The sequence below is a fragment of the Rhinatrema bivittatum genome, chromosome 6 (assembly GCF_901001135.1).
Source record: "Rhinatrema bivittatum chromosome 6, aRhiBiv1.1, whole genome shotgun sequence".
Classification (NCBI taxonomy): domain Eukaryota; kingdom Metazoa; phylum Chordata; class Amphibia; order Gymnophiona; family Rhinatrematidae; genus Rhinatrema; species Rhinatrema bivittatum.
Window position 1 is genome coordinate 17,142,150 of NC_042620.1, and position 144,179 is coordinate 17,286,328.

At 46.5% G+C, this 144,179-nt stretch overlaps 1 long non-coding RNA gene across 1 annotated transcript; it reads right to left on the reverse strand.

Annotated features, from left to right (window-relative positions):
- Window positions 1-11,063: 11,063 nt before the first annotated feature.
- LOC115093417 lies at window positions 11,064-105,016 on the reverse strand. The gene is made up of 4 exons (XR_003857305.1): window positions 104,778-105,016; window positions 104,012-104,206; window positions 12,731-12,949; window positions 11,064-11,301 (listed from the first exon to the last, which is right to left on the reverse strand). It is a non-coding gene; the product is annotated as an uncharacterized LOC115093417 (long non-coding RNA).
- Between the last annotated feature and the right edge of the window lie 39,163 nt (window positions 105,017-144,179).

Genomic DNA, 144,179 nt, shown 5'->3' on the forward strand with positions numbered 1-144,179 from the left:
GACAGGCCTTGGACTAGGAGAAGCCACTGGCACTTTGTTAGGCCCAGGGCCAGGAGAAACTGCCATGGCAGACCCAGGCCCAGAAAGAGCCACTTCAGCAGGCCCAAACCTGAAAAACGCAGTTGGAGTGAGATCAGAGACAAAAAAAATGTTAACAAACCAAAAAAAAAACCCCACCCAAAGAGAAAATGCAAAAAAATGACCTCTTCCCCAGGTAAAGAAAAGAAAAAAGAAGTTACAAATAATTATTTTTACTTTGGCTCCTAAAAATTTCAGCTGGCAACTGGGTTTATTAAATATATTTCTACCTCTACCTTTTTATATCAAAATGAAAAAGCCATATTGAGACAACTTTCAGTGCCTTAAAAGGGTAAGCCATGTTGGTACTGAGCAAACTGTGGTGGTTGCCACAGTTAAATGCACTCCAAATGGAAGGCCAAACCTGCCTGTTTGCGTGTACGGTTGCACTCTAACACCGTAAGCCCAAAGTGAAAGCCACTTGCATTTATCGGTGTTGTAAGAGAATCTGCTAGGGATGGGCCAGTTGGCTGCAGCTTAGTTAAAGCCACATCACTTGTCCCTCGGGCCCCAGCAGACCCGACCTGCCAAACGTTAGCAGTTGGGTAGAAATCCAGGTCGGAAACAGAACTGACTCGATTCCTCGTCCATTTGTGCTGTGCTGCGAGATGAGAAGCTGAGATCTTTGGCCTTTTTGCTCAGGAGACATCACACAAGTTCAAGCAATATCAGTATCTGTCATAATCTTTGTAAATGTTTCTAACATACAACACTCGACTTTCCAGCCCCAAAGATTCATTATGACTCAGAACAAGTTGGTTTAGATCCCAGAGGAGAATGGTTCAGAGAGGAGGGAGATGTGATTTAATCCAAGTGCGTGTCAGGTTCTCCAGCCGCGCCAGTACTCGCAGCCAGGAGGAGGTGGGAGAAGAGGTCTGGCGTGCAGGGGTTGGGGGGTGAGAGCTGGGGCTGGAACTGTGAGCTGAAGCTGGAACCTCAAACGGGAGCTGGAACTGGAGGCTGAAGTGTGAGCAACAACCAGGAAGAGAGCTTTGCCACTGTTGGAGAGAGTTCCCATCTCACTAGAGCGCTTAGGTAGCCTTCTGGGTGCTGGGAACAACTTTCAAGTGACCAGCAACCCCTTTTAATCTGGCTTTGGCTAATCCGGTTTACCAAGGGTAGCGGTCGCCATCTTCTTTCTTGGCCATCAATGGCCCACTACACTTCTGCTTGCTTGCAGCTTGCTGGTTAGCTTTGTTACTAACCAGCTATCAGCAGTTTGAATCCCACCAGTGCCTTCCCCTTCCAGTAATAGGCTTCCCCAGCCCTAGATGTTGCACTAATTTTCACAGAGCCATAGCCAGGCCATTTGGCACCTATGGCCAAGTGAAAAGGTGTGCGCTCCCCATGAAGACAGCATAAACCATCATGACCCAGCAGTTTCCTCCTGCTCCTTTGGGTTTCCAGCTCAATTGGACCCAGGGTTGGAGATCCTGGTATCATGAGCTTTATTTATAAGTACAAATGCACAGCCCATGCTGGCTACAAAATTACATACATATTAAAACTCATAACTATCAAAAGATTCGCAAACAAAAATATGTTTACATCCGTGCATCGAATATTATTCACCATATTTAAATGAGTTGGGTTTCTAATGTTGGAATAACGAGCATGGAAAATAATTATGGATTCAGTATTTTCAGACGTATCCAGTGTAGTGGGAAACTGCCCAAGACGTTTCCCTTTGGCCAGCCAGAACCGTGGGTCTTTCTGCACCCACAGATCTTGCACCTGCTATCATAAAACACATGCAAGGATTTCACAATTAAATGGGCTTGCTGGTCCCGCCCTCATTTTATGAAGACCTTCCACCTTTTTGTCACCCTTCTCTGGACCGCCTCCAAAGAACATTCAAAGTTCAGTCTTCTGAGGCAAAAATATCCCTTACAACATGCATATTAGATTTACACTCTCTGCCGTGGTGCCAACCCTGAAAAAAAATACTTTTGGAACCCATATGTTATTAAGCCTATCATAATGCGTGTTGGGTATGAGTATGGTCTTCAGACAGCTATGAGTAAATTGAATTACTATACAGTAAATTTACTATACCAAAATGGCACTAACTGCCAACACCCAAAAAGTAACAACCCTACCTGTGAAGAACATTGCAAAATATTATACCAGGTCCTAGAACACTAGTACACCTTCTATTAGGAAATCAGAACAAGCCAAGCTACTATAGAACCCTACACAAACAGCAAGGGAGAAGAATCCCTCACCTCAGTCATACATGCAGACCACAGAGACTCTCAAATACAAAATAAAGAGACCATAAATATATAAATAGCAACATGCAGACAAAAACTGAACTGGAAACCACAACAAACCAGACTCTGTATGCAGTGCAACAATGGAAAAACAGAAAAATCATCATTTATCATAAAACAAAAAATAAAATCAAGAAATATAAAACATCAATCAGAATAGTTAAAAAACATACTAAAAGGATAAATATTTCAAAACAGCCGAGGACTAGAACATCCAATAATTAAAAACTCCTAAAACTTTTCCCAAGTCAGTAAAATATTTCAAAACAGCAGACATATCAAATAACACCCAATAATTAAAAAATGTAAGGATTAAAAATAAATCCTCTGTTTTCCATACCTAGGAACTTTATTTCCAGATTCCCTGATATTGTCTTGGATTAACAGGGGGAAAGTAGGGGGCTGTTGCACCCAAACTTTCTCTTCTCTGTCTCCCATGCTTAATCCCATGCACAAACACACAAATCTTTGCTATGCTCAGTCTAATGCGTATGCATGCACGCATACTCTTTGCCGCACTTAATCTCACGCACGCATGTACACAGACGCGTGAGCATTCGCCCTCTGACACATCAATCTCATGCACATACACACAACATGTATGCGCTCGATCTCTGCCTTGCCAAATCTCATGCAGGCACACGCACTCCTTGTACGCCGTGCACTCACGCGCGCACACAGGCACGTACGCTCTCTGCCGTGCTCAATCGCACGTGCACACAGACCTCTCATTCTTGTTTCCTCCCTCTGGAAGCACGGGAGCAGCAGCAGCAGCAGCCTCCAGTCCCAGGGCCCAGCAGACTCCCCTCCTAGCCTCACGTCGACGCTGCTCCTGCTCCTGACGGAAGATTGATCTTCTGGTTGGTGGGCCGTGTTGCTCCTTCTGCTGCCGAGTGGCACGTGACTGACTGCAGAGGGAGGCATGGCCTGTGCAGGCCACTTTGGCTGAGCAGCAGCGTTTGCATTTTTGTTCCAAAGCAATTTCCCAGCTCCCTCTTCAAGAAGAATGTTGAGGGGGAAGGAGGGACACCATGAGCCGGCAGAGCAGTTCATCTTCTCCCGGCTGTGGCAGAGCTCTGGAGGAGCAAGGTTTCATTGGGAGAAGGGGAGGGCATCTGGTAAGCCACATCGTGAGTGGCGCTCCTTGGTGGCTGGCACCTATGGCCATGTCCGAATCGGCCGTAGGCTAGCTCTGAATGTTCCTTTGTCGCTGCGAGTTTAAGCGGTGTTATCCCAGGGTCAGAGGGCATGCAGCCTTAGGCCTGGTTGTGCCGACTGGCGATACCCCATGTGCATAACTGGGGCGCGCGCGGGGACGTCGAGGGACCCACACAGGTTGGGCCCCCTTGCTTGGTGAGCGGCCCCTGGTTGCTGTCCTGTCGGTGATCTCGATGGCCTCCGCCCCCGTGCCGGAGGTTGCATTAAGGGTGGGGTTGCTTAGGAAGGGCTGGCATTCCCCAGCGGGAGTCGCCTTAGGTTTAACCAATTTCCTGCGCCCACGTGAAGGCGGGGGCGGTTGAGAGACCCTTTCCAACAGGAAGGTGTAGGGGGAGGGAGGGAGGCGCTGGTGGTGTGGGGAGAAGAGACTGGAATGGGCCCTTTCTCAGGCGCCTGGAGGGGAAGCGTTCAAGAGAGTGAATTCCCAAAAACCGTTGCAGAGCAAGTGTTACGTCCCGAAGGTCCAGGGAAGAGGTATTGCTTTGGACAGAGAGTGAGAGAGAGAGAGACTGGACGATTGTCCTTGGAAGGAGAAAGCAAAACTGCCCAGCTCAGGATGCCCTGCAGCGTTGCTGACGGGCAAAGGAATCAGCAGAGACTCGGCTCAGTTTGTGACCTGGAAGAGAAGTTTTACTGATAGACGAAGAAGGAGGAGGAGGAGGAGAGCCTCATGCAAACACGGGCATCTGGGGAGAGCCAAGAACGGAAGGTCCCTGCCCCGGAGAGCTCGCCTGCCCAGGGTATGAGGCTGAGAGATTTTTTTTTCTTCTGCTTTGGGCTTTATTTGCAGAACGGTTTTGGTGCACTTGGGACTTCGGTGGGCTCTCTGGCTTTTGCTTGCTGCCCTCGGAGTACAATACAGGGCTTTACATTTTTGGAGCAACGGCCTTTGTGTGCGGTGTGGTTTGGGGGTGACTGGACTGGTGGGCAGAAGAGCCCCGGAGGAGACAGAAAAAGGGATTCCCGCTCCCCAGGGAGAATTAGGGAAAAGTGGCCAGTGGGGAACAGTTGAAATGTGCCCCATACTGAGAACTAGTTGGCACTGATGAGATCGATAGAGGAACAGCGCAGAGCTCTGCAGGCCTTGCCGGAAGCTGCCCGTGTGGCCCGGTGGAAGAGGGGGGTCCACAGCGGTGTTTCAGCGGCTGGGCCGACCAGGATAAATGCAGCTTTACCTGAATCCCAAACCCGTTAACCAGCAGAGGATTGTGTTTGCCCTGTTAGCCCACAGGGAAACGGGGAATTAAGAACAAGCCGTAGGTGAGGACCTTTTCTTGGGCCGGCTTCGTCTCTTTCAGGCCGATACAGTAAAGTCCGCGGGAGAGCGGGCGATTCAGTATTTAAATTAGGCCCGGTGGTAAAAAGGGCAAAAGGAGCGGCGGCTGTCAGCGGGTTTGACAGCCGACGCTCAATTTTGCCGGCGTCGGTTCTCGAGCCCGCTGACAGCCACGGGCTCGGAAACCGGACGCCGGCAAAATTGAGCCGACAGCCGCCGGCCGACTTCAATTTTTTTTTTCTTTTTTTTACTTTTGGAAAGTTTCGGGACCTCCGACTTAATATCGCCCTGATATTAAGTCGGAGGGTGCACAGAAAAGCAGTTTTTACTGCTTTTCTGTGCACTTTCCCGGTGCCCGAAGAAATTAGCGCCTACCTTTGGGTAGGCGCTAATTTCTGAAAGCAAAATGTGCGGCTTGGCTGCACATTTTGCTTTGTGAATCGCGCGGGAATAACTAATAGGGCCCTCAACATGCATTTGCATGTTGCGGGCGCTATTAGGTTCGGCGGGTTGGACGCGCGTTTTCGGCCCCTTACTGAATAAGGGGTAAGGGAAAATGCGCGTCCAGTGGCGGGTTAAGAGCGCGCTGTACTGTATCGGCCTGTATGTGACGAGCTTTCCAGAGTTATCCTGGCCTCATCAGCCCGGGGAAGAAACGACGCAGTTACAGTGGGACGGATGCAATAGCACAGCCTGCCTGTGCCAGCACAGCTCAGAAAAGGGAGGGGGCGGTGCATGGCAGAGGTGAGGAGACAGTAAAACTTTGAAGTTGAAGGGGCCGATATCGTTTCAGGCAAACTCTTTGATCATCCTGATTTCAAATGTTTTCCATCCTTGTGTACTAAACTTCCCGTTAAGCATCTTAATTATGAGGTCATTAAGGGTTAATGAGAACCATCCATCCCCCCCCTGCCCACAAAAATCCATAAAATCCTGCAGAGAGGGGCGAGGGTGAGTCGATGCCAGGACAAGTCTTGCACAAGCGGCAACCCCTGGGTGCTTTGCAGTGCAATCATTGGAAAACTTGCAGCCACCTCAGGGCTACGGGGCCACATGGAAGGGAAGAGCGGGGGTTTCAAGGGGGTGGGGGCTACACAGACCTTCGCATGCCGTAGCTTCCTGGAATCCTGCCCCCCCATTACCAACAATGACACAATACAACGTCCATAAGGCTCTTTACCGAGTGGTTAAAAAGGGCCACAGCTTCACAAGCACGAACCGAAGCTCAACACTACAGAAATACTCTGCGCAAACGTCACGTTCACTTTTTATAAGAGACTGGCCCGCACCCCCACCGGCAAAGACTTCGTGCTGTTACCCCCCCCCCCACCCCAGTGAGGCGGCAGCCCCCCAACCTTGCGCTCCGTGAATGCCACCGTGGCCACTGCCGCTCCGTGCCGCCGTCTTGCCAACCAACCGCCTGGCCGTCCTTGTAGGCCACGCCTACTTATTTAGGCCGAACCTCCATTTGGGCCACCCCAGACCGGCCACCGTCTCGGTCTACGCCATCCATTGCATACGTCCATCACCCTCTACTTATTGACAGGCTGACCGATAGCGCCCCCGTATCATGCGCTACCCCCCCCCCCCCCCCCAAAGCTTCCCTCTACGCGTAATCTTTGGCGTCTGGACCCTCCCACGAACACCAAAGCATCCCCCTATGCGCAGGCGAGAGCCCTGCCGCTGTCCCGCCCACATCCCGTGCCCTGCGGTGCCGTGGGGTGGAGGGTTTACCTCCTGGTGCACTCCCTGCCTCAGCCCGTAGCGCTCCTGAGCCCTCGCTGCCGCACGCCTGCCCGGAGATGAGGCCCCGGCCCTATCAGATAATCCCTGCCGAGCTTTGGCCTCGTTCTCTGGCTCAGCATCTCTCCCTCTCTCTCTCTCTTTCCCCTCTTCATCCTCTGCTTTTCTCTCGCTTCCTTCTTTTGTTTTCCGTCTCCCTTCCTCCTTTCCTGTTTCGCTTCCCTCCCTCGGCCGCAGGTCCTTTAATATCATCTCGTCCTTCTTTTTCTGAGCCCTTCTCCTGCTTTTCCTTCTTGCCTCCTCTTCCTCCCTGTTCTCCTTTCACCGTGCCTTCTCCCCTCTCTCCTGCACTCTCACCCTGGATTCCTTCCTCCCCTATCCCCCAACCCAGGGTCCGCTCCTTCTCCATTTCCTGCTCTTTTCTCTTTCTTCTCTCCCACCTGGACCCCTGTATCATCCACCTTTTCTCTCCACCTTACTATCCCTTCTCCTTCTCCCATCTAACTCTCCTCACTTTCTCCTGCTTTCCATTCCCCACACACTATTGCTCTTTCATTTCATTCTCCTTGCCCCAACTCTTTCTGTCCCATCTGTTCCCTCAGTCATGCACTCTTCTCTTACTTCCCTTCTTTCTTCCCACCCTTACTCTCCCCTGTTGCCCCTCTCCCTCTCACACACACACACTCTCTCTCTCTTGCTTTCTCTTCTCACTATCACCGTACCCACACACTTGCTCTCCCCTCTCTATGCCTTCCCCCCCTCCCCACACACATAGCCACACTCTTCCTCCCCTCCTTAACCACCACTCCCTTTCAACCCTCCACCCCCATTCCTAGGGGAATTGGAGAAAGGTTTCCCCACCTCTCGCTGCTGACTGGTTGTGGCCAGTAGAATGAGCCAGTTAAAGGCAGGAGGTGTGGAATTAGCACTCGCAGCAAGCTGAGAGCTTACTTGTGGCTCCTATTGCCCACCCTGGTCTCAATCTTCTCCTAGGAGAGAGGCCGCTAGGTTGGGAAGGCAGGCAATGCTTAGCACCCCCGAGACCTGGTCTCCAAACCTGGAGAGCTCCCAGGTACGCTGAGTGAAAGCCAGAATATTTCCCTATGTGCACTGCTGACAGACCTCTGCTGCTCCTGTCTGCCAGCCTGGATTTTGGGAAGGCTTGCCCTCCAGAAGCCTCCATACCAGGTGCCTATGACCATAGGGGTTTGTGTGTATATAAATGCTTACAAGCTTAAAGACCATCCAAGATTTAGGAGCACCTACTTGTAAATTGAAAACAAAACATCTTTGCAAAATCGGTTAATTTGTTATGAGAAATGGAGTTTCCAGCTCCCTTGAGTGACCCGCGAACATTTTTTGATAAAATTCATAGTGTCAGTGTCTTCCATAAACCAGGACCAATTCTAGTGCAATCATCTGAAATCTGTGCATGAACTGAAGAGATCTTTCGGTCGTATGCTGATTGTATTAATGCTGAACCCCTGAAATTGCACCTAACAAAGGTTTAGCTTTGGGATCTGTTAGCCTGAGGCGCAGTTCTGACCCTACACACCCGCGGCTGAAACCCATGAGTGGTTGCACTGAAGAAGTTAAGAACATAAGAAATTGCCATGCTGGGTCAGACCATGGGTCCATCAAGCCCAGCATCCTGTTTCCAACAGAGGCCAATCCAGGCCATAAGAACCTGGCAATTATCCAAACACTAAGAAAATCCCATGCTACTGATGCAATTAATAGCAGTGGCTATTCCCTAAGTAAACTTGATTAATAGCCGTTAATGGACTTCTCCTCCAAGAACTTATCCAAACCTTTTTTGAACCCAGCTACACTAACTGCACTAACCACATCCTCTGGCAATAAATTCCAGAGCTTTATTGTGCGTTGAGTGAAAAAGAATTTTCTCCGATTAGTCTTAAATGTGCTACTTGCTAACTTCTATTATTCGAAAGTGTAAATAACCGATTCACATCTACTCATTCAAGACCTCTCATGATCTTAAAGACCTCTATCATATCCCCCCTCAGCCGTCTCTTCTCCAAGCTGAACAGCCCTAACCTCTTCAGCCTTTCCTCATAGGGGAGCTGTTCCATCCCCTTTATCATTTTGTTTGCCCTTCTCTGTACCATCTCCATCGCAACTATATCTTTTTTGAGATGCGGCGACCAGAATTGTACACAGTATTCAAGGTGCGGTCTCACCATGGAGCGATACAGAGGCATTATGACATTTTCCGTTCTATTAACCATTCCCTTCCTAATAATTCCTAACATTCTATTTGCTTTTTTGACTGCTGCAGCACAAGGAGCTGACGATTTTAAAGTATTATCCACTATGATGCCTAGATCTTTTTCCTGGGTGGTAACTCCTAATATGGAACCTAACATCATGTAACTACAGCAAGGGTTATTTTTCCCTATATGCAACACCTTACACTTGTCCACATTAAATTTCATCTGCCATTTGGATGCCTAATCTTCCAGTCTTGCAAGGTCCTCCTGTAATGTAGCACAATCCGCTTGTGATTTAACTACTCTGAATAATTTTGTATCATCCGCAAATTTGATAACCTCACTCGTCGTTTTCCTTTCCAGATCATTTATCAACCTAATAAATGAAGGTTGACCGACGTGCCACAAATGCGCAGTAGAGAGCACATGTGCGGGCGAGCACGTCGGTCTTAGGCAGCGTAAAGAAAAAAAAACATGGCAGCGGGCGGCGGTAGCGGCGGTGGCGGTGGTAGCGGGCGGTGGCGGTGGCAGCGGGCGGTGGCGGTAGCGGCCAGTAGCGAGGGAGGGAGGAGAGAGAGGGAGGGACGGACTGAGTGAGAGGGAGGGAGTGGTAGGGACGGAGAGAGGGAGTGGGAGGGAGGGATTGAGGGGGAGGGAGGGAGGGATTGAGTGAGGGGGAGGGACTGGGAGGGAGGGACTGAGTGAGGGGCAGGGACTGGGAGGGACTGAGTGAGAGAGAGAGAGGGAGGGAGGGACTGAGTGAGAGGGAGGGAGGAGTGGGTGAGTGTGTGGGAGGGAGGTAGGGGGTGGGGAAGAGTGAGGGGAGAGGGAGAATGAGGGAGAGGTGAGAGACAGGGATGTGAGTAAGTGGAAGGGGGAGAGGGAGAATGTGGGAGAGGTGAGAGACAGGGATGTGAGTAAGTGGAAGGGGAGAGGGAGAATGAGGGAGAGGTGAGAGACAGGGATGTGAGTAAGTGGAAGGGTAAGAAGTTGTGGAGCAGAGAAAAAGGGAGTGGAGGAGGGCTGAGGGGGAGGGGATGGGATTGAGAGAGGGTGGGGAGTGACTGAGGGAAGGGGAGAGAGGTGGGAGTGACTAAGGGGAGGGAGGTGAGAGTGAGGGGAAGAAGGCAGTGGGAGACAGAGGGTGAGTAAGACTGAGTGGAGGAAAGGGGAGGAGTGAACGAGGGGAAGGGGGAGAGAGGGAGAAAAAGTGTAGAAGGGTGCTGTGTTAGAAAATGGACTGAAAACAAAATGTAATGTAGCCCGTTTTAATGGGCTTAACGGCTTATATATATATATATTGAAAAGCACCGGTCCAAGTATAGATCCCTGAGGCACTCCACTGTTTACCCTTTTCCACTGAGAAAATTGACCATTTAATCCAGGGGTTTCCTGAAGTCAGATGGACGAGAACCCTGGGAGCAGGAGCAGATCTGTGCAACACAGCAGATGCACTCACACTCTCCCTACGTACACTGTATATTTTTAAATAATTTTGTTAGTGGATTTACTTTTATTAAGAAATCTGTTTGTCTTGCCATTTTCCTTGTTTATTAGCTGCCAGTTTTGGGACAGGTGCTGTCTTGAGTAGGCGGGGCTCTTCCTTGGGTTGAGTGTGGTGGGTCTTTGATTGCTTTTATCTTATAGATTGTATTAGTACTACAGGAAACCTCTTTGAACATTTCCTGTGAGGAACATTTGAAAACAGCTCTAAAGAAGTACCTACAAAATACAATCAAATGGGCAGAAAAATGAGCCTTCGCTAGGGAAAGCTTGCAGAATGGATGAGGCTGCAAGGGTGGGTGACAGAATAGAAGGACGACCTCATCTGGATCCTGGCTGTTCATTTTTAACTAATTCTGACACGTTCCGCCTTGCACAGACTGGAGATATTTTATCGGCATGACAATTTGCACTCGTGCTGCCAAAGTAATACTTAAAGGGCCTGATTCGCTAAAGCTTTTCTCCCATTCTGTCTGGGGGCGGGGAAACAATTTAGGGAATTGGGCCAAAAGTGGCTAAAACAAAAGAAAATAATTGTAATGAAATGAAAAGAAAATACAATTACAAGGCACAGAAAAACAATAAAGACCATCTCTCACGCGTACATACATTCTCCCTCCTTCCTTCTCGTTCTGCACTCCTTACCCCTCCCCTGCCTGCCTGCCTGATCGCTCTTTTCTCAAGGTCCCGTAAGTTGTTTCATTGATACAGACTCTAACAATTAAAAGAATAAAGCATTTAGTTTAATTGATTTTGGAAACTCAAAACCCAAAGGTTAGGAAGAGAATTAAAGCCGTCAGCTCTCCAGATGAACTGCTGAATGCTGCTGCTCATGCAGGGTAAATCCAACCTCTGGACTCCTCACTGATTGCCAGGCCATTTCCGATCTAGATGTGTGGCTGCTCTCCTCTATCTTATGGGCTTCAGAATTAAAAAATAGAATTCCCATAATCCTTTTGGCCTCTAAAAGGATAAATATCTGCAAAAACCAGAACAGCAACATTCGTAAAGGAAACTATCCAGAAAATATTCAGTTAAAAATAAAATTATCGAGGTCTGCCCAAAGATATCTGAATAGTCTTTCCACCACCAAAGTCAGACCAACTGGTTTGTAATTTCCACGCTTCTTCCTATGCCCACTTTTATAAAGAGGGGATACATTTGCCTTTCTCCAAACCCTGTGGATCCTCTCCCATCTCCAATGATCTATTTGAAGAGTAGATGTGTGCACGGAAAAAATTAGTTCAGATGTTCAGTTTGGTTTTCTGCTTCATTTGGTTCAGATCAGAAGCTAATTTGTTTCAATTAAAGTCAATGGGGGAAGCAATGTGTCCTGTTCTTGAATCTAACTGTGCGGTTTTCCATCCAAATTTTATAAAATTAGCTGGCAGGCAACAGCATCCCAAGATGCCAAGAATGGCATGAACATCCCAGGGCACCAAAAGAAGGGCAAAGGGCACCAACAGTGGTATCAATACCCCAGGACATTGCAGCAACCACAGTGGCAATGAAGACTCCAAGGCTGAACGTGCACACACAAGAATTATTACACTAGATTTTCTCAGTCACTCTTTTTCTGAGAGAAAGCATAAAGTTGCCTCTAAGTCACTGCAGTATGCAGAAACCACACGGGCCACAAGAAACAGACTATGTCTGTATCTTTCCTGCAGGCACTGGCACAGTGTCAGCTACAGTGGTATTCTTATCTTGATGAGATACACTGTAAGACTCCTACAGAGCCTGCAGATTTTCCCTTGCTACTAAGAAGCAAGCACCCCCTACAATAGCTAAGCACAGTGTCAGGGACTCTAAACATAAACTTTTCTCTCTCTCGTCAATGAAGTCTTTTTTTTTTTTTTCGCACTAAATTTTAAACCGCCTTCCCGGCGATAGTTTTCTCTGTTAATTGTGAACCGGAGTGATATGTATTGTATACAGGAACTTCCGGTATATAAAAACCTAAAAATAAATAAATAAATAAATAAATTGTACCTGCCCTCTCTGAGATCCAACAAAGGAATGACTGAACAAAATGGTCACTGGCTATGCAAAGTGCTCTTAGTTCCAATTTTACAAAAAAAATAATAAATTATGATGTCAATCCATGTTCCCGGGATAGGCTGGTTGAACACATGCTGAAACATGACTTCTTTCTTGCCCCATCCCTAACTGGCTCTGCATAAACTTGTGCATGTTATAAAATCAGTGCATCCATGTGTGCGCACCAGCAAATGCGTGCACATGTGGACGCGTGTCACTTTGATAATTAAAATCACAACAGCGGTAACTATGGCTGTTCATTTTGTACCCTGCCCTGAACTATTGGAGGGCACAGGCTATACATTTTTTTAAATAACTTAACAAACACGTTCTTCCTTACAGGGTGTCTATCCCACTACCATACTTACTATTGCCAGTAGTCTTCAGTCCTTCTCCAATCTCTTCTTCAGTGAATACTAAACAGCTTTCTCTTGGTCGCCTTCCACACATAGCTATGGTACCTTGCATTGAGCTATCGATGACATGGAATGAGCTAAATACATAATAAAAAAAAATACTGCATTTCTCCTTGTCTCCTTTCAGTCTTAAAACCCGCATCTTGATTTCCTCTTTTCACGGACATATATCTGAAAAAAGTATGGATACCTCGTGTTATATGTTTAGTTATCTTTTCCTTTGCCATCAATGCTGAATGCCAGTATTTTTGTAAAGAATCCCCCAAATCTTTTAGATTATCACTAATGTAATTAGGCCTCAGCCAGATATGACCTCTGCACTTGAAAGACTATAGAAGAACATTAGGAATTAGGGTAGGAGGGGGTGGGGTGGATAGGAGCAAAGTGGTAAGCAGCACATTAGAATTAGTCTAACCGGTAGGAGGTGTGTTATGCCTTCCTGAGAAGCTCCCCAAACAACTCAACTGATGACTTTTAGTTTCCTTTATAAATCTTACCAGATGGTGAAACAGAAAGGTAAGATCTGGGTTTATCCCTCTCAACCTGGACACCCCTGCCTCAATTGGCCCAATTGCTATCCCTGGGAGTGAGTAACAGGAATTAAATCTGCTTTATGGGACCCTGCCAGGTATTTGCGACCTGGATTGGCCACCGTTAGGAGGCAGGATGCCGACTTTGGTCTGACCCAGCGTGACAATTCTTGTTTTTATGTTCTGATGATTGATTTGTGCACTGTCCTGGATCCCAGGCTTTTGCCTCTGGAGGGACCTCATTACGGTTACTGCCAGGGACAGGCTCTCCGCCAGTGCCTTTGGGCTTGGAGGCCTCTCTCAGTTTGCTCCTCTCCCACCGAGAGCAGAAGACTCTGCCATGGAGCCAGCTGCACACGTTCCTACTGATTGCATGGGTGCCACCGGCGCAGCTCGAGAGGGTGAGGCCAGAGCAGGAAGCCCGGGCAATGGACTTACCGCAGGATCACCAGCGACTTCAGTGACTGCGCTGGCAAGAAGGGGAGAAGAAACACCTGGAGTTAAATACGAGGCACTGCTATATATTTAATTTTGAGCCATTTTCTGACACATCCTAAACAGTATATGTTTTACACTATCTGGGAGGCTCTGCCACCAACTTCCGACTCCACACTCTCTATCTTGCTGTGCCATTTGCCTGGAATAGATTTCCTGAGCCAGTGCATCCTGCTCCCTTGCTGGCTGTACTCAAATGCAGTTTAAAAGCTCACTTTTTCAAGCTGCTTTTAAATCCTAAGCACTTCTCAAGCATAAATATATTTACCATAGACTCTTCTTTGTCATATATATTTGTCTTGACTAAATTGTAAGCTCCAAGGAGCAGGGACCATCTCTGATATATATATATATATATATATATATATATATATATATATATATATATATATATATATATATATTTATTTATTTAAATTCTTTTAATATACCGATGCTCAAGACCAGGTCTTATCGTACCGGTTTACAGTAAACAAGGGGTAACCAGTTAACAGAGCAAACAATAACAAAAGTTACATTATAATATATATATATATATATATATATATATGGGAAATATATTTATGCTTAAGAAGTGCTTAGGATTTAAAAGCAACTTGAAAAAGTGAGCTTTGAATACAGCCAGCAATATATATACAGCTAGATATATAGATATATAGTAGCACCTTAGAAATGATAGATAGCAGTAGTAGTAAACAAAAAGGCTTAACTAAAAAAAATATAACTTCACCATAAAATTCAATATTATAATTGGGAATTAGGTAGAAAAGATCTCAGAAGCAGATGAAATTTAGCATTCAGCAATAGGAAATTCAATCCTTTTACAGTGAAGTATAGTTGAAAAGTAGGGATGGTAACTTTGCAGTCCACGTGCGGGCACACGTGCACACCTGCATCAGCCCGAGCCCAGGGGCACAGCTATTTTACAACCTGTGGGGTACATTTTAAAAGACAGCGCGCGAGCGTACTTTTGTTCGTGCATCAGGCACGAACAAAAGTACACTGGATTTTATAAGATACGCGCGTATCTTATAAAATCCGGGGTCGGTGCTCGCAAGGGGGTGCGCATTTGTGCAACTTGCGCGCGCCGAGCCCTGCGCACGCTGCCCGTTCCCTCCAAGGCTGCTCCGAAATCGGAGCAGCCTCGGAGGGAACTTTCCTTCCACCACCCCCCCCTCCCCGCACCTTCCCCTCCCTAACCCACCCCCCCTGGCCCTATCTAGAGCCCCCCCCACCTTTATCTGAAAAGTTACTACTGCCTCTGGCAGTAGTAACTTATGCACGCCGGCGCGGCAGGCCCTGACATAGGCCGCTGTGTCGGGGCACTCGGCCACGCCCCCGGACCGCCCACACGCCCCCGATCCAAAGCCACGCCCCTGACTGCCCCTTTTTGCAAGCCCCGGGACTTACGCACGTCCCGGGGCTTGCGCGCGCCGAGCCTATGCAAAATAGGCTCATCACGCGCAGGGGGGTTTTAAAAGGGTTACGCGCATACCTTATGCGCGTAACCCTTTTAAAATCCGGCCCTGTGTGTGTATATGCGCGCCACGTTATAAAATAGCCTGGCCGCACGCGCATGTACCTAAATTTTAAGTGGGCGTGTGCAAGTGAGCACAAATGCCGCGTCTAGCGCATAAATTGGGGGATTTTAAAAGGGGCGTGCGCCCATGCCATTTCCAGTTTTACCAGTTTGGTCCCAGTTAAGCGACAGGTCTTCCAACCCCCTCCCCCCCCCCCGGTTTCATAACCTTCACTCTCCTCAGTTATCCCCGACCCTTAAAACCCCACTGATCTGCCTGTTTATTTTATAACTTACATGGCATCTGTAGCAGGAGTAAAGGTACGCAGCGGGGGGGCCTCGGCACGCTCCGGATCACATTAAGTATTTACGTGCACATCCTAGCTTCATTCCCCGAAATGTCCACGCCCAGGCCACTTTTAGAAAACGTCCGAGGTGTGCACGCGCTGTGGCATTTACGTGCGCATCCGGGCAGCTTTTAAAGTCTGCTGGGCGGGTGCAAGCCTGACTTATTCGCACATCCCCTGATTCGTGCGCGCGTCAGGCTTTTAAAATTCACCTTGAGGATTACAGGCCCTCTGGGGGGAGAGGGAAAATATCCACAGCATCTGAATGTAACCTGCTTTGAAGTGGCTGACCCTTCACAAAAGGCAGAACAGAAATTAGAAAAACAAAATAATATTACTGTGGAAATAAATTTACCGTAAGTGCTAAATGCACAAACTAATCTATTGCAATGTTTTAGTGCAATCTGCAAAATATTATATTTTCATAAATCCAAGACAATCTGCTTGGATTTATCTGCTGTTTAGGCAACATAGTGAAAAATATATTACATTGCGTTGCTCAGAGCTTGAAAGAACCAGAGAACGAAGCCAACGCAGCCAGCGTTTCACCGGGAAGGGGACTGCTTCAGGGCATTGTTTCTAGAAGTACAAAATTTTGGAAAGTACATCAAAGAGCGATTAACAATAGCTGTAAAAACAAAACCACTTACAATTCAACAGGATACTGAAAGAAAATCCACCTGCAATTCCACAGAAATTGAATACAAAATTTACAATTTGACAGGATATTGACAAAACCCACTTTCAATTCAACAGGATATTGAATAAAACGCCACTTGCAATGGGACAGGATACTGAACGTGTGCAGGATATTATAAACTCATGACCCTACGTAAATTAAAACAGTTATTGGAAAAAAATGATTTTAGGGCTGTTTTACAATCATTAATTTTATCCAAATGGCAGATGAAATTTAATGTGGATAAGTGCAAGGTGATGCATATAGGGAAAAATAACCCATGCTATAATTACACAATGTTGGGTTCCATATTAGGTGCTACAACGCAAGAAAGAGATCTAGGTGTCATAGTGGATAACACATTGAAATCGTCGGTGCAGTGTGCTGCGGCAGTCAAAAAAGCAAACATAATGTTGGGAATTATTAGAAAAGGAATGATGAATAAAACGGAAAATGTCATAATGCCTCTGTATCGCTCCATGGTGAGACCGCACCTTGAATACTGTGTACAATTCTGGTCGCCGCATCTCAAAAAAGATATAATTGCGATGGAGAAGGTACAGAGAAGGGCTACCAAAATGATAAGGGGAATGGAACAACTCCCCTATGAGGAAAGACTAAAGAGGTTAGGACTTTTCAGCTTGGAGAAGAGACGACTGAGGGGGGATATGATAGAGGTGTTTAAAATCATGAGAAGTCTAGAACGGGTAGATGTGAATCGGTTATTTACTCTTTCGGATAGTAGAAAGACTAGGGGGCACTCCATGAAGTTAGCATGTGGCACATTTAAAACTAATCGGAGAAAGTTCTTTTTCACTCAACGCACAATTAAACTCTGGAATTTGTTGCCAGAGAATGTGGTTAGTGCAGTTAGTATAGCTGTGTTTAAAAAAGGATTGGATAAGTTCTTGGAGGAGAAGTCCATTACCTGCTATTAAGTTCACTTAGAGAATAGCCACTGCCATTAGCAATGGTTACATGGAATAGACTTAGTTTTTGGGTACTTGCCAGGTTCTTATGGCCTGGATTGGCCACTGTTGGAAACAGGATGCTGGGCTTGATGGACCCTTGGTCTGACCCAGTATGGCATTTTCTTATGTTCCAATGTCGATTATTGTAATACACTGCTTCTAGGACTCCCAACAGCCACAATTCGACCATTACAAATATTACAAAACACAGTCGCAAGAATTCTGACTGGTAAAAAAAAAAGTACGATCATATAACTCCAAAACTGATCGCACTACATTGGTTGCCAATCACATACCGTTCCCAATGTAAGGCAGCTTGTAACCTACATAAAATACTGTACGCTGATCAAACAGAATGGCTGAACAGCACAATCCGATTGCATGTACTTCAAAGAAATCTGAGATCTGCAAACAGGGGCCTACTGACAATCCCAAAATTAAAATTCACACATTTGACCGAGGTCAGCGATAGGGCAGTGTCAACGGCAGGCTCGAAATTATGGAAGTCCTTACCAGTTGAATTGCGACTCCAGGCTGATATTTATTATTTATTTATAATTTTTTATATACCGACGTTCATTTCAATAAGAGATATCATCACATCGGTTTACAATAAGGTACAGTAGGTAATTCCCTATCCACTAAAAGGGCTTACAATCTAAAATTTTTGAATCTGAGGCTAAGTGATTACAAAAATAAAATCAACAAAATCAAAGTTCTTAACAATTGAGCAAAAGGTATAACAACGAGCATATTAAACAAATAACACTAAGGGCTGCATGAAGGGGTGCACAAAGGGGAGTGCCCCTTTGTCGCGCCCCTTCGGCGTGCGACGCACGGCGCGCAGCACCTGATGGCTTGGTGCCTTTCAACAGCCGGGCTCAGTTTGTGATGATGTCAGGGGAGGGGGCGGGTCTCTCAATCATGGCTTTCCCCACGGCATTCTTTTCTCAGTTTCAAAGGCAGCTTTTTCAATTTTTTTCTTTTTACCTTGAATGTTAGCTGTTACATGATATAAAAACATTTAAGGCAGAATTAAAAACCTGACTTTTCAAATGTGCTTATGCTGAAAGTTGATTTATCTTGTGATGTGATATGTTATTTAATGCTGATTTTAGTATAGATTAATGTAAGCAATTATTTTAGTATGTATTTAATGTAATTTTAGCATTGAATTTTAGTGCTTACTCATACTGTTAATTTTATCATTTTTGATTTTAACACTATTTTAGCTGTATTTTGATATGATTTTACTGTTTTTTTAGTTTATTTATTGTAAACCGATATGATGGCATCCGATATGTTGGTATATAAAAACTAATAAACTATAAACTATACTGAACGTGTGCATGATGGCTGCTGCCTACAAAGTTTGTGAGAAAGGCACCGTTTCAAAGGCGTGGTTGGACCGGTTCTGCTGTTACTTGTGAAAACCAATCAACATTGCGCAAAGATTTCAAGCATATTAAGGGCCAATTGCATTGACGAGAAATTGGGAGAGACATGAAAATCATCCCGTGAGAATGTCTCCAAGCCAAACTACACAAAGATGTAGGTGGAGGGCTCAGAAAACTCTATTCATGAACGTCATTGACGACATTTGCAAACAAGAGAAACTCGGTCCTTTAAAAAAACCCCCAATACATTTTCAGGTGTAGTAATGAAACATGAAAAATGTATAAAAATAAATTCCACCCAATGCTAGAATTGAAATCCAGAGGTGCAAGGGACTGAAGGCAAAAAGCCCATGTTGTGCAAGATGAATTTCACGCTTGCCACCATGGCAGTCTTGTTTTAAGAAGATCAATAGCGCATGGCCAGGAAACGTTTTCTTCCCTGCTGAGTTGATCTGGTTCCATCAGGAAACACCCAGACTAAACTCCTGGCGCTTCTTTCGTTCTCTGTTACCCGTGTAAGTGTTTGGTTACTTAAGGCTCAGGTTAATTATGGCTGGAGCTGTTTTGAAAGGACTGGGACCCTGGCGGGAGTGAGTGGGGATCGCTCCTCCTTTTCTCTTATGTGAGGACCCGGGAGCAGGTTGGGAGCTCCCCAGCCCAGCACATTTAAACGGAGGGCCCCAGCAGGCTGGATTAGGGTTGTTTTTGGGTGTCAGGAGTGGTGATCGGATGACCCTGGGGAGGATCAGCTGGGTAGGCCCGGTCCTAGGTTCATGGTTTTTTTTTGGGGGGGTGACGGGACAGGAGGGGGTTTTCAGTGCTATGGTGGCCCATTTTTTTTAGTTGGTTCATTTTTTATTGTTTGGGGTTGTTTGAAAAAAATGAACTGAAATCCTCAAAACAGAAAAACAAACCATAATGAATAATTGGGGGTCGCAAACCCCTAGTGGGTGATGAGTTACCCAGACAAATACAGCTGGGCAATAGGAGAAAATATTAAAATCTTGGGGTTTTTTACCCTAGGAATCTCAAGACAAACCCTTTGAATATCAATCTCTACGAGTCTACTCGGTTGGCCGTCTTCCTGAGTGTTAGGAACATGGCAGGTCTCCCCCGCGCTGAGTCACCGATACCTGCTAATATACAGCGTACCTGCTAATATACAGCGTTCCTGTATATTAGCCTACCTGCTAATATACCTGCTAATATACAGCTAATATACAGCGTACCTGCTAATATACAGCGTACCTGCTAATATACAGCGTGCTGGGGAGTTAAGCTGCAGCACCCAGCATGCTGGGGAGTTAAGCTGCAGCACTGTTTTTTTTCTTTTCTTGTGACTTCTCTTATTGTTTGTGACTTCTCTTATTGAGGAGAACCATTGTTGCCAGTGCACAGGCTGGAGCTGATTTCTCTTGTGGAACTGAATTCTCATTGTGGCTAAGTATTCTTGCTTATTATAAGTTTTGTGGAGGGCTTCTGTGAATAATTCCTGTCTGTGTTTTCATTTCTTTATAGTAAGATATTATTATTCTAGTAAATTAATTTGCTGTTTGGTTGCTCTGCTGTAGAGTTAAGATTTAAAACAAAAAAAAAAACCACACTCCAGCTTTTAATCTGATAAAATCTATTTCTCATTTGGAGTTAGCTGGCACAAATAATCTGTTTAGATCTTAATATTGGGGCATAAAGACTGTTTGAAAACTATTTACAAAAAAGGACAGACAAACTTCTTGAAGTGTCCTGATCCAACTGGATTGGGTGTGTCTCAGACCTTGGGAGAGGTAAACTTAGAGAAGCAGGAGAACCATTGTTGCCAGTGCACAGGCTGGAGCTGATTTCTCTTGTGGAACTGAATTCTCATTGTGGCTAAGTATTCTTGCTTATTACTTATAAGTTTTGTGGAGGGCTTCTGTGAATAATTCCTGTCTGTGTTTTCATTTCTTGTCCAGCTTGTCCCATTTCTTGTCCAGCTTGTCCCATTTCTTGTCCAGCTTGTCCCAGGTTGATTCAACAGAGGGAGACGAAGAAATTAATCAAGTCGGCAAAAAGTCAAGCAGAAGAGAGGATTGCCAAGGAGTTAAAAAATGGTGACAAAACATTTTTCAGATACATCAGCGAAAAGAGAAAAGTCCAAAGTGGTATAGTGAAATTGAAAGGTGGAAATGATCAATGTGTGGAGAGAGACGAAGAAATGGCAGAAATATTAAACGAATACTTCAGCTCTGTGTTCACTAAAGAAGACCCTGGAGAAGGACCATCTCTACACAAGAAGAAACTGGAGGGAAGTGGTATAGATGAAAATCCTTTTACAGTAGAAAATGTATGGGAAGAGCTAAAGAATCTGAAAGTGGACAAAGCCATGGGACCTGATGGGATTCATCCAAGGATACTGAGGGAGCTCAGAGATGTGCTCGCGGGTCTGCTATGTGACTTGTTCAATAGATCCCTGGAAACAGGAGTGGTGCCGAGTGATTGGAGAAGAGCGGTGGTGGTCCCGCTTCACAAGAGTGGGAACAGAGAGGAGGCTGGTAACTACAGACCGGTTAGCTTCACTTCGGTGGTGGGAAAAATAATGGAGTCACTGTTGAAAGAGAGAATAGTGAACTATCTACAGTCGGAAGAATTGATGGACCAGAGGCAGCATGGATTTACCAGGGGAAGATCCTGTCAGACAAATCTGATTGACTTTTTTGACTGGGTAACCAAGGAATTGGATCAAGGAAGAGTGCTCGATGTCATCTACTTGGATTTCAGCAAAGCTTTTGATACGGTTCCGCACAGGAGACTGGTGAATAAAACGAGAAGCTTAGGAGTGAGTGCCGATGTGGTGACCTGGATTGCAAACTGGTTGACGGACAGAAGACAATGCGTGATGGTAAATGGAACTTTCTCTGAAGAGAGAGCGGTTTTAAGTGGTGTACCGCAAGGATCGGTGTTGGGACCGGTCCTGTTCAATATCTTTGTGAGCGACATTGCGGACGGGATAGAAGGTAAGGTTTGTCTTTTTGCGGATGACACTAAGATCTGCAACAGAGTGGACACGCCGGAAGGAGTGGAGAGAATGAGACGGGATTTAAGGAAATTGGAAGAGTGGTCGAAGATATGGCAGCTGAGATTCAATGCCAAGAAGTGCAGAGTCATGCATATGGGGAGTGGAAATCCGAACGAACTGTATTCGATGGGGGGGGAAGGCTGATGTGCACGAAGCAGGAGAGAGACCTTGGGGTGATAGTGTCTAATGATATGAAGTCTGCGAAACAATGCGACAAGGCGATAGCAAAAGCCAGAAGAGTGCTGGGCTGCATAGAGAGAGGAATATCGAGTAAGAAAAGGGAAGTGATTATCCCCTTGTACAGGTCCTTGGTGAGGCCTCACCTGGAGTACTGTGTTCAGTTCTGGAGACCGTATCTACAAAGACAAAATGGAAGCGGTACAGAGAAGGGCGACCAGGAAGGTGGAGGATCTTCATCGGATGTCATACGAGGAGAGATTGAAGAATCTAAATATGTACTCCCTGGAGGAAAGGAGGAGCAGGGGTGATATGATTCAGACTTTCAGATACTTGAAAAACTTTAATGATCCAAAGACTACGACAAACCTTTTCCATCAGAAAAAAATCACAGAACCAGAGGTCACGAGCTGAGGCTCCAGGGAGGAAGACTAAGAACCAATGTCAGGAAGTATTTCTTCACAGAAAGGGTGGTGGATGCCTGGAATGCCCTTCCGGAGGAAGTGGTGAAGTCTAAAACTGTGAAGGACTTCAAAGGGGCATGGGATAAACACTGTGAGTCCATCAAGTCTAGAGGATGTGAATAAAAAGGCAGCAAAACACTACACGGAGCAGCAGTAACCACAGAGGCATTCACGGAGCGGGATGCCAGTGGTTGGTGTTCCACCTTCACGGAGCGGAAGGATGGAGGGCTGCCATCTCAAAAAAAAAAAAAAAAACAGGGGTGGGTAAGAGTATGGGGTAAGGGTGTGGCCTGCTTGTTGCAGCAGTTGCTACCCCTAATTGAGCTGGACGTTCACTTGGATGCAGATACGGCGCTGCTCTCTAAATTGGTGGTGGGGTGGAGGGGAATTAGGGCTGGAGGGTACTGGAAGCCAATAGTAACAGGTGGGTGAGAGAAAAAGATTAAAAAAAAAAAAAAAAAAGGATAAAGTGCATAGCTTGCTGGGCAGACTGGATGGGCCATTCGGTCTTCTTCTGCCGTCATTTCTATGTTTCATTTCTATGTTTTATTACCGGGTCTGTAGCTCCTCCATAACTTGGGCAACACACTTTATTTGTTTGTGCTTTCCTTCAGGTTAACTCTGATCTGTAATTTATGTTAATTTACTTAAATTCTGTTCAAACGTTTTACTTGTAATTGTAACTTGAAAAAGTTAAATATGAAAGGGAGAGAAAAAAAACAAACCCCGAACCGATCTAGCTGCCCCGGCACAGTGGCTTGGTGGACAGTGCATTGCCACGAGGAAGGCCTGCAGTCCGACTGCTGGATCGGGCCATCCACACTCTGTGTCGGCCGAGGCCAAGGATGCCTGGGAGGCAGAATTAACAGCCCCAGGGAGGTTATCCTTCACAACGACTCCTGGTGACCAGATTTAGAGCCCATGATCGAGGGATCCGGAAGGAGCTCTGGTGCACGGCTCCCGGCTTCAGGACCCTTGCTGCGATGACTAAGAACGGGCAACCATCTATTAAAATGGGTGGGATTCCCGGATGGTGGTGAACGAAGGGTCAAGGAGCCAGAATCCCAGCCCTGGTTCCAAATGAGCAGGAAGAAGGAAGGAAAAAGGAATGAGTAGTGGGCGAAACTATAAAATGAACAAAAACGAACCCGTCCAACTGATATGCTATTGCTGTCAAGCTGTTAAACAAAGCAGAAAGAAATCTCAAAGGCAACCTTTAAAACAATCAACCTTTGCAGTCAGCTTGTCTGGTGGAATAAGTACAATTTCCCCTTGCTTTTATTTCAGAGCTCATATGACTTAAGATCTTTTATCGCTTCTGTGGACTGTCTCTTAACGCCCTGTGAAGAGGACACAGCACTCATCGGTGGTAGGGTCCAGGGGAACATTCGCCTCTCCCCGTGTGCGAGTCGCCAGTTTTAGGACACCGTTATGGGCTGACCACTACGGGACGGTATAACCTGGTACCCCTGGACTGCCAGGATTCTGAGGCCACGCTAGACTGCCCCGCCGGGCTACTACTATCAGGGCCGATGCAATATCAAGCGTGCAAAAACACGTGCCATCCAGCCTGGACACACATTTTTTGAAAGCGCGCACAACCCCTCTCTTGGGCGTTTGATGTAATACTCAAATCAGCTGGTGGTGCTGAAAGGGACACGTGATGGCTAAATTGTCCATCCCTAGCGCGGCCGTGGCATCGAGCGCCCAGGAGAAGTGGCCGGGTAAGTGGAACGGTCACTCAATTTTCCAAGCACAGCCACGGGTTAGGGAAACAGACGCTCGTAAATTGAACTTCCCCTTTCCTAACCTGCCCGCTGTCAAGGTTTTTTTTTTTTTCATGTTGCAGCTTTCTGTGGCTCCTCATGCTTAGTATCGTAGCAATATTAAATAGGAGGATCCACAGAAAAGATTTTCTCAGCATGGCTTGGGTGGCTCAAAACTTATCACCAGTTCTGGGCTGGCATTAATTTTTGAGGGTTAAAATGTGCGCGTATTTTTTTTACCTCATGGGTACTAGCTAACAGCCTCATCAACATGGCATTTGAATATGATGAGCACTATTAGCTCCACACCGGTATGGATGCCCGATTTGGACGTGCTAATCCCGACATTGCATTGGGCGTGTGTCTAGTGCGTCCAACCACGCGTTTGCTGAGCTTCGTGCCTGATATTGCATCGGCCCTGTTTGTAGCCACTGCCCCTGCTTCTGGGTGCCTCCTTCAGGCCACTCTCCTCCTTCCGGCCACTACCTCCCTCCCACCTCTGCTCTGCACGGTTCCACCTGCCTCCTGCCCAGCTCTTCTTCCTGCCACTGCCGGTGGCAGCTCCTCCCCCCATTGCTTTTTTGCCCCTGTAGCACCCCCTCGTTTCCCTGGCTACCCTTCCTCTGCTCCTCAACCTCCCCCTTCCCCTCACTCATTTCTCTAAACCCTGGCGCGGTCACTGGGCTCATCTCTTGGAAACATCAACGCTGTCAGTGACGCAGGGCTCAGAAGGGACCGAGCCAAGCGATGGTTGCAGCAGAGAGGGGGGCGAGGAGACAGCTGAAGTTTGCAGAATGCAAGAGGGGAAGGGAGGGAAGAAGGAACGATGATAGACGGTGGGTGAGAGACAGGAGGGAGTGCCTTATAAAGGACTGAGGGAGAGGAAGAAAGACGGGTGGAGTGCAGATCTATAGGGGAGGTTTTTGAGGGGGTAAGGCAGGGAATAAGGGAGAAAACGTTCTCCCCTGCCCCTCCCCCCCTTGAATCCTCTGCTGCCATTGTTTGCTCCCCTGCGATCTCATGGGGATTCCTCCCTGGTGGCAAAGCTTGCCCTCCCAACTTGTGCGCTAACTAGGGTGGCCGACCGGCTCCAGATTTTCAGGACAGGTTGATCCAGGCCTGGTTTTACCCCATTGCATGCTGGGACTTATTCTGGATTTTCCCTATGGCATTGTCCAGGATAAGCAAGACTATAAGTCCCCTGCGTGCAGGGGAGTAAAACCAGGACCGGATCAACCCGTTGTTCTGAAAATCTGGAGCCAACACTGCTGCTGGCTGACACAAAGAGCCCCCCCCCCCCCCTTCTCCTCCTGCGTTGTCGTGCCCGCTTTCTTGGCACGAGATCGTGCTCGCCCAAAACCCGGGGGTGGGCCATGTCCCCGGGTTACAGTGCCAGCCTGCCGCCGGAGGAGTGGGACCTTCGTGCCTGAGGGTGGGAGGCATCCGTAATCCTACCAACTTCAGCTTTCCCCCCTGATTTCACTGCATCCCTCCCCCCCCTCTTCCTTCCACCTAATTCCCTACGACGTGACTTCGCTACTGCAGAATGCGCAGGCCTCCCAAGAAATCATCAGACCTCGGGCTTTATCTCTCTCCGGCCGGCGAGCCGACGGTCGGGCCGCTCGGAAAGGGGAGAGGGCCTTCGGGAGGCGTCATTCAGGGCTTCCAAACTCTCCCTGCTAAGCAAACGTTATCCCTAGGAATAAAGAAGAGCGGAGCGTGGAAGGTCGGACGCGTAAAGATAATTCCGTCCGCCCCGGTGCACTTTTGACTCTGACGCACGAGAGGTGTCGCAGAATGGAAGAGGCTTGGCATTCCGCGCGCCATTACCTCACAGCGGCCTGCACCTGAGTACACAGCTCGCAGGGTCAGGCGCCCAAGTGAATATTTCAGTCTTCACGCTTCTCGGCTCCATGACATCACCCCAGATGGTATAAATTTAGCAGGGGAAAAAAAAAAAAACAACAAAATCCCAGAGCCATGAAAAGCAGCCTACTCCAGAGCCTTTCTGTTTGAGATTCTTCGCTTCAGCAAAACGAGAGCTGGAAATGTAATCTGTTATGCAAACATAACCACACCAGATTGCACCCGGCCGCTGGGGACACGATGAACCTGTTACCGGATTGTTGTTTTTTTTTTAAACTTCTGCTCTGTTGCATTCTAGGATTTGCAGTTCTGATTGATTTTGGAAAAAAAAAAAAAAAAAAAGAACTATGAGCCTTATTCAATTAAAAAAAAAAAAGTTTCCCATATATACAGAAGGGAATAAACTTTTTTTGTTTAAATAATGGCCTTCCTTGAAATGGGATGAAATAAAGGGTCAGTCTGTCTGATGACTCCCTCCCCCCCACCACACATACACACACACACATCTGGTGACCTTTTAAGTTTTCTCCCCACACACCCTACCTACACTCATGCACACAATTTCTGAGACTGACTATAGGAGAGCAGAAGAAAAGCTTGGATGATGTTTTGCAACAGACACTGGCACTGACCATCCATAACCACAGCAATGGATGGTTGTTGAGGTAGTGTGATTGGGTTTGAATAGGGACCAACATTTGTTAATCAAGAGAACAGTGAGTCACTCAGGCTGACTAACTGAAGTTAGACTGTGAGGTTCCAATAATTAGAAAAGTAGTCCAAGTGCCTGTAACTAAAAACTCACCTGAGCTAAAAAAATTCTAACTTATCCCTATCAATTAAAAAGCAGAATGAAAATGCAAACAAAAAACAAACTTTGAAATGTTTGTATGCTAATGCCAGAAGTCTAAGAAGTAAGATGGGAGAATTAGAATGTATAGCAGTGAATGATGACATAGACTTAATTGGCATCTCAGAGACATGGTGGAAAGAGGATAACCAATGGGACAGTGCTATACCAGGGTACAAATTATATCGCAATGACAGAGAGGAGCACTCGGGAGGAGGTGTGGCACTTTATGTCTGGGATGGCATAGAGTCCAACAGGATAAACATCCTGCATGATACTAAATACAAAATTGAATCTTTATGGGTAGAAATCCCTTGTGTGTTGGGGAAGACTATAGTGATAGGGGTATACTACCGTCCACCTGGTCAAGATGGTGAGATGGACAGTGAAATGCTAAGAGAAATTAGGGAAGCTAACCAAATTGGTAGTGCAGTAATAATGGAAGACTTCAATTACCCCAATATTGACTGGGTAAATGTATCATCAGGTCACGCTAGAGAGATAACGTTCCTGGATGGAATAAATGATAGCTTTATGGAGCAATTGGTTCAGGAACTGACAAGAGAGGGAGCAATTTTAGATCTAATTCTCAGTGGAGCACAGGACTTGGTGAGAGAGGTAACGGTGGTGGGGCCGCTTGGCAATAGTGATCATAATAAGATCAAATTTGATTTAATGACTGGAAGAGGAACAGTGTACAAATCCACGGCTCTCATGCTAAACTTTCAAAAGGGAAACTTTGATAAAATGAGAAAAATTGTTAGAAAAAAACTGAAAGGAGCAGCTACAAAAGTAAAAAATGTCCAAGAGGCATGGTCATTGTTAAAAAATACCATTCTAGAAGCACAGTCCAGATGTATTCCACACATTAAGAAAGGTGGAAAGAAGGCAAAACGATTACCGGCATGGTTAAAAGGGGAGGTGAAAGAAGCTATTTTAGCCAAAAGATCTTCATTCAAAAATTGGAAGAAGGATCCAACAGAAGAAAATACGATAAAGCATAAACATTGGCAAGTTAAATGTAAGACATTGATAAGACAGGCTAAGAGAGAATTTGAAAAGAAGTTGGCTGTAGAGACAAAAACTCACAGTAAAAACTTTTTTAAATATATTCAAAGCAGAAAGCCTGTGAGGGAGTCAGTTGGACCGTTAGATGATCGAGGGGTTAAAGGGGCACTTAGAGAAGATAAGGCCATCGCGGAAAGATTAAATGATTTCTTTGCTTCAGTGTTTACTGAAGAGGATGTTGGGGAGGTACCCGTAATGGAGAAGGTTTTTATGGGTAATGATTCAGATGGACTGAATCAAATCACGGTGAACCTAGAAGATGTGGTAGGCCTGACTGACAAACTGAAGAGTAGTAAATCACCTGGACCGGATGGTATACACCCCAGAGTTCTGAAGGAACTAAAAATGAAATTTCAGACCTATTAGTAAAAATTTGTAACTTATCATTAAAATCATCCATTGTACCTGAAGACTGGAGGATAGAAAATGTAACCCCAATATTTAAAAAGGGCTCCAGGGGCGATCCGGGAAACTACAGACCGGTTAGCCTGACTTCAGTACCAGGAAAAATAGTGGAAAGTGTTCTAAACATCAAAATCACAGAACATATAGAAAGACATGTTTTAATGGAACAAAGTCAGCATGGCTTTACCCAGGGCAAGTCTTGCCTCACAAATCTGCTTCACTTTTTTGAAGGAGTTAATAAACATGTGGATAAAGGTGAACCGGTAGATATAGTATACTTGGATTTGTAGAAGGCGTTTGACAAAGTTCCTCATGAGAGGCTTCTAGGAAAAGTAAAAAGTCATGGGATAGGTGGCGATGTCCTTTCATGGATTGCAAACTGGCTAAAAGACAGGAAACAAAGAGTAGGATTAAATGGACAATTTTCTCAGTGGAAGGGAGTGGACAGTAGAGTGCCTCAGGAATCTGTATTGGGACCCTTACTTTTCAATATATTTATAAATGATCTGGAAAGAAATACGACAAGTGAGATAATCAAATTTGCAGATGACACAAAATTGTTCAGAGTAGTTAAATCACAAGCAGATTGTGATAAATTGCGGGGGGACCTTGTGAGACTGGAAAGTTGGGCATCCAAATGGCAGATGAAATTTAATGTGGATGGGTGCGGGGTGATGCAATTGGGGAAAAATAACCCGTGCTGTGGTTGTACGGTGTTGGGTTCCATGTTGGGTGCTACAACCCAAGAAAGAGATCTAGGTGTCATAGTGTGTCAGAGCGGCAGTCAAAAAAGCAAACAGAATGTTGGGAATTATTAGAAAAGGAATGATGAATAAAACGGAAAATGTCATAATGCCTCTGTATCGCTCCATGGTGAGACCGCACCTTGAATACTGTGTACAATTCTGGTCGCCGCATCTCAAAAAAGATATAATTGCGATGGAGAAGGTACAGAGAAGGGCAACCAAAATGATAAGGGGAATGGAACAGCTCCCCTATGAGGAAAGACTAAAGAGGTTAGGACTTTTCAGCTTGGAGAAGAGACAGCTGAGGGGGGATATGATGGAGGTGTTTAAAATCATGAGAGGTCTAGAACGGGTAGATGTGAATCGGTTATTTACTCTTTCGGATAGTAGAAAGACTAGGGGACACTCCATGAAGTTAGCATGGGGCACATTTAAAACTAATCGGAGAAAGTTCTTTTTTACTCAACGCACAATTAAACTCTGGAATTTGTTGCCAGAGAATGTGGTTAGTGCAGTTAGTATAGCTGTGTTTAAAAAAGGATTGGATATGTTCTTGGAGGAGAAGTCCATTACTGCTATTAAGTTCACCTAGAGAATAGCCACTGCTATTAGCAATGGTAACATGGAATAGACTTAGTTTTTGGGTACTTGCCAGGTTCTTGTGGCCTGGATTGGCCACTGTTGGAAACAGGATGCTGGGCTTGATGGACCCTTGGTCTGACCCAGTATGGCATGTTCTTATGTTCTTATCCCTACAGAAGAATGTGGATCCCAGCAGTGACCCAGATGGCAGAATTGGGTGCCTCTGAAAGTTATGGACCCCAGTAGCAGACCAGAGTTGGATTCCCCAGGAGGGCGTGGACACCAACGGCAGACCAAGAGGCGGAGTCGGGGCCTCCAGGAGGCAGACCTGGACCAGAAGGTGGAGTCAGGTCCCTCAGGAGGATGTGGACCAGCAGGTGGAATCAGGACGCACAGGAGGGCACAGACCAGGAGTTGGAGCTGGGTCCCCCCAGGAGGGTGCGGACCCCAGCAGCAGACCAGGAGGTGGTGATAAGTCCCCTCAACCTGTCAGTGGAGCACAGCGGAAGTGGCACAGAGGAGCTGGCAGACGTTTAGCGACAATAGATCTTTTTCCCGGACCAGCACTGCCCACCGGCCCAGTTGCATCTTAACACATGGGTGAGATGTGGGATAAAAGGGGGAGGATAATAATAATGATGATATTTGATTAAGCGGGAATGCAAGAGAACATAAGAACCTGCCATACTGGGTCAGACCAAAGCTCCATCAAGCCCGGCATCCTGTTTTCAACAGTGGCCAATCCAGGTTACAAGTACCTGGCAGGATCCCAAGAGGCAGAAAGATTCCAAGCTGCTTATCCCAGGGATAAGACATGGATTTCTCCAGCTCTTCCTCCCATTCTATTTGGTGGGCTACTACGGGGATCAACAGTCCCAAATAGCCAAATATTAAATGTTCTTGCTATCTTGTAGAAATGTATAGATCTGTTTATTTATTTTTTTGAATTTATGTGCTTCATAAAAAGCTTTAAAAATTGAAAATCCCTGCCACGAGCCCTTCGTGAATGAACAATAAGACTGGGTAGCCGTTCACATTTTGGCACACCGCCTGGCTTGCTGAAACCTCGTGCTCACGGGTCTATAATCTGTACAGCAAAACCTCATGTTTTTGATTTGGGTTGTGTATTCCCATTTTTTTGCTTTGTCTTGTTTCAATGAACTTTAAGGGCTCTTTTATTTGGTTGTAATTACCTAATTAATGATGGAAGATACAGAAGCATTTCACTGTGAAGTAATTTAGCATGCCAACAAAAAAGGACATTTATTGAGTAAAATGGATGCAGAAATACACAGAGACTCCACTTTTACAATTTCTTTTTAATAGTGGGGCAATACTTTAATAGATCCCTCATTCAAGGTATCAGATTTTATTTTCATTGTATTACAGATGTTTCCATGTAGTGCGCTGGTGAAAAGCTGAGCATCCCCTTTAAGGTCCATTCCTTGACCTTTTGTCCTCACTGAAGCCCTGCCGCTTCACCTTACTAGAAGACAAATTTCTAGGAAGCTTGGATTCTTGATTCGGGTTTCATTATTCCCTTTGTCACTGCCATCCTTACACACACAAGAAATATTAGGAAACCGTGCTCCAAGAAAAGCAAAAAAGATGGGCCGCAGCAGTTGGGAACCTTTCCCCATCCTGTCCCAGAGCACTTGACGAAACACGTCAAAAGGGTTTCACTCCAGACCTCAGAGTTTTCAACACCTCTGTTCCACCTGACAGCTGCTAAAGCCATTCGGTTCAGTCTGTTCGTTTCTAATGACATTCAAGAAATATATCAACACAATACTGAAAGAATGTTTTTTCAAGATCCACACAATAAAAAAACTAAAACCCCTACTACATTTCGCAGACTTCCGCACCATACTCCAAGCCATGTTATTCTCTAAAATTGACTACTGTAATGCCCTGCTATTAGGACTTCCCAAAAACTCCATCAATCCGTTACAAATTCTACAGAACACAGCCGCTCGCATTCTTACTAACACTACTTCTAAGGAACATATTACACCCATTCTTAAACGATTACATTGGCTACCCATTCACTATCGTATTCAATATAAGGTTTTAACCCTCATACACAAATCCCTTCACAAACCAGAAATGAATTGGTTCAATAATTCTCTGCAATTTCATACCTCTAACAGGCCGATCAGAAACTCATACCTGGCTACCTTACAAACCCCTTCACCCCAACTCTATAAATATTCTTCCTCTAAGGCCCGTGCCTTGTCCCTAGCTGGCCCTACCTTATGGAACTCTATGCCCACTGAACTAAGGCTTGAACAGTCCCCGAAAATCTTTAAAAAAAATCTGAAAACTTGGCTATTTACTAAAGCCTACACATGATCCCTCCTGTTTCATCTCAACACCTTCCACCTACCTTACAAGCACTTTAAACATTATCCACGTTGCTCCGCCTTTTCCATGATGCAACTCTTCTAAGTCCCTCTCCTTGTCCTATCCTCGCTTCCTCCTCCCCCTCTTCCTCCCCCTCACTACCCTCCCTCCCTTCTCCTCCCCCCTTTTCCCTTTAATCTATATTCTACCGTTTAAAATACCTAGTCTTTCCCTGTTAATTATTATATACTAGTTCAAAATTATTATAAACTTGTTATATGTACTACGTTTCTATTTTCATAGTTATTTTATATTAGTTCATAATTATTACTACCATGTTCTATGTACAACGCTCTGACGTTTTGTTTTGTTTTTTACTGTAAACCGACGCGATATCCCTGGATGAACGCCGGTATATAAAAACCAATAAATAAATAAATAAATAATGTCTCGGCATATTACACCGATGGTTTTTGGAAGATAAAGCAAAATCCAGAATTCAGAACTTCATACATGTAGGGCAGCTAGGACGTTGCAGAAAGTTTGATCAATGATGTACGATTTGCTAGGGTTTTTTTTTTAAACACAATGCTAAACAAATTGAACCTAAAACACTTCATATTCGCCGACGATGTCCAGATTGTGATCCCCATCAAAGAATCCATCACTAAAGCTCTAGAACTTTGGGAAAACTGTTTTCAAGAAATTAACGATCTCTTATCCAGCTTAAATCTTATTCTAAACCAATCAAAAAGCGAATTCATGCTAATCTCTCCAGATAATTGCAAAATCACTACAAACCCGCCAGCCAACTTGCAAATCTCAAAAGTAAGAGATTTAGGAGTTTCTATAGACAACCGGCTAAATTTAAAATCGTTTATCAACCAAACAACCAAAGACTGCTTCCACAAACTGCACGTATTAAAAAGAATAAAACCCCTATTTCATTTCCATGATTATAGAACAGTGCTCCAAGCAATAATATTTGCGAAAATGGATTACTGCAACTCTATCCTACTAGGCCTCCCATCATCCCACACTAAACCTCTCCAAATGATACAGAACACGGCAGCAAGAATTCTAACAAACAAAAGGAGAAGAGATCACATTACACCAGTCCTCAAAGACCTTCACTGGTTACCAATCCACTACAGAATAATTCATAAGTCCCTCACCACAATCTACAAAAATATCCATGGACTGGCTCCACTCCATCTACAAATAGCTCTCAAAAAACACTCCTCCAACAGACCCATCAGAGAAGCATATAGAGATTATCTACAAGTACCTCACAACAATACTACCCAGCATATAACATTGAGAGATCGGGCCTTCTCCACAGCAGGTCCCCCACTATGGAACTCAATCCCCTTAGAATTACGACAGGAACCATGTCTTCCAACCTTCAGGAAGAGACTTAAAACATGGCTGTTCATGAAAGCATTTCCGGACCCTTAATGATTCACTTCCATCAAATGCAGCAACACTGAGCATCTTCTATTAAACTGAAACAGACAATACCAACCAATCACTACAATGTTTTACTTCTTGTTAAACTTTTTATCTCTCCTCTAACTCTAATCCCAGTTAGAATAACCCCTGTTTTATTGTAACTTTTTCTTCTATGCACTTGTTATACTTTTGTAATGTATACTCTTACGTTTTAGCTATGTACGTTATAATGTATTGCTCACCCCTTGTTTTATGTAAACCGACATGATACGAACTTCCGTGAATGCCGGTATAGAAAAACACAAATAAATAAATAAAAATAAACATTTGCTTTTTGTTTCATCGTATTTGAAAACGAAGTGAAAAAAATCAAACCCTTGAAATTACCTTTTTTTTCATTGACTTTGAGAAAGATAGTGGGAAAAAATCCTTAAAGGTGGGAATGCCACTGCTGCCACCTTCCCCTAAATTCCCCCATCCCTCCGGAGCACACTTACCCCTTCCATGGGAGTCTCAAAAGGAGAAAGGGCCAGGAGTGATCCCCAGTCACTCCTGCCTCACCAGCTCTCATTCCCGTACAACAGGAGGCCATAAAACAGAATGGCACCAGCCTCAGTCACCCCCTTGGAAGGAGTAATTATGCTCTGGGGTGGAATTTTCTTTTGAGGGGGGGTTCCTGTTTCTTTTTTTTTTTTTATTTAATACTTATTTCAGTTCAGCAAATGAACCAAATTGAAATAAATTTCAAACAAAGCAAAACCTGAATTAAAAATAAAACCCGAAATGAAAAAAAGAAAAAATTTTTACTGGCACATCCTCACCTCCAATCTCAGCTTCTTTTGAATTCCATAGGGATGTGCAAGAAAAAAATGTTTTATTTCGTATACATTTTAGGACATTATATTGGTTTTGTTTTATTTTGTATGCATTTTAGGGCATTATATTGTTTGCATTTTATTTCATTTGCATTTTAGGGCATCATATTGTTTGCTTTTTATTTTGTTGGCATTTTATTGTTTGGGTTTTATGTTGTTCCATTATTGTTATTCCATTTGTTTCACTTCTGTTAAAATCAATGGGGAAAAGCAGTAAGCACACCGTTTTTGCCCACAGCATTGTGCTTTTCTATCCAATTTTTAAGAAACTTCCAGGCACTGAAGGTCCCTCCCTACAGATCACTGTAGGCATTGAGTTAGGGGCAGAGCGAACAACAGAGGCAACGTGGAGGAGGCTGGCACAGGCAGCAGACACAGCAATATCCCAAGGCATCAGAGAGGGGCAAAGCAAGCAGCAGAAACCTCCCCCACCCAAGGCATTGAGGACAAAAAGTATGGGCAGGGATGTTCCGTGGGCAGAACCCCCCCCCCCCAGAGATGTGAAATAACGCCACACTCGTTCATCTCGACTGCAGACTGACTCTGCCCTCCAAAACTCTTTCGGCTAGCACAGTGGAAATTGAAACAGCTTTGGCGTGGACTGGTCGAATTAAAAAAAAAAGGGGGGGGAGGGGGTGTTTGCCCAGACTTTGCCACTGCTCTAATGCCCCACTGCTGCCAGGCTGCAGATCTGGCTCCTTCTGCCCCCGCACTGTACTGGCGCTGCTGACGTGGCACATTTCGTAGCTGATGGTGCTGTGACCTGCTCTGGAATTCCCGCGGACAGCGGGGAATAAATAATTTAGGTGCCTGCTAGACAGGTTGCTCTGCAACTTGAATCTCAGCCTCCCACCATCCTCCCATCTCTGCCAGAAGGCACCACTGCTTTGGGGGGAGGGTCTTCTGCAGTGTTCTCCTTTCCAAAGAAGATTCCTGATCTTGATGGGGGAGTGGGAAGGGAGGCTGCTGCAAGTGCCACTCTGCCCTAATCCCACAGCCCTTCCACACTTCTCTGCTCTCCCATGTCTGCTGCTAATTTTTCACCTGATGGCATTTTTTTTTTTTTTTAGGATAGAAGGATATCGCTGGGGAGTGGGGTATTATTTTCTTATTTGGACCAGCCAGTCAGCTTCATCGTGTGAGCGCTGGCACTGACACGTCACAGTAAACACAGCTAGATGCAGAATGCAAAGCCCGAGAGAGGTAACAGAATCTCAAAAAATGATTATTCAATAATTAATAATAAGGGGAAAAATAAAGAACTCAAAATATTTGAAAGAAAAACCTTGAAAATCAAAGGGTTAAAGCAAAAGGCACTGGAGGAGAATGGGTGTGTGGGTGGGTGTAAGCAGAAGGGGAAAACTGAATGGTCCGATAGGGGAATACACGTACACACGTGGCAGACTCCCCGGTTTGGCCACCAGGTGTCACTGTCCCTGGATAGAAGGAGCCATTCCATTCCCCCGAGTCCCTCCCACCTGCAGGGTCTGGATTGGATGCCTGAACTCTATTTAGCCCGGGCATTTTAGGAAACATTGGGATCAATTCGAGGAAGCTTTGAACAGTAAGGATGTTCCAGTTTCACAGGCTGGTGAGGCTTCACCCAACGGGAGTTTCTGTTAGAAGCGACCCCTCATCGTGCTCTCCCTGCCAGAGGGTCCTCCTCCTGCTAATTTACGGCGAGAGAGGGATGTTTGAGCCCGATATCCTTTTGGGGGTGAAAGGGCTCTCACCAGGAGACCACAGACCCGTGAGCCCTCTCTAAATCCTAGGAGGCCAAGCACCAGTCATGGTGAGGGCAGAGATGGATCGGGTTTAACTTAAGAAATATTTTTTGGATCTGAACAGAGTGGGGAGGTTTTTGGACCCACCACCACCTCACTGGGATCCCACATAACTTCTCCCCACAAGAAGTCCCCCCAGAAACAACAGGCGAGCATGGAAGAACAAGGACTGGATATCTCCATATCACGGGACCAGGATGGGCTGGATGTCCAAGGAGAAACTGACTCAAGGTAGGATTTTTTTGCTGTGACGTTGGGGACCCCTCCACTATGATTCAGCTTTGTGGAAGTAAAATCACCACCGGTCAGATGTAAATTCACTCTCCTGGACACTGGACTTCATTTAATGATGAACGATCAGTAAACTTTACCTTAACGCCCAGATCCTGGTCCTGTCTGATTTATCACAGCCTCTCGCCTCATGAGATGCACCTACGGTTTACACAACATCTGGGAGCCTTTTAACATAGTCTGCGCCACAAACAAGAGATCCCCCCCATAAAAAGAATCCCCCCCCCCCCTCCAGGGGATTTAGAGTCCAGCGTGGGAGTCATTTGCCAGCCGGAACAGCCCCTGAAGAAAATAAATATGGTTTTTTGTGTCCTTGGGACTAACAACCCCAACTAAAGGTCACACACACAGAATCGCTCAAAAAATAATAATAAAATAAAACCAGTTAGAGAGCTGAAGTGCAAATAAGGGGACGTGTAATACTAATATGAGAGAATAAAGCACAGGTAAGATAGATCACCCTCACAGTAATAAAACCCGTTATTTCTCTCTCTCTCTCTGACTCCTACCCAAGAAAGAAAAACACCCAGAGGAAGCCTTGTGTGTCGTCTGTGTTTCCAGTTATAAAAAGGCAACCCACAATTGGCAGAATCAAGCTAGGTTTGCTTATGATTGATTCTGGCTAACGTCTCCCTCCCCTACCTGGCTGGCTCAGCTAAAACATTAACAAAAAAAACCCCAAAAAGTAGTTCCACTAATCAAAAGTGAAGCAGCTCTGGATCAAACCAACATATTCTTAAGTTTTTGTGTTATTTTGGATGGCAAACTATATATCTATATATTAATGCACTTAGGAAGAAGTGATGTCTGTCTGTGTGCAGCACAGGACAGGGAGGCTCAGCCGCGTACTTCTCCCAGCAGCCCCAGCAGGCCCCAGAGCTGTCCAGGGTTTCCTCTACCCCCAGCCCCCCACACTATTGCCAGCCATAGGAAACCATCAGACTCAGTTGTAGACGTCTTCTAGCAGCCTGACCAGAGGACTCCAGAGGACAGTGTGAGCTGTACAGGCTTCAGGTCTTATAGCCCCCACACACAGTGTGCAGCTGCAGAAAACTAGCCAGCTCATTTGCATATTTCTTTCAGCAGGGGCTTAAAAAGGACACTGCAAGCTGTCTAGGCTTAGCTTCCACAGCCCCTGCACCGTTTCCAGCTGTAGAGAAACCAGAAGACTCATTTCCGCACTTTTCCTAGCAGCCAGCACAGACGAGTGGAAGGCTCCCCTTTGCATATCTTTCCCAGCAGCCCCAGTAAAGCATTTCAGAGGACACTGCAAGCCATCTCTGTTTCGCATTTCACAGCCCCAGCACTCTTTCTGACAGCAGAAGACCCGAAGGCTCATTCGCACACTTCTCCTAGCTGCCCCAGCAGAGGACCCCTGAGGACAGGACACTGCGATCTGTCGAGGCTTAGCTTCCACAGCCTCTGCTCTGTTTGCTTCTGCAGGGAACTGGAAAGCTCGTTCGCATACTTCTCCCAGCAGATTGGACACTGTGAGCCATCTAGGTTTTAGCATTCACAGGCCCCGCACTCTTTCTAGTACCAGAGGACCTGCAAACTCACTGGCTTATTTCTCCCAGTAGGACACTGTGACCTGTCTATGTTTCAGCTTCCACTGCTATTTTATTCCCATTTTCACCTGGAACTTTTATCCATAAAGATTCAACGTTGCATTTTGTTTCCTGCAGAACTTTTATCCTTTCTGACTCAATGCTCTCCTTAACATATAGTGCCACTGCGCCACCAGTTTGATCCATCCTATCATGTCGATATAATTTATACCCTGGTTTCACAGTGTCCCATTGGTTATCCTCCTTCCACCAGTCTCTGAGATGCCAATTATATCTACCTCTTCATCCAGTGCTATACACTCTACCTCTCCCATCTTATTTTTTAGACTTCTAGCATTTGTATACAGACATTTCAAAGTATTTTTTTTATTTGTATTAACAACCTGCTCATCAGTTGATGGGGGTAGTTTGGAATCTTTCTGCACTTTACTTAAAGGCACCTGGTCCAGTTTGGCATTTATTGCAACTTCTCTACTGGGATAAACTAATTTTCCTGTTCTCTTAGTATCCTTCAAGGATACATCGTTCTGAACCGTACACCTCCACTCTGGTTAAGGTGGAGCCCATCCTTTCAGAAAAGGACCCCCCCCCCCTTCCCCAAACTGGTGCCCAGTTACTAACAAACCTAAAACCCTCTTCCCTGAGCCATCGTCTCATCCACGCATTAAGACTGGCGCTCTGCCTGCCTCTGGGGTCCTGTACCTGGATCGGGGAGCATTTCTGAGAATGCTACCCTGGAGGTTCTGGATTTCAGTTTTCTACCTAAAACCCTAATTTTGTCTTCTGGAACCTCGCTGCTTAACTTTCCTATGTCATTGGTACCCACATGGACCAACACCTACCCAGCACTATCCAAAATCCTATCTAGGGGATGTGTGAGGTCCGCCATATTCGCACCAGGCAGGCAAGTTACCAAGCGATCCTCACGCCCACCAGTCACCCAACTATCAGCCTTCCTAATAATTGAATCACCAACTATATCGGCCGTCCTAACCTTTCCCTCCTGGGCACGTGACTCTGGAGACCTATCCTCGATGTGAGAGAATACTACATCACCTTGAGAGCAGGTCCTAGCTACAGGACTGCTTACTGCCTCAAGCTGATGCTCTCATAAGAACATAAGAACATGCCATACTGGGTCAGACCAAGAGTCCATCAAGCCCAGTATCCTGTTTCCAACAGTGGCCAATCCAGGCCATAAGAACCTGGCAAGTACCCCAAAAACTAAGTCTATTCCATGCTACAGTTGCTAGTAATAGTGGTGGTTATTATCTAAGTCAACTTAATTAATAGCAGGTAATGGACTTCTCCTCCAAGAACTTATCCAATCCTTTTTTAAACACAACTATACTAACTGCACTAACCACATCTTCTGGCAACAAATTCCAGAGTTTAATTGTGTGTTGAGTGAAAAAGAACTTTCTCCGATTAGTTTTAAATGTGCCACATGCTAACTTCAAGGAGTGCCCCCTAGTCTTTCTATTATCCGAAAGAGTAAAAAACCGATTCACAACTACCCATTCTAGACCTCTAATGATTTTAAACACCTCTATCATATCCCCCCTCAGCCGTCTCTTCTCCAAGCTGAAAAGTCCTAACCTCTTTAGCCTTTCCTCATAGGGGAGCTGTTCCATTCCCCTTATCATTTTGGAAGTCCTTCTCTGTACTTTCTCCATCGCAATTATATCTTTTTTGAGATGTGGCGACCAGAATTGTACACAGTATTCAAGGTGCGGTCTCTCCATGGAGCGATACAGAAGCATTATGACATTTTCCATTTTATTCACCATTCCCTTTCTAATAATTCCCAACATTCTGTTTGCTTTTTTGACTGCCGCAGCACACTGAGCCGACGATTTCAATGTGTTATTCACTATGACGCCTAGATCTTTTTCTTGGGTTGTAGCACCTAATATGGAACCTAACATTGTGTAACTATAGCAAGGGTTATTTTTCCCTATATGCATCACCTTGCACTTATCCACATTAAATTTTATCTGCCATTTTGATGCCCAATTTTCCAGCCTCACAAGGTCTTCCTGCAATTTAGCACAATCTGCTCTTGATTTAACTATTCTGAACAGTTTTGTATCATCCACAAATTTGATTACCTCACTCATCGTATTCCTTTCCAGATCATTTATAAATATATTGAAAAGCACGGGTCCAAGTACAGATCCCTTAGGCACTCCACTGTTTACCCTTTTCCACTGAGAAAATTGACCATTTAATCCTACTCTCTGTTTCCTGTCTTTTAACCAGTTTGTAATCCACAAAAGGACATCGCCTCCTAACCCATGACCTTTTAGTTTTCTTAGAAGCCTCTCATGAGGGACTTTGTCAAACGCCTTCTGAAAATCCAAATACAATACATCTACCGGTTCACCTTTATCCACATGTTTATTAACCCCTTCAAAAAAATGAAGGTTTGTTAGGCAAGACTTCCCTTGGGTAAATCCATGTTGACTGTGTTCCATTAAATCATGTCTTTCTATATGCTCTAAGATTTTGATCTTTAGAATAGTTTCCACTATTTTTCCCGGCACTGAAGTCAGGCTGACTGGTCTATACTTTCCCGGATTGCCCATGGAGCCCCTCCAACCTTCAGGTACAATGAATGATTTTAAAGATAGGTTACAAATTTTAACCAATAGATCAGAATTTTCATTTTTTTAGTTCCTTCAGGGCCCCTAGGATGCATACCATCTGGTCCAAGTGATTTACTACTCTTTAGTTTGACAATCTGGCCTACTACATCTTCCAGGTTCACAATGATTTGGTTCAGTTCGTCTGACTCATCACCCCTGAAGACCATCTCTGGAACTGGTATCTCCTCAACATCCTCATTAGTAAACATGGAAGCAAAGAATTCATGTAGTCTTTCTGCAATGGCCTTATCATCCCTAAGAGCCCCTTTAAACCCTCGGTCATCTAACGCTCAGGAAAATGTTGAAAAGAACCATCCATGGACCAATCCCTGAGTCACACCACTAGTAACAACCCCCCCCCCCCCCCTCCTTAAAGAAAACTCCATTTACCACTACCCTTTGTCACCTCCCACTGAACCAGGGCACTCAACTTATTTATGTCTTCTGTGGGGAAACATGACAAAGGCCTTCCTGAAATCCAAGTAAACTCTCTGGTCACCCAATCAAAGAAATTGATCAGATTTGTCTGGGAAGATCTACCTCTGGTAAAGCCATGCTGCCTTGGATCATGAAATCCATTAGATTCCAAAAATTGCATTTTCCTCTGTTTTAGCAGTGATTCCATTAATTTGCTCAGCATGAAGGTCAGACTAACTGGCCTGTAGTTTCCAGCCTCTTCTTACTTCTACTTTTATGAATAGGAACCAAGTCCACCCTTTTTTAGTTCTCCAGAACTAATCCCAAATCTACAGAAGTATTGAAAAGATCCACCAGTGGAGCAGCCAGGACTTGTTTAAGTTCCCTCAATAATATTGTATGTACCCATCTGGTCTCATTGCCTTCTTGAAAGTTTAGTTAGCTCCTCATGAACACACAAAATCGATTGAGTTCTGCCTTACTTCTAATCTTATTTATACTTGTAATGGCCCCTTGACTACTTACCTCGCACACTTATATACTTGTGGTTAATAGTCTCAGGCCACACAACTATATACATTTCTACAAGATAGCCAGAACATTTAATCTTTGACAATTTGGAGTTGTTGGCCCCCACAGTATACCACCACCATATAGAACAGAGGTGACCTCTTGTGTTCCCGCTTACTCAAGTATTATTATTATCCTCCACCTTTTTTCCCAAGTCTCACCCATGTGAAAAGATGCAACTGAGCTGGTGGGCAGTGTTGGCCCTGGGGGGTCCATTGCATCTAAACCATTGCCATCTCCTTGGTGCCGCTTCTGCTTTGCTGAAAAGTCTATGCCAACATTGGGGTCCTCGCCCTCCTGGGGATCTGACTCCACCTCCCAGTCTGTCGCTGGGATCCACACCCTCCTGGGGACCCAACTCTGCCTCCTGGAATGCTGCTGGCGTTCTTGCCCTCCTGGGGATCACTTGATCTGCCAATGGGGTCCTTTTGCTCAAGGGGGACCCAGGCTCACCTCCCAATCTACTGGGATCCACACCCTCCTGAGGGACTGCTCAATCTGTTGCTGGGGTCCACTTGCTCAAGAGGGACCCAAGGTCACTTCCCAATCTGCCACTGGGGCCCCCTTCCTCTAATCTGCTGCCGGGGTCCATGCCCTCCTTGGAGATCACGTGACCTGCTGCTAGGCTCCATGCCCTCCTGGAGGACCACTCAATCTGCCGCTGGGGTCCACTTGCTCAAGACAGACCCAGGGTCACCTCCCAACCTGCCACTGGCAGGTTGGGAGGTGACCTGGGAGGTGGGACCTGGAGAGGTGACCTGGGAGGTGACCTGGGGACTGCTCAGATCTGCCGCTGGGATCCACACCCTCTTGGGGGACCGCTCCACTCCGGATCTGCTGCTATTCTTCGGTTCCTCTCCCTTGGTAGGCGGTCTTTTCCCTGATTTGGGTTTACAGCTCCATCAGGCATATGGTTTGTTTAGCGTTCAGTGATTTAGGCCCTCCGCAAACTCATCTTTTAGTGATTTTCGCTCCGCTAAGCTCATGGCCAGTCATTTGCTGTTACCCAGCCTGGATGGGTTGCCTTCTGTCAGCCAAGAAATAGGCAGGACCATGGGAAGAGAATGTGTGTGCACACCCCTCCAACATGCCTGGTTTTTTTTCTGTCTGAGAACTGTGTACCCAAGGGTCTCACTCCCCTTGTCAGTCAGTGTGAGAATCTATTTGCTTCCTAGGACTGTTTTTCAGTACACATTTATCACAAATCCCTCTCTCATTCAGAATTCTCCAATGTAGGAATTTTCCAGTCATAGTTCTGTGTGATTTAAAGTGAAACTTACCTGAGACTCTGACTTATCTATTCAATGGTCATGTATGCACTTTCACAGTGAGAGTTCTGGCAACCTTTTCAATCTCAATCTGGGTTTCCTGGGCTGGCTGCATTGTCCTATTTTTTTTTCTCTGCTGCAGTTCACTTAAATGGTAGCCTGCTCTTTACCCTCTCTCCTTTGGGAAGGGGGGGGGGGGGGCGGAGTTCATGTTCATTTTATGTGGTCCTGTTCCATGCCCTTCCATAGTGAACACCAAACAGAAATATTTGTTAAGCAAGTTTGCTTTTTTCTCATCAGCCTCTGCATACTCCTCCCCTTCACCTTTGAGTCTCAGAATGCCACTTTTGCATTTCTTCTATCACTAATATATCTAAAAAAAAAAAAAAGGCTTGTTTCCCCATTTTACCATAATTGTTATTTTTAATTTCCTTTAAATTTTTGCATTCCTGACTGCTTTCTCAGCTTGCCTTAGTTTTCCCAGATATTGTTGCCTGCCTTCCACCTCCTGTGATTTCTTGTAATTTATGAATGCTAACCATTTCTTACTTACTTTTCAGCTCCTATTTTTTTTAGAAAACTATAGCGGCCTCTGTGTCCTCTTTCCTTTATTTGCTTTCCTAACAAAAAGATGAGTTGCCCTGATAATATCTCTTTTAGTTTTGCCCACCTTGAAGTCCTGCCCCCATTTTAAGAAAGTTAAGTTTTCCCCGAAGTCTAGGACCCTCGCCTTTGAATGACCCCTTCATCTCTTGAGCCCTAATACTGAACCCCACCATCCGGTGATCACTGGATCCCAGGTGACCATCCACTACAACATCAGGGATACTGTGCATTTTCTATCACCAACAGACAGAACACTTCTCTGTGAAGGCCTCGGGTCAACTGGCATCATTTTCTACAATTACATCGCTGGGGTAGGAGGGACTAGGAAATTATCCTGCGAGAGTCTTCAAAGCCTATGGATGAGTGGAAGACACTGGGGGTCAGGTCAAGGGTTATGTAGGAAGGGCCTATGAGGGATTGTTTGGTTTTTTTTTTGTGGTGGCGCATGCAGTGGTGGGGAGGGGAGGCCAGATCAGACATTTTGTTTTTCTTTGGTTTTATTTATTTATTTTTTATTTCATTTTTTTTACATTTGTGTTTTCTGGAGAAATAAATGAAAGAAAACCCAGAGGCGATATCAGATTTCTAAAACAAAAAGGTATGAAAATACCTATAGTTTGACCTTGATGTAGATTTATTTTGTGGTGTATTCTGTAATAATTTTGCTGCAGCTTCAAAATGGATCCCAGATGGAAGGGATTAGGAAATATTGTCGCGATGTTCCCCACTTGTCTGCTCATTTTGTAGGAGGATAGAGTAGGGATGGGTAAGCCACATCACATTAACACCGAAGGAGGTTTGGCTCGGTTCTGAGTGTACAAGTCACCGCCAGCTCTGGCCTGATATGGCTTGGGCCGAATCCTCACGGTTCCTCTTGGCTCACCTACAAGGACGGCTTGGACTCAGCTGCCCAGTTGAATGCTTAGGGCTTGATTCACCCAAAATATTTTCAGTAAGGACTGGATGGATTAATAAATCATACTTGTCACATTTTTTTGAGCATCTGGTCTTGTCCTCGCTATTTTTTTCCATTCCGTGTGCATGGGAAAATGGCTTTCGTAGATCGGGCGCCCAAGTTTGTTACTTTTGCTGGTCTGCTGGTTCAATGATATTTATCATCTGGACCAAATTCCCTCCACTAACCAGAGCTGTGCTGTCATTTTAAAATGACAGGAAAACCTCAGTGATAGTAATATCATTGTCTGCCTTTTTTCCATCAGAAATTACACAAAAAGCTAATGAAATTTTGTTACGCATCATGTCATTTCTAACATAAGAACACAAGGACATAAAAACATGCCATACTGGGTCAGACCAAGGGTCCATCAAGCCCAGCATCCTGTTTCCAATAATGGTCAATCCAGGTCACAAGTACCTGGAAGCATCCCAAGGGGTAGAGAGAGTCCAAGCTGCTTATCCCAAGAATAAGCAGTGGATTTCTGCAACTCTACCTTAATAATGGTTTATGGACTTTTCCTCCAGGAACTTGTCCAAACCTTTTTTAAACACAACTGCACTAATAGCTTTCACCACATCCTCTAGCAACAAATTCCAGAGCTTAATTATGTGTGTTGAATAAAAACAATTTTTTTTCTTATTAGTTTTAAATGTATCACCCAGTAACTTCATTGTGTGTCTCTGGTCTTTGTACTTTGCAAAAAAGAGTAAACAATTGAATGACATTTACTTGTTCGATTCCCATTATTTTATAGACATTTATCATATTTCCCTCAGCCGTCTCTTGTCCAAGCTGAAGAGTCCTAACCTCTTTAGCCTTTCCTCATAGGGGAATTGTTCCATCCCCTTTATCATCTTGGTCGCCCTTCTCTGCACCTTTTCTAATTCTGCTGTATCTTTCTTCAGATGGGATGACCAGAACTGCACACAGTATTGAAGATGAGGTTGCACCATGGAGCGACACTTATGATATATGCTCTTTTTAAATGTGTTAGCATGTGCTAACATGTGTGACGAGCCTTTGGTACCATCACTATGTTGGCCCATGTTCTTAAACCCCTTTGAGTTAGGGGTAAAGAGTTAGGATGCAGAGGGAGGGGGCGCACCAGTGCAGAACAGCTCCGGCCCCCCCTGCAGTATAGCTGGGTGTGGCATTCTTGGTTAGAAGTGAAGGTGAAAGAGTTTTGTATTTTTTTTACCCTACCCTTTGACTAGGCCTCTTGCCCAGAATGCTCTCTGGGGTAGGAAGGGGGCCAGTACCCCTTTTGGTACTTGTTCAAGGGGTTTTTAAAGATTTTGGTTGTATCATTTTGAGGTTCTCTTCCTGCGAGAGTCCTGGTATCTCTGGCTGGAGGATTTTGGGGACTCCACTGGGAGGTGGGAGGGGGGGCAGATTCCGCTGCTTTTCATCCCGCACAGAGTGGGCTGGATCGGGGGTGACTCACTTTTTATGAAGTGTTTCCGGGGGGGGGGGAGTTGCTGCCACCCTTCCTGCATCTACGAGAGCTGCTGTATCGCTTGCTGTCTGCACCTTTCCAAAAAAAAGGACCCTGCTTATCATGTGAAGAAGAGAATTAGGAGTGAGAACTTTTTCAGATGCTTTGGAAGCCCCCATCCGGAGTCTTCACCCTGGGGAGAGGAGGCAAAAGTGGGAGCTTCTTGCGTAGACTGTTATCTTGGGGGGGGGGTTGCCCTCGGTAATTTTGGAGGAGGATTTTTCCCCCACCCAGAATACCCCTGTCCACCTGGGAGCCTTGCTCGTCCAAACCCTGGAGGCTGAGTCTCTTCCCCGGCCCCCCTTCTGCTGAGAGAAACCGGCACAGAGCTGTGAGTAACGGGCGCTCGGCCCCCGACACCGGAGAGCCCCGGGTTTAGTGTCAGTCAGCGAGTGAAGGATGGAGGATGGGGGAGGATCCCCCCTCCAGCCGAGGAGGCAGTTCCTCTGACTCTGTGTAAGAGAACAGGCAGACAGGGGCTTATCTTTCTGTTATTGTGCAGGCCCAGTCAGTCAGAGGAGCCAAGCAGGCCCTGTTCGGTGGCCCTGACCAGGGTCGGGAAGGGGGTTTTCCTTTCCAGCCCACTCACTGGGCTGCTGTGGATTATTCCCCTCTGGGTTATTCTTTGGAATTTGAACTTTTAAGTGGTCGGGGCCTTGCTGGAACCTGTTCAGCTCCTGGGCCCAGGGAACGGGGAGCTCTAGGTCTGGGCATGGACAGGTTAGGGAAGACCCGCACCACCACCAGCACCAATTGCCTCGGTGAGGAAGGGGGAGCCAATGACCTGCTGCAAGGAGTCACCCTGGTGTTATTCTCAGTTTTTGAAAACAGGGCCAGTGAGAGCCTCTTTACTGCCCTGTGCAAACAATTATTGAGCTTCTCCCTCCCCCTTTTTCATTCAGTCTCTCTCTTGGGCCCGCCAAAAACAGCCCAGCTCCTTCCAGCAACCTAAACTTTAAACACTTTCACCTTCTCCCCTGCCCCGGAGCCCGTGGCCAGTACAAGAGTATTAGGTGCCCTAGGGGAACCCTTGTACCCCTCCCTCACCCTCTCCACGCACACAGGTAAGATTTCTGCATTCGTAATAACAGATTTTACATGAAAAACAATATTGAAAGTACAGTCTTCTGCTGTAAAATTATCACAACATGTGTATTATATTTACATGCACTGCTGTGGTGCCAACCAGAAAACCCTACAAAAAGACACTTAGAACCCATGTGACACTAGGACGACTGTAACAGGGGTTGGGTGTGGGCTTGACCCTCCGAAAGCTACGGATAAATTACAATTAAAATATAATAAGCCTCCCATACCAAAACAGCACTAACTGCCAGACTTAAAAAGTAAGAACCCTATCATGAGAAGGCAGCCCTGCAAATATTTCACCAGGCCCTAAAACACCAATACACCTCCTATTAGGGAAACAGAACAAACCAAGCTGCTATGGATCCCTAAATGCTAGCAGAATACCTCTCCTTGGTCACACATGCAGACCCTCACCAAATACAGAAAAAAGAAAACACACACACACACACAGTTTCCCTCCTGCTCATATACATATCAGCTCACTCTCACACAGTTTTTTGACAGCCATGGTCCCCCTCTTCTTCACTTCCGCCGTGGGGCAGGTTGGGAATTGCATCACGGCTTTTTTTTTTCTTCTGGCTGCTTGGCAGGTTGGAAGCGCTGGGCAGCCCCATAGCTCCTTCCTCTCAGCCGTGCGGCAGGTTGGGAGCACCGGGCAACCCCGTAGATCCTTCCTCTCAGCCGTGCAGCGGGTGGGGGAACCGCCACGCGGCACTGGCCTCTTCCCGTTCTTGGCCTCCTGGCGGAGTCTGGTGGTGGCGGCGTCAGCAGCCGCATTGTCTTCATCTTGGCCCCTGACTGTGGCCCCCGAGGTCGTCGCCCACTTCAGGCCGCCGCCTTGTGCAAGTGCACGGCTTGCATCAGTGAATTGCGCCGGCCCTGTTTGCAAAGATTAAAGTTCAAGATGCAGGAGGACGTTCCGACTGCCCTTCCTTCCTGCCGGGAGCACTGAGAATCCTGCTCCAAGGGATCCCTCCTATCAGGGATTCAAAGAAGAGAACAAGGACTGGATCAGTAACAAGGGCACATCGATACCAACAAACTATGATTAAAGGCAAAGCCTAACCTTCGAAAGGACACCCATCCGGTAATTCTCAGGACCCTGGGGAGGGAGAGAGAGTTTTATCTCTCTGTGCAGTGGCAGTAACTGTTTATCCTTGCCAGTCGGAAGGGGCGGTTGGGCTCATCAAAAGGACACCCTGCCCACTTGGGGGACCCCGGAATTTCCCTGGCTGACCTCGACTTTTCCTGCTCAGATTCAGGAGGAATTTGTGACAAGCAAAAAATATATCGTTGTGTTGCTGTGCATTAAGATTTGTGCCATCTGCATCATTTTCATCAGTAAAGAATTGCTTTTGGACACTAACACAGTGACTCCAGTTATGGTTTGGTTTTTTTTGGCACACTCAGCGCATTTTGGGAGAGAGACATACACTTAGCTACCCCAGGGATAAGTAAAGGAAAAACAGGAGCCACCCTTAGCACTTGGGGCCCACCCTCAACCAAGTATCCAGGCCCTGAAATCAGGAGACTCTGCCAAGCTAGCCTGGGAAGGTTCCTGCCCCCCACGAGTACAACAAATAAGTTTATGGCCTCATCGAATTGCAATCCGCCCCCAGGGATGGGGGTTGCATGTGTTTCCCAGTCGATTGTACCAAGAACTGATGTGCGAGAGTTTCTACAGTAAAGATTTAATTTTGAAAACTCAACCTGAGCCTCCAGAGTATTTCATTGGCACTCATATCCCTTACTGGTGAACTTTAGGTGAAAACTGGCCAGGTTAAAGGAATTAGAAGCCACCTTGGAGGATTTATTCCTCCCACCTGATCCCCAGGGCCTTGGGCTGTGTAAAGAAGGCAGCGAGAAGTAGCAGAGTGGCCCCGGGGACCCTCGTGTGCCCCCCTGCCCCTCTAGGCTCACAAACTGGAAAGGGGTTACACACGTTTCAGCGTGCACTTTTTAATAAAGAAAGGGCATGCGCTGTAAAATGATAGTATGTGCCAAATCAAAATGAACGAATGGAGCGATAGATACAGGAAAGTGAGGTCAAAGAAACATCGTAATCCCGAGACAAAACTGCGGCGTGAAAGCAATCTTTTCCCATGCACTCTACCGACCCATCGCGATATCTGATCTGCTCCATCCACAGTCGCGTAACGCGCTGCAGGATTGTCTCTGCCCCTCTTACCCTTCCCTTTTAATCTTCCTGATTTCCAACCTGACACTGGATTTCTCTCCTGTAATTTTGTTGCTCTTCGTATGCGCCACTCATCGTCACTAGTTTACTGAGCCATGACTTGTCTCGTTCCTTCTGCCGAGAAGTCTCTTCTTTTTAGGCTTTGGTTTTGGTACAAACTACTATAGCCAGGTCGGCATAGATTGCAGTTACTTGTATCGTCCAGCTGTGCACTGTCTCGGGAGATTGCTCGGGGATTCATGTGTCTGCAGGCATGGCTGTTTATCAGATGAAAGAAGCCCACATAAAGACGTTGCCTGAAATACATTCTCATGGCTTCTGGAATTTATTTAGAGAGCATGTTCTCTGTACGACGCCACTGCACCCAAAATAAATCTCATGATTACAGCATCCCACACGATTTACAACCCAAGTGTGAGCACAGAAAAAGTCTTACCAAACTCCATACTGCACGTAGGAATTACAAAAGAGATTGCTCTTTGAGTATAAAGGAGAAATTACTGCTTACCTGATAATTTCCTTTTCTCTAGTGAAGACAGGTTAATCCACACCAGTGGGTTATGCACCTCTACCAGCAGATGGAGATGGAGCAAAACTAACGTCATGGTATATATATATACCTCTGCACTGACATCAGCTTGCCAGTATTCTTGCAAAAGCCAACTGTGGACAACTAAACAATACATGAACATAACTATTATAACTATTAACAGACAACCATTCAAACACTCAGTTAACAGGAAAACACTGAGCTCAGACAAGGAGTATAATGTCACTAATCTAGAGACTGGATCTGACACTCACCAGTAATCCCCAGAACACAGCCACACAGGAGGACAATAGCATCACCATCCGGCAGCCAAGGGCGGGAAGGTGGATTAAGAAAAGGAAATTATCAGGTAAGTAGAAATTTCTCCTTTCTTAGCATTCAGACAGGTTAATCCACACCGGTGGGATGTACCAGAGCTACTTCCGAACAGGGCGGGAGGATGACTATGGTCCGATCAACACCGCACACGCAAAGGCTGCGTACTCCTGGCCTGCACATCTAGGTGGTAATGCTTGGAAAAGGTGTGAAAGGAGGATTACATCGCAACTCAGCAAATCTCGATGGGAGATAACAATCTAATCTCCGCCCATGACATTGCCTGAAGTCTAGTGGAATGAGCCCTCGCCTGACTAGGCAATGGCTGGTTAGCATCCACATCCGTGGCCATGATTACCTCCTTAATCCAGTGAGCTATCATAGCCCATGATGCTGGCTCACCCTGTTTACTCCTACCGTGGAGTATAAACAGTCGATCCGTCTTCCTGAGAGGTTTAAAAACCTCTTAACATCCAAGGTCCGTAATAGGCGATATTCATCTGCATCTCTGTCCAGAGTCAGCAGGGAAATTGATTGATTCAAATGAAAAATATGAGACCACCTTTGCAGGGTCGAGCTATCCAAAGAATGTCAGACAATGGATTGCAAACTGGCTAAAAGACAGGAAACAGAAAGTAGGATTAAATGGACAATTTTCTCAGTGGAAGGGAGTGGACAGTGGAGTGCCTCAGGGATCTGTATTGGGACCCTTACTTTTCAATATATTTAGAAATGATCTGGAAAGAAATACGACGAGTGAGATAATCAAATTTGCAGATGACACAAAATTGTTCAGAGTAGTTAAATCACAAGCAGATTGTGAGACTGGAAAATTGGGCATCCAAATAGCAGATGAAATTTAATGTGGATAAGTGCAAGGTGATGCATATAGGGAAAAATAACCCTTGCTATAATTACACAATGTTGGGTTCCATATTAGGTGCTACAACCCAAGAAAGAGATCTAGTTGTCATAGTGGATAACACATTGAAATCGTCGATTCAGTGTGCTGCGGCAGTCAAAAAAGCAAACAGAATGTTGGGAATTATTAGAAAGGGAATGGTGAATAAAACGGAAAATGTCATAATGCCTCTGTATCGCTCCATGGTGAGACCGCACCTTGAATACTGTGTACAATTCTGGTCGCCTCATCTCAAAAAAGATATAATTGCGATGGAGAAGGTACAGAGAAGGGCTACCAAAATGATAAGGGGAATGGAACAACTCCCCTATGAGGAAAGACTAAAGAGGTTAGGACTTTTCAGCTTGGAGAAGAGACGACTGAGGGGGGATATGATAGAGGTGTTTAAAATCATGAGAGGTCTAGAACGGGTAGATGTGAATTGGTTATTTACTCTTTCGGATAGTAGAAAGACTAGGGGGCACTCCATGAAGTTAGCATGAGGCACATTTAAAACTAATCGGAGAAAGTTCTTTTTTACTCAACGCACAAATAAACTCTGGAATTTGTTGCCAGAGGATGTGGTTAGTGCAGTTAGTATAGCTGTGTTTAAAAAAGGATTGGATAAGTTCTTGGAGGAGAAGTCCATTACCTGCTATTAATTGACTTAGAGAATAGCCACTGCCATTAGCAATGGTAATATGGAATAGACTGTACGTACGCCTCTGACAAATTCAGAGATGTAAGAAACTCCCCCGCCTGTACTGCCATTATCACTGAGGGTAAAGTTTTCATGCAGAAACGAATCACCCGCAAATGACGACTGACTCTCTTGAGATCCAGGATGGGGCAAAAAGAATCCTCTTTCTTGGATACAACGAAATAAATGGAATATTGGTCCATATTTTCTTGTGACATGGGCAATGGGATCATAGCCCACAGGTTGAAGAGCCTTGACAACGTACACTCCACTGCCTGCTTTTTCTGCGGAGAGCTGCAGGGAGACACCATGAAAATGTCCCAAGGAATGTTGAGAAACTCCATAGCATAGCCATTTATTTATTTATTTAAAGTTTTTTATCTACCGACATTCGCAGATACATCATGCCGGTTTACATAGAACAAGGATAACGGGAAAAACAAGTTACACTGAAGAAGAGCATTTGTAACAAGGAATTAAGAGAATTTCAATAACTAAAATAAACGCAGTGGGCCGAACATATGAAAAATATTTCAGAAACTGATAAGAGCGCAAAGGGCTGAACATATGAGAATATGTTATTGCAAGAACAATTTTACAAACAGTTATTACAAGAACAATGATAACAGGAGGAAATTACAAAGAAAAAGGGCATATGTAGCAAGGAAATTAAGGCATGAACGCAGAGGGCTGAACATGTGAAAGCACGTTATTAAAAGAATAAGTCATCTAGGACAGGGAAATCGTGAAATGGGAAGCATATAGCAGGGATATAGGTGACCAGAATTTAAGGAGTCAAAGGTGTTTAGGGATGTGAATCGTTTTTTGACGATTTAAAATATCGTCCGATATATTTTAAATCGTCAAAAATCGTTAGAGGCGATATTTAATAGGAATTCCCCCGATTTATCGTCAACAATCGTAAATCGGGGGAAGGGGGAGGGGAAGGGGGAGAGCGAGAAAACATTAAAACATCCCTAAAACCCACCCCGACCCTTTAAAATAAATCCCCCACCCTCCCGAACCCCCCCAAAATGCCTTAAATTACCTGGGGTCCAGAGGGGGGGTCCCGGTGTGATCTTTTACTCTCGGGCCTCCGCTGCGTTGTGGAAATGGCGCCGGCGCTACCTTTGCCCTGTCATATGACAGGGCAAAGGTAGCGCCGGCGCCATTTTGTTTTTTGTCCCCTGACGTCAGGAGCGTAGGAGATCGCTCCCGGACCCCCGCTGGACCCCCAGGGACTTTTGGCCAGCTTGGGGGGCCTCCTGACCCCCACAAGACTTGCCAAAAGTCCAGCGGGGGTCCGGGAACGACCTCCTTGCACTCGAATCGTTTTGCCGCACAAAATGGCGCTACCTTTGCCCTGTCATATGACAGGGCAAAGGTAGCGCCGGCGCCATTTCCACAACGCAGTGGAGGCCCGAGAGTAAAAGATCACACCGGGACCCCCCTCTGGACCCCAGGTAATTTAAGGCATTTTGGGGGGGTTCGGGAGGGTGGGTGATGTATTAGTGTGCCGGTTTTCCCGCCCTCCCCCGATTTACGATTTACACGATATTTAAAGAAACAAAACCGCGACGATCCGATTCCCTCCCCCCCCAGCCGAAATCGATCGTTAAGACGATCGATCACACGATTCACATCTCTAGTTTCCATGTCTAAATTAAGCACAATGTAGCCATCTCTTATCACCTCTAGAACCCACGTGATCTCAAGCCACCTTTGATAAGAAAGAGAGAGGCGACCCCCTATCTCCTATTCCCAGGGTGTTTTGGCACACATTCATTGAGAGGTTTGGGGGGCACCGCCATTCGAGCCTGCACCCTGTCTGGACTGCCTGGGATGAAAGGACTCACACCTACCCAAAGGTAGAGCCCTCTAAGAAGCTGCTCCTCTGTAGGGTTGAAAGCGTTTGAAACTCTTAGCACAACCTCTCGTGCCGAAAAAGCCTGCTTCTTGTTCTCTGGAAACCGAGAAATCTGGGACTCAGCCCACTTATTGGCCATTTTTTCCAGCTTACTCCCAAACAAGAGTGATCCTTTAAAGGGCAATTTCATAAGATTAGACTTTGAAATTTTATCGGTCGACCAGTTCCTCAGCCATAGCTGATGCCTGGCCGCCATCACCGAAGCCACCCGTCTGGCAGAAGTGCGGACCAATCCGCAGCCCGCATCTGCCAAAAAGTTCCATCACTGCCCTGGAATTCAAATCAGATTCATTGACTTCCTGAGAGAGAAGCAAACAAGGGTGAGCAACCAGGGAGCAACAAGAAGCTATCTGCAAATTCATTGCCACCGCCTTAAAAGCCTGCTTAAGGATAGCCTCAATTCTCATACGCTGTGCATCCTTCAATGCCACTCCCCCTTCCACAGGTATAGTTGTCCACTTGGTGACGGCACATACCAACGCATCCGCTTTCGGAAAGGGCAACTGCACAGCGCTTCCAAGGCTCGCCCCCCCCCCCCTCCCTTTAAAATTAGCTTCCAGGGTGCCCCATTCAAGGTCAATCAATTCTTGAATAGCATCCATAACATGATGCTTTACTCAAAGAAATTAAAGTGGAATTTTTCTTTGGCTCAGGCATGGAATCAGCTCCTGGCTCCCCCAGCATCTTCAGTGTCTGCGAAATCAGAGCCGGCAGCTCATCTCTGTGAAAGAAACGCAACATTGTTCTTTACGACTCCAGTCCCGGAGGAATTTCCCCGTCCTCCAGGGAGTAAAGATCGGCATCATCATCCGTGCCATCTGGGTGATCCACAGCAGATCTAGGCGTACTCCGATGCTTACCCATGGCACCAGGCATGCGTGAATCCACAGCCTGCGATCCTGAACTGCTAGGTTTGGCCGGGGCCGCCAACTGCGTCTGAAAAAAGGACTGTGGCCCTTGATAAAAAATTCCACCCAAGAAAAGACAGAAGGATCCATACCAAAACCAGGCGGTGTTGGTCCTGCGTCCACTGAGCTACCTTCCCCCGCTGACGTACCAGTTAGGTGAGCCCCGAAACCAGGAGAAACCTATGACAGTTCCCCCTCCTGTTCCATTCCCTCTTCATGCTGGGAAGGACCAGCCTTAGCAAAATCAACTGAAGATAATTCTCCCTGAGCCTCCAAGCAGCGCTGACACAAGTTAGAGGGAACGCCAGGCTGCGATGCCCGAATAGTAAAGCAGCACAAAAGGTAAGGCGCTTAGGCTGCTTTGCTACCGGTGTCATTCTGCTATCAGTACATTTCCAAAAGTGTCTGATAACCGTGCGCCCAGCTGCTCTCTGTGCAATAAAGGTACACCACGGGTGCCCAAAATGCAGGCACTCAATACATGATTCAGATAGGCGCTCACCTATGTACACACCCAGGCGTGCAAGTGTGAACAGACGCAGCAGCCTTTTTTGCAAAAAAGCGTGCAAATGCCGCCATGGCCTACCACGCGGCAACTAAGCAAACCCTGAGAGCGGGGCTTAGCCAAAAAGGTTGCTCAACCCACTAGGCTGCCATGACACCCATCCCCCCCCCCCCCCCCGCTCCCCTGGAGGCAGGAACGGAAGTTGGATCGGCGCACCGAACCGGAGATCAGAAGGGAGATGGAATCCCTAAAATCAACTCCCCTTTTCTTTCTTTTTTTTTTTAATACTCTTTACCTGAGCTCAGCCCGTCCCCACCAAGTACAAAGTCAGTCTCCGGCTGTGGTGGGAGAGGGCAAAGGCCTTCACCGCTGCACTCGGCTTCCTAAACCCGCTAACCTCTCAGCTGTTTGTCTCTGTATAGCTAAATCCACACCAGAAAACCAGCTACCGGCCCGAGGCACTTTTCTGAGGGAGGGATCCGCAGATATCACCTCAGGAAAACTCAACTGGAGGGTGGGGCAAATTCATTTCCTTCTTCTTTCTCCTTCTACAAATTTTTTTTTTTTTTTTTTAAGCAATCCCCAGTAGGGAGAAGCACGTCCACCATTTGCTGGAGACGGAGAATATGACGGGCTGATGTCACTGCAGGGGTATAGATACTGTGATGTCAGCTTTGCTCCGTCTCCATCTGCTGGTAGAGGTGCATAACCCACTGGTGTGGATTAACCTGTCTGAATGCTAAGAAAGATGTTATTCCAGCTCGACGCAAACTTGTTTGAGAGAAATCAGATTGAAATTGTATAAGGACAAAAATGTTACTGATTGCTCTCACATCAAGAAGTTCTGACTTTTCCAAAATGCAAAATCTTAACTGCATGGTCTCACGTTCTTTTCCATCTGATCACAGCTCTCTCTCTCTCTGTCCGCCCCAGTTTTGCAGTGAGGCCGCGGGTGGAATACATTTTACAGCAGCAGTTTACATGGCAATGAAAAGGAAACGGTGTTTTCTTTTTTTTTTTTTTTTTACTTAAAGACAAAGAAGAGATGTAGCTCATTTACATGGGTTACGAGTGTTTTCCCCACCTAAATCTGCTGTTTGGAAATTTCCCCTCCCTCGAAGCAGCTAAACATTTGCCCATTCTTCCCCATGGCACGGGCTTTTAGTCACCTGGTGAGGAGGCAGTCCTGAGGGCAGATCTGCACGCATGAAAGTTTTCAACGCAAAATTACGCACAGGTTCTCGTTTTGCAGCCTGGAGCAAAGAAAGCCCAAGGGTGCAAAAAAAAATACAGATGAACTTTTTCGCAATGCAGACATTTTGAAAACTCACCCCCTATATTCTGTTCAGCCTATCCCTAAAAATAGTTATCGGCGTGTGTGTGTGTGTGTTTGAGGGGGGGGGGGGGTGAGTTGGCCTGTTGCGTGGAAAATCTTTGTCTTGGCACGGAAAGAGGGTAGGCCCTACCGAGTTCACATATTGAACAAATAAAACCGTACATGAATATAACTAGTAAAACACTCTCTGAATTTGTCAGCCGGGAAGGGAGGGAGCAGGAGATGGGGAGGGAGGAGAGGGGGTCCTATTATCCTGAGCTCCAAAGCCAGGCAGGAACCCAGGCTATAAGCTGCAGATGTTCTTGCTGAGGGCTGCTACGATTTGCCCTCGTACGTGCAATGCCGTTCTTCCTCAATTAATCGAGATTTTAAAAGGATTCAGAGTCCTCTCCCTCCCGGCTGCTCCAGCCATAATCTTTCACGAGTAGCTATTCCGGCACACGCACTGCGTGAACGTGGAAAACCCTTTCTAAGGTTGGTTAGGGGCTTAGGTTTTTAATTTCGTCCGCGGTGGAGGGAGGAAAAGGGATAGCGGAGGGGGAACTAGTTCTCCTGATCCAAGGCGTTTTCTATACATTTGAGATTTTCCGGTAGGCGCAGGATTATCAGAAACACCCAGATTGTTTTTTGTTTTTTTTTTTTTATCAAGGAAGGTTTTCTGTTGGTAAAAAGACTGATAAGGGATGCTATTTTCACCACCTTCATAAACAGTTCGGGCTCTGGTTTATAAAAACGCGGAAATAGAAATGGTTCGGCTAGCAAACGAGTTTTGCGCTTGTCTTTGCCGTTCTCACACTTCCAAATTCAATCAGACAGATTAAAAAAAAAACTGCATAATTTTTGAAAAGTCGGATGGTTTTGCACTATTTTGAAATATTGCGTCTTTCCCCCCCCCCCCCCCCCCAAGCTTTAATTTCCTGCACTTTGAAGTGGATTACATTCAGGTACTGTTGGTAGAGGAAATGGTCTCCGGAGACACGTTGGCAAAGCGTGTGATGAGACTTTTGCACCTGGGAGTAGTGAGTTTAAGGACGGTGGTAAAATCCCACAGTTCCTTATCTCGTGTGCGTTGTCAGTTCCAGAGTACACAGTTGAGAAAAGGATGACGCTGTTGTGAGTTACTGTTTCGATCTCAAGGGCCGGCATGCATCCAGAAAGCATGGGGGTCCTTATCCAAAGTGTTCGGCTAAGTTTGGGCCTTGGTGGGGAAAAACAGGTTTTGAAAATCCCGCCGGCTTCATCGCGCCCCCCCCCCCCCCCACCCCGTCTTATCCAATTAATCCCATCCATTCAGGGGCGGGCGGGGGGTAAAGCAGTGTTATCCGTCTAGCAGGCCGACACAGAAAGAAACGCGGGAGAGCGGGCCAGCGCCCAGGCCAGTGTCCTGTGCGCGCGATACAGTAAATAAAATTATGCTAATTAGGGCCCGCGGTAAAAGGAGCAGCGGCTGTCAGCAGGTTTGACAGCCGACGCTCAATTTTGCCGGCTTTGGTTCTCGGATCCGCTGACAGCCACGGGCCGGATGCCGGCAAAATTGAGCGTCCGGTTTTCAAGCCATGGGCCCATTTTAAATATTTTTATTTTTTTTTAACTTTTGGGATCTCCGACTTCATATCACCATGATATTAAGTTGGAGGGTTGCAGGGTGCAGGCGCTAATTTCTGAAAGTAAAATGTGAGGCTTGGCTGCGCATTTTACTTTCTGAATCGCGCAGGAATGACTAAAAGGCGCTATTAGTCTGGGGGGGGGACGCACGTTTTCGACGCGCTATTACCCCTTACTGAATAAGGAGTAAAGCTAGCGCGTCGAAAACACGCGTCCAACCGCGGGTCAACAGTGCGCTCCAGCGGAGCCTGTAACTTTGGAGGGTTTCATTTCTGCACCCACCTCGTTTCTCCTCATTCACCCTCTGCATTCAGCGCATGAGGGAGAGGTTTATGAAATCAGAATTACGCATAGATCAGTCTAAGAGAGAGATGGTAGCAATGGTTTCCAAGCTTGCCCTGGAGGACTCCCAGCCAGTCGGGGGTGGGGGGGGGGGGGGGGAGTTCAGGATATCTGTAATGAATATGCATGAGATAGATCTGCATGCAATGAAGGCAGAGCATGCAAATCTATCTGACGCACGTTCACTGCGGATATCCTGAAACCCCCGACTGGTTGGAGGCCGCCCCCCCCCCTCAGGACAGGCCTGGGAACCACTGGCACACAGGCCACGTAGAGGCTGGGATAGGGCAATTCAATCTTCACAGGTGAACACTAGGGCTCAGGCCCAGGGAAGGAGGAATGGCAGCTATCACTAGAGCCAAAGGTATGAGGATAAGGTTGCTGGGTGGATTACGCTGGGAATAAGCCCGGCGGAGGCGTTTATTTACACATATAACATGGGCTCCTCTATGAATGATTACTGTGTACATACTCCCGTAATCCGCCTACAGCAGTGGGTACCGGGGGATTAGAAATCTATTTAATCAATAAATAAGTGTGCCCCGAGGCACCTGGCCATGCCAGCTGGGGGGGACGGGGGGCAGCAGAGATCATCAGTGGGAGGGGGAAAAAGGATGCCCGACACAGTTCCCCGCCACTGGCCCTTTAAAAGTAACTTTTCCATCAGAAGCGTAAGCTGGTGGGTAAAAGCAAAAGGAAGGATGGTCCCATGTCCGACGTGGATGCAGTGTAATCGGATAAGAGTACATGGCAGGTTCTGATCTTCATCAAGAAGAAGCTTTTAAAAAAAGGACTCTCTCTTCTTTATAAACCCTTACTTCCTGATGTTATCCCTCCAGAGGCCGCGCTGAATGGAGATGACTCAAAGGCTTAATGTGCAGTTACATATTTTCTTCCGCTCCTGCTGACCGTGTCCGGCACATTGTAATATCTGGTTTGAAGCACTGCCAGGTGCAGAGGCAATAGGGGGACTGAATAGGTGGGTGGTGCAGCCAGAAAATTTGCTGCTTATATATATGACTCTAAAACAAATGAAGCGCACGCTAATTATTTAAATAAGAGGGACAATGAGCTTTAAGCGCCTATGTGTTGATGTTGTGAGAAAATGAATGACACTGTGGCGGGCTAGTGGTGGGGAAAAGCCCGGTACAACGTCGCAGAGTCGCAATTAACCTCTTTTGCAACCCCTCAAGACACAAACAGGGCCATGGAAATGCTTGCATCCCTGCCTTCATGACATAGCAAGCCAGCACACACACACACACACACACACACACACACACACACACACACACCAACGCCCCCTGCTGCTCCCCCAGCACAACAGGGAGGCTATTGCCAGCCCCAGGAAGCCCATTTGACCCACCCCATCTTCCTCCTGCTGCCTTGCCCGATGCTGTCAAAATCACCTCACTCTTAGTCCACACGCAGGTCAAAAGGTGAGGCAGACGTGAACAGGCAGCATTTTGGCAAGGCAGCAGAAGGTTAAGTGTTCCTCCCTCCCTGGCAGGGAAAGGGGTTCAGGGAGGCCTGGACCCTGGGGAGGTTTGAGGGGGGTGGGTAACCTTGTTACGGACACCCCAAGTTTGGGCGGTGAATTTCAGGGAGGAAGGCAGGGCAGAGCTGGAAAGAGAAGCAAAAAAAGTGCAGGCACCCAGTGCCTCCCTCCGGGCCAAAAGTGACAAATAATGATTCTTAAAAAAAAGGCATTTGCTAAATACTGCAGGAGACCGAGTTAGCATGAAGAACGCACTGCCATCCATCTGGAGACACTTACTCAGCCAGCTAAGTGGGGTCCTGGGGCAGTCATTCGTCTTGCCTGCCCCTTCTGACCACCTAAACAATTACAAAAAAAAAAAAGTGTATAAAATAAGCGAAAGCTCCCTAAAGTCATGTCATCAAAATAAATGGGTTGTTTTTTTTTTTTTTTAAGGTTTGCCACCTCACCCCAGTTGAACCAAACAGGCTGATCCAGTCCTCCCCACCCCTATTGCATGCATGGAGTCCTACATCTGATATCCTTAGGAAAATCAGAGCTTCAACTCCGTGCAGTCATCTGGGGAGGGGGAGGGAGGGGGGTGGCAAAACCACAACTGGATCAGCCTGTTTGATTGACCCGAGGGGAGGTGGCAATCCTATTTTCCTCTGCCTGCTTCTCATTACCTTCTTGCTTCTCGGCACTACTTGTCACACCTTCTCCTGGCCTAGTTTGTATCTCTCTCTCTCTCTCTGCTCAGGATCTACTCAGCTTCTTAGGTTTTAAGATCTTTGGGGTGGGGACTTATTGTACTGTAACGCTGTAAAAATGCTAATTGTTATTGTCTCGTCTTACCCTTTTACCCATCTACTTAGATTATAAGCTCTATGGGACAGGGACTCTCTCTCCTTCTCCCCCAAAATGCTTGATCTTTCATGCTCCCTAATCCTGCGGCCTGCTACCAGCGGTGGTTACCAGGTCGGCCATGTGATGCTCTCCCAGGGCTGGTGCAAGGGTTTTAGGTCCCCTAGGTGAATCTTACCCCCAGCTCTCCCCATACACAATTACAAATCATGGGGCCCAATATTTAGCCGGCCGTTTAGTGAACAAGTTATCTGGTTAAGGATAGCCAGATAACCTGTCCAGTGTGTTCAGTAAACTTCCCTCGGAATAGACTTGTTTTAGAGTTATCTGCCTACACATAGCCGGATAACGTCAACCCTAACTGTCATCTTCAGAGATATCCAGGTAAGTAGCGTATCTAATGAGGGGAAAAAACCCCCCCCCGCTGTGGACGACCACCACCCCTCCCCCCACCGCGGTCCCCAAAACCTGCTGTGCATGTGTTAGAAAAAAGAGAGGTTCCAAAAAACATTGCCACCAGCCCTGACTTCCCCCCGCTAAAACATTTTACCAGCTTCCCCCCCCAGAGTCGCCCTCCTTTCCCACCCGTTCCGTCCAAAAGCCGCCTTCTTCTCTGTGCCGCTGTTCACAGTGATCCTGGCTGCTTCCAGAATAACTTTGGCTATTATCTAGGTAACACTTCCAGTGTAATAAGGCTGGAAGCGAGGTATTTAGTGTAAACGTACACTAAACTTCACTAACAACCCCACCTATGAAAAGTCAGCACTGCAAATATTACATCAGGCCCTAAAACACCGATACACCTCCTGTTAGGAAAAACAGAGTAAGTCAGGCTGCTATAGATCCCCACACAGGAACCACACAGTAGCAGAATATCTCATCCTGGTCACACATAACGAACACATGCAGACAGACTCGCACCAAATACGGTATAAAGATGCCATAAAGTACAATTAAAAATACGCAGACAAAAATTGAACCAGAAACCTCAACAAGCCAGATTCTGTGTGTAGGGCAACAATGGAAAAACTGAAACATCATTCCTCATAAAACAATAATAAAATCAAGAAATATAAAACAGCAATCATAATAGGAAAAACATACTAAGAAAAGATTTCAAAATAGCTAACAAGCAGAGCATTCCATGATTAAACCCATAAAAAATTTTACAGCTCCCAAAAATCAATAAAATATTTAAAAAGAGCAGACACATCAAACAGCACCCAATAATTAAAACTAATAAGGATAAAAGAAATTCCTCATTCTCCATACCTGGGAACTTTTGATTCCAGCCACCCTGAAACTGTTATGGATTAGTGGGGAGAGGGGAGCTTCCCACAAACCTTATCCTCTCTCTCATATACATACACTAACATACATGTTTATACTTACACACACATGCTCGCTCACATTCTCTCACATCCTTACACACACATTTTTCTCCCCTTCTAATGCAGCCTCTGTCCCTCACTTACTCACCTCCTTCACTTCCCTCTCCCGCAACCCCTTCCCTTTCCTTCCTTCCCCTGCCATCTCCTCTCATTTCATCACTCAACCTCTCCCCTTTCTTCACTCACACCTTCTCCCTTCCCCTCTCTCCCTCTTCCCTTCCCTCTTACTCACACCTTCTCAATCACCCCTCCCCTCTCACTCAGATCTCCCCTTCCCTTCTCTCTCTCATACCCTTTCCCTCTCCCCTTCCTTTTTCCTAAACCTCCCCTTCCCCTTCTTCTCACCCTTCCCTATCCCTCGCACCTCCCCTTCTCTCTTCCCTTCCCTCTCACTTATACTTCCCTTCTCCTCTCTCACACACACCTCCCCTGACTCAAAGCCCTCCTTCTCTTCCTTCTCACTCACCCCCTCCTCTTCCCTTCCCCTTCATTCTGCTCAGCTTAGCCCCCCCTTTACTTTCATTTCCTTCCCCTCCTCTCTCTTCTTAACGGGAGGGGAGGAGATGAAAGGGAAGGAAACGGAAAGGCAGCGGAGCTTGCTTGCTTGCTTATTTATTAATTAATTAATTAATTAATTAATTGAAGGGGAGGAGGATGAATGTGAAGTTCTCCCTCGCTCGTTTCTCCCTCCCCTCGCCTTTTCTTTCCGTGCCTGGGCCTTGCTTCCTGCTCCTTCCAGGCTCTTCTTTCTGGAACCCCGCAAGTACGTGATCAGGACCGCACCACCGTGGTTCTTTCCTTGTGTCCACAGAGGGTGGAAACCCCCATGGGCAAAGGACCTGTGTGTGCACAGCACTATGTGACAGCCATCCTTTAATATATAAAGTGTTTTTGCCTTCAGCTTCATTCTATATTGATTATTTACTCCCTTACAAGGATCTTCCTTTGATTTTGCATTAAAACCATGCTAGCATGCTTCTTTACTTCATGCTCATGGGGTTCCCACCCCCTTCCTGCAGACATGTAATCAAACCTGCTTCTGGTGTCACCTTCTGAAGGCAAGGTAGAGGCGGTTGCGGGAGGAGATTTTCGGAGGGACACTCTTTGCCACACTAAGATTTTGCCATTCGAGGTGGCTGCTGTACCCTGCCTAACGACAGAGCCCCCTCTGCCTCCCCCTCTATTACCTTGCCTCGGGTCTATGAAGGATGTCGAACCCTTCAGGGAGCAGTTGCAACAATAAAACCAGCTTTCTGAAATGCACCCAAGCTTGAGTTTGTGATCCATTAACAGATCATGAGTGATGATAGCCTTATTGATAGCTCCCAATGCGCATTAAATACAGACATTTCAATGGATTATCCATCAACCCTACTATATTAGGTGCTTACATAATGGGACATAGAAGTGGGGCACCAGTTTCACCAGGTTGAAAAACTGCCCAAAAAGAAACAGCCTTAATATAAATCAGTACTGAATGTGTTGCAGGTTGAGTAGTGGCAGTAATATGTCCTTGCCCCAGCTTACACCTTTCCTCCCCAAAATACAAATCAGCCATACTCATAAAAGCAGACCCTTCTATACAAAAAAAATAAGAGAGCAACAATAACCAACCCCAAAACATGAATTGACCTTGCTTTAGTTCATAGCTCATCTCTCATAGCTGCTTGAAGAGATGATGAAAGGGGGGGGGGGGGGGGGGACACCTTTGGAAGGACCCTTCAAACAAGGCCTGCCCAGCAGTAGGTGCACCCCGGGCCAGCATTTTGAGACGCAGCAAAGACTGCAGACCTGATGTCATCTAATGGAACCAGGTCAGGCACCGCAAGGCAGAAAACTGAGCTCTACGAGACTAACCCCTATCAAGCAGACAGAGATCCCACCAGTGTGGCTCATCTTTGGGCTTCATCCCTTCTGATATCTTAGGCCTCTTTCCCCCCGCTTCTGCCTCTCCACCAGTAGTTTGGCCTTTTACTCTCGCTGAAGCTTCCCTAATTAGCTTCAGGCAAATAATTCTTTCTAATTGGGCTCTCAGCTCAAGCTGCCTGAGAACTACATCTCCCAGGAAGCTTTTCTCAAATACGACCTCACTTCCTGTCAGCTCAGCCCACATCTTCCAGACTTTTTTCCCGTCGATAGCAGGCTGAATTAGCCATGCTGTATGGGACCTGTCCGTCAGGCACAGGAGGCGGAGCTTCCAAAGAGAAGTCAGAGCTGTGCTCTGAGGCTGCGCGTGGGTTCCCGCGCTGGAAAAACGACTCTCCTCAGTCTGTTTTTCCGCGCGCAGGAATCGCACGCGGAGCTTCGGATCTCCTCAGCTTCTCACAGTAAGAATGTCAACATTAAATAAAAAAGATAATCCGCGTCCGTCAGGGTTCAAACCCTGCAACTGCGGGAAAGTTATGTCTATCACTGATACACATGATAGGTGTTATCGGTGTCTCGGTCCTGATCATGACATGCCAAATTGCGTATCGTGTGGGCGTATGTCCCCAAGGGCCCGGAGGATCCGCTCGGAACGGATGGAATCCTTACGATCCCTACAAGAAACATCCCAGGCGATATCGGACACAAAATCATCCCCGGGACCATCAATATCTGCTCCCCCCCAAAAAAGGCAGAGAAATGCTAGCGCCAAGGTGGGTGACAAGCCGGCACAAAATAAGCCGAAACGATCTATTTCAAAGCATTCTTTAAAAAAAGGCTCTATGTCTCCTAAAAGGAAGTCAGTGAAGCCACAGATCAATCAAACTGAAAAAATCACTCACTCGCTCTCCCAAACCGATTTACAGGGACGCGGCGCTGAAAAAACCCCGCCTTCTGCCACAGAGCCTTCGACGTCTGCAATGCTCCCAAGCGACCACGTCACGACGCACGTGACGCGGCGCGGCTCAAATCATAGGGAGGGCCGTACCACGGAACGAACGGAGCGACGCACATCGCCGCGTTTATCAAAATGCGACGCGGGACGCACGGAGCGACGCGACTCGGCATGTAGTAAACGGCGCACCTCAGACAACAATGAGCAGCGCGACTCCAAGCGCAGGAACCGGCGCGACTCGGAGCACAGGGAGCGACGCGGCCTGGAGCACAGGGAGCGGCACGACTCGCCCCATACAAGTCAACACGGGCTGCAAATACAGCGAACCCAAAAACTACCTACAAAGGGGACCCCGACTACACGTGGAGAGACACTCCACTCGACCTCTTCAGGACACTACTCCACTGCTGCAGTCATACCGCGGGTAAGAAATAAAATCAATAAAGGAGCAAAATCACTTTCTTCTCACCCACCTGAGTCCCAGCAATTTCCCCTTAATACTTTTTCAAAAAGTTTGGAAGGTTTAAGTACAGAAAGGCATTTTAGGGATTCTCTCCCTCTGCAATCTTCGCCTTCTTCTGCCTGTCAAACTATTCCAAAATGTTCTGACCCTATACAAAAACGGAAAACATTACATACGTTTCATGAACCTGCACAAAAGAAACGGACTCTACCTTCAGAAGTCCACACACAATCATCATACTATATGCAGACAAAATATCAGACATCTCCCACCACCTCGGTTGCAAAGAAAATCATGCCACCAGAGACCAGAGATGCTTTTCAAACACTATCACAAGCCTTAGCAGGCTTTTATGACACAGTAACTAAGTCTTACCACATCTCTACTTCCTCTGAAGGAAAAGACCTCCCTTCACCTATATCGTGTGATACCTCCTCCTCCAGGAGTCTAAGCCCTAACAGAGAGGTAGACACACCTGATTCACCTTCAATACCTATACCAATACATTTCTCACCAACAAAATCAAACAGGGATTTCTCCGACAGTGAACAAGACGAGCCACCGGACTCCCCTGAAAGTGATCAACCTAATCCTGACACTGATCCTACCCCAGACTCCTCCACTGGATATCAATCAGATCCGAGTGCGGACCATAATGAACCTCACTCCCCACCAGAAGATCTCACATACCCAAAATTTCTTGAGAAAATGGGTAATGCATTAAACATAACAATTCAGAAATTACCTGATCCTAGAGCGGAAACTCTAGATATTCTAAAGATCTTTGATACTCCTCATGAACCAACTGCTTTACCTCCGCACACGGTGCTGGATTCATTGTTAGAACAATCCTGGAACACTCCATTCACGATCCCAGCGGTATCCAGAAAAATAGATATTAAATATAAATTACAAAAATCTAATTATTACTCTTCAACACAGCTCCCTCATACCTCTCTAGTAGTAGAATCAGCGATGGGGAAAGCTCGCAAAACCAGACTACACTCTGCATCACCACCGTTAAAAGACATGAGAACTTTAGATGATTTTGCCAAAAGGGCTTACCAGGGCTCTATGTTAGGTGCACGAATTCACCAACATCAATTTTATTTAGTACAATATCTCTATGGGTGTGTGCAACGCCTGAAGACTGAAACAGATCTTGCAAATCACTCCCCAGTCCAAGACCTAGAGGAAGGCATCAGACACCTTCTGCGCACAATCTACGAAGGATTTGACACCACCTCCAGAGTCTCGGCAAGTGCTATCGCAGCTCGACGCCTAGCATGGCTAAAAGCAAGTTCTATTAGAGAGGATGTGCATACCAAGCTCGCTAACCTCCCCTGCAAAGGAGATAATCTTTTCGGTGAAAAATTACAAGAAACTGTAGCCCAACTGAAAGAACAATCGGCGGCGGTGCAGTCCCTCACAACACAACCAACCTACCAATACAGTAGGAGGTACTTTCCACAATACAGAAGACAATCCTTCCAACGGAAGCCTTATCGGCAATACCAATCTTATCGAACACCATCCTATCAACCTTATAACAGGTCAAACAACCAACAAACTCAACCTCGCAGGGGACGTGGACGTTCACAACGTCCACAACAACAACAACAGCAGCAACAACAGACGTCCAACAAACCTTCACAGTCTTTTTAACACTTCCTCAGCCACCACCGCTCTCACTGCAGGCGGGGAGAGTAACCTTGCATTATCAACAATGGTCAGCCATCACGACAGATCGATGGGTCCTCAACATCATTCAACACGGGTACAAAATACCATTTCAAAATCTACCAACGCTTCCCCACCCCCCTTCCCGGATATACCAAGACACCACGGGGGAAATGAGAAAGGAATTGCAAAAATTGTTACAACAACAAGCAGTGCAAATCCTGCCGCGAAAGGTCTGGCACACAGGATTTTATTCCCCGTACTTCCTCATTCCAAAAAAATCAGGAGGTTTGCGTCCTATCCTAGATCTTCGACAGCTCAACAAACTGATACCCAGGGAAAAATTCAAAATGATATCCCTAAAGTCAATCTTACCCTTAATTCATCGCAATGCATGGATGTGCAGCATCGATCTAAAAGACGCTTATACTCATATTCCAATGCACCCCTCATCTTGGAAATACCTGTCTTTTCAAGCCCTGAATACCCACTATCAATACCGAGTGCTGCCATTCGGCCTCTCCACAGCACCCAGAGTATTCACCAAATGCATGGCAGTAGTGGTGGCACACCTTCGCCAACAAGGCATCATCATATTCCCGTACCTAGACGATTGGCTACTGATAGCATCAGACCCCACAATATTACGCAACAATCTCTCACAAACAATCCTTTGCCTCCACAACCTCGGTCTCCTTATCAACTATCAAAAGTCCCGGTTGCAGGCAACCCAGACCATACAGTTTATAGGAGTCATCCTAGATACGGTCAAATACAGAGTCTTTCTTCCCCCAGAGAGAAGAACAGTGATGAAGAACATATTTCACAATCTACAGAAAACACCAAGACCAACGGCCCGCCAAGTCTTAGTCGCACTGGGACACATGGCAGCAGCAATTCACGCTGTAAAGAATACACGTCTCCAAATGCGACACCTCCAATGGCACCTCCGACGTCAATGGAAACAACACTCCCAACCATTATCGTGGAAAATTGTTATGACAACGACAATGATCAATCAACTCCAATGGTGGCTGGGGCGACACACCCTATCGAAGGGAGCGTCCTTCACCCTCCTTCCGCACAACGCGGTACTCACCACGGATGCCTCCAGAAAAGGTTGGGGAGCCCATATGGACACCTTCCAGACACAAGGGCTATGGTCGCAAACAGAACAGTCCTTTCAGATCAACCTACTAGAACTGCGAGCGATAAGATACGCGCTGCGCACCTTCCTTCCATATCTCCAGGGCCGCAGGCTCATGGTCTACACAGACAACCAAGTCGCAATGTTCTACATAAACAAACAAGGGGGCACGGGATCTTGGCCGTTATGCAGGGAGGCGATGTGGATCTGGACATGGGCGTGCAAATACTCCATCCACCTCCAGGCCACTTACATTCCAGGGATAGCCAATGTTCAAGCGGACAGGCTCAGCAGAATCTTCCATCCACACGAATGGGAACTTCACCAAGAAGTAGCGGACTCCATCTTTCACCAGTGGGGCCGACCCTCCATAGATCTCTTTGCGACCGAATACAATCGGAAAGTAGAGAAATTCTGCTCAGTTTGGCCCAGTCACCAACGCCAAACACAAGATGCCTTTCTACTTCCATGGTCACAACAGCTCATGTACGCATTTCCACCAATCCCTCTGATCACACGTACGCTGCAAAAATGCATCCTAGATTCAGCGCAACTAATTCTAATAGCACCAGCATGGCCTCGCCAGCACTGGTACACACATCTCTTACACATGTCCACAGAAACGCCCATTCGCCTACCACTGCGAGTAGATCTACTATCGCAGGACGACGGCAAGCTTCTTCACCCACTTCAACAGTCCCTACACCTCACAGCATGGAGACTGAACGGATCTTACTTGAAGAACAAGGTATATCGTTAATAGTTCAGGATGTGATTCTGGCATCACGCCGACCATCGACAAGAAAAAACTATCATTTCAAATGGAAGAGATACGTTCTCTGGTGCACTGCGGAATGTTTGGACCCTTTGTCATGTCCTCCGGCTAGACTTTTGGACTACCTCCATACCTTGTATACCTCAGGTTTAGCACCTACTTCGGTACGAGTTCATCTAAGTGCCATTGCGGCGAGACACAGGCTCTACAAGGGGCAGTCCATTTCCTTACATCCCGCAGTATCAAGATTCTTGAAGGGCCTAAATAATTTAAGGCCCCCGATTACTAAACCACCAATTCCATGGGATCTCAACATCGTATTAGAGCAACTGATGCTCTCCCCATTTGAGCCTTTACATACAGCTCACCTGAAATACCTCACGTGGAAGGTAGTTTTTCTGGTTGCCATCACCTCGGCGAGGCGAGTAAGCGAACTACAAGCTTTGGTGCATTACTCACCGTACCTACAATTCTACCCACACAAGGTAGTCCTTCGTCCCCACCCAACCTTTCTCCCAAAGGTGGTGACGCCATTTCACCTGAACCAATCCATCGACCTACCTGTTTTCTTTCCGGAACCACATACTTCAGAACGGGAAAAAAGATTACACACTCTGGACTGTAAACGGGCGCTTGAGTTATATACCTTACAAACTCAATCTCCTACTCGTCCTTCCCAATTATTTCTGACATTTAATCCAAACGCCCCAGGGAAACCCGTGGCGAAGAGAACCATAGCGAGTTGGCTCGCCCAATGTATACAATTCTGTCACACCAAGCAGCATTGCACGCTACTTTCTAGACCAAAAGCACATCAGACAAGAGCAATGGCAACGTCCACAGCTTACCTCTCTAACGTGCCTCTCTTGGACATTTGCAAATCAGCTACGTGGGCATCTCTACATACTTTTGCAGCACATTACTGCCTAGACCAACACACGTCTCAGGACACCAGACTGGGACAGGCAGTTTTAAACTCTCTACTGCAGAATACCAATTAGCTCGACTGACACATTTGGCATCACAATAGATACTCTAAACAAATTATGTGATGCAGAGCTTTGTACTCCCATACAGCATGGCTAATTCAGCCTGCTATCGACGGGAAAAAGCAAGTTTGCTTACCGTAAACGGTGTTTCCGTAGATAGCAGGATGAATTAGCCATGCTGACCCACCCACCTCCCTGTCAGTCGTGTTTTCGTGCTCACGCTTGCTATTTTACAGACTGAGGAGAGTCGTTTTTCCAGCGCGGGAACCCACGCGCAGCCTCAGAGCACAGCTCTGACTTCTCTTTGGAAGCTCCGCCTCCTGTGCCTGACGGACAGGTCCCATACAGCATGGCTAATTCATCCTGCTATCTACGGAAACACCGTTTACGGTAAGCAAACTTGCTTTTACCTGTCAGCTGACCTGCTGCCTGATTTCCAGCATACTCTTGAGCTCCCCCAATGACAAGCTGGCTGTCACGTTGCCCTGGCCTAACCCCACCCACAGGATTGCCTCCAAACAAAAATAAGCATATTTTAGCTGCATTGAGGGTGGGCAACTTTCAAAGCAAACATTTCCTTGGCTAAAAAGCTGTTTCACCTGTGGAAATGGCTTTGAAAACTGTCTTCTAAAGCTACAGATTTGTTTAAATGTTTTTATCATGGTTGCTGGAAGTTAGGGCAATTTGTTGGGTTTTATTTTTTTTAAAGGGTCACTTCCCAGATTCAAAATTTGCACAAACTGGTTTTTGCCTCCCCAGATAGGAGAAACCAAAAGCTGGCAAGCCCTTACATTGTTTGCTAAACTTCTTTCAAAGCCACGTCCCGTGGTTGCTGGGTCTCCTACACTCATCGAGCTGACTCCCAAGTACTAAAAAAAAAAAAAAATAATTCTGAATTTGAACAGAAACCCAAACATGAATATTTATAGTCTTCATTCCACTTAAGGTATGGAATAGTTTACATCATATTAGTTCAATGCTCGTGAATCATTCATGCCCATGAACTTGGCAACTTTCTGGATAATTCAGTTGAAAAAATGTCATTATTTCTCCCTCCCTGCCGGAAAACTGCAAGGGCTTTTGAGTAGTCAAGGTGTGCAGTTTTCTTGGCGTCTGTCGTAGTCGGAGACATTTTTTTGGAGCCGCTCGCCCCTTCGGGATAAAATGAGAGGAGATGAATGCGATGCCGAAGGGAGAGCTCGGCCTGAGCGGCGGGCGACTGGGGGCCCCCCATGGGCTTTGCGGACACACGGCGAGCTCGGCTGCATCACATTCCCGAGGGGCTTTCCGATTTGTTTCTGCATCACCACAAACAAAAGCAAAACTCGATTAACCCCGGGTAATTAGGGAAAGACTGAACTGATGTCCTCTTTCAATTAAACTAACTGCATATTTATTTATGCAATTTGTACCATACGCTAACGAGAATGCTGGCTTGCATGCCAGGCCTTCTGATTACAGCGATGGCGATAATCCCCCAGGAACCCTCTGTTTCATTAGTTTAACTGCCCAAACTGTGTTTTTGGGGGGAGTTTGTTTTTTTTTTTTTAACAGCTGCTGCGTGTTGTGAGACAAGAAAACAGCCCTAAAATTTCCTCTAAGCGCCTTTCTTTTTTACATAGCTAATAATAAATATTTCCATCTGGAGTTTAAGTGCTTCAGCTCCTCCCTGCTTCACTGATCCACGACGGTGCCAGAGACGATGTAAAATGCATTGATCAGAGCAGGGCCACAGCTGGGTGCCCTCGTGCAGAGGGGGCGCTGCCGGCCCACCACGTGAACCGATGCATGCTGGGAGCGCACGCGCCCTCTTTCCCGCGCCAGCCAGGGCTGCCACCTCTAACCTGGTTCAGCCGATCCTGCAGTGCTAGCCATGGTGTCTTACCCCCGTCTCCTGCAGTCCTGTGCAGTAGAAACCTGATTTGTTTGAAGCACGGGGCTCCACAGATACAGAGGTCCCTCAGGTTTCAATTGCAACTAGAGGCCGGAGGACAGAAGACGACCCCCCCAGTGGTGGCAGAACTAGCTGGATCAGGTCAGAGGTGCCAGCCGAGGAAGCTCCTTAGGGCAGGTAGGGGAGAAGAGACAGCAAGGATCTGGAGATTTAGAGGAGAAAACAGAGGAAGAATGGGTCTAGAGGACTGGAAGGGAGTGGGAGGAGAGCAGAAGAAGAATGGAGATTCAGAGAGGGGGGCTGGGAATTGAGGGAGAACAGAAACTTGGGGATCAGGGGTGATGTGGGTCTAGGGAGATCTGGGCAGGGGAAGTCTAGGAGGGAGAGCAGGGACTCTGCAATTGGATGGGGGAACTGGGATTTGCAGATGGAGTGGGAAGGCAGAGCAGGGACTTAGGGATGGAGAGAGAAAAGAGAGTGGGGACTCAGCAGTTGTGTGGGCATAAGGGTGGCGGTGCTAGGCTGGGGTAGGAGATTGGGGCTGAAGGGTGGGGAGGGTTGAGCCGGGTGAGAGGCAGTGGAAAGGAAGGGCTGCTATGGAGAAGAGAGAGAGAGGGAGGGAATGGGACTGGGGAGGCTGTGAAAGAGAGTTAATACGAGGCTGGGGAGGGAGAGAATGAGTGACAGAAATGGAGCTGGGGTTGTTGAGAGGACAGGAGGAAGGTAGATGAGGGATGGGGAGGGGTGAGTACATGGGGTAGAAATGGGCGATTAAGGAGTGGGGGGAGAGACAATGGGGAACGGGAGAGCTGGGGAAGAGATGAGAGGTGAAAAGAGGGAAACTGAGGACTGGAGAGTTAGAGAGGGGAAGAAGAAGGGGTGAAATTTAACTCTGAGTGGATGGAATAGCAGAGAAGATAAAAATGGAGAAAGGACAGGGAAAGATCAATGTCAGAGACAGATGTAGGGAAGGAAGGATACCCTGGGAAAGACTGAAAAGAGAGACCAATGTGCAAATCATGCAAGTATTCTGCTCCGACTAGGCAGAAATGCATTTCTATTTCTCATTCTCCAGTCGCATTTCGCATGGATTTTTAACTTCTTGCAGATTTCATTTCAGTTTTTGCCTGCATGTTTCTGATTCTAATTTGAGGTTCTCTTATTCTGCATCTGTTCTGCTTGTGTGACAGAGGTGTTAATGAGACCTAGAACCTAATTAGTTCAATGTAATAAAAATCCTATAATTCAATAGAAGTAAAAAAAAAAAAAGCAGGGCACAATTGTGGCTTAAAGGCACACATTCCTCTTTCAACCCCTACCGCTTAACAAGGTAGAAGTTATGGGTCAGTTCTGCTAGAATCCGGGGGACGCTCCGCCGGTCAGGGTTTCAGGATATCCACAATGAATATGTATGAGATAAAATTTGCATACTATGGAGGCAGTGCATGCAAATGTATCTCATGCACATTGTGGATATCCTGAAAACCCGACTGGCTGGGGGGGGGGTCAACCAGGACAGGTTTAGGAACCTCGGGATTACACTTGTGTCTACTTACAGATTACAAATAATAATAGTAGTATTCCATTTAATTTTGGAAAATCAAGCATTTAACAGGTTCTGCCAGCTTGTGTTGTCATGTATTGTGTGTACAGGGTGAGGGCACACTTTGTCAGATGGCTTTAGGTGCCTGTATTACTCCTGTACAGCACAAGGGTGTTTGAGTCAACAGCAATAGTTTGTCTCTTTAAAAGTGCTTATATTTCAATGCTCAGTCTTTGGTCAACAAAGCATTACTTATTCATGATTTACTGTTGGATTTACATTTAGATAAGATTTTTATTGCGGAAGCATAACTGACAGAGGGCTTGTTGCAATAAGCCAGATGCTAAGAAAAAAATGAAACTCTCAACGCAATATGCTAATGCACCATGAGTTTAAAAAATGCACTGTCTGCAAACTGACCCAAAGGAAAGGGCATGTGAAGTAGAGGCAGAACCGGTTTAGATCCAGATAGTAAAAATAAAAACATAGGGCCGGATTTTAAGAGGTACGCGCGGGCGTAGATTTGTGCGTGCAACCCGACGTGCACAAATCTGGGGTCAGCGCATGCAAGGCGGTGCACACTTGTGCACCTTACGCGCGCCGAGCCCTAGCGGAGCCCCGATGCCTTTCCCTGTTCCCTCCAAGGCATCGGGGCTCCCCTAGGGATCGGAGCAGCCTCGGAGGGAACTTTCCTTCCGCCCCCCACCACCTTCCCCTACCTAACCCGCCCCCCAGCTCTACCTAAACCCCCCCCCCCCCCCCAAACCTTTGTTTTTAAAGTTGCGCCTGCCTCTGGGCAGGTGTAGGTTGCGCACGCCGGCCAAGTGCAGGCGCACGATCCCCCAGCACAGCCGCTGTGCCGGAGGCCTCGGTCCCGCCCCCGGACTGCCCCGCCCACTCCCCGCCCCTTTTTTCAAGCCCCTGACATACGCGCGTCCTGGGGCTTGCGTGTGTCACTGGGCCCATGCAAAATAGGCTCGGCGCACGCAGGAGCAGGTACTCGCGGTTACTCGCATTATTTTCGTGCGTAACCCTTTTAAAATCCGGCCCTAAATGAGCCCAGAGCAGTGGTGATAACATGTTGTGAGCACTTGCCAGGTACTTGTGACTAGGATTGGCCACTGTTGGAGATAGGATACTGGGCTTGATGGACCCTTGGTGTGACCCAGTATGGCATGTTCTTATGTTATGTTCTAAAAGACATTTGTGCACCTAAAACATCTTATAGGTGCACAAATAGTCTTTTATGCACACCTCATAATTTCAAAATTATAATTTGCTGCTTTGGAAATTGAACTCCCAAGCAGAGTGATCTAATTTTACTCCACCTCTGATTGGGAGTTAAATTTCTAGCATTAAGAGCACAGGAGTTAAGCCTGTGCACCTCTGCACTAGGACGTCATTAGCATGGGATTTCTATGCGATGGTATTAATTTGTGAAGGTTTACACATCCAATTTCTGTGCACAAAACTCTTTGCTGCATTGGGAGTAAAGTTTGTGCACAACTAAAGATTAAACCTTGTGCTCTGCCAAGCACATCTTATTACATTGGGTCCACAGGTAGAAAGGGTCCTGTGTTTGTCCATACGGTTTATAGTATTATTCACCAACACGTGTAGAGCCCTAGGTCAGCTGGTCTATGTTTAAGTCAATTATAAATACAAATAAGAGGGTAAAGAAACTATTTTCAAAACAATTTTTTAATCAAATTCCCCCACACAAATATCCAAAGGGTATCAGATGCTTAAATGTTATCACAACAAATGCAATTGATGGAGGGGAACCATATACCAGGGATAACTCAAGTAGTGATTGTCGATAACTGATGTTGTATATAAATCTGTTTCCACTGAATTATTTGAAAGTCAACTGAAACCCCCTTTGGACATTTGTATGGGAGATATTGATTACAGGATGTTTAGAAAATTGCTTATTTATATTTATATGATTAATTTTCATGTGAGGATTACACAGTCTATTTATGTTTTTGAGATGTCCCTGTCAGTCAGTCAGTCATTCACTGAAAAAAAATCTGTTCATCTCCTGGAGTGGGAGCATTGATATGAACATTAAAATCCCCTAAAAAGATCTAGCGGATCCTATCCAAAAGTAATTCCTCACATAGACCCATTAATTCCTCCACTGAGGATTGATGTCCTGAAGGAGGCTGATATATCAACAGGAAATTGCAATTTAATGAGACTAACTTAGGCCTGGATTTTCCATTCTCGCAGAGAATTGTGAATCCAGCGGTAACGGGGGGTGGGGGTGGAGGGCGGGCCTGCGAAAGCCGGCAGCGATCGCACCACCGCAGTGTTATCGCTGCCGGCTTTCGCACCCAATAGCACGACGTGAAAGGTGGCGCTATTGGGCGCGCTACTGGCGACGATAACGGTCCTTACCTTATCGCCATCAGCAAAGATAACGCCGCGTCTGCCTCCTCGCCGCCCCGACTCCTCCCCTCGCCACCCCAACACCGCCCCCGGCAAGCTATCGCGTGCGATAGGCTTAGAAAACGACCCCCTTAATGGCTAAAATTTTTGAAAATTTTAGTTGAGGGATAGCAGGAAATCTTCAGACTCAAATAGAATCAATAAAGATTGATAAGCCACCCCCTTCTTATCTAGGTGGTCCTTGTGAAGAATAGTGAACCCATCCAGGCAAGTCTGAGTCAAATTAACGGTATTGCCAGGGGTAATCCAAGTTTCAGAGACAAATTACATATCTAATGAGAAATTCATAATATCAGCCAACAAAGATGTCTTCATAGTAATGGAACGTACATTAATGACCCCCGGTAAATGGATTCTGCTGCTCATACTAGGGATCCAGACACCTTCCCTGAAGGAACATGGGTAAGATAAAATGGACGTAAGTCATGTGTCACAGTTTCTTCCCCATATAGGGGGTATATAGTCTGATAACTCCATAATCAGCCCCTATATATACAGTACTTCTTCAAAGTTGAGATGGGCACCGGGGTGCAAGCCGTTAAATGTGGCCCTTTCGGCAGACAATGCGGAAGTGTGATTTCTCCCTTTAGACGTGGGCTTAAGACCGGGTTATTTTGCTTCGGTAGACTTAAGTGTTCTTGAATCTGGATATATACATTTGAAAACTTATACGAATGAGTTTATATATAGAAGGGTTTGTTTTTGCTCAGGGAAGGAGGTTTCATGGAGGGATCTGTGGTTGTAATTGCTAAGGGGATTCTACAGAGAAATTAGTTTTGTGCCATGTTTGATGGTTTTGAATTTTTTCCAAAGCTGCTTGTAAAGCTTTGAACCTGTAAAGTTATATTTTTGTATTTATAGAATGGTAACAGCTGCATTTTTTTGTCATCGTCATATGTGAGGATGCCATATTTATTATGTAATTGTTTTGATGGGATATAGTGCCCTTTTTGTTTGTATAGGATGTTTATGGTTATGTTTTATGTTGCCATGTTATGTGGCTGATATGTATTTTAATCATTTTATTATTATAACAGCAAAACCTGACTCTGTCGGGGTTTTTTATGCAACATTAATGAACATTTGATTGGAACAGACAGCCTCATTTGATAAGTATTTTATTACATAAAATGTTTCTTGAAAAAATAGTCGTTTTGAGATTTGTGTTGCCTGTGTTACTGGCAAAATAAGCAGTTATTCAGCCCATGGGCCATTTTTGTCTGTGAAGGACTCCCTATCAATTATACATTTTGATTAATTGGGAAGGCTCAGTGGTAAAATGTTCTGATGTTGCAATTTATAATATTGTACCTGCTTTAGGTTTTTCGCTTGATGGATTACAATCATTTTATTACATCATGGTTACTATATAATGTCTGTAAGCTATCCTGAATGTTTACAGAAAGATGGGGAATAAATGTTATAAATAAACTGTAATGCATGCAGCATTTATTCTAGTACATTAAACTGATTTGGGGGATGCTCCCAGACTCTGAAATCCTGAGTGTGAATGTCATCCCTGAACTGGAGGAGTAGTTTAGTGGTTAGGGGGTTGGACAATGCCTGTTCCAGCAGGGAGTCTCTGTGTAGCCTCAGGCAAGTACCTCTCTGTGCCACCAGACCCAATTGCTATATCAAGGCATTTGTCTGAATCTGGCTTTCCCAGTCAAGAAATCACATTGCTTGTTATTCATAGTCTTAATTTCTGGGTAATTTGAGTGTATATTGCAGGGGAGAGGGACCTCCCATCTTTCATCAGTTTGTGCTTGAGGCAGAATGTTAAAAGCCTCTGTAAAAAAAAATAAATCTGGTTCAGTCCCCTAAAACAAGTGAGGAACCTGAGCTGAAATACCAAAGTCGGCCACTGAATGATGGTTTAGTGTGTGCCACTGTTCTTACAGATGGGGAGTATTTCCAATCTGATTAAAGCCTGCTTACTTTTCAGCCTGGTAACATGGCAAAGTCCAGGAACTGAACCTCTGTTCCCCGGGGACCAGCAACGCTGCAGCAGCTCAGGAGGCCTCTTTAATGACTGCTTTCGAGTCCTAGCCAGCCGGCTAGAAATGGAGGCTGATTCAGATCAGGAGCACTAACTATGCCTGTCAATTGCGAGCTGTGAAAGCTTGGAAGAGCCTTCTTAGGAATGACGCTGAAGACAACAGCTCCCCAGAATCAGAGAGCTGACGCTAAAATGTCTCCCTAAGAGTGCTAGAACCTTTCATAAAAGGCGAAGCGAGGGTTTTCTATGACCTGCATTCCATAGTATGCCTGCTCAGTGTCCTAGTGAGAATATTTTTATTTTAAATAGTCAAATATTGAATAACTCCGAGAAGCAAATGGTTTTTAAAAGTCTGACTGTATTTAATGAGGTATGGTCTAAGAACACCCGAGGAGTGCTTAAAAGCCGTACAGCTAAGACTCAATGCAAAGTGTAGAACTTTGCATTTATGATGGCAGTGAGGTGCTGTTGTGCCCCAGATAGGAAAAGGATTTTGAGGTGCTCATACACGATGATCTCAACATAGCAAAACAATTTCAGCAAGGTGGTGGCAAGAATGGAAGACTGCTAGGAAAAGGTATCACCAGTAGGGAAAAGGCAGTGAGAATGCCTCCGCACAAGTCATTGGCGAGACCTCATCTGGCGCATCATACCCAATAGACAGATTAGAAAAAGCACCAAGAAGAGTTGCCAAAAATGGTGCAGAACCTGGCCCATAGATCCTATGAAAAGAAACTTAAGGTCTTAAACACAAGTATACCAGTGAGGAATCTAGTTGGTGGTGGGACATGAAAATGCTCTCTAGATTTCTTTAAACTTCAAAAAAGATATAGTTGCAATGGAAAAGGTACAGAGAAGGGCAACCAAAATGAAAGAGGGGATGGAACAGCTCTCCTATGAGGAAAGGCTGAAGAGGTTAGGGCTGTTCAGCTTGGAGAAGAGACAGCTGAGGGGGGATATGATAGAAGTCTTTAAAATCATGAGAGGTCTTGAACGAGTAGATGTGAATTGGTTATTTACACTTTCGAATAATAGAAGGACTAGGGGGCATTCCATGAAGTTAGCAAGTAGCACATTTAAGACTAATCGGAGAAAATTCTTTCACTCAACGCACAATAAATCTCTGGAATTTGTTGCCAGAGGATATGGTTAGTGCAGTTAGTGTAGCTGGGTTCAAAAAAGGATTGGATAAATTCTTGGAGAATTCCATTAACGGCTATTAATCAAGTTTACTTAGGGAATAGCCACTGCTATTAATTGCATCAGTAGCATGGAATCCTGCAGTTGCTGCTTTGGTAGTGTTGAGACCAGCGACCCCCAACAATTATAAGAGATGGGGCAGGTACAGCAGGTATCTGGAGAGCCATCCTCAAGATGGAGCATGTGGTAACATCTAGAGTCCATGATCTTTCAATTTCCACTCAAGATGTTAGAGATAAGATCTCTAATCAGGAGTCAACCATAGACTCCAGTTCTTTGGGTGCTCCAATATTTTCTCCTGCACACCTGTGGATCAGTGTGATGGAGGGCCATGGGGGAAGGCAAAAAGGAAGTGCTTCAATGTCTCTTCTGCTGTGGAATGTCGGACCAATGGACTGTAGGGACACCAACAAGAGCAGCCGAGTAGGACAGACAAGTTTTCTGCCTTCAGAAAGGGGATAGGAAAAGCACGAGGAGAGTCGATTGGGGTGAGGGAGAAAAACCGGAGAGGGTGGGAGAACATGAAAAGAGCTGAGAGAAATGAAATGTGCAAGAGGTGAGAAGGGGGGATGATGGGGAGCGGTGACAAACAATGGAAGAAAGAGAGTTGGGGGGAAGTGAAGTTTTGGGACGGGGAGGACCGGATGATAAGAGATGAAGTGTGAGGGAGAAGGGGGATGAGATTCAGGTGCGAGAGGACAGAGAGAGAGTGAAGTGATGCTGACATAAGAGAGATGAGAGAAATGAAGGAAATTGAGATGAAAGGGAAAGACAGAAGTCAGGGGAGAGAAAGAAGTGTTAAAGACAGGAGAGAGAAGAAAAGTAAAATGGAAAGGAGAGCCTGGAAAAGGAGCTAGGAGAGCATAAACAAGGGAAATCAGAAAAAGGAGACTAAGACCAATGTAAAAAAAAGGTAGAAAAAAGCAATTTCCTTTTAGTTAAGTGACTGGAGTAAGTTACACAGTAATCTGGTCGCTTTATTCCTCCTGGAGCAAACTGGATTCTTTGTATGCTGTGATGGCTTTTGTTGATTCAATTAAAATATTATCCAAAAATGTTGTACAAGAGCTATCCAGACCACATAGGGCCCCTTCAGATGTGAATAAAGTCTCTGGTGTGAGCAATATTTTTAGAGAATTCGTACACTGATCCAGTAAAAGGTTTGAAAATCTACCAAGATTCTGCTGATTGGAATGTAATTTTCAGTGTTAAGTTCTTGAATGTCCTGTGCACAATTTATTATTTTGTCATAAGTTGGTGGAGGGTAAAATTAATTTTGTGACGAGACTGCCCTTCCTGAGGTCTCTCATTGGTCTATGCAGTTAAAGTAAGCTGGGTTGCATAAACGGAGCTGTGGGTTAGTAGTAGCGTATTGTCTGCTTTGTAACTTTTGGAGCAGGAATATGTTTACTGAGTCAACCAGTCAAGCCCCTCTCCATCTGGAGCTTAAACTGATCTCCAGGCTCACGGCCCCTCCCAAGGCCACAGGCATTTGCGAGTCTGCAGGGAATAAGTGTCCAAGGACATTTCATTCACCCATTCACCCTGCTTTTAAGGACAGTGGAATATGACCTTTTTTTTTTTTTTACAGTAACACACAGGCAGCAAGTTGATACTCAGAGAAATGTTCACAAGGCTTCTTATGCTTAAGGCAATATTTCAACATAGCTAATACATAATAAACATGGAGGGCAGTACAGCACACCCGCCAAAGGCTAAAATACAGTTTTCATGGAAATGATATAGCTTCAACAGTCTCATAACACTGAGAGACACACTGATTCACCAAAGGAGCACATATTGCACCGATAGCACTGAGAGGCACTGATTCACCAAAGGAGCACATATTGCACCGATAGCACTGAGAGGCACTGATTCACCAAAGGAGCACATATTGCACCGATAGCACTGAGAGGCACTGATTCACCAAAGGAGCACATATTGCACCGATAGCACTGAGAGGCACTGATTCACCAAAGGAGCACATATTGCACCGATAGCACTGAGAGGCACTGATTCACCAAAGGAGCACATATTGCACCGATAGCACTGAGAGGCACCGATTCACCAAAGGAGCACATATTGCACCGATAGCACTGAGAGGCACCGAGTCACCAAAGGAGCACATATTGCACCGATAGCACTGAGAGGCACCGATTCACCAAAGGAGCACATATTGCACCGATAGCACTGAGAGGTGCTGATTCACCAAAGGAGCACATATTGCACCGATAGCACTGAGAGGTGCTGATTTACCAGGATCACCCACTGCACTGATAACATTGAGAGGCACTGATTTTCCAAATATGTGCACAGTGCATCAACAACAGTGAGAGACACCGGTTTAACAAAGGAGTGCATACTGCACTGCATTCTGCACTGATAACAATGAAAGGTGCTGGTTTAACAAAGGAGTGCACACGGCGGCTTGCTTAGATTTATGCTTGTAGGGTGTTATTGCTGTAGCCTGCGTTTGGTAAATAAATCAGCACTTTTTAGTGCAGTAACAATCATTTTGATCTGTTCACTAGTGTGGAGTTTCAGTGCGTCCTACATTATTTGTATTTACAGTGGCTGCGCTAGACGGTGAGTTACTGGGAATTCAGTGCAGCTATGTTGCTCTTCCAGGCAGTGGAAGTGGGAAATGCTGTAGAAGTTTGTTAGGAACGTGGACATTTCTGCTGGGATCTGAGTGGCAAACATAGGGCTGAGAGTGAGGTGCTTGAACGTGGACATTTCTGCTGAGAGTGAGGTGCTTTCACGTGGACATTGGGAGAGTGGAGAAGGGAGCTGCTAAGTGAATAAGGACCCACGTTTGCACAGATTGCCAAAGGAATGGCTGGGGACAGTCCCAAGGTCCATTTTGAGGCGAGGGTAGGGTTGCCAGCTCACCCCAGATCAGCCAAACAGGCTCATCCAGTCCTGGCTTTGCCCCGTCACATGCATATATATATTTGCAGTTCATTTTTTCCTGAAGACAGTCAGAATTACAAATCCTTGCATACAGTGGGTGCAAGACCAGGCTGGGATGAGGTGGCGAGTGGAACGAAGTCCATGCACAGACATGCGACCCGTGTCTGGCATGAAGAGATAGCTATCCTGCATCGTTCGAGTGGAATAAGGCTGGCAGGAGTTGGTGAGTGCCAGCTCATCCAATGAACAGGCTAATGCAGTTCTAGCTTCACCCCAGTACATGCATGCAAGCCAGGAGTGAGTCGGGGTCACAGTGGCAACCCTACCGTCTTCCCCTGGGACTGGCCGCTTTTTAGAAGCAGAATTGGCTTCCGTTGCTCTTGAGTGATCTGGTGCGGGTTGCAGCTGAGTCAGGTGCACGCCGAGAGCCGGTGCTACCATAGTCCCCCACGAGAAAAGAGGAGTAGCTGGAGAACGCCGCTCAGTGTCGGGAAAGAGTCTGCTGACCCAGTCGTGCGCCGGGTGACTAATGGTCCTCGCACGCATCTTGTATGACTTCCTCATTCATTGATTGTGCCCCGAACATGCAGAGGATACAAACTTGTTCAAAGTAATTCAGTCGCAAGCAGAGTGTGAGGGATTGCAGGAGGACCTTGTGAGGCTGGGGAACTGGGCATCTAAATAGCAGATGAAATTCAACCTGGGCGAGTGCAAAGCGGAGCACATAGAGGAGAAACTAAGCCTAGCTGCACAGTGCTGGCTTCCCGCTGAGCGGTTACTGGTCAATAAAAGGATGTTGGCGTCGCTGGGGACAATACGTTGAAACCCTCGGCTCAGCAGAAACAGCAACCAGAACTTTAGAACTATCCAGAAGGGAATAAAACAGCAAAACAAAAAACAACCTTTGTTTGAAATTTGCTACCAGTTTCCTGGAATCTTCCCCGGTCCTAATAGCGTTTGACAGAATAAATAAATAACCGTTCCCTATTAACCTGTTGCACAGCACTCGTGATTTTATAGACCTCTGTCAAAGCCGCCTCGTCTCCAAGCTGAGGAGTCCCGATTTGCTCAGCCTTCCTTCCCAAGGGAGCCCTTCTAATCTCTTAGCGCTTTTGTTAGCCTCCTCTCTACCTTTTCCAGTTCTGCTCTATCCCCTTTTTTTTTTTTTGACCAGGGAGTGACCAGAACTGCACACAATGGTCAAGCAGCAGTTGTACCATGGATGGATGCAAAGGCATCACGAGTGACCCAGCTCTTCAGTCAACGCACAATTAAGCCATGGACTGTGCTGCCCCAGAATGCAGCCAGGGCTGGTGCTAAAGCTGAGCTTTAAGGAAAGGCTTGGACAGTTCCGTGAATAATTATCAGCCAGATTGACCTTGTCTGTCGTCACCGCTCCCTTCCGGGAGAGAGCATTAAGGAAAAGGCCTTTTTTTGCTGGGATCTGCCGAGCGGCTGGGACTGGGCAGGATTCTGGGCCCGAAGGAGCCTTGGTCTGCCTCAGCGTGGCACCCTCTTATGTTCTTATGATCGGGCAGGTGAGGGACGACCTGCAGCTCAGCGGAAACGTTCCTGGCAGAGGCTGCGTGTCCAACGCACGCACACACACACGCACGCACACACGCATGCACACACGCATGCACACACACACGCATGCACACACGCACGCACACACGCACACACACACACACACACAGCTTCTCAGCAAGTGAAGCAGAGCTGGCTGGGCCCCCCCCTGCAGGGAACCCTATGGGCTCCTAGTGAGAGATCAGTCCCATTATAGGTATTTTGGTTGGGTTTTAGCTCCCCCATGTGGTAGAGTTCCCAGGGTATCCAAAGCCCCGCCACCATGTTATTGCCCCTAGCAGAGGCAGCATGTCACTGTGCCTGCTCCTGCTTTATTTGCTTTCCTAGGGAAGGACCCTCGGGCCTCTGAGTCTGAGCTCTGGGTAGGGAACAGGAGAGAGGGTGCAGGAAGGGGGGGGGGGGCCTTACAATCCAAGGGCCCTATTTACAAAGCATTTATCCCCATCGACACAAGACGGGAGAAAACCCTAAGCTTGCGGGATTTGAACCCCGGCTTCCCTGGCGCTCAGCCGCTCCTCATCCCTGTGCCGGTACCTTGGGGGTTCCCCTTGCTGCTTCTGCCGATTCTTTATGGTTTTGTGGTTTCTTACACTTGCACGTGTCACCCGTGGGCTGAGGCTCTCATCGAGGAGTCCACCGTGGGCCCAACTCAAGGCCTTGCCATGTCCAAACGTCCCATGCCTTTCTCAAGCTGATCGATGAATCTGGCTCCCAGCAGAATGGATTTTAAAGGGAGGGAAATGACAACGTGCGAGTCCTTCTTCCAAACAGCCCATTACGTATTCCTCTTCCACTGAATCTGTGGCTCTGCACCGATGGTTTAATCGGATCGTTTCTTCCATATCCCATCCCAATTTCAGGGCCAGTTCTCCAGCTTCCTCCCAGATCGGTGGACCTGATACTTGGGTAAACACCCCTGGGCACCAAACCATCTCGGGCACTCTCACGTGGGGAGCCAGTTGGTAAGGCTGTTGGGGATGCCGCTTTTAAAGATGGTTTGGAGATAGTTTGCACACCCAGAGTATCTTGACCATCACAATAGAAAAATGATTTCACAGGCACTTTTATAATTAAATTAAAGGATTTTATTTTGCTGGCAAATGGATAATTTTCTAGATTCTTCACTTCTAGAAACAAATGTAATTATTGAACAAACAAAACTTTCAATAATGTCAATAATTTCAGTGAGAAATAATTTACTTCTGGTGCACAAAAACAGTTTTTCATATGTGACTTTCACTCTCATGCTTAACACAGTTTGGAATAGAAACCGGTTCCTGGGCAAGGATTACTTCTTACCAAGATCCTATCAGATAAGTATTTTCTCAGTTACTTACTTCTTAATGAGAACAAATATTGAATTTCAACTTTAAATTTAAGAAATCTGATTCTGTGTGTTAACTTGCTATTACAGGCTCTTCAGCCAATTCTGGAATTCTCCAGGTAAGTATTAACGGCTTTTATCTTTAGCCTGATTTAACTCAATGTCTTTGACCTCTTGTATGTCCATGTGTGTTGCACTAGTGCGATTTACCACAATTGTGTCACAGTTCATTGGTGCACGCTTATCTTTTGCTGGGTGATCATTTTTTAGAGCGCTGCTTGTGAACGCTGGGTAGAGAGCGCTGATCCAGGAATGACGTGAAGCCTTGGTGGCTTGTGATCGAGGAATAGCTCGCGCTGCATGATGGCGCAGACTGGGCCTGATCTACCACTCTTGACCACGAAGTCTCAGGATACAGTGCTTCACCTACGCCGCTATCTCAAACCAAATCAAATAATAAAGACTGACTGCCTCACACCGCCAATCTTCTGCAGCCTACAATGATGCTAGTCTGTGCGTCTAAATGAGACTGGAGTTCTTGCTAATAGAAATAAAAAAATAATTATTTCAATCCTGCCTAAGGATGTTTGCTTTGAGAGAACTCACAAAGTGAAGAAAATATTTAATCACACACACTCTCTCTCACATTTCACACTTATTTGCCGGTAAAGACAGGAACAAATTGTAGGTCTTCTATATTCCAAGTTATTTCAAAGATTTTTTTTTCCTCTAAGGAAACAACCCAGAGATACCTTTATCTACAGGTCCTGTGATTAACACTGTAGCACCTTTATTTACAGATAAAGTATACATAATCTGAAGTCTGTAGGACTTAATGAACATTTTTCTTTTTGAGGTAGTATGTACTTCAATTAAATCAGCTCAGAATCAGACCAGCAGTCATCCACTTTTCTCACATCCACTTATCTACCAAACCTGGCAAAAGAAACACCACAGAGCAGCTATAGGAAGTTAGCCTTAATTTTAACTGATTCTTTACCTCAGAAAGGATTAGAATTACAATGTCAGCCACACAGCTGTTGTTTACTTGGTTGCTTGGGTGCTCTTCCACTTAGTCTAGGCCTTTGTGACAGGAACCTGCAACTGGGTCTCTCTCCTGTAGTCTCTAGCACAGCTCTTCTTCAGTCTCTAACACAAATCTTCCTCAGATTCCATCACAGCTCTCCCTGGAGCCCCCAGCACAGCCCTGCCTCAGACTGCAGTACAGCTCTCCTTGCCTCATATTCCATGTGCTTTCTGAAAAAATCCTCAGAAGAGATCCTTACTTCTCTGAAATCTTTTCAAGAAATAGTTCTCATCTACTTTTAAAAACTTTCTTATCCATCCAGAAACAATTTAGAAACTCCTTGACTAAGGAACACGACTTTCAAAATAATTTTTTGTATGTTCAGAACATTTTTTAAGGCAAATTACCTCAGATCTTTCTGTGCTTTGCCTCAACTTGGTGTTGCTATGCAGACCTGATCACCCAGCTGCTTTGCATAGACATGAGATGGGCTAGTGTTACTATGACGTTACCATGGCATTGTCTATGGGATGGCAAAAAGTTTTCTTTTTTTTGTCTCTCTGAGAGCTGCACAGAACTTGTTTTTACTACTTTTTAGATTGCCCATTAAAATGAATGAAACAAACAAAAAAACTCCACTTGCATAGTTCAAAATCACACCAAACTTTCAGGTTAGTTTCTAAATATATGTATCAGTAGCCCTGTGTTTTTTCATGACCATATTATCTATTTTAACATTTTTACAGCTAATTATATTTTTAACTTACATAATATTTATTTATTTTATTTAACACTTTTCTATACCGACCTTCATGGTAGAGACCATATCAGGTCGGTTCACATCGAATAGGGGAACTGAACCAAGAACAGTAACCAAAACAAAAGGTTGAACGTGAAAAAGCAAAGTTACATTTAACAGGGAAATTAAACTTGGAGGCATAGACTGCTGGAAGGAAGGAAAGGCAAGAGATAGCGGAGAAATTATTAGTATAAACAGAGCAGTCAGGAGGCTCTTATTCTGGGCTTAGGGGTAATATGGAAATCCATTGCTCCTAAAGGAAGTTCTGTCGACTATTGTGTATTTTTTCCCCAAACCAAGGGTTAAATCCATATTTATATGATCTCACTTGGCGACCACCACCAAACTCAGTTTCTGACAGGTTTTCACCACCTTTCAATCACAAGGACCCCTGGGGAAATGGGTGGGTTAACTGAATTAATATTCACTTCTGACCCCAAACTCCAGACATGGTCAGGTCACAAGCACCCCTAATTCATATCATCACTTACAAAATCTTAATTTTTATTAATAGGCAAAAGTTTATTACATTTATAGGTGCTGGGTTTGCCAAGGTGCTTCCCAGGGGCTGACCCTCAGGTGGGAGCCTTTCTACATGCTCCCCTTTTTTGAAACGTCACCTTTTTACACTTTTAAGATCATTAAGTTTTATTAACTTTAATTTTCCTACAGGAACTGTGTGGGCAGCCTCTCGCTGACGTCACTGCTCCCAAGTCTGTGAGGACCCCTTGGCCTGCACTGTAACCATGCCGGGGCTTTTATTACAGCCTGGCTGCAGTTCCCTGCAGTGTGGCACCAGCCGCACTGAGCGACATTTATCTTTTTTTTTTTTTAAACTCCGTGTGGCACTTCTGGGTTCTCTCTGGCTGCTGGGAACTCCCCAGGCTCCCGTGGCCCCAGCCACAACCAGGCAGGTGTGTATTTTAATTTTATTTACCCCATTTATAACTGCAGTAGTCTAGCTAGCATAATTCAAAGTCCCACTTCTCATACCTTGATTCAGATGCCAAGAATAGGCTGCTTGCTTCCTATCCAGCCTCCTGCCAGAGTTTCCTGATTGTACCGTAGAGGTTAACACTGGATGGGTGCCACGGACCCTTCTCCTTTCTTCCCAGTCTTCTCCTCCTCCAAGGAATGAGTGAAGATCCATTCCTTTGCATGATCTGTGAAGGGTCGCTGGATCTCTCTGGGCGAGTGACTCCTCTACCACTAAGGGCAACTACATTCCATTGGCCACGAGGAATTTAGTCGGCTAATACAAATAAAACCGGTCTTCAAAATCCAAAGAAAGAAGGGTGGACAGAAAACTTCTATCAATAAAAAAAAACCGACACAAAAAACCCGTGACATTGGGAGAAGGCGTCCCGCCTGCCTTTTCTGTACCCAGAGGCCTTAATTCCCGAGGCTCAAAGTGTCCTCTCCCAGGAGCAGGAATAGCAACTCCCTGCCTGCTCAGAAGTCTAACTAAAAATCCACTCCCTCTCTAGAGGTTTCCTCTTTTTATAGTTGTAAGAAGCAACCAACACAGCAGCTCACCCGGGGGAGCTCTAACCCACTTGGAATGCTTTATGTCTACCTACACACATGGTACATTTTATTTATTTATTTTGAATTCTTATATACCGACATTCCTGTAAAATATACAGATCATACCGGTTTACAGTGAAACAGAACAGCCGCCGGAGGGCGTTACATTGAACCTTAAACAATAAAAGCAAAAATACATTCGAAATGTTGGAGAAAACATTAAACATTAGAGCATTAAACAATAAATAAATAAATAAATAAAACATTAAACAATAAATAAATAAAACAAAAAATAAATAAAATAAAACATTAGAGCATTAAACAATAAATAAATACATCCTTCTTAGTAGAGACCCAGTAGGGTTCTCTACACTTGGTGAGGTTTTATATTTTGCTACTAGTAGTTGAAATGCGTTCTGGGTGTCCGCAGAAGGAAGGATTATAAATCGAACCACATAAATAAATAAATAAATACGTTGTCAGCCCATCACTGGATCAAATACTATACAGTTAGGGTTTATGTGTACTTTGGAGCATAAGAAGTGAAAATGTTGTAAACTTGTGTACTTACAGTAAGGCTTATGGTTGTGGATTCTTCCTGTTGATTTTACCATTGAATGAGATTCGGCTGTAAGGAGGCTGGTGGGCTACAGAGCCTTTCGTGGCTAGGACACTAGCTCAGATCCGCCTCAGACCACTACAGGCTGAAAGTTATCACCACCTAAAAGCCACTGGGGGGAGTGAATCGGTCCCTACTCCAGTTCCCAACATCAGCTGTGCTACCGATTAGCAGCACCGCTGTCAGACGTAGCTGACAGGCCATCCTTCCAGAGACAGCACGTGCATGTATGCGTTCATGTGTGCGTGCCGTGAGCGGACTTGTGCTGTGGTGGTGCAGAATGCGCGTGCAGTGTTTGCATGAAGAGAGCTTGCACTGCACTCCAGCATCTTTCCCAATCACTAAAAAAAAAATGTGTAAAAATAATTTGCTTTGAAAGGAAACTCAGTTCATTGCCCTTTCCTATTTCTGAGATGAGTTGGAAGCTCATTACCTCCCTTCCTATATTTCCTGGTACTTTAAAAAAAACATGAAAAAAAAACCCCAAAAAAACGCCCCAACCTATCCTGTGTCTGAGATTAGCGAGATTTGCTTGTTGGTTGCCATAGTAATCAAGGAAGCAGCTTTGATGCAGGCCGGTGAGATGACTGCAAGCCTTGGCAGCGCTGGTGAAAAGAGTGTCGGTGACAATAATTACAGAAGCAGAGATGTGGCATGAATTGACTTGATGGGGAAGAGTCCCAGGGTCCACAGCTGCTAATATCATAAAGTCTTGCTCTCTAACCGCACGGGAACCACAAGCCCAGGGCTACGGGGAGTTACACTGACAGCTGCAACCTGCTTCCCCAGCAGGATCTGGACATCTGCTCCCTTCCCTGGGAATGGAGCTTCTGATTTGCTTTCTGGAATGAGATGAACCGTTCCATTTTCTGGACTGCCCGGACGTGCATCTTGGACCTGGAGCCGTCAGCCCGAGATGAAGGATGGAGAAGATGTGGGAGGGGAGAGGGGGGACTTACTGCTTACTGGCAGAGCCCAGGCACAGTCAGAGTCAGTGGCCGCTCCTCTCCTCCGCAGCTGCTGGCCGTGAAGCTGGCTTCCGGGAGCCCCGCAAGACCCGGGTCACCAGATGGTGACTTCTGACTGCCAGAGTTTAATGGTCCTGTCCAGGGTTTGGGTTTTGAGCTCCTTTCTTCAACCATGCTGGTACTGGCTGCCCTGTAGAACCAAGGGGAAACGGAGGCACTACAAGTAATACAGACAGTCTAGTGTTTGCCAAACGCACACACCCCACAGCTTAGAGGAGAGGCTGACCCAGTCCTGGTCCTAGCTTGTTTGCAGGCACGGACTTGAATTATTCTGTGTTACTTTGGGACTGCAAACCTCCACATCCATGCATGCGATGAGGTAAGGCCAGGACTGGGTCAGCATGTCAGGGAAAAAACGGAGCCAGCTGGCAGCTCTAGCTGGTTCTTGGTCCTGCTGCGACCGCGTGCATCCAAACCACGGAGCTCATGTTCAAGGTGAGTGAACCAAAAGAACCTCAGCAGAGCAGTTCCAGTCTCCAGAGCATCTGGATGTGAATTCCACCTCATGTGGGGATGAATGACAAACAGAAAGAAAGAGTTTTTTTTCTTTGGGTTGTTTTGTTTTTTTTGGCCGTCGCCTCCTGCTCCTTTGGCGTTCCAGCTTTGTTGGAAGAGGCCACTATTGGGCTACGGTGCCACAAGCCTTTATTTTGAACTGCCTGGATTCCCTCCCCCCTCCATTCATAAGGCTCCCCATCCACCGGCTAACTCTACCATCACAGCAATGGTCCTTGGCCAAGGGCCAAAGACCGCACCTTACTCTGGAACCAGTTATGTGCGTACCCCCCAAGTCCCACCCAGGGAGCGAAGGCCGGGCTCAGAATGGCACCCAGCTGGTCTTCTACGTGGCAACATACGGCATTTGCCAGTGAGCCGGCAGGCCAGCCCCGGGAAGACATCTTTGATGGTAGAAGATCAGTCAGAGCAAAAGTCACCAGAGAAGTAGTGAATTCTCCACCTGTGATCAGAGAAGTTTAGTTTATTTGCTTGTTTCACCACCTTTTAACATAAAGCAATTAAATATTGTGTTTGAAATTCTGTCTTCCTTTCTACCCTTTCTGGGGCGTTGCTCGGGTGCTTTGTCCCTGATGCTCCTGTGAGGTTCCTGATAAACAGGAACGGATTCTGTTGACGGACGCCTCGCTGACATTGTGGCTCTGGCTGGACAGTCTTCTCCATGGCTTGTTCTGTACCTGACTAGTCTAGTCTTAGGAAACCTCGCATTATATGCTTTATACCTGCACGATCCTTCCCCCACATACCCACTGTAGGGTCTGTGAAGAAAACAGCTCCTATAAAGAGGCCTCTGCTCCTTCCATTGAATGTGCGAGTATTGAAGGTGTCAGAGTAGTGTGTTGGACTGAACCATTTGCTGTGGGTGGCAACAGTGGTGTAGTCCTTGGTAAGAGCAGCTGAAGGATTTTCCAATTAAAAGGCTTAGGGGATGGAGAGGAAAGCAGCCTCTTGGGCTCCAAGGAAGGAAGCCGGTGGCTAAAGAGAGAAGTCCATCTTTCTTCTCCCTTGAAAGTGTGGAGTTTGGGAAGGAGTAAAGCAAGTCTTTGTCCCTGTTGCTCCATAGTTTGAGGTGAGTATAGACGGCCACTAAGACGGTTCCTGTGGTACTGCATCTGATATTGCACTATAAGGAAGTGTTGGGGTGGGGAGTATCCCTATTCTCTCTCCCTAGGTCTGTCTTCCTATGGCGGAGAAGACCCTGAACTGAGTTCAAGACAATCCAAGATCTCCACAGGAATCGGTGAGGACCGTCAGATACTTGATGGGAGGGAACCTATAGGGTGGGAGCCGAAACAAAGAGGAGTCAGCAACCTATCACCCAACTAAGGGTTACAGGTTGATGGTTCTGGTTATGTCTGCCCTATCCAGTTGGATCTCTCCTTCTGCATCAAGCGCATTCTTATGACCTCAGAGACTGCAAGCTCTGTGGAAGTTAGTGTAGAGTATGGAGGCAAGTAATATACAAAATATACACAAAGTGGTGACATAAACATCTATGGAAATATTACATTTTATTCATTGTTTACAAAACCTATTTAAATCATTTGTACAAAATATAAAATGTAAAAATCCCCACAAACATGAACAATACCCAATCCACACACATAACCCCACTAAAAATTGGATTACTCTCAATGACCATATGCCGCTTCTTCAGGGGATAAGTCCAACCCATAAAAAACCACACTCTACCCAAAAAACAGTTTTACCACCATACAATGATTGTTTTCCAAAAAACATATCAAATATATTGGAATATGTTGTTATGCAGAATGATTGGCAATGTTCAATATCTCAAGATCTAAATCTCCATTAGCTGCCAATATTCCGATTTGTAATGCTAATCATGCCAATCTGTAAAAAACAAAACATAAAAAAAATTAATAGAGGTTGTGCCACACCGCTAACTGCAGTGTGTTACTCAAAAGAAGAACAATATTGAAAAATCTTTGCCAACCTGATTCTTCTGACTTTTCCTTTCCCACCTCTGATTCCATTTATCTTCCATATTATAAGTCACCACAATATAATGTGCTGTATTATATCAAAGATTATATCAGTACATGCTCACTATTCATTAACGAATTACACTTTAGCCTATATGGGAACTGTTGCTTCTAACCTTGTTGGAACTCCACTATCGCCACTCTCTACTCTTATCATAAATGAGGAAAAAACCTCTCCACTATGACCTGCCAACAAGACACGATATTAAACATCACTCAGATGATATAAGCTATGCCTCCCTAAGACACCGTGCAATTACCAAAATCCTGTTGTGACAAGTTACATATTTTTTAATCTTCTCAGTACGTCTGTTATGATGATGGCTCCAAAAATGCCGCGCAAGCGGGTTGATTCATAGCGGCGGTTATAGAGACAGAAACACCCATCTACACTATGTAGTATTTAACTATTGGTTGCCTCCCTTGATCAATCTTATCAAATTCCTGCCCACTTTTTGGTGTATTTTAATGACAGCCAAATTCCAACTTGAGGATAACACAAGCACTAAACATTTTCTTGCAGCTACTGTACGAATTCAATGCCACATATTCAAGGCCAATATTCAAACCAATATCTTCCAGTGTTTGCTATTCAAAGATAAATCTTTGTTCTTTTTGTATCAATACTTTAGAGATGTTACTATCTCTCTTAAGACTCATCTGAGCAATCACAAGAAATGTTAAATATTCTACTGTATGCTCCTTTGATTTCCAATGACTCACCAAAGGGGCCCCTTCCTTCCTTGTGCGGACACAACTCATGGGTTCTAAAATCCTCATTCTGACCCATCTTTTAGTTTGTCTGATATATTTTCAATTACATGGGCACAAAATTGAATAAATCACTTGCGATGACTAACAATCATATCTAGCTGGAAGTCTGTATTCTCGCTGTTGTGATTGTACCAAAAATTGTGTGAGCTCAAATAAGGGCAAGCTGAATAGAACCCACACCGGAATTGTCCAGTTATCACTACGGAATTTATATCTAACGTTGTAAGGTATGAAGCAATTAAATGGTCTCGTAATGATCAATTCTGTTTTATAGTAAATACCGGCGGTTCTTCAAACATCAGTTCATGACTTAAAATCAACCAATGATGGCGTATAATTGCTTTAACTTTGCTCGTATATAGAGAATACAGAATGGCACAAATAATTTTAGAGACTTGTGACTTAACAGATGGTATCAATAAATTCTCACGATTTGCGTAATATACAGACATATGCTTACCCGCATATCGGGCGGGCAATTATATAACTAGCCATTTGCCTAGGTGAAGCACCATTTTACTTATGGAAATGCCTCTCCTGGGGTCATTTTCACACATCACGCCTAAAAAAGGTTGGCAAATATGTGCATAAGTTACACTAATTTTCTATAATCCCTGGACTGGGGTCTTCCCACTTTCCCTCTTTACTAAGTCTCTTCAGCCTCAATTCTACAGGAATCTCTGTAGGGGTAGGAAGGGAGGAAGGGAGATTAACCTCCTGGGCCCCAGGCATTGAGTTGCTGCTTCTTTGATACCTGCCAATAAGCAAACAACCCAAAGCTGGTGTTCCAATACAACTTAACTGATGATTTGGAGTGAATGTAAAATATGGCACTCTTATACAAAAGTCTTTCAGACAACATCCATAAAACAAGTCCACTGGGTAATTCAGTGAATCTGTGGTTCTGAGCTCCCTTAGATTAATCCTCCTTATTTTGGATTAGAATTTGGAAGCCACCCTGAGTTGCTATGAATGGTAGGGTTATTGTCCCAGTTTTAATAAATACCATGCATCTTATTGCTAGACGTTAACTTCTCCGGGGCTGATATTCCCAAAAAAGCTGAGCTCCTAAATTCAGGTCTCTAAATTAGGTGCCTAAATTTTCAGCAGAAAATTCACATAAATTTAGGGTCATAAAAGTAAGGCTCCTAAGTTTAGGCCTGCTATCTATGAGGTCCATATTCAAAAGCCATTTAATCCATTTAAATGGCAAATTGGGTAATTCCAGCCACTTTTCTGGCTACATTGTAGCCGGACAACTTCTTTTCCAGCTATAATTTAGCCGGATATAAAAGGGGCATTCTGGGGAGGGGTTTTGTTACCTGGCTAACTTAGCTGAATATTGGGCATGTCCAGATAACTGCTTCAGAGCAGGCCTAAAGTTATTCATTCTCATGAGCCAGATAAGTAGCGACTTATCTGTATTTCCTCAGAGATTTATGGGTTAAGTAGTGAATCGTTTAGAAAAAAAAAAAAGCCACAGGCTTCCTGGCCTGATGCCCCACCACCACCACCACTACCACATGTCTCTACCTCCCCGTTCCCTCCGCTGTCTAAAAAGGCGGCTTATACCTACAAACAATCTTTTAAACTTGCACAAGATCACCGCCGGCCCAGGCCTCACCCCTTCCCATCCCGCTAAAAAAAAATAAATCTTTAAATTTGCCGTTTCTGCCTCCCCCGCCCTCCCATCCACACGTAGCCCTCTTGTCCTTGCTGTGACTGCTGTGCTCTGCGATCCCGGGCCCCTTCCAGCGTTACTTAGGGTAATAACCCTGGAAGCGTCTTTACACTACCTCTAGCGGTCTCAGTCTTTAAACAGACGCAGGAAGCAACCATTGCAGCAGCCTCAAACGGGGGGGTGACTGTGGCATAGATGCAGGGAGACCAACTACTCACGCATTAGGGCGGTGCCCGAGGGCCCACTGCGCTCTCTCCCCTAGCCTCGGATGGGTGATTCGGGTCCAACGACCCCTATTTCCCTGGGAGTCCAGAACACAGTCAGTCCGCCCCTGCACGGATGGGATCTTCCTCCCTTCCTTCTTTGCACGCAGGGCCTTTCTACCAGGCCACCCCTTCGTAGGGATCCCCTACATTTTCAGCTTTGAAAATAAATCCCACCAAATCTACCCGCACAAGACGCGCCTCTGAAATTAGCCGCACAAATTTTTCGTGAACGTTTCTGCACAATCTTTTTAAACTCCAAAAGTAGGCGTGCAAGTGGAAGCCCTTCCCCAGACTCCGTCCGCAGGAACGCCTCCGCTCAGTCCGGGGAACCTTACGTACGAACATGGCATACGTGGATACATTTACCTGCATATCGGGCGGGCAGTATTGCAAGAGGCCACTTCTGCACGGAAAACACTATTTTACCTGCAGAGGTCCCTTCTGGAAATTACCCTCTTAAGGGTCCAAGTTCAATCTTTGCCCTTGCTGAAAACAACAGGGTGTGAGAACTGGATTAGTCAGAACGTTTGAGATGTAATTGTAAGACCGCCGCCCACACTGGTAGAAAGAAAGTGCACAGATAATCATTGCACCAATATTCAAAGCGAAAGAACAGGCACGTTTTCAGTTCCGGAAAATATCCCAGGAACACTGTCCACACACAGTTACACCTGCTAACTTGTGCAGGATATTTTTCTGGAGACTAAAAAATACCCGCATGTTTTTTGAAAAGGCAAAATTACTTTATTTATTATTTAGAGGTTTTTTTTTAATCTTATCTCAGTCCCACTCAGGCAGCCTCCGAAGGAGGTGCTGGCCCTTTCAGCCTCTGAAGGACAGTGGTGGCCCTTTCAGCTGCCTAATGGGATGCTAGGGACATCTAGTGGCAAACCCAGAAGGGTGCAACATATGCAAGCGGAGTGAGAAGTGCCCACCCGGAGGATTCTGGGACCGAGTTCTGATAACCCCTACTGGGAACTATGTTCTAACCACCTTCAGTGGGAAGAGCTGGGAAAATAAACTGGGAAGGGTAACGGAGGATTGAAGTAACTTCATTCTGATAATTCTGAAGTAATTGGGGTATTTGAGAAGAAGAAATTCAGTGTAAATAAATTGCTTCCAGAGGAAAGTAGAGGCTTGACTAAAGAAGTGGAGTCACAAGTTTGGGTCTTATTATTTATTGGCTTTAAATGGAAATTCGAACTGAAGCTGTAAATATTCTTCAGTCATCTAATCAAGTATTTTATTATCTAATCGTATGCTCTATTGCCATATTTTAGGCATGGATCCGGGTTTACATCCTTTCCTTTTCTGGTCTGGTAGTTCCTTTTCAACCTTTGAATTTCCAGCTTATTTGAGATTGTCGTCTACTGGGCCATAGAGCCACAAGTCTTCTTTTGCAACTATCTGAGTGTGTGTGTTTGTGTGTGTGTGTGTGTGTGTTGGGGGTTCTCCCTATATTTAGTCTTTTTATTTCAGTTTTATTTTTATTTTAGTCTATTTATATTTCAGTCTCTTGTATATATTTTACAAGCAGATAATAATCTATTGTAAAGCCTGCTACTATATCATTTTATATTGTGAACCGTTATTTATATTCATTGTAAAGCTATTTGCTATGTTATGTTACACTGTGAACCGAGGTGATGTTTTGCTACGTGCCCCGGTATATAAAAATTCTTTAAATAAATAAATTTATATCCCCCTTCTAACTCAGCTCAGCCATCCAAGTAACAAGGACCACAAACTCCACAATTAATGGGAGTCCCAAGTCTGGCCTTTAGGTGTCACTGTTGAGTAAGCGTTGATACTCCCTAACCCCTGTAAACGCAGCATCCCCCAGCACTGGCCGGCCTGGGGAACGGAGGACCTGACCTTGGGAACTGAACCCAGGATTTTCCATAGGGCAGTGCACACCTTTTTCACTGAGCCAAGGGGCCAGCCCGCTAATTGCCATCTTAAGGCTATGCATATTTTGTGACTTTGCCTGTAACCTGGTTAACGAAAGTCCTTATGCTCTTAAGAAACTCAATGCAAGTTTCCATTTCTGCATTGAAGATAGTGCAGCAAGTTCAAAACTCGGCAGAGCTGTTCTCTATAAACTGAACGCAGTCGTTCATCTGAATGGCACATTAGCAAGGGGAAAAAAAACCAGAAAGAAATCCCTGCCGTGAGTGCACTGCATTAGGAAAATTTGTGTTGCTGCTCTGGCTCTGATAAAGCATCTCCTCATTATCCCCCCCCCCCCCCCCCGCACCCACCCCCAGTCCTCATCCGTTTTCCAGTGACTTCATGCAATGAGCTGATCCAAGAAGCCCAGGCCAAGTGCGATGTTCCGCTCAGGAGGCGATCGCTGGTGGGTGATACCGGGGGATGGGGGGGAGAGGCTGGGATGCAGGGGCTCGAGCCCACCGTTCGCAAAGGGCCACCCCCATGCCCCCCTCCCTGACCTGCACGCGGAAGAAAGGAGACGTGGATATAGACGTTAGTGGGGTAGCAGCTACGCAGGTTGCGGAGGTTTAAGCATAGCCCACTGGTTAACCTTCGGAAGATTGTTTACTAGCCACTTGTGGGTTCTTGCATTGGTTCGTGGCAGGCAGCGCTGAATGTCATTCATCTACATTGCGTTTTTTTTCAGTGGAAAGGAAATTTTTTAACAAAAGGTCAGAGGGAACTGCTTCTTTCTGGAAAGGGCGGTGGATGCATGGGACAGTCTCCCCCCCCCCCTCCCCCGGGACGTAGGGGGTGCCAGCCGGCTCCAGGTTTTCGGGACAGGCTGATCCGGCCCTGGGTTTAACCCTATTGCATGCAGGGACTTGTAGTTTTGCTTTTCTCAGGGACTGCAATAGGGCAATCAGAAGAAGTTCAAGTCCCCTGCTGGCGATGCGGGAAATCCAGGACTGGATCAGCCCGTCCTGAAAATCTGAAGCCGGTTGGCCGGGGGGAGATGGTGGGGGCAAAAAAAGAGGAACAGAACTGAAGAAAGCCTGAGAAGAGCGCAGTCAGGATTTTTAGTTGTGGGGAAACGAGGGGTAAATCTAGAGACCCGCCGAGGTCTGCAATATTGTAACAGGAAGGGAGAATGGGCAAAAGCAAATGAGCCCTGGGGGGAATTTTCAAGCTGCTGTGTAGCTGCAAACTCCCTGGTTTTACTGCGCAGGCTTTACCTGTATTTTCAAAGAGAAATGACCCGCAGTGACTCTCTTTGACGGTTTGCGAGTGTAAGGTGCGAACATTTACAGCATCCGTGTACTCTGCCCCCACTATTAATGTGCGGGTGATGGGGGGGGGGAACGACACAAAACAGTGCGCATGCATTTGAAATGAACGTCTGCATTGCTGTTTCCCTCCTGACTCACCCACAGGACAGCCTCTTTTTTTCCTGCCACGAAAATTGCACAATCCACGGATCCCACCCGTACATTTAGCCACATCGGAGGAGGGCAATTTCCATCGGGACACTTTCCCCGTGACCTGGCTAAATGCCTTTAGAAACAGCCCTGTTTGTCCTTACCTGCTCTCATACTCTAAGTTCACCAGCAGATGCAGAGAGTTTGAACGTAGAAACAGAGAGCATGAGGGAAATCAGAACCAGCAAAGCCCATCTGGGTTTCTACCCCTCTCCATTTTGTTCCATGACACAGATCCCACTTTCTATCATTTATTCAAACTAGGTAGAGATCCCCTGTGCTTGGCCCAGGCTTGAATCCATCTCTCAGCGGAGTCTTTCGCCTCCGCCGAGAGACTGTTCCATGCATCCATCATCCTTTCCATGACAAAATATTTTCTGGTCTTGCTCCGCAGTCTATTATCATGACCTCTTGTTCTACAACTTCCTTCCCACTGAAAAACGCGCACTTCTTGAGATATTTCAATGTCTCTATCCTACCCCCCTTCTCTTGCTTCTCCTTAGGACCCTAAGCCTCATCTCCCAGGGCTTTTCGTACAAACACTAGAGATTTCCGTCCTGTCCTGGAGGCACTCCTATGCCATCTGGTTTCCAAGATACAAGTAATGAATATGTGTAGGGAAATCCCCCAAACTGGACCCTCTTTTTGGTTTCCAGTTGCACAAGTTAGCCTGGGTGGGGGAGACACAGGGCCTATTATGTAAATTGACACTGAAGTTGTAGTTAGCCCAACTGGCCACTGGATGGCACTTCATAGGCTGAGCACTGCAAACTCTTGTTGGGTTACGAGGTGCGTGGGCCCCTTCAAGAATCCCGGGTATGCAATTTGTGGAAAATGGTTGAGCGGGAGGTATAAAAGTGGGAGGAGCTTGCCTTTTTTTCTTCCTGCCTTACTGTATGGGGCTGGTATAGGGAGGGACCTCCAGGACCTGGAGGTACCTGGAGTGGCCAGCCTGCAGGTTGGTTGGCCTGCTGACCCTGCCAGTGGAAGCAGAGGAGAGAGAGAGAGCCCCGAGGCCATGGATGTTGAAGGCTTTTCTCTTCCTTCTGAGGAACTGATCCGAGGCGGGGTGGAGGTGAGATAGGTGCTCCCCACAGGGAAAATGGCCAGGAATCAGGGTGATTCCGAAATGACGAGTGCCCCAGGAGGTCCATTGAGTGGAAGATACCAGGGAAGCCTTCATGCTATGAGGATGGAGAAGTGTGGAATGCGAACGGGAGGTCGGATGATCAAGGAGTCATGAGTGAGTTGGAAAGCTGCGAGTCCCTTTTGATGGGATGTGCTGTGGGGGGGGGACGACCTGCCGTGCGGGTGAGTGTCCGGACCCCGGGGAATGAGAGTGTGGGGGGCCAGGGATGTGCTCAGAGGAGGTGGGGAGGGGGAATCAGTGTGTGTGTGGGGGGGGGGCAGGGATGTGCTCGGAGGGGTGGGGACACTCACCCGCACGGCAGGGCCAGGCTCGGGCTTCGGGGTTGGCGTCTGCCGCCCGCCTCAGCGGCAGTACTGCTGCTCCCAAAATGGCCGCGGCGTTCCTCCGGCTCTGTTGGCCACGCCCCCTGAAGTTCTCTAGGGCCGCGCGGGCGACTAATGCCTGGTCTTAAAGGAACCCCTACAGGAAGTAGGGGGTTCCTTCCTGCTCGACTCCATCTGCAATCAACTATTTAAGGCAAGGTCTGTGCCTTCAGACCTTGCCTTGGCTTCTTGGCTCTAGTGGTGTTTTGCTGTTGGTTCCTGATTTGCTCCTGTTTGAATCCTGGATTGGCTTTCGTTCCTGTTTGGCTCCTGACTCCTGGATTGGCTGCGGACACTGTCTGATTCTCGACCCCTGGACTGGCTGCGGATTCCTCTGATTCTTGACCCCTGGACTGGCTGCGGATTCCTCTGATTCTCGACCCCTGGACTGGCTGCGGATTCTTCTGGCTCTCGACACCTGGACTGACTGCGGGGTATTCTGGCTCTTGATTCCTGGATTGGCTGCGGAGTGCGCTGGTTCTTGTTCTCCGGACTGCCTTCTGTTACCTCTTCGGTTCCACGACCTGCTGGAGGCGCCAGCTTCTGTTTCCACGACCCGCTGGAGGTGCCAACCTCTGTTCTCTCGACCTGCTGGAGGCGCCAGTTATCTGGATTAAACTACCTGCAGGAGGCGCCTGCATCCAGATTTTCTTCAATCACCTCCAGTGACCTTCGTGGTTGGCCTCACCTTCCGACGAGAGGACTTTCATCCCTCGCCGGACCAAGGGTTCACCTCCCGAGTCAGAACAGTAAGCCAAGGCCATGGACCCGGCTGAGGCCTCCGCCCTAAGAGCAGTGCCTGATTTGGCCCAGAGGATCATGGAGCAACAAAGTATGTTAGAATCCATGGCTGCTTCAATAGAACGACTCAACGCTCGGCTGGACGCTGTAGTAGCAACACATTCCAGTCCTCCGGCTCCCATTCCTCCGCCAGTACCAGCTCTGCCTGTTACTCAGAGCTACCATCCGCCTGTTCGTCCTCTACCCTTGCCACCTCGATATGGCGGGGATCCTCGTCTATGCTTGGGATTCCTGGATCAGTGCAGCATGCATTTCCGCCTTCAACGAACTCTGTTTCCGGATGATATAAATAAAACCACCTATATTCTCTCATTACTTGAAGGTAAAGCTCTGACCTGGGCTTCTCCTCTCTGGCAGCGCTTGGATCCAGTATTACAGGATCTTCCACGATTTCTTGAACTGTTCCGAATTGCGTTTGAGGAACCAGGGAAGCAAGCTGCTGCCAGTACGGATCTGTTGCATCTTCGACAAGGAGGACGATCTATTTCTGATTACAACATCGAATTTCGGACACTGGCGATGGAACTTCATTGGGAGGAACCGGTTCTACGATCAGTTTATTTAGAGGGACTATCTGCCAGAATCAAGGACGAGCTAGCCGCTCGTGAACTGCCATCCTCCTTAGATACAGTAATTGAAATAGCCACACGGATTGACAGACGACTACAAGAAAGGGCCCGGGAGACGCTAGGATCACGGAGACGCCCGGCTGCTCCTTATGTCCCACCTTCTTTCTCCACTACTTCACGAGAATCTTCCGTTCCGGAGGGACCTGTGGCCAAACCCATGCAATTAGGCCGAGGACCTTTAACACCCAAGGAACGTCTGAGACGTCGTAGAGCAGGCCTTTGTCTTTACTGTGGAGGATCTGGTCACCGTATTACCAATTGCCCTATTCGGCCGGGAAACTCCAAAGCCTAGGGTTCTCAGGGGGAGTCACTCTAGGTCTCATCTCCCCACTCACGGTACAAGCCACCCTGGACATCAGGGGACATGGATTTAACACGTTGGCTTTGATAGACTCTGGTGCAGGGGGAGAATTCATACTACAAGAACTGGTGGACCAACTCCAGATTCCCACTCAACTCTGCTCCACACCGTTGATCATCTCTTCTATCCACGGGGAACCATTACCTGGGAGAATAACGCATCACACAGTACCTATAAACTGCTACATTGCACCCGACCATACTGAACAAATCACTTTCTTTGTTCTTAGTAAAGCCATCCACCCAGTAGTTCTCGGGATTCCTTGGCTTCAACGCCACAATCCACAATTCGACTGGACATCTTTAAGACTTACTCAATGGGGATCCAGATGCCATGAGACTTACTTACTGAAACCTACGTCTGACTCTAAGCACTTAACAGGTTGGAGCCCCATAGCCTTACCAGGCAGTGACTACAATTATTAGCAAGGCTCTTTTGCACTACTTCTCTGCAGTGGCCCCATCCCTCATCCTCCCAGGACACTCATGTCCTGTGAAAGGCAGGCAGGTTGCCAACAGTGTGGCCTGCGCGGTGGAGCTCGTGGCACTGGGAGAGAGAAGAGGAATTTCCCTTTTACCTGCTGAGCCGGGATCAGGCTTGACATTGGCCACCTCCTTGAGGCTTTGGGGCACTGCGGTATCCCAAGGACTTTTAGTAAATGGTTGTCTTGTCTGTATCGTTCTGCGCATGGTGTCCCTGTCATCAGTGGGTGGCTGGGAGGGGGCTTTAAGATCCAGTCAGGAGAGCTTTGCTGCAGGTCTTCTCTGCAGGCCCATTACTAAGGGCAGTTCAGATGCATAAGGGACACCCAGGAGGGAAGACGTCTGCAGGTGAGACCATAGGCAGGTGACATCACTGGCTTGGTTTCAAATGCCAGGTCTGAGAGAGCCCTGTCGGAGACAGCAGGGAAGTTTCAAAAGCTGTCAAACTCTAAAATGCCATGGAGGTAGGTCCTAACGAAGGAAGATTCCCACTTAGTGGGGGGGAATGCAGGCATCACTGGAAATCTCAGTGTGAGGGGTCTACTTTAGTGAGGTGGACCTGGAATCTTGAAAATCAGGGACCGAGAAAAGAAAAGCGCACCCCTCAGATCGGGAGAGCATGCTGGGGTCACCTGAGAGCATTACCTGCGTGCTCGGGTCATGCAGTACTAATTTCAGAAAGTTTCACGTGCATTCTTCTAAACAGTGTGAAGATTGTGCATGTACATAACGTTGTTTAAATAAAGCAGAATTACCCTGCTCCTCCAGCGCCGGGTCCCACGCTCATCTCCATTTCTGGGCCCGAGCCCAGTCTTGGCATCCTAAGGACGCCAATCACACCGAGCCCAGCATTTTTATTCTGACACGGGCAAGTATTTCTGGGAAGAAGAGCTGGGGAACTGCAGGCTCATTTCCTGTGGGATCGGAGACTGGCAAGTGCAAGCCAGGGAAACTCCAAGCCCGGGGGGGTGGGGGAATAAAATAAAATAGACTGCCGAGAGGGAAAAGGCTGCCCTGCCCCAAGGACCCAGGGAGTTAAGGCATTCGCTCCCGATGTTGGCCTTAACCTGAGAGCGCCAGACAAAATATTCCCCACTAATGTCAACACTTTTTGTTTGCTCGTTAGCCGCGTCATTAACCCCAGACACAAGTCCTTAGTCACTTTCCGGGCTGGCAGTGCCAGCCTCCCCCACTGCTGGCTTTCTCTTCCCGGCCCAGCTGTGCTGAGCAACTCTCTTTAGCCTTGGGGCCTGTAGCCAGCAGGCTAGCGGCGTGGGGGTGGAGGCGTGGGGAGGTTACAGCTTTAACAAAAGGGACAAACCCCCCCCCCCCCCCCCCCCGTTCTGTCTGTGCTGCGTCACTAATGAAAGAGGGGGATTTTGTGAGTGAGCTGCTCTCCCCTCCCCCCCGCCCGGCTGCCAGGAAAGCCTGTGGAGGGGAGAGAGAGAGGGTGTCCCCCACTGCATGGGGACAAAGTCCTTATTGCACCCACTTCTAAAAGCCACTAAGCCAGGACACGGATCCCAGGCTATTCACTTTCAGGGTGGCCGGGTTTTCATGAAAGAACAAGCACTTTTTCCCCCCAAAACAAGCCCAAAACACGTGAAATTGAAACACCAGTGTCTGTGAGTGGCGTGGATGACAAAGGAGCTTAAGGTTTTGCATGTTGCAGAAGGTCTGCGGGATGTGCACGAAGGTCACACTTACAAAATCTGCACCCAGCCTGACTCTCATTGCTGACAACAGTCTGAATCCCTGCTTTCAGTCCACGCTCCTCTTCCCACGCTTAGCAGGATCTTTTAGTTCCTTACTTTAGCTATAGCAGATCAAATCCATTTAGTAGCGCAGCAGCCAATGACGGAAACAGCAGGTATGGACAGGCTCTCTTACAGAGGTGAACTGCTGCAGGGAGAAGAAATGAGAAAAAAATTAGATGAAATTAAAAGTGGTGCAGAAGAAATTTAAAAAAACACCAGCCCCACATACTGATTCCCCCCTCCCCACCCCCTCCGAGCACATCCCTGGCCCCCCACACTCTGATTCCTCCCTCCCCCCCACACACACACACACTGATTCCCCCCTCCCCACCCCCTCCGAGCACATCCCTGGCCCCCCACACACTGATTCCCCCCTCTGAGCACATCCCTGGCCCCCCCCCACACACTGATTCCCCCCTCTGAGCACATCCCTGGCCCCCCACACATTGATTCCTCCCTCCCCATCCCTCTGAGCTCATCCCTGGCCCCCCCCACACTCTCATTCCCCGGGGTCCGGACACTCACCCGCACGGCAGGTCCGCGGCGGCCGGCGGTCATAACAACAGGCCTGCCCTGGTCCCCAACCCATATCCCCCATGGCTCAGATCCCAGCAGAAGCCAAGCGGTTACAGCGAACTCGATCTAAAGGACGCCTTCCTCGCTATTCCCCTGGCGGAGGACCTGCCAGCAATTCTTTCTCTTCACATGGAACTGACCTGGACACGTCTCCCACAAGGATTCCAGGACTCGCCGACCCTGTCCGGAGAACAACGGGCTAGAGACCCGAAGAGAGGTAGCAGGTCGAGCCGGGGCCAGTTGTTCAGTATGTCCACGGCCTTCTAATCGCCCGGGAGACGTACGAGGTGATACACGCCGGACCTGAGGGCCCTACCAGAGCTGCAACAGGCTCTTATGATGCTCCCGGCCCCGGAACCAGCAGCGCATGACTGTGAAGAAAGCATGACCGCCAGACATGCCAGCCCCGGTGCACTCCCAGCCGCCCCAGCCTTACCCCCTACGAAATGACGTTTGGCCGCCCACCTCCTTTGCCTGCTCCTCCCCACTCGCTGCATCTGCAGGGAGAAACCGCAACAGCCAGACTGAGTCAAGCCTTGCATAGCACTGTACAGGCTATACAGAAATACACAGACGGGACACACCCCCTACTTTTCACAACCCCTGTCCACCAATTTACAGATCGATACTGTAACGTGCGGTTGAAGATTTCCCGTCTGTAACCTGCTGTGAGCGCCCAGTTCAGACGCGTAAGGCGATCCAGCGATACAGTCTCCAGTTTCACGCGTCCTTAGCGCTTCTTAAAACAGACGCATAACCCTTTCCGCACCCAGCATGTATATGATATGTAAATGAACGAATTAGCTGTTTAATGAAGGAATTAGCTATTCCCCTCCGATACTGTGACGCGCGCTCAGATTATCTCCTTTGTAACCCGCTATTTTGCCGCGTCCTTAACCTGTTAGTTTACCGCCTCCCCTCTACTTGGTGTTAGTGTGGTGTTCGAAAATTAAAACGGGAATAAAGTGTAAAAATGGGGGTAAAACCAAAGGGAGTAAAGTGTAAAAAGTGTAAAAGTGTAAAAAACCATGGACGACCTCCATATTAACATTGCAGCGTAAGTTGTTTATATATATGTATATATATATATGTATAAATACCTGTCACTTTCCAAATCCCCCAGGCGTGCGGTCATCGAGGCGGCGGCGGGAGCCGGCGGGTGGGCGTGCATTCATCCAGGCGGAGGGAGCCGGCGGCGAAAGCGGCCTCCGGCAGCCCCCGCCGGCAGTGAATGAATGCGCGCCTGTGCAACCCGTGCGATTTCGGCGCTAAGGTGTGACGTCATGACGCTTGACGTCGCCTTGAGCGCCGCCGGCTCCCGGATAAACGCACGCCCACCCTCCCGCCGCCGCCTCGATCCAACACGCGCCCACCTGCCCGCCGGCTCCCGCCGCCACCTCGATGACCGCACGCCTGGGGGATTCGGAAAGTGACAGGTATTTATACATATATTTATTTATTTATTTGAAGTCTCTTTTATACCGATATCCGTTTGCACATCGCATCGGTTCACAAAAACAAAAACTTTTGGCCCTTACATATAACATACATATACATGGCGTTAATTTCAGCCAGCACCGGGAAAGTGCACAGAAAAGCAGAAAAAACTGCTTTTCTGTGCACCCTCTGACTTAATATCAAGGCGATATTAAGTCAGAGGCCCCAAAAATAGAAAAAAATATCAAAAATTTAAAAAAAAAAATTTAAAAATCTGCCCGCGGGTTGGAAGTCGGATGCTCAATTTTGCCGGCGTCCGTTTTCCGGACCCGTGGCTGTCAGCACGTTTGACAACCAACGCCGGTAAAATTAAGCGTCAGCTGTCAAACCCGCTGACAGCCGCTGCTTCCGCCAATAAGGAAGTGCTAGGGACCCCCCCATCTCCACACCCTTTACAGCACATACAATTAAATCCTGCATTTATAACTAATTTTACATGAAAAAGAACCTTCAAAAGTTCAGTCTGCTGAGGCAAAAATATCACTTACAACCTGCATATTACATTTACATGCACTGCTGTGGTGCCAGCCAGAAAACTCTGCAAAAAAAGACACTCGGAGCTCCTATGGAATTAGACTTTTTGTAATGCGTGTGGGGGTGAGCTTGGCCCTCAGAAAGCCATGAACAAATAGAATTAACATTACAGTATATTAAACCTCCCATACCAAAACAACCCTAACAACCTTATCTATGAAAAGGCAACACTGCACACATTACACCAGGCCCTAGAACACCAATAAAACTCTTATTAGGAAACCAGGCTGTTATAGATCCCTGCACAGAAATTACATGCCAGCAAAATACCTCACCTCGGTTACATATGCAGAACTCAGAGAGACCCTGACCAAATACAGAATAAAGAGATCAGAAAGTATGAAGAGAAACTGTGCTGAGAAGAACTGAACTGGAACCCATAAGCCAGGCTCTACATGCAGAGCAACAATGGAGAAACAGAAACCGTACCATTCTTCATAAAACATTCAATAATAAAATCAAGAAATATAAAACACTAATCATAATAGTAAAATCATAAAGAGAATATCTAAAATCATTTAATGAATAGGATATTGAAAATTTCCTAAACACCAAAAATGTTTTTAAAAATCTGATGAATAAAAAATCCAATTAAAAATGTTCTATTCCACCCCCTCCTCCAAAAAAATATTTCAAAAGAGAGGAATCATCATATTACAGCCAATAATTAAAACTAATAAGGATTTAAAAATCTGCTCTCCATACCTGGGATCTGAATTCCAGTCACCCTGAGATTGTCGTGGATTGGGGGAGATAGGGCCGCACAAATTTTATCTTCTCTCTCACACGCACGCACAATAACACATTTATTCTCTCACACACTCCCTCTCTCTAACATACACAGGCTGCCTCTCCATCACCCTCACAGATACATTATATGTGTGTGTGTGCCTGTGAGAGCCTGTATGTGACACATACACAAACACACAAGCTCTCACATAGTCACATTCACAGGCACTCAGGCTCTCTCTCTCTCTCTCACACACACACACACACACACACACACACACACACACACACACACACACACAAGCTCTCTGCCCAGAATAGAAACAGGAGCTTCTCTCCCTTCCAGTCATGAAGCTGTTAGGCAGGTGCTGTATGCGTCCATCTGCCGGTGGGAAACACTGTGCACTATCTCTGCAGCCAAGAGCAGGGGCAGTATGGCCTATTGGGGGATCGGGCTTTCCCGAAGGACCAGTTGTTCCCTTCAAGTGTTGTTTTTTTTAAACGTGAATCCCAGCCAAAGAAAAGGAGAGAGGGATATCGCGGCCTGAAGAGAAGCCTGAGGGAACGCAGCAGAGCTGATCAGTCCACGCGCATGCTCCAGCAGAGCACATGCTGCAGACGTGTGAAGAAAGGCCTGCGGGTCACGGCAGAGCCCATCCTGCCACTCCCTGAAGTGAGACTCGTGGGGCCGCAGCAGGGCCCATCCTGCTGCAGGCAGAAGCGAGGCCTGCAAGGCCACGTGGCCCTCCCCCCTCAACATTGCAGAAGCAGCGTGGCCTCCTTCCACTTGCCTTCAGGGGTTGAGGAGCAGCAGCCTTCAGGGGTTGAGGAGCAGCAAAGAGATGTTTATCTGAGAAAGAGCCTGCATGTATGTATGAGACAGCCTGCATGTGAGTGTCAGAGCCTGCATATGTGTGTGTGAGAACCTGCGTGTGTATGAGAGAACAAGAGAGACTATGTACGTGAGATTGCGTATGTATAAAAATATGAGTCTGTGTATGTGACAGCATATATGTGAGTGAGAGACAGCCTGTGTGTGTGAGACAGTATGTGTGTGTCAGAGCCTGCATGTGTATGAAAGCGACAGAGCCTGCATGTGTGTGTGAGAACCTGCTTGTGTATGAGAGAACAAGAGAGACTGTGTATGTATGTGAGATTGCGTATGTATAAAAAAGTGAGAGTCTGTGTATGTGACAGCATATATGTGAGTGAGAGCCTGTATGTGTGTGTGTGTGTGTGAGACAGCATGTGTGTATATGTGTGAGGTTATGAAGCCCCCCTCCACCAATCTACAACAGTCTTTGGGTGACTGGAAATCAAAAAATCCCAGGTATGGAGAGCTGGAGATTTGTAATCCTATTTTAAATTTTTGGATGTTATTTCTTGTGTCTGCTTTTTGAAATATTTGGTGTTTAGGAAATATTAGAAAAATTTGAGTCATTTTAATTATTGGATGTTCATTGGTTGTTGCCTGTTTGACATATTTATTCTTTTTATTAGTATGGCATTAATATAATGAATGATGTTTTATATCTCTTGATTTTATTGCTTAATGCTTTATAAAGAATGATGATGTCTCTGTTTTTCCATTGTTGTACTGCATAATAATCAGATTTGCTGTGGTTTCCAGAGTATGTGTGTGAGTATGAGTGAATGAACCAGTGAGCATGTGTGTGAGTGAGAGAGAGCGAGCAAGCTAATGAGCATATGTGTGAGAAGAGGACTACATATGTATGAATCAGAATTTGTGAGCAGTCAGCATGTATGTGAGAGAATATAAGGGAGTTTGTGTAAGAATGAACATTTTTGTTAGAGTGTGTGTATAAAGTATATGAGAGAACATTTGGAAAATTTAAAAAAACAATGTTATATGTTTTTAATAATTAGATGTTCTATTCATCTGCTGCTTTGAAATATTTATTCTTTTTATGAGTATGGTTTTACTATTACAATTGATGGTTTATATATTTAATTTTATTGTTTGATGTTTAATGAGGAATGTGATGTTTCTGGTTTTCCACTGTTGCACTGCATATGGAGTCTGTCTTGTTACAGTTTCAAACTCAGATTTTGTCTTCATGTTTCTATTCTGTATTTGGTGAGGGTCTGTGATTTCTGCATGTGTCTCAGGTGAGGAGTTCTGCTAGTGTGTAGTTTCTGTTTAGGGATCTATAACAGCTTGGCTTATCTGTTTTACTAATATCAGGTGTATTGGTGTTTTAGGGCCTGGTGTAATATTTGCAGTGTTGCCTTTTCATAAGTAGGATTATTACTGTTTGAATGCTGGCAGTTAGTGCTGTTTTCATATGGGAGATTTACCATATTGTATTTCAGTTTACTTAAAGCTTTCTGAATCCTGACATACTTTACAATAGTCCTAATACCATATGGCTGCAGGTATCTTTTTTTGCAAAGTTTTCTGGTTGGTACCATAGCAGTGCATGTAAATAATCTACATGTTATAAGTGATATTTTTACCTTAGAACACTGAATGTTCTTTTTCATGCAAATATGTTATTATAATTTTAAATTGTTTGTGGGAAGATGGAGCCAGGAGCTTGTACAAGGCTGTATGGTTCACCTATGACACCTAATACCCTTGCACCAGCTCTGGCTGCACAGGAGAAAGCAGGATTCCACCTGGAGCTGTGCTGCTTTGGGTAAGTGGGTCTCCCCAGTCTCATTTTATAAGCCCAGGGAACAGTGTGGGTCACTTCTGGTCCCCCTCCCCTGGAATCAGTAGCCAGAGCAGAGCCTGGGGATCCATATAAGCAGCAGACTGTGTAGCCTGAAGTCAATGGGAGTGCACTAGAGACGTGAGTGGGTTGCGGAGAAGCAGAGGCAAGCTACAGACATAGGAAAGAAAGGGGGAAGCCAGGAGGAAGTGCCTATGTAGTATTGGGGAGGCTTCTGACTGAGGTGACTGTACTGAGCTCTGAAAAAACAGCTGGCAGTGGAACCAGAGTCTCTTAGAGAATGGGATTGGGAAAAGGAGGGAGCTGTTGCAGAATGGGGGATGGGCTGGCAGCAAGCAAGAATTTTACACCATGATGCAACAGTGCTGGGCTGGGGGCACTCACTGTGAACACATAAGCAGCAGTAAAACAGTAGCATTTGTCTTTGTGTGTGCTGGCTCAATAAGAAATACACAGATTTCCCTCTTCCATACAGCTAACTTTTCTTCTTAATCAGTATTCAAGCAAATATCTTTTAAGTTTGAAATTATTTATTGTACAGACAATTTTCCATTACTTACAATTGTTGCTTCCAAAAATATATATGCCCCAGGCAGAGATCTTTGTAGCTGGAGATAGGCAGGAGAAGGGAGATGGAGTTTCTTGGGATTCAGGGTAAGAAGGCAAGGGGTTCTGAAGCTGATTAGTCTTTAGGATTAAAGCAATGAGAAGAAATGTAAAAAAGCTAATTGTATTACAGAGGCTGCAGGTACTTCTAGCCTTTAGGCAGCATGCTTAAGATTGACTAACAGTCTTGGAGAGTGATTACAGGAAACATCCCAACAAGCTGGGGCTAGAGGGCGAGATCCAATGGTAGTGAGCCTAGGATCCATGTGATGCAGGGGGAGCATGAAGGGCAGTTCCTTGAGCCAATAAGGCACTTAAGAAGACTCAAGTTAGATTGAGAGGGCATGCAGACACTTCCCAATGAGAGAAGCAGGGGGGAGGGAGTTTTTCTTAAAGGTAAAACTTCCCTTAAAGGCAGGGCTCACAGGCTTTTATCATGGGTTACAAATAAGGACTGCACTAGACACAGTTAAACTGCAATGTATATACAGATACCAAAATGTATCCACTGCTGGGGACAGAACACTCCCCGTCTGGTATCGCAAGATACCACTATATAAGTTCTTATATCATTATGCAGCAATGCGATCTACCCCGTCTTCTCCCAGTGACAGCGTTTCTCATCCTGGGGTTTTTGGACTTGGAGCATTTTGGATTTTTTCCCCCTTTTTGTTAGCGTGGAGGGGTTTTTTTCCCACCCCTCCTCACAACTTAGAGTCAGGAGAGTGAGACTCAGCTTGTTCAAGACTGGGAACATCCGACTTTTCCCCCAGAGAAGTCACAAAGAGTGGAAAAGAAAATGCGGGATTGAAACATCAAGATCTGGAGATTCCCAACCGGATCTCCACCCTTAAGGGACCAGGACACAGGCTGTGGGCAAAAGACAGAACTTTGGACTCAGGTAGGATCTTTTCATGATTTGGGGTCCCCCCCCAGGCTTTCCCCATCTGACTGGGCTGTTTGTGCCCTGATGAGGAAACAGTGCCTCCCAGGAGCTAGAGAGATGGACATGAGCACCCCAGCAGAGAGACCCTGGAAACAGTTCAGATGCACAGTTTTATTTGTGGAAAGTATGTGGGACAGCGATCGACGTTTTGGAAATAATCAGTAAACTTTATTTGAACACCCAGCCTGTGTCCAACCTGTCTGTGCCCGAGGAGAATACAATCCCAAAGAAATGTACACACTTAAGGAGAAACACTCCATGCCCTGGGCCAAGAAGGATTATCTCTCCCCCCCCCCCCCCCAGCAAGAACTCCCTCCTTGGGATCTGCAGAGAGATGGAATATGATGGAGAGAATAGCCCTGAAGAAGAAATACTTTTATGGCCTTAGGGGAAACTGCAACCTCCCCAGCAAAGGATTACATAGAGAAAGGGTGCTGCAGGGCAGGAGTGGGGTGCATTGGCAGAACCGTGCATGGGTCTCAGTTTTGAATTATCAGGGCAGGAATGAGGTTTATTTATTTATTGTTTATTTATTTAACAACTTTTTTATACCGACATTCGTGGGTACATCATATTGGCTTACATTGCTGCATGGGTCTCAATTTTGAATTATCAGTGTGTGCTGCAGGGCAGGAATGGGGTGTATTTGCATTGCTGCATGGGTCTCAGTATTGAATTATCAGTGTGTGCTGCAGGGCAGGAATGGGGTGTATTTGCATTGCTGCATGGGTCTCAGTTTTGAATTATCAATGCGTGCTGCAGGGCAGGAATGAGGTGTATTTGCATTGCTACATGGGTCTCAGTATTGAATTATCAATGTGTGCTGCAGGGCAGGAGTGAGGTGTATTTGCATTGCTGCATGAGGGTGTGTGTGTCTCAGTATTGGTATAAAAGGGGTGCTGAAGGGCAGGAGTGGGATGCATTGGCAGAATGGTGCATGGGTCTCAGTTCTGGATTATCAGAGGGTGCTACAGGGCAGGAGTGAGGTGCATTTGCGTTGCTGCGGGGCTGTCTCAATATAGATATAGATGGGGTGCTGCAGGGCAGGAGTGAGGGACTCAGTACTGGATTATCAGGGTGTGTACAGGAAAAGACTAAAACACCAAGACAGAGCTTTGAGTTGGTGCGTGCTGTGATTGGGGAAAAGGGGGCTGATTAAATAACAGGGTGCTGCAGGTCACGGCTGAGGTGAACAGGCAAAGCTGTGACCAGAAGCCTGAACAATATGTCCAGCCAGCGCCATTAATCTCTTAATCAGATTCAGAACAGTCTAACAAATATCAAACAAAGCACAGTATGGCCTTATAGTCCACAAGGATTGCTGTGTGTAAATGCTAATAGACGTGCGCCCTTCTCACAGAGACCTCCGCCTTCTGATCTGTATGGTTTTTTAACTTCAGTTTGTTTAATCCTTGAGGCCTTACTTCCACCCTTCCATCCGGTCACTGACTCATCGAGCCTGCTTCTAATGACCCGTTCTAGAGCTTCGCGTCCTGAGACCTCGGTGGGTGTCCATATCTCACCAGCGGTCCGGGCAGCAAGGCCTGGAGCCCTCTCCTGTGAAACAAAATCTAGCAGGAACATCTGCAGAGGCCAGGAAATATTTCTTGGCTGCGCCTGGAAGTAAAGGAGCCCAGAGTTTCTCCATTCCGGCCTCTGCGTAATCCGTTCCGATTTCATCCGGCCTCTGTTGCTTTAATCTGTTCTTGACTTCATCGGTCAGGGCTGTAAAAAGAGGCTTCCAGGACACAGCAGGATAACAGTGATGATTAGGTGGCAATTCTTGTCCTGGAGCAAATTTAAGTCCAGAACCGGCTTGGGATGCAGTTGCCCGACACATTCAGGTTCAGTTTGTACAAGTTTTATTTCCTGTAAGACATTTTCCGATGCTCACCCCCCCCAGCACACACACACACACACACACACCACTGCTGCATTTGGAGGAATAATCCTGGCACAGAGAGGGGAGTGGTGCCTCCTTGGCATGCATTCTCTTCCTGTCATCTGCCACCCTCTCTCACCCCCATAAAACTGCTGGCCACCTTCTGGAAGGTGTGATACCGGGATGGTGCTGTGTCCTTAAAAAAAAATGTTAATTCATTAACTGACTTACAAGTTCAGGCAACAGAGCCAGGTTCAAGTTAACTGCTCAAGCAGAATCATTTGTTTCACTCTCCGATGCCAGGGATGTTTGCAGACTTTTCCATCGGCACGGACTAAGGAAAGTAAAATAGCCAAGTTAAACCTTATTAACTCAGCAAGTAGCCCTCTCCTGAGGACAGTAGCCTGGGAGCGTTAGTGCAACCAGTCAGCATGTAGTACTCAATATCACAATACAGCAATCAGCATTCCTCTAGGCACCAGCTTTATTTATTTCTTCATATTTAGCTCAGGCCTTTTCATTGGTATCTCAAGGTGAGTTGCATTCAGGCATGGTAGGTATTTCCCTGGCCCCAGAGGGCTCACAATCTAAGGAAGTAATTTTCAAAGAGATGCAGGGGTTGCGTGTTTAAATAAATGCATGTGTGTACTTTCCTCAGCTCTCAACCTGTTAGCTTGAGTGCCTAGATAGTCAGTTAAACCTTTTATTCCCAGCTTCAAATACCAGAGAAAACTCAGTTCCTTGGATACTAAATGATATTTATTAGAATGATGAACAGCTTACCACTCATGGAATGAGAGGGCATCAAGAAAAGCTGCACAGAAAAGAGAGACTGCCACAGCTGTGATAACTGGAAGCTCAGCAGTCCGAAGGAGGCAACTGGAGCTGAGACGGAAGCTGTAGAATGTGAATGGTGAAAAGCAATGCTTCTGCGTAGCTTGAAACGGGAGTCAGGAGGAGCTGCTAGCCTGCAGAGAGCCCAATTCCAACTGAAGGAAATCAAAGGAAGCAAACTGTCCCAGGCATTGCTAGCAGCAAGGGACCAATGAGAGCAGGCAAGAGAAAGCAGACAGAGAAACAAAGCAAAACAGGAAAGATGCAGTAAGCAGCTCAGAATCATCCCAAAGATGACCAAAAAGGAGAGAGAGCTCTACACCCAGGCAGAGAACCCAAGCTGTGCAATAGCAATAAAATGACAGAAAGGCAGATTAACAAAGCAATATATACATATCTTGTCATATACTATGAAGTCAGAACAGTGTGCAAGTGGTATTTTATAAACCTCGAGAGTATGCACATGGGTGCAGCGTCACACGTAAATGTTAACATGGAAAAAAAGGGGCAGTCTGAGGTCGTTCTGCGGCAGGGTTCCGACGTCTGCATGTTAGAGCGGTTCCCTCTGGGAAGCTGGAAGCTGAAATAAAAACTTGTATGTGGTATAGATGCACATATTCCCAGACTTATCCAAACACTTCCACACCTGATAATTGCCTCGTGCAGTTGAAGTCAGACTTGTCTGTTGTTTTCAGTTTTTTTGGGTAATCTGCCTTTCTCCAAGCTTTATTCTGGGGTATTGTGTTGCGGACAGAGCAGTGGACCCTTGGGCCGGCCTGGCGGAGTGCGCAGATGGGAAGAGCGAATTCCTTGGGGATGGCACAGGCCGGGAGGCGGATCCAAGACAGAGATGAAAGTGAAGTCTTCACCCTGGAAGCCCAAGATCCCCCCCGAGAGGAGCTCGTGAGGACCCGGACCGTTGGGACTTAGGAGAAGGAACGAGACAAGAAGACAAGACAAGGGTCGAGGCAGGCGGCAGACACGGAGAATCGGTGACAGAGCCAAAGTCAGAAACAAAAGAACTAACCGAGAGAAATCCTGAAGCAGAGTGGGATCTGATCAGGAGCGGCAAGACCAGGATTAAGGTCAGGATCAGCAGGATCAGGATCAGCAGAATCAGGATCAGCAGGAACTGGAACAACAGAACAGAAACAACAGAAACAAATCCTGAAGCGGAGCGGGATCTGGAACAGCAGGATCAGGATCAGGAGCGGCAAGACCAGGATTAAGGTCAGGATCAGCAGGATCTGATTCAGCAGAATCAGGATCAGCAGGAACTGGGACAGCAGAACAGAAACAACAGCAACAAATCCTGAAGCGGAGCGGGATCTGGAACAGCAGAATCAGGATCAGGAGCGGCAAGACCAGGATTAAGGTCAGGATCAGCAGAATCAGGAACAGCAGGAACTGGAACAGCAGAACAGAAACAACAGAAACAAATCCTGAAGCGGAGCGGGATCTGGAACAGCAGGATCAGGAGCGGCAAGACCAGGATTAAGGTCAGGATCAGCAGGATCTGGATCAGCAGAATCAGGATCAGCAGGAACTGGAACAGCAGAACAGAAACAACAGAAACAAATCCTGAAGCGGAGCGGGATCTGGAACAGCAGGATCAGGATCAGGAGCGGCAAGACCAGGATTAAGGTCAGGATCAGCAGGAACTGGAACAGCAGAACAGAAACAGCAGTAACAGCACAAAACACTCAAACACTGAGTAACTTCGTTGCTAAGCAACCTCCACAGGGCAGACGCCGGCCTTAAGTAGTCGCTGGCGTCTGACATCACCAAAGGGGGCGGGGCCGGAGCTGCCCGTGGTTGGACCGTTAAAAGGTGCCCTCTCACGAGGCAGCAGGTAAGAACCTGGTCGCTAGTCTAGCGACCGGGATCGCAACATATTGTGCACATAAAATATATGTACATCATTTTGCAGAATGGCTACAGATAGCCTGCACATGCCTGCAATACAAATATACCCACGTACTGTACTTTTGGGGCAGGAATACGTAGTATTGCATAAACTGTGTGGCTCCTGTCACAGGGGGGTCCATATTCAGTGGCATTTAGCTGACTAACTTGTGAGTTATCCTGGCAAATGACGACTTTTGAAAATTTTGGACACTTATCCAGCTAAAGTGTAGTCTGATATCTGGGCGGAGTTAGGTTAGCTGGCTAAGTTATCCGACTAACTTTGATATTCAGAATTAATCCAATAACATATCTGGCTGACTCTTCTTGAGCTAAAGTTAGGCGGATAAACTCATCTGCCTATCTGTAAGGTAGCCGGCTGTATTCAGTGGTGAGGCTGCAGCACTCAGTACTCCTCCAAAGTCAGCTAAATAAGCTTAGCTGGCCAGTACTTTCTAACATTTCTATAGCGCGACACGACATACGCAGCACTGTTCAAACATACAAAAAGAGAGTCCCTGCTCAATAGAGCTTACAGTCTAATAAGAAACACACAGGACAAGAGACTTGGGGTATTTCATAAAGCAAGACAATGGTTAAAAAGAAAGGAACGTTAGTTACCGAGACTAAAAGCAGACAATCAGGCCTAAGTTTTAAAAATCGTTTCAAAAGGTGGGTGTTTAGATGGGATTTAAACACGGTGAGAGAGGGAGCATGACGCACCAGTTCAGGAAGACGATTCCAAGCACACGGGGAGCCAGGTGGAAAGCACAGAGTTAGGAATTGGCAGTAGAGGAGAAGGGCACGGATAGGAGTGACTTATCCAATGAGCGGAGTGCACGAGGAGGGGTGTAGAGAGATAAGAGAGGAGAGGTAGTGATGAGCTGCAGAGGGAAGGCATTTGTAGGTAAGAAAGAGGAGCTTGAACTGAATGCAGGAGCAGATAGGGAACCAATGCAGTGACTTCACAAGAGGGGTTATGTGAGCGTAGTGACTTTGGTGAAAGATAAGTCGTGCAGCTGAATTTAGGTCAGATTGCAGGGAGAGAGATGGATCACTGGGAGACCTGTGAGGAGCAGGATGTAATAGTGTAAGCAGGAGGAGATGAGAGAGAGGAAAGGGTTCTGGTATGGGAGCAGTGACTTTGGTGAAAGATAAGTCGTGCAGCTGAATTTAGGACAAATTGTAGGGAGAGAGATGGATCACTGGGAGACCTGTGAGGAGCAGGATGTAATAGTGTAAGAGGGGGAGATGAGAGAGAGGAAAGGGTCCTGGTATGGGTGCAGTGACTTTGGTGAAAGATAAGTCATGCAGCTGAATTTAGGACAGATTGCAGGGAGAGAGATGGATCACTGGGAGACCTGTGAGGAGCAGGGTGTAATAGTGTAAGAGGAGGAGATGAGAGAGAGGAAAGGGTTCTGGTATGGGTGCAGTGACTTTGGTGAAAGATAAGTCATGCAGCTGAATTTAGGACAGATTGCAGGAAGAGAGATGGATCACTGGGAGACCTGTGAGGAGCAGGATGTAATAGTGTAAGAGGAGGAGATGAGAGAGAGGAAAGGGTTCTGGTATGGGTGCAGTGACTTTGGTGAAAGATAAGTCATGCAGCTGAATTTAGGACAGATTGCAGGGAGAGAGATGGATCACTGGGAGACCTGTGAGGAGCAGGGTGTAATAGTGTAAGAGGAGGAGATGAGAGAGAGGAAAGGGTTCTGGTATGAGTGCAGTGACTTTGGGGAAAGATAAGTCGTGCAGCTGAATTTAGGACAGATTGCAGGGACAGAGATGGATCACTGGGAGACCTGTGAGGAGCAGGATGTAATAGTGTAAGAGGAGGAGATGAGAGAGAGGAAAGGGTTCTGGTATGGGTGCAGTGACTTTGGTGAAAGATAAGTCATGCAGCTGAATTTAGGACAGATTGCAGGGAGAGAGATGGATCACTGGGAGACCTGTGAGGAGCAGGAGCAGGTTTGGATAAGTTCTTGGAGGAGAAGTCTATTAACTGCTATTAATCAAGTTTACTTAGGGAATAGCCACTGCTATTAATTGCATCAGTAGTATGGGATCTTCTTAGTCTTTGGGTACTTGCCAGGTTCTTGTGGCCTGGTTTGGCCACTGTTGGAAACAGGATGCTGGGCTTGATGGACCCTTGGTCTGACCCAGCATGGCAATTTCTTATGTTCTTATTTTCTACTTCTGGACTTTCAATCCAATTTTAACATTAATATACATGCCTATCCGTAAACCGTTGTGATGGTATATAACTTAACGACGGTATAGAAAAGATTTTAAATAAATAAATAAATAAAATATGCGCAAATGCAAACTCCACATTTACAGATGCTAATTTATGCACAGAATCTTTTTGTAGGGGGAGGGGAATATGTGCACATACTTTTGTAGTTTTTAAAAGCATGCACATACATTTTCACGGAAACATTTCGGCATGAGAGGTCTAGAACGAGTAGATGTGAATCAGGTATTTACTCTTTTGGATAATAGAAAGACTAGGGGGCACTCCATGAAGTTAGCATGGGGCACATTTAAAACTAATTGGAGAAAGTTCTTTTTTACTCAATGCACAATTAAACTCTGGAATTTGTTGCCAGAGGATGTGGTTAGTGCAGTTAGTATAGCTGTGTTAAAAAAAGAATTGGATAAGTTCTTGGAGGAGAAGTCCATTACCTGCTATTAATCAAGTTTACTTAGGGAATAGCCACTGACATTAGCAATGGTAACATGGAATAGACTTAGTTTTTGGGTAATTGCCAGGTTCTTATGGCCTGGATTGGCCACTGTTGGACACAGGATGCTGGGCTTGATGGACCGTTGGTCTGACCCAGTATGGCATGTTCTTATGTTCTTATACCAATCAGCAGCAGGTGGAATTGTGTGCGGGTAGTTTTGCTGGGGAGATTATTATCAAAGCAAAGGCACGAACGCGATCGCTTTAAAAAATTGGTGTAGCATCTGCATTTTTGGCAGCTTTCTCATGCGGGCTTTGACGAGAGACTACCCCCTTTATTTCTGGTCGCATCGTCTTTTCTGCACTAATATTCACACACACACACACAGACACATTTATGCGTGCACACACGTGTCTGCGCTCGTCTACACATTTTAGCATTATTTACTGCAGCGCAGTAAGTCAAAGTTCCCCTGAAAGATTAGGCATTCTGGAAGAAGGATAAAGATCCCTTTGAGACAAGTGCCAGCTCTCGTTCTTACTCCGCGCTGGAGACAGACAGGACAGAAAGGCCCCTATTATTGGCATCGGTGGCTGCACAGGGCGTTCTTAGCAAGGGAAGCAGGAGGCGGTTAACCCGATCCTCTTACTGCAAGTTAATGCTGGGTTTCAGTAACCGGCCCAGGGGATAACGTGATGCTGGGGGGGCTGTAATCCCAAATCCGGCTTTTAGAAAAGCTGCTCTCTTCACAGCTGCAACTCCTTGCAGGTGTTCCTAGTGCGAGTTACAAACGCCCTGGGCGGAGGGAAGGGTCAGAAAGGATTTCAGGATCTGGTGCACATGAACCTTCTGTGCGTAACCTCGAAAACTGACCCGAAGAACGGTTCAGCATTGTACCTGCGAATCCGAGGATGACCGTGTGCTCCGAGAGGAGCGCTCCTCGCCTTTTCTGGGGGGGAAGGGGAGGCGACAAACAGATTGAGAGAGGGGTGTTGAGTCGTACGTTTTTTTTGTTGGGGGTTTATTGTCCCCGGCTCCATCTTTCGCCCCTTCCTGTTTTTCATCCGGTGCTCAAGAAGGCCCATACACAGAAAACCGCAAGCCCTCTTGAATTTCCTTACGTTTACATACATTTACATTTATTAACATTTCTTAACACTCCAATAGGTCTAAGCCATGGACAATAAAACATAACCTAAAAGCAAACAATGGAAAGTAACAATAAAATAAGCATCTGCATTAAAATTCAAAAGAAACAAAGAAATACAACTCATACGTGCAAATACAAATCAAGTGTATGCTAACTCACTTTCTCAAGCTGATGCCTTGGATATTTTCCCTTCTTCCTGCTAGACGTCACAAAACGATTGCTCCTGGGCTCTCGTAGTGTGCTCTGGGTTTTTAAGCAGCGCGTTATGATGTCTCACAAATTTCTTTTTAAGCACACTCCGGATGATTTGCAATATGCTAAACGCCCTACCATGAGAACACAGGAAGAGTCCATGCTGGGTGAGACCAATGGTCCATCGAGCCCGGCATCCTGTCTCTGATAACGGCCAAGCTGGATCACTAGGCAGTACCCAGCAGGTCCGAATGGGGAAATCCATATCTATACCCAGATTATGGCAAGAGTCTTGCACTCCCATTTATTTATTTAACAATTTTTTTTATGCCGACATTCGTGGCTACATCATATCGGTTTACAAGGAACTAGGAAAAATAGAGCGAACAGTAAATGGAGGGGAGCAATTACAACGAGGGGGGGGCAAACCAGGCAGGAGGCAAAAAAACAAGTAGGTAGATCAATGGAAGGAACTAAGAAGAGAAATAAGGTTTACATAATGTAGGATGGAATAGTAATAAAAATGAACATGATAATAACATGGTGGACTTTAGTGCTATCTGTAATATAACCCAGAACTGCTCTAAGCCTAGGGTTACTAGCCGGCTCCATTTTATTTTCAGGACAGGCTCGGCCAGTCTTGGTTTTACCCCATTGCATGCATAGGGTTATAGTTCTGCTTTTTCATAGGAAATCAGTAGAGAAATCAGGGGTTGTGGATCTCTGCATGCAATGAGTGTAAAGCCAGGACTAGATCAGTCTCTGTTACGAAAAAAAAAAAAAGCCATGGAGCTGACGGGCAACTTCACAAGGGACTGACGTCTGGATCGTGGGGTTCACCTATTACAGGAATGGCCACATCCAGTCGTCAATTGCCAAAAACTGACCCAGTTTTCAGAATATCCAGAATGAATATGCATGAGAGAGATTTGCATGCAAATCTCTCCCATGCATATTTAATTGTGGACATCCTGAAAACTAGACCTGAACGTGACTCCTGAGGACTGGAGTTGGCCATCCCTGACCTATTATATCTTTACATTTAAAATAAAAAAAAAATATTAAGGACAGTGACCGCAAAGTGTCTCCCTTAATCCTGTAGAGCAGGTGTGGATATCCTGGAAACCCGGCTTGCTTGTGGCTCTTGAGGACTGTGGTTGGCCACCTTTCTGTAGGGGATTCAGAAGCACTTACGTAAATTGTGCAGTACTAGAATCCAGTATTACATTTGTGGCACCTGAGGCTCCCCAGCAATACCCAGCGTTTTAAAAGTTCACGAAGGTACATTTACTGGACAGATGGGCAGCGTCGAGGCAGCTCTGGTGGCGGAAGGAGCAGATGTTGAATTCTCAACACTAACATCTTAAGGCGCAGCCTGTAAGCAGTCGGTGGCCAATCAGAGACGTATTTACATCTGCTCCAAGTTATGATGATTGCTAGGCAATGTTGTGTCCGTCGGTTCCCGACGCCTTCTCTCCGCCCTCTCACCTCTTTGGCGACTCCCTCTTCGTCCGCGGGAAGATTGGCTGCTGCGGCGTCTTCCTGACATGGTCCTCCGGCGTCCCCGGACCGGCTCCACGCTGCTAACCGCCATGTTTCCTGGAGGCCTAGGGGCACGCGTGCGGTGCGGCCCCGACTGAAGTACCGGCGATGGCGCGAACCTCGGGGGGCGTCTCCCGAAGATGACGTCATCCGCGACGGATATTTAAGGTCTTAGAATTTGCTAACACATCGAGTTAGCAAGGATAAGGAATGACAACGGATTTGGATTCGTTCTAAGCTACTCTGCCTCCTCGGACTAACCAGGGGTACCCACTCCTCTGGGGCCTCGCTCTCTCTCTTACTTTGTAGATTGCAGTCTGGAACCAGGTACTCGCTCCTCGAGGGCCTATACATTCCAGCTCCTGGGCTTCTATGAGACATTGTGTGAGTCTTACCATCAGGTTCAGTACATGAACTCTGCTTACCCTGCCTACTCACTATATTTCAGTTTCTCTACAGCTCAGCCTCCAGGGGTCGCTGTTCCAGCTTTTGAGGGACTACAGCCCAGCCGGGCATTCCAGCTCACTACTGCCACCTCTGGTGGTTCAGTATACTGTCTAATAAAAGAACTAGTGTGTGTCTGTCTCCATACTCTGAGCCTGACCGGTGGTCCCTCTCAGGGTCTTCCCCGGGGGCGTGGCCATCTGCCACCGGTCCAAGGATCCACCCACAACTCTCCTAAATACTACAGATTGCTAACTACTCATGGAGAACGCATCAGGTTGCTAACTCCTATCTGATTGCTCCTCCCATCAGATAGCGGTTTCATTACAGCAAATTAGCTCGGTTGCACTCCGTGTGTCTGAGGCTTCTCTTCTGGTGCATGTTATCATTCCAGACAGGATAATATGAAGTACAATGTATGATATGAGATGGTCTTCCTGTACCCATTACATCAGAAAAACACGTCGAGAGGTTTCCAGATGCGAAGACCTTCTCTTTCACATCCACCAAACGTGTCAAGCTTTGATTTAAGCTGACAAGTAGAGCAATTAAGTCAAACATAGCGTGGTACAACGGTGGCCTGTACAGCCCCTGCACGTGTTCATACAGGGCGCCCCTCTCTCCATGCAGTCAGGCATAAAGGGAGCTCAGAAGGACCTAAGGGAGTAACTGGGATCTTCTGAAAATGCTCAAGGCTTAACAGCTGCGCCAGTGTGGGATCTGCCCACTGCCTGACTATCAGCAACCTCGGCAGGCAGCAGAAGGGACGGCTTTTGGGGGAAATCCTGGATTTCATTGCCAGGATGAGAAAAATCCAGAAGACCTTATTTAAGCTTTCGCGTGTTTGCCACTATTAATCGCCAGCCACGAGGGTCCCTGGAGTTGCATCCTGACAGCAGAGGACGGAGGAGTTTCTGTGTGTTGCAGTTGTCCAGTCGTGAAAGGTCAGTGTGAGCAGGTGCTCTTCATCCAGGTGTGATTTTAGGTGCTTGAGTTGCCCGGGATGGTAGAGGACATTTCTCGCCACTCTGGTGATTTGTGAGTGCAGGATGACCTCCAGAGTCTGGACTTTGGGTTTTATCATGAGGGTGGTGTCACTGGGCATCAGCTTTATGTCAGTATATGGGGCAGAGGAGGGATTCAGGACCGGTACCCCTGTTTTGCTGAGGTTCAGTTTGAATTAGTTGGATGTGACCCATTTCCAGATTTCTGTTGGCTCTGACACCAATGAGAACTAGGACTGCTACTTGACATGCGAGTGCGGTTATTATTGGATTCCAGATTGTATTTTAAATTTGTTATATGTGATTTCATTAGCGTGGTTTTTAATGTGGTTATACTGAGGTCAATCAGAAAACAAAAAATGTAAAATGGACAACATGGCCAGCTAATCAGATAAGTTGCCAGGGATATTCAGAGGGACAAATGTCCTGCTGAATATCCTCAAATACAGTGGTCTGGGTAAAGCTGCCCAGATAATTTTCAATATGTTTGAACATCGCCGGGTATGTTTCAGAATTATTCAGGTGCATGTGCCTGGATAACTTTAATCTCAACTGGCTCCATAAAAAAACCAAATTATAGTCAGATAACGAGCACCGGAAACTAAAAAAAACAACAAACCTGGCCAGCCTGCGGGCTTGTGAAAGCAACCCGAACCCTCCCACCCCATCCTGGAAGCCCCCTCCCTCCAAACCTCTTCCCACGGCCAGCGTTGCAGGATGCGCCAGGAGCTGGATGGCCTGTCAGCCTTTCACTATTACCGACCCTGCAGAACCTTTCATTTTATTTAAAGGTTTTTATATACCGATAACCGTCTGCACCTCATATCGGTTTACATTTTACATATAATAATGAGAGAGAAATTACATGGAACGATTAGGTTGTACAGCAGGGTAAGAGAAAGTACATAACAGTAAGAAGAGAGCACATAACTGCTGAAATAAATATATTTATATATTAGTAACTAATAGACAAGTGGTCAATTTATAGTAAGGGAGTGACTTTGTACAAAGTGAAGAATCGGCATGAAGGGGGTTGTGTCATCTCGAGCAGATAAGTTAGCAGATGTTTTGGGGGGGGGCAGCGGGGGCGGTAAATGAATGAAAATGGGGATGCGGGGAGGAGAACGAAAGGTGACAAGGGGTGAAGGTGGGGATGAGGGGTAGGCTAGCTGGAAGAGCCACGTTTTTAAATTTATTTTTTTTTTTAAATTTCTGTGTGCAGGGTTCAATGCGTAGGTCGGGCGGCTTTTACGAACCGTTTTCTGTCTTCAGCAAACATTTCTTCCAGTGTTCATTTTAGCTTGCCTGAGTGGTCTTAGTAAGGACTTTGCTGCCCTTTCTCGTTTGATTAGCAATTCAAGCCTTCCCCATTTTAGTGCTTTTTAGGGTAACTTTAACGCATAAGATTCTGCAGCTGTGACATCAGTTTATGTTTTCTCTGAGATAATGCAGGAAATCCAGTCTAAAGGAACAACGTTATCGCTGACCTGACTTAGGAAGAATAAGGTAAAAAAATCTTATCCAGTGGCACAGCCAGGATTAGGACATCGGTGTCTGACTCGTGTGGTGCTGGGCAAGATCCCATCCCTGCAGTGCATTCCCATTTATAGATTCTTGCTGGGTGGATACAGTTTGTACTTCCATAGGACTCCCAGCGGAGACAATTATATGAAGATCCTAAATGATCTGTAGACTGTATGTCAAGTTAAACGTCAAGGCACGCACAGTTACCCAATCCAGTTCTACTTATACACCCTGCAATTAACATTTCAGCACTCACATTATTGTGCACATTAAGCTCTTATGATTAATTAGTACTGAGCTAATGGTGATAATTAAGTGCTGTCTTCATTCTTTATTGAATTGTTTGCTTAACATTGATGCAAAATGAGTTTGTCCCTGACAGGCATCAGTACGGAAAATGCTATTGGTCATTTCTGATCTGAATGGAGGATGTCATCCAGATCAGGAACTTGACATTAAGGGTGCATGGGGGAAAAAAACTTCTATTGTATTTCCTTTTCATTTCATTGACTGTTTTTCTTAGGGTTTTTCATTTTGTTTCTGTGTGAACGTGCGCTAAACCATTTAGCCAGCTAAAATGGCAAGTTTTGAATATGCCCTGTACTTATCAGGCTAACTTTTAGCCCAATAAATGATTCCATGCATGAGTTAGCTGAATAACGCTATCTGTTATTTGGAGTTAACCACATAGGTTATTTGGCTGTCTCCAGATGTGAGTGAGAGCAGGTCTGAAGTGTGCCCAGATAGCTTTGGCCTCACCTAGCTGTGAGCGGTTGGCGGGGATTGTGGTAGCCGTTTGCCACAATGCAGGCTGAAGATTTACATCTGTGAGGGTTGGGTGGGGTGAAAGGGGTAGGGAGGGAGGAAGGCCCCAGAAGGCAATTCTGGTCAACAGTAAGGTGAACTGAGGGGGAGGGAGGCTGGTCCCAGACCCATTCAAATTTGACCTTATAAATCCAGTCCAAGCTGAAGGCTTGGCCCACCAGGACAAGTTTAGAGTTTGGGTTGGGAGGCTTAGATTGGGCCACTAGGCCTTCAAGCATCTTTTTTTCTTTTCTTTTTTTAACTGCAAGCTATGTAACCAGCTATATGATTTTGAATATAACCAGTTAAGGCTAAAGTTTCCGGCCACATGAGGCTGGATAGCTTAAAACCCAGCAAGTGAAATTCAAAAGATAGCCAGTTAGGTTTATAGTTATCCGGCTAAAGGTGGCTGGATTACTTTAATGGGGATGCTCAGTGGGCCTTTATCCTGCTAAATATCCCTAGTAACTTATCCGGCTCCCTGTAGCTGAACGAGTTACCCGTGATTGGTTCCTTTCAGTATTGGCCTCAGTGAGCTCGGGATGGATCCTGCTTCCTAAGGGGCTAGAAATATCCTATATAAGTCCCAGGGTGAAGAATCCAGCTCATAGAAACACCGCCGTTGGAAGAGCTTGAGTGTTCTTTAAACATTCATCAGCTTTATAAAACGTTTCATTTCAGCCCACCTACTATGCTGGTTTTCATTTGGCAACAGAGAGTTTCTGAAAGTTTGCTCCCTCGCCCTGACCGAACTATGATCGACAGAACCAGGTACACAAATGAAATTGTACCAAGCAGGGAAGGAAGAGATGCTCACTAGGAATCGGAACAGGAGGTGCCATTTCATCATCATCAATAAATAAATAAATAAATACCGTGTCATGGGCCATGGCGTAAGCAAAATGAATAGCAGCACCATGAGTGAAACACTTGGCATGACCATCCTTAACCCCCAACTGTGTGCTTACTACACCAAAATCCAAGTGTGCTTTCCAGTGCCTCAGATTGTCATCCAGTGAAGATGATGTAGTTAATTGTTTCATACAAACTCACAATCCTTAATGCACTTCTGGGCAGTAGGTGCCTGTGAGGTTCACTGTCAGTTGTGCCTGTCAACAGTGCAGATAAAAAGCTCTCTGAATAGACTCATAGAGTAGGCTTTGGATAATTTGTGCAGCTTGCAGTCTCCTTCCATGCACGAGACCGGCCAAATGGTGCTTTTTCTCTGCCAGCATCTAAAGCGACTATCTTCCTCAAAGACGCTGCTTTTCCTAAGTGGTCCTCAACCAAGGCCAACGGAGAGGTGTCTCTTTCAAAAGTCTGCCCATATGCTTTGCTTTCTGTAGGCCCGGTATAGAAATTCAGTGTCACCAGGTACTGAATATCCTCGTGTAGGGAGGAGGGCATTTTGCAATAGGTACACAATGGAAGCAGCGTCAGCAGACTGAAATCAGATGTCTTTCACGGAGTCCTACTTGGCCATAAAATAGGAAAGTTTAAAATCTGACATGACTATACTAATTACATTTAAAGGAATAGTGCCACTCCCCCCACCTCTTAGCCCTCTCCTGAAAGACACATCCAGCTTTTGACGTGGTCCCCCGGCAGGTTCGGATTTAGCCCGAAGAGGCCTGGCCAGCCGTGGTATCCCTGCACCAGGCAGAAGAGTGTCCATTTTGCTTTCACAATTAAACTGAAATGAGACTGCAGTGAAAGTGCAAAATTAAAATCCCAGTGTGTTCTCCTTTAATGCAGCCCTTACGGGGGTGTGTGTGTGTGTGTGTGTGTGTATGTGTGTGCGTGTGTGTGTGTGTGTGTGTGTGCAGCCTAGGAACATGCACGGGAACAAGCACAAATGGTGCGCGGGTCAAAATCCTGGGCCTTGAACCAGAACTTTTGTTGGCTGCAACCGGGGATACATTCCCAGGAAAAATGTTGCTAGGGCAGCAACGGGGCTTCCACTGACGAACCCTCAGAGACCTGGATTTCATCTTAATTCCCCCCCCCCCCTCCCCTCCCACTGTTTGGGGCTCAGGGTTACATTTTGGAAGCAAGAAACTGAAAAGCGATTCCTGGCACCGGGCACTCGAAACTAATAAGGATTGACAAGCCGACGTGAAATTGAATTTAACTGTGTGAAAATGCTTTGGCGATAACAGGTTCTGGGATCTTTTCCACCTCATCTGCTTATATTTTTCAACCCCTCCGCCCCCCCCCCCCCCCTTCACTGGTTGTGTAGCAACACGACAGGCTGTTAGCATCTAGCGTACAACAGGATGCCGGGCTTGATGGACCCTTGGTCTGACCCAGCATGGCAGGTTCTTATGCTCTTATGTACCTGATTTAGCCTGGAATCGAGCTGCAACTTTTACCCCCTTCTCTGCTACAGAATGAGTGGAAGGAAGCTCCCACCTGGGATCTTTAACCCTCCGTGGAGGCCATGGCCCCCGGGAGATTTGGAGGCTTTCGGTAGCGAAGTCGTGGACCCAGTAATGTTCAATTCTGGGGCTTTGGAGCTCTCAACCTCCCACTTCTCCCTCAAGAACCAGACCTGTTTTTCAGTATTACCAAAACATGCAAATTAAGCTGTTTTGTAGACTAAATGTATGCAAATATAGTTACTTACTCTTCATTAAATGGACTATTCAGCAAAACCTGAGCTAAAATGTTTAGCAGACACGTTAAGATAGCTCTTAACAATAGCCTTAGTTTGCAGGCTAAGCTTTAGTGCATAGGCCCCTAATTATATCCTGAAAATCAGACCTGTTGGAGTCACCCTAGGATCAAGTTTTAGAACAACAGGTGTTAACTTATGGACTGATATTAAACAGTCTTGCCAGAAAAAAATTCTGTTCTTCTCATCCTGTCTTGTAGGGAGATGTAGCAACATTAGATGGTCGACTGGTGCTGTTTTATTCTATGGAATAATTTCAAAATGGCCCCAGCCTCGGGTCTGAGAAACAGCATTGGGTAAACGAATAGTCACTTCTCCTCATAACCAGATATTTGTAGGCACACAGTGATACACCTTCAGTAGTGCATCTACCTGCAGAGTTATGCGCATAAGTAATAAAGCATAAAATACTCAGTAGATTGTCAAAAGCAAGGTAGGCGGGCATCCTGATTATGAACATCCACCTCTATGCAAATGAAACCCCTGGGCTGAGGCCCTTTTCAGCAGTCCACGACACACATTTAATCTCAGGCCTTAGGCTATCTTCGCTTCCCATAAAGTCCACTAGCTTCAAGTTCTCCATGAGGTGAGAAGAGAATACTCGCCTATGTCCTGGGCACTGATCGTTCAGTCTGTAGTGTAAATAGGAATAATCACGCTGGAGTCAGGATGAGGTTACAACATAGCTTTACTAATAGGTGATTTTTAAAGCAGACTACGTATCTGTTTACACATCCTTTCTCAATAAAATCCATTACACAAACTCATTCCTGGCAAATCTGTTAACTTTGCAGTTCCTTCCATAATGTACTTCTCAATCAGATTCCCTCCCAGCTTATGGGCAATTTTATAATTTAATCTTTATTCAAGTTTACTTGATATATACAAGAAAAACTAAAGCAAAAATGAATACAAAAGGATAATAATCCTCACAGGGCAAAATTGCTACAATAACTTCTCATTTCTAGCCCACCTAATGGGAGCACCTATTACCTACATACTCATTTGGAAACAATATCACTACAGTGAGGAAAGGAGGTATCCAAATTCATTTTAATCTACAAAAAAGAATATCCCACAAGGCTCTTACCCGAATATCATGTATTGTTCTTATTATTTAGAAACGTTTTCAAATGCATAGGATCAGACAAAATAAACTTCTTCTTTTGATAAGTAACTAAACATTTACAAATAAATTTTAGGAAGAAGGTAGCCCCAAGAACTAAAACCTTCTACCTTAAAGAAAGAACATGTTTTCTCGAGTTTGCATAATATAAGAAACATCTGGGAAAACCCAAACTTTCTTCCGACAAAAAAGGAACTCTTTGTTTAGAAAATATTTTCGAAAGATCTCTTCTTTAAGGAAAATGAGACCAATAGTGTGGCTCTCAAGGGAATGTCATCAACTGATGACTCAAGAAAAGACGAAAGGTTGAGTTCACTAAGCATAAGAGAATCCATACCCCCATCCTCCTGATTCAGAAGCTTCTTTCTAGTTGTTACATAGTATAAGGTATAGATTACAGGTATTTTATCAACAGGATATGCCAATATTTCAATCAGATATGTTTAAACAATTTGAATGAAGAAAGCAGTCGAGTCTTGGGGAAATTAATAAAGCACAAATTTTTCTCCCACTGAAAGTTCTCAATATTCTCCAATCTAGTATGCATAATCAAATTATCTGTAAAATATGATGTTCTAACACCTAAGACAGCAACTAACAGCTTCTTAACTTCAGCTAGATCTTTTTCAATACTTCCTACACAACTTTCACAACTAGCACTTTTTTTTTTTAGCATCCTCTGTAAATTTATTCAAAAGTTCCGATAATTGAGTCAACATTTCTTCCACCCTGGTCATAATCTTCCATAAATCTCTCAATGAGAAGTTATTAGGTTCCTGAAGTCCCAGTTGTAACTCAGGATCAAATGAAGTTGGTGAGAGGGCTACACCAGGTTCCAAGGAAATATTTTGAACTGGGACCCTGTTCCCACTTGTGCCACTTGTTAGGGGTCAATGTTCCCTTCAGAAAGTAAATCCACTTCCCCTACTAAGTCAGAGTCTCAGAGGAGCCCATTCTAGGAGTAGATGAGATAACTTGCACCCTCTATCAACATTGAGGGGTATCTTCACCTGGGATAGAGGGCTGATTGGGAGGTAGATTACAGCCAGGGCTGAGAGAGGCTCCCGATGAAATAGAGCCTTCTACTTCACCTCCCCTATTGGCTAGATCATCGGCCAACAGAGGGAACTACATATGCCAGAGTCTTACCCTTCCGCTTCTTCCCCATCCAATCTGATGTGGATTCCAACAATCACCAAGAAGAAGCCCGACAATCAAAAATTCTCCCTAAGGGGTGCACCCCTTAGATGTGTGGCTTCAGTGCTCCAGAGGCGCGCCACAGGGCCACCGCTTAAATGGTGCCTCTCGGTGCACAAAGGTGACGTCAATCGTGCCGCAACCTGTGGGGAAGGGCAGGCACTCGCACTCAAGATTTTCTGGGTATGTGGCTCACCTCATCCTCACATCTGTAAGTGCCCCAAACTCTGCGCAGGGCCACCACTAAAATGGTGTCTCTCTGCGCACGAAGGTGACATCAATCACGCCATAAGCGGGGAGGAGGGCAGGCATGGGCACAAGATCTTCCTGGGATGCGGCTCACATAAGAACATAAGAACATGCCATACTGGGTCAGACCAAGGGTCCATCAAGCCCAGCATCCTGTTTCCAACAGTGGCCAATCCAGGCCATAAGAACCTGGCAAGTACCCAAAGAACCTGGCAAGTACCTCCTCCTCACATCCTTAAGTGCACCCTATGGGCAGTTTTAAAGCTTCCTGCTCAGGGATCTCTATACTGATCGGATGCGGATGGTGGACAATAAATGCACAAATGGAGAGGACTGCACCTCAACTTCCATCTGTCATGGGGATGAACCTCCTGTGAGTTTGCACACTGGTTGCTTTGTGAGTGTGCATACCTTATAGACCTCAAGGTTAACACACTAACATCCAAGAATGAGCAGGTAGGCTCCCACCCATCATCCCCACAGCGAAGAGGATAAGACGAGGGGAGGGAGGTGATGGGGTGGGGTAGTTTTTCACAGCAGCGGCAGCTCCTCAATGGCACAGAAAGGAGAGGCACTTAATCAAGAGTGCTCAGGTGCCATTAGATAGAGATTGCCTGGGCTAGAAGTGGCCATGCTCAACAAGGTTCAGTTTATTTACTCGGACTTCAAGATATAAATTGCACAGACAAGCTGAAAGGCTTGTTTGGTAATAAGTGTTTGGAAACCAAGACAAGGCCAGTCATCACCTGGGAGATCCAGACGTTTTTTTCCACGGTAAGCAGGGACACCAGGCCAGAAACGTCTGCTCTAGAAATTCAGCAGCAGACGGGAGCTGGGGGTCCTTGAATGTCCTTAAGAACCGTTATGCTTACACAGCATGACAGTATTGTAAAGAAAAAATAACAATGGTGATCATTCCTGGGATGTTTGAGAGCTAGAAAAGAATATCCAAAATGCTGAGCACCTCATCGCCCAGCCACCAAAATTGATGTGGTGACTGCCATTGGCTGGTGGCCAGGGCCTCAGATAGTCAGGTGCAGCTGTGCCACAGGCATTGTCCCACACAAGAAAGGCCAACAGACAGGGAATAGAAGAAGGAGGTAGAAGGGATGGAAGTGAAAGAAGGGAAGGAGTGGGGGGGAGAGGCTGGAGGGAAGAGAGGGGAGGGCAAGGGTAGAGAGTAATCCTAATTTAACAAGTATCAATAAGGTACAAAATAAGATCACATAAGGGAGAAAACACAACATGGCAAATTCATGTTTTCCAAGGATCCAAAATATTTTCACTGGCACCCAAATATTCCCACATTTGTTCCACTCATACCATGGCAGGACCGTCACAATGTGAAAGGGCCCCCCCCCCTCTCAGGGCCGGAGGGAGCACTAGAGCGCCACCATCTCAGGGGGTGGCAGCACGACACAGCCGGCATTAATTGGGCCGTGCCCAAGATGAGGAGAAGTGTCTGCGGCAGCTCTACAAATACTTACAGGCAGTGACCCGGCCGATCGCATGTCAAACACCTCTCTTTCCTCGCTCACTCTCAGGCCCCTGTGGGGCCCTCCCCGCAGCAGCACTGTCATTGGGAGCCCGAGGCTGGAAATCCTCGGGTGCGCACGCATCAGAGAAGCTCGTGCTTATCTGCTGCGTGCGCACTGGAGGAGGAACGGGAGCAGGGGGAGACCCACCCCTGCGGAGCATACCCAGCACAAGGGAAGTTGGGTACAGGACAGAAGCAGTGCACTGAGCCGAAGGAGGCAGCGGGACTGGAAAGTCAAGTCATAGAGGACATTGCAAGCACAGGTCTGCAGCAGGCACTTTCTCCCTTTGAAAACCAATGTGTGAAGCCTGCGGGGGGGGGGAAATCCCGCCTGCACGCAGTTTGAATGTTGTTCTCATTGTAGCGTGTAGCGTAAGGGAGGATGGCACTTGGCCGGGGTAATTCGCTATCTATATGAAGAAGTGGCCATATTGAAAAGTGCCTTGTAAAGGGCTCCTTGACACATAAGAGAATGTCTTCCGGACCAGTGCTCAGGAGGCCAGAGATCAACCTACTGATCTCGGAAATAACTGAGGATGAGAACTGTTCAAATGCTAACATACTTATGCCAACCAAATGGAAAAATACAAATATACTGAAGATATCAAAAGCAACTATATATCTATAGATATATACTGGGTGAATATTACTCAGTAACCTTCATAATTTGGACAAAGCGCAACGCTGGAAAGCTTGATGGCTGAAATAGTAGCATCCTTAAATATAATCATAGGTTTAAATCAGTTACCAAGAGAGCAAAATCTGTGCTGATAACCCAAATTCTGAAAACACTTATCTTCAAAATAATCCCGTCTTCATTGCAACAAGCCTGTGTAAATCACAAATCTTGAGTCCATCTAGATCACCACCCTTCAGGTTCTGACCCAGTACTGCCTTTCAAGAGTTTACTCTGCTTTCAGGTGATCTCAAAATACTTGACTTTCTCTTCGCCTAGAACAGAAAAGGTGCTGTCGGAGATACTATTTTAATACTATTTAGCAAGCCAGTCACATTGTAACACGTGGCAAACGATAAAAAATAAGGTACCCCCAAATCACTTCAAACTGTACCATTCAAGATCTTCATGGAGTCCATAGGGTTGTGCACTACCCAAGGTAAAAATCCAGAATTGTTCTCTACGGTTAAGCAGGGACTCCTCGTCCTCACCCCGCCGTGTCCAGTGAAGCTCTTCAAAAACAGGATTAAATGTTAAACGATGACTTTCGGTGCCTTTGTCTTTCTGGTAAACAAACTTTCATGTTCTGTAAGTCTGACCCGGAGGGGTCTTTTAGTACGACCAATGAAAACAAAGCGGGCAAGGGCATTGGATCAAGTATAAGGCATGCTCTGATTTACAATCCGCGTAATGCTCACGTGTCACCTGATACCCTGTAATAGAATGTATCCCTAAGATGTCCGTAATAGTCTGTAAACATAAACTGCACTTCCCACAAGAGGTATGACCAATGGCACTCGACATCTGATCCAATGGAGCAGCTAATGTAGCCTTAACAACTTGCTCACACATATTACGACCTCTCACGTATGAGATCATAGGTTGTTTGTGCATGGCTAGAATGTGCTAGGGGCGAGGAATGAAGGCAGCAACAGCCTGAGATTTATTAGAAAAATCGCAGTATACCAAGCATCTCTGGTGAAATCTGATCCCGATTTGTACTGTAAAAGAAGCCTGCCAGAATTGTGGCAATCCATAACAAAAGTGAACAGCATCCACCACGACAATAGAGAGAAAGAGGGCATAATTAAAAAAAAAAAAAAAAAAAGGTAAGATCTTAGGAAAACCACTGAAATAAAATTTGCAGAAAATCTAAAGAGACGTACAGCAGCTAAAAATGCAAGTCACCAGGCGGGAGGAGAGCATCCTGGTGACAATGCACGAGGTGAATCTATGAGCAGTCGGCAGCCTGGATACATCTGCCCCTGTAGTAACGAACGGAAGTAATAATTAATGTCCTCAAGTGTTTATCAAAGTGTAAAGGGGCAGATACTCAAACTTAAGCCAGTTAGAACTTCTCCAGCTAAGTTATAGAAACATAGAAATGACGGCAGAAAATGACCAAATGGTCCATCCAGTCTGCCCAGCAAGTTTCCTAAGGCAGTAACTGCCGTGTCATTATGATGTATATTCCGTGGCACAGCAAAGCCGCTGAATATACGCGTGTGTATATATATATATATATATGCACTTAGCCAGATAAATCTACCCGGCTAGCTTTAGAGCTGCTCTAGGGGGTGTCTAAACTTACACGTATACCTATGCGGCTAACTCTGAATAGTGGTATGAGTTATACGGCTAACTTGCTCTGCCCCCGATCCACCCAGTACACGCCTACTCTTTGTGAGAGTAACTTTTAGGTGTATAAGGGATTTTTGTGGCTAAGCAGCAGCCGCTGAACGTACGCACATAGGGGCAGATTTTCAGAGCCCTGCTCGTCTAAAGCCGCCTAAATCCGGGCGGATTTAGGCGTGCAGGGCCCTGTGCGCCGGTGCGCCTATGTTCAATAGGCCTACCGGCGCGCGCAGACCCTGGGACTCGCGTAAGTCCCGGGGTTTTCCGAGGGGGGCATGTTGGGGGCGTGTCGGGGGCAGGCCCGAGCCGCGCGGCGTTTTGGGGGCGTGTCGGCAGCGTTTTGGGGGCGGGCCTGGGGGTGTGGCCGCGCCCTCCGGACCCGCCCCCAGGTTGCGTCCTGGCGCGCGGGGATATACGCCTCCCTCCGGGAGGCGTAAATCCCCCAACAAAGGTAAGGAGAGGGTTTAGACAGGGCCGGGCGGGTGGGTTAGGTAGAGGAAGTGAGGGGAGGGCGTTAGAGAATTCCCTCCGAGGCCGCTCCGATTTCGGAGCGGCCTCGGAGGGAACGGGGGTAGGCTGCGCGGCTCGGCACGCGCCGGCTATACAGAATCGATAGCCTTGCGTGCGCCGATCCAGGATTTTAGCGGATACGCGCGGCTACGCGTGTATCTACTAAAATCCCACGTACTTTTGCTTGCGCCTGATGCGCCAGCAAAAGTACGCCTATTCGCGCGGTCTGAAAATCTACCCCATATTCAGCAGCCGCTGAATATGGGGTAGATAAGTCCCGCTTATCTGGCTAAATAGCGCTCCACGCGCTTTGAATATCAGGCTCATAAAAATCTAGAAAGACACAAACATATTCTGTGCCAATAAACTGTTTCTGGAGGATATATGATGGGGGATAAGGACCACAAGGCCTGTCTAGTATGCCCAGTATCCTTCCTGGTGCATTTGATCTCCGTAACTCGGGATCCTCTCTGCTTAGCCGTGCTTTCTGGAATTCCATTACCATTGCTGTCTCCACCATCTCTACCAGGAGCCCATTCCATTTATCCACTGTTTCTTATGTTGCTCCTGAGTTTAACTTCTTGGAGTCTCGGATTGTGATTTCTTCTACAGCATTACTTCCTCTAAAATAAGTTTGATTTTTTTTAGCATTATTTTAACTTTGAGGTGTTTGTCTCTGTCACATCATAGCCCTCCTCTGTTCTCTCTGCCTCCTCTGAGGCACATTCCTCAAAATCCAAATGTGAAAAAAAATATTCTTGAAACGCTCAATCCATCAAACATCTCTCTAACCGTCAGAAATCCAATACGGCAGAGTTTGCGTATACTTACCTGGTAAATACTCGATTCAAAGGAAAATGTTTGCGAGATGACATGTCTGCATTATGTTTTGAAACGTGATATACCTACCTATGCACCTCTTCAATAACCCCCCCGAGACACACACACACACACACACACACATATACACACATACACACACACACACACATACACACACACACACACATATACCCACATACACACACATACACACACACACTCTCACACACACACACACATATACACACACACACACACACACACTCACACACACACACACATATACACACACACACACACTCTCACACACACATACACACACACACACATACACACACACATACACACACACACACCACATATACACACACATATACACACATACACACACACACATATACACACATACACACACACACACATATATACACGCACACACACACACATATATACACACACACACACATATATATACACACACATACACACACACACACTCTCACACACACACACACACATATACACACACACACACACACATATACACACACATATACACACACATTCACACACACACACATATATATACACACACACATATACACACATACATATACACACCACACACAGACACACACATATACACGCACACACACACACATATATACACACACACACATTCACATATACACACACACTCACACACACACCCACACTCTCACACACACACACACTCTCACACACACACACATATACACGCACACACACATATATATACACACACACACTCACATACATACATACATACACACCTTTTTGTTCATTCGGCCTTAGCCGCTGAATGGTTTTCCAAGGGTCCTTTCTTTCTCTTTGAAGACCATCTTTGTGTGGTTTGGACTAACCTCTGCTACCTTTAAGTGTGTCAAAGCCTACTTCAGCCTCTAAGACCTCTTGGCCCATCTAGCCTACTATGCCACCTATGACCCCACTCAGTCTCGGGTCATCTCCCCTCCCTTGCCCTGGCCACCTGCTCCCTATGTCTGTCCCAAGCACGCTGGGACTCTGGTGCCGCTTTTGGCTGCTGTCGCCTCTGCTGCTAGAGAGGACGCCACCTCCTTCTCAACAAGGAAACATTTCCTCTGAACCTCCCTCCTTCCAGTTTCATCCCATAACCCCTTAAACCCCAATTTTGTAGGGAAAATGCCACCTTCTAGTGCTTTATTGAAAACCGGCAGATATCTGAATCCTTTTTTCAAAGTTACTCCGGGGGATGGGGGAATGGCCGCTCGCTTTTTCTTATCTCTGCAGCGTGAAGTTCCTCCTTACTTTTTGGCAGAGCGCTGCACATCGCGGCCGGGCAAGGAGCTGACAACTTTGATAGATCTACAGCAAGTGGGCTGAAATGTCAGCCTTGCCTGTAACTCAGATCCATGACCTTCAAAGTATGGGTCAAGAGTTCCAACTGTTTGAAGCATTCAGCATTTATTTTACTCACCCCTCAATGATGACAGAAATGCAAACTGCAGGAAGGTGTTTAAAAAGAAAGATTGCAAACATGCTGGCCGGATTGAGTGTGTGTGGTATATATATATTTATATTTACTTATTTATAAACATTTGGTATTCCATCTTTTCCCAATCATGGCCTCAAGGTGGGTAATGGTCAAATTGGAATGAAACTTACAGGTGCAATAAGAATAACATTAATTGCAGGGTCATTTGCAACCGTAAACGAGTCAGACGTAGTCGTACAAGTTTATTAGTTCTTCTTCTCCGTGGGACGGGCTGGTTGAGCAGCCGAGCCTTAGCTTCCCCCTGAAAGTGAGCTGAAGGGGTTACTGGTGGCTCCCTCCAGATTTTAGGTGCACAGCAGCTGAAAGCACCGAGCCTTGTGCCCGTCAGCCTGGCAGAGAAGCAAGAGGAGGAGAGGGAAAAAGATGTATTTGGGAGGATCAGAGTCCTCTGCTGGGACGGCAGAAAGAGCTGGGAGAGACAAAACAAGAGACTTTGAATTTTATCTTGCTTTCGGCTGGGAACCAGTATGATATTGTTGATATTTTCTTTTACTCCCATAGTCATGGACGCTGCAGTGGGACACTGTACAGGCTTCATCAGCATCCATTTGCAACCTCCTCCTCCCAAGATAAGCAAACCTGGACCGCAGGAGTGCACCCGACAGAAACTCCATGTGTGCTGCGTATGCAAGCCCCGGTCTGGGTCCTGTCCTTGGGAGTCCAGAAGTGCACAGTTAATCCGAGGCTTAAGTCCACAAACCATCATTAAGGTGGACTTGGGGAAATCTCTGGGATAAGCAGCTTGGAACCTATCAACCCCTTGGGATCCTGCCAGGTACTCGGGACCTGGATTGGCCACTGTTGGACACAGGATGCTGGGCTTGACGGACCTTTGGTCTGACCCAGTACGGCAATTCCTATGTTCTTATGCTTTCATGTACTTCCCACACAGTCCACTAGCCCCCAGATTTTCAGGATTCCCCATGGGGCAAGGAGACGAGAATAAATACTCTCCCAGGCCCTAGGTGGTGATCTTCCACAACGTCTATTGCAGAAAGGAATAATGCTGGTCCTCCGGATGAGGTGCCACATAGCTTTCCTGACAGGAGATATTTAAATTAGAGTAGGTAGCTAATTACAAGTCCTTTCTCAATACAGTCCAGTACATAAGCTTATTTCAGGCAAACCTGTAACTGAGGGTTCTTACTCAATATATCTCCCAACCAGACTCTCCCCTGGCTTAGGAGCGGTTCTGAAGTATCCCACTAAGGGATTTCTACGCTAGTAGGATAGCGGATGGAATAAAATTCCTATTTTACCTCTGACCTGATGTCTTGGTAACGAAGTGTCACATTCCTCTCGATCATTTCACTCCTCGTTGCACCTGAAGGAGCCCATTCCAACTCCTTTCCTAAATGTACTTTGGAATATGAAGTGGATTTACACCGGCGGGTGCCTTGCTTCTCCTTCCTCTTCTCATCCCGTGCATTATGTGGATATACAATCTTCCTTCCAAACCTGAACCTCTCAGCTGGAGGCGCTCAGAACAGCCTAATAAGCTCAAAACCGTTCAACCAAATCCAAAATTAGAAAGAAGGGTGAGTTATAAACTGAATCCAAAATGGAAAATAAGTTTCTATTCGAAAATAAACACACACACACAGCTTCTAAACCCTTCTCCATGATCTAGATCAACATTTCCCAACCCTCTCATGGAGGTAGGGATGTGCATTTATTTTACCCAAATTTGAAAAACGCAATGAATAAGGGCCAATTAGTTAGGGTTTTGTTTTTTTTTTGGGGGGGGGGAGGCATGAAACAAATTGAGGAGCCCCCGAATTAAACAAATCCTATTTGTTTCATTTAGTTTAAAAAATCGCCCATTGGGCTTACGCCTAGGCCTAAGGCCAGGGCCTCGCCTACGGAATAGGACTTGGCCCAAAACAGGGCCTGCAGCCTACGACTGAGTGCAATGCTGGTGTCTTGGCTTAGGCATAGGCCATGCTGAATCGGGGCCTTGGCCAAGACCCGAGCAAAGGCCCAGGCCCAGGCCCCCATGAAAACTTTGGCCGGAGTCGGGAAATTTCCTGACCCCCCACACCTGATCCCTCAAGGATCCAACATCTTGGCCAGGCCAAGTCCTGATGCCTAAGCTTTGGCCTAGACCAAGGCCTGGGATCAGACCCCACATCAGAGGCCAGACCGGAGGCCGGGTCCTGACAACAAGGCCTTTGCCCAAGCTAGACCCAACACCGGGGCCCAGTCTGGAGGCCTCATCCCAATGCCTTGGCCTTGGCCTAGGCCAGAGCCAAGGCCCAGGCTCAACCTAAGAACCCAGTCCAGAGGCAGGGTCCAAATGCCTGGGCCTCGGCCTAGGCCAGAGCCCAACACCGGAGCCTGGTCAGAAGGCCAGGTCCTGATGCCAGGCCTAGCCTGGAGGCTGAGACCCAAAGCCGGGGCTTTGGCCCAGGATCAGGGCCAGAGGCTGTAGCCCAGGCCTTGTTGGAGGCTTCTTTATTCTAATAACGATGCCATCTGCTGAGGATGCGTTGAAGTAAATTTAGTCTGGCGTGTCCACAGCAGATGGCAATAATTAAAGAAGAAAGAAGACATAAGAGAGAGAATATTCCTTCAAGGCCTAGGCTCTGACCTCTGGTCCTAGGCCTGACCTGGCCCAAGGCTTTGGCCCCAGCATCGGGCCTAGGCCTAGGCTCTTGCTTAGGCTGAGGCCCAGGCATTGGGATCTGGTCTCTGGGTCAGGCACCGGCATCAGATTGGGGGCTGGGCCCAGGCTCTGGCCTATGCCAAGGCCCAGAAATCAGGACCTGGTCTCCAGACCAAGCTCTGGTCTAACCCAAAGCCCAGGTGTTGGGACTCGGGATCTGGCCCTGGCATTGGCACTGGGCCTAGACTGAGGCCTAGGTGTTGGGACCTGATTTCCCGACTGGGCCCCAGCATCGGACCTGGTCCTGGGCTCTAGCCTAGGCTGAGGCACAGGAGTTGGTACCTGGCTGGAGCCGAGGAGTGGCGTCTAGCCTTTGCCTCATCATCAAACCTAGGCTGAGACATTGGGACCAAGCCTTGGCCTTGCAAAGATCCTAGGCTGAGGTCGCGGCAACCTACTACTGCCTAGGCCTACCAAGGCCGAGTCTTCGGCCTGGGCCTAGTCTTGCCAGTGGATTCCCCACTGGACGGTATAAGTAGGGGATGGGGGGCAGGAAGCCTTGGGAGGTACCTGTTATCTTTTTTTTTTTAATTTTTGGGGTTTTTTTAATGTTTGATTCAGTTTTTTTAAATGAAAGAAACTAATTAAAAATTAAACAAAATGAAATTCGTAGGGGAAAAAGAATCCCCAAAATGAAGCTATTTTTTTTTTTAACCCCTGCACACCCCCACCTGGAGGCAAACGCAACCAGGATATCCATAGTGAATATAAATAAGATATATTTGCATACATTGGAGACCCAGGCTATGCAAATCCATGACATGCATATTCATTGTCATAACTCTAAAAACCTGACTGGTTAGGGAACATCGATCTAGACCCCAACACGTAGGGTTTAGGAGTTTCCCCAAAACTAACGCCAAAGGAAAAAGAAACAGAAACTATAAGAAACAGCTCCTACCTCCCCCAAACCCATGCCAGGAGCCCGCACCCTTCCTAGGGGTCTCTGCCTTTCTCCGGGACAGGAAGAAACCACTGCGGCAGCCCACATGGGGGAGCTGAAGAATAAGCTGGCACATTTCTCTTACCCTTACACTGTCTTTATAATGAATAGGACATAGGGAGGCCCTACATATACCGTAATTTTGGTCAAAATGCTAATTCTCTTGTATTTTGCCGTATACTATATAAATGCATTTAAGATATAGATCCACTTGAGCAGAGAATTGCGGCTGCTGTATTAATCCACATGGATATGTGCAATTAAGGGTCAACAAACTCTGGAAAACAGTAATCAGAGATGCATTTAGTTAGTTCAATAAAAAGGTATCACCTAGAACATGTTTGTTCCTCCTTAATTCTGCAGATACAAATCCCAGTTTTAAAAAATTATTTAAAAAACCAAACCAAACATTCATGTGAATCTGGTGCTTGAATGACAGCTCTGGAAGTGGAATAAAACTGCTGGATGGACGGCAGACGGTGCAAGCCTCACCTGACTATCCCAGCAATGCATCGGCTTCAGCTGTGCTCTGGGAGGCTCCACCTGCAGTGCTACCCGGGATAAGAGTGTGGTGCGGGTGCGTAGCTTGAAATAAGCCTAAGCTCCTGGGGACGGGGAGCGGCTGCAGCAAAGGGGCCCAGAGAGGGAAAAAAGAGGGGAGGGTTGGTACGAGTGAAGCCCGTGCGATACAAACGCCTTTCAAACAGGATATGGATATAATAGTACAGAGAAGCTTGGGAGGTGAAGGAGGGCGAGCTTCAGGAGTAATGCAGACCTGCCAGTGTGGGGGCAAGCAGCAGTGAAGGCCGTCACACCACCGTGCGGGCCTGTAGTGGACCTTGCTGCTCTAGGGAACTACAGGGCCAGCCCTGCTATAAAGGCCGGCACCGTGACATAAAGGGGATGCAGGGAAAGCAGCAGGCAGGGGCGCGATCAGCGATGGGCTTCCGACGCCCGTATCGAGCGGCTCTGGCCCAGTGGTGCGCCAACTCGTGAGAGACCCTTTGAACTTCACCGAGGGGACCCTCTCCAGGGCGCCACTGATGGGAAGGTTTTGCTGGGTCTACTACAGCGATTAAAACCGTTGCTGCAGAATTGGGTCGGCGCGGGTCAGGCTGCTGGCTGAGCTGGCCTGGTGTCACCACGAACGTCCAGACGGGCCTCCAGAATTCCTCTTCTCTTCCTCGCGCTGCTGCCGTACCTACCAGGCAAGCCCTGCCCGCTCACAAGCCTGCGGCAGCCTGAACCGCCTGCTCCCTTTCCTCTGAGCGCTCTCCAAGCCGGCGGGGAAGTTTGCTGAGCCATCCTTTATTTTTTCTGCTGCTTGTTTTTCGAGTTTGGGGCTTGCGGTGTTATTTCACCTGCTCCTTTTTCACCAGCGTGCTATCAAATGATGGATGTAATATGGAGGCCAAAGCCTAGGGCCGCCTTGCAGCTGCCCGAAGCCCATGAATTATTGCCCGGCTTGTTTTCTGAAGCCCGGGCGTGCTCTGTCCGGGATAGTTTGAGAAACTGCACCGAAACGGTTCTAGATGAGCGCGCAGGATTTTTCCAAGCCTCCGTGCTGGGAGGAGTCCGCAGTCTCGCCAGGAGCCTCTCGGGTTTTTACAAGTGACGTGGCAGAGGTTTGCTTTCCGCATGTGGACCCCGTGGCAAGGCCACTCAGAAAAGAAGGGGAAGGCTGAGCGGGCGTCCTGCAGTGGACAGGTGGGGGCGCCGAGGAGGCCTTCGTGGCAGAAGGGTTCCCTTTCGTGCTTGGTGGGAAGGTGGATGAGCAAAGCAGAGAGCAAAATTCAGAGCCAATCCTTCCACAAATGCGTTCATTGCACGCACGCAAGCTGCAGGAAAAACAATTCCGAAAAACATGCAGCGCAGGTGAACTTGTTGTAAGGAAGGCTTTGAATCTGAATTACTTTAGACGAGGGGTTCTTCAAACGTTGTAAGCAAAGGGGCCGAGCGCAATATTTCAAATCACTGAGAGGACCCCCTTGAAGTTTTGATGAGGGCGGGCGGGTTTCTCTCTAGGCCTTTCCAGTGATTTGAAATAACTGTGGCAGAGGGGCGTCGGAGGCAGGAGCAGGCAACCCACAGAGCGATGGCGGGTAGGGTCTCCCTAAAAATATCTCTAGGAGGGTGGTAACCCTGCCACATCTCTCTGAACCTCACCACATGCTTCCCCCTTTCCTTGGCATCTGCCCCCTGGGGGAGTGGGGGTGAATGAATGGTAGGGTGGTGTGTCTGACCACGCTCTCTCCCACGAACAGCCCCCACGCTCTCTCCCACGAACACCCCCCATGCTCTCTCCCACGAACAGCCCCCACGCTCTCTCCCACGAACAGCCCCCCACGCTCTCTCCCACGAACAGCCCCCACGCTCTCTCCCACGAACAGCCCCCATGCTCTCTCCCACGAACAGCCCCCACGCTCTCTCCCACTAACAGCCTTTCTACGTTCCACCCCATCTCTCTTTTCCCCTCTCATCACTTCTCCCCTCCTCTCACACTCCCCTCCCCCTGCCTGCATTCCCCTGTACTTTTCCCTCTGTGGTTTTTTTTTTTGGAGGGGTTCCTGTTGTGTTGGAGTTGCTTGTAACCCCTGGGCTGCTTGCACTTGGATAGTGGTATCAGAAGCCATATCTCAGATTACAGTTTCAGGTGGAAACCTTCCCATACAATTAAAATGTCCCTGAGTTGGAGGGATGGTAACTTTCAAGGCCATTGCATTGCATTCCCTTAAATTCCAGTTCAACGTCTTGTATAAAGCAGTGATGATAACAGCACTGATGAGCGTTAAAGTCGCTAAGAGTAAAAACACACTGCAAGCTGACTTGCTTTCCAAGAATACTTTTACTAAGATCAGGGTTGCCAACCGGCTCCAGATTTTCAGGACAGGCTGATCCGGTCCTGGTTTTCCTCCCCTGCAGGCAGGGACTGAGTCTTGATTTTCTGAGGGAATGCAAT